The following is a 140,771-nucleotide window of genomic DNA, read 5'->3' on the forward strand; positions in this document are numbered from 1 at the left end:
TCAGTGGCTCCCAGCTGCCCCCCACACTCCCACTGTGCAAATTGTTCCAGTGCCCCTGCCCCACACCCCATTCTGTCCCTGCCCCCCAGCTCGCTTCCCTGCCCCCTGCATCTATACTCCCCACTCCCTGCCCCACACTGCCTCTACTCCCCCACCCTGCCCCACAGCCTATTCCTTCCCTGCCCCCCAACTCGCTTCCCTCCCCTCCCTGCCCCCCTTCATCTCTACTCCCCCACCCCCTCCCTGCCCCCACAGCCCTTCTGTGCCCCACCACTCTGGTCTCAGCCCCTGCTCCCACCCCCACCCTGCCTTTTCCTCCTGCCCCAGCTGGCTACCCTCCATTTCATGCCCCTTTGCCTTCTCTCTCAACACCCACCCCTCCCCTCATGGCCTGCTGCTCCCAACCCCCTCTCCTTCTCTCCCTGCCCCCACTCCCCAATCTCCTCCCCTCCTCCCCACATCCTGCCCCTCCTCCCCTCTCTCCTCCCCCCCCCGTACCCCACAGATCCATGGCTCGATGCCCATCTCTCTCTCTCCCCCCCGCCCAGATTGCACTGGCTGCCCCCAGCTGAGCGGGGGGCTGATCGCGGGGCTGGTCGTGGGGGACCTGCTGCTGACGCTGCTCATCGCTCTGGCTGTCTACTGCCTGGCTGGCAAGATCCACCACCTCCGGGGGAGCGCACAGGGTACGGCACCGGGGGGTGGGGTTGGGGGTCGTACAGGGACTGGGGTGGGGAGGAATTTGAGGGGTGCACAGGGTATGGGTTGAGAGTCACACAGGGAACGGGGGGTCACCCAGGGGATGGGGCTGGGAGGAATTTGGGGGTGCACAGGGAATGGGGTTGGGGTCATACAGGAATGGGGGGCACCCAGGGATGGGGCAGGGAGGAATTTGGGGGTGTACAGGAATGGGGTTGAGAGTCACCCAGGGGATGGGGTGGGGAAGGATCGGGGGCAGCCAGGGGATGGGGTTGGGGAGGAATTTGGGGTGCACAGGGAATGGGGTTGAGAGTCACCCAGGGATGGGGTGGGGAAGGATCGGGGCAGCCAGGGGAAGGGGTTGGGGAGGAATTTGAGGGGTGCACAGGGTATGGGTTGAGAGTCACACAGGAACGGGGTCACTCAGGGGATGGGGCAGGGAGGAATTTGGGGGTGCACAGGGTATGGGGTTGGGGTCATACAGGAATGGGGGTCACCCAGGGGATGGGGGGGAGGAATTTGGGGGTGCACAGGATATGGGTTTGGGGGTCATACAGGGAATGGGGGTCAGCCAGGGGATGGGGTTGGGGGGGAATTTGGGGGGTGTACAGGGTATGGGGTTGGGAGTCACCCAGGATTGGGGTGGGGGAGGGATCGGGGGCAGCCAGGGGATGGGGTTGGGGAGGGGGCCAGGGACACCCAGGAAAAGGGGGGGGGCTCCCAGCGAGAAGGGTTGAGTGGGACTGCATGGGAGGGAGTGTCTCTGCTGCCACCTGCTGGCAGGATGGGCCCTGCTCTTTCTGTGTCTGTCCCTGATCCCCCCCCTGCACGCACAGACGGACGTTCATTTCTTTCCCCCCAGCGGAGGTCAAGAAGCCCCCCGCCACTGAGATGGAGTCGCCGTACCAGGTGAGCAGGACCTGCTGTTTCCACTGGCCCCCGCCCCTCGACCCCACAATGTATCACGACCGGCCTTGATTCAGCCACGTGTCAGGGCCCCGCACTGACCAGAGTGCCTGGGGATTTGCCCTCAGTTACAGCCACTCGCTGGCAGGGATCTCGGCTCCTGACTGCTACGAATGATCCTTGGCACCATCACTTACCCTTCCAGACCCTGCACAGGGAGGGGGCAGGGAAAATAGCATTAGCCCTGTTTGATATGATAGGGAAACCAAGGCACAGATCAGGATGTGATTTGAATTGGTGGCAGAGCTGGGGATAGAACCCAGGAGTCCTGGCTCCCAGTCCCCCCTGCTCTAACCACTAGACCCCACTGCCCTCCTAGTGCTGGGGTAGAGCCCAGGAATCCCAGCTCCCAGCCCCCCTCCCCCAACCACTAGACCCCACTGCCCTCCCCACGCTGGGGTAGAACCCAGGAGTCCTGGCTCCCAGGAGCCCTCTCTGACGCTCTCCGTTTCTCCTCTTGTAGGAGCTCCAGGGTCAGAGACTGGATATTTACAGTGACCTGAAGAAGTCGGGAGCCAATTATTAATGCCCCGTCTCCGTCCCACGCCCGCTCTGCACCCAAGTGGCTGGTGCCAGGGTGTTGAATCCATGCAGCCTGCGTTGTTTATCCCCGTGCCACCCGCTCTGAGCACCATTCCGTGCAAATATGCAGCCCCCCTAAATCTGCAGCGTTGATCCCACCCTGCATAGGCGCCGACTCCATGGGTGCTCCGGGGCTGGGGCACCGACAGGGAAAAATTGGTGGGTGCTCTGCACCCACCAGCAGCTCCCCAACCCGCCTCCTTACCCCAGCTCACCTCCGCCTCCTCCCCTGAGCGCACCGCCCCGTCCTTCTTCTCCCCCCTCCCTCCCAGTGCTTGTGCCGCAAAACAGCTGTTTCGCCCGGCAAGCGCTGGGAGAGAGGAGGAGGAATGCGCCACGCTCGGGGAAGGGGCGGAGCCAGGGTGGGAATTTGGGGAGGGGTCCAATAGGGGCAGGGAGGGGGCGGAGTTGGGGCAGGGCCGGGGCAGGGCCAGGGCGGGGTGGGGCCGCAAGCTCCCACAGGCGCCAAGTTCTTCAGAGATGCATTTCCTCTCTGCTGGACTCATTTAATCTCCAGTTCAAGTGCCCTGCTTGTGTCCGGGTGAGGGGGTCACAAAGACCCCAACCCTGGTCGTGGTTTTTCGATCTTAACAAAGTTTTTGGACTGGGAATTTCCTTCCTTGCTGGTTTTTCTCCTCAACGTTATTGGTACAATTTCAGCTTTAACAACGTCTTCCCCCAGGGAATTTTCTTAGTCGTTTTTCCTTCACCGATGTTATTGGTACAATTTCAACGTTAGCCGAGGTTTTTTTGCTTGGAAATTTCCTGACTTGCTTTTTTTTTATTTCCGTTAAAGTTCTTGGGCTGATGTTTGCAAAGTTTTTTGGCTGGAAATTTCCAAAGTTGCTTTTTTGCTTTATGGAAATTCTTTGTCCTGTTTCTATTTACATGAAATGTTTAGCTTGTGAATGATCATAGTTTTTTCTCTATTCCATTCCGGTTGCCATCACTGGCCCTAATCAGTGTTAAAGGTTTTTTGATGGAGGTTTCTGAGTTGCCGTTTTTTTTCCTGGTTAAAGCTATTGGGCCAATTTCCACGTTAACAACGTTTTTTTGGCCAGGAATGTCTCAGATTTGTTGTGTCTGTTCGTGTTGAAGTGCTTGGTACGATTTCAAGTTTAATAAAGCTTTTTTGCTGGGAGTTTCCTCAGAGGCAGATGCATCTGTTGACAGAACAAGGAGCGATGGTCTCAAGTTGCAGTGGGGGAGGTTTAGGTTGGATATTAGGAAAAACTCTTTCACTAGGAGGGTGGTGAAGCACTGGAATGGGTTACCTAGGGAGGTGGTGGAATCTCCTTCCTGAGAGGTTTTTAAGGCCCGGCTTGACAAAGCCCTGGCTGGGATGATTTAGTTGGGTTTGGTCCTGCTTTGAGCAGGGGGTTGGACTAGATACCTCCTGAGGTCCCTTCCAACCCTGGTATTCTGTGATTCTATCTCAGCACCTGGTGAGCCATCACCATGAGGTGTTATGTGCGGCTGTTACCCCACTGCCTCGCCCCAGAGGTGGCTGCATCTCAACACCGGCTGAGTCATGCCTGTGGTTAAGATGGCTAAAGTGCTAGCGCCCCCTAGAGAGGGAAGGCCCCGTGTCCTATTCCCTGCACCCCTGAGCTAGCCAGACCCAAACCCTGGGATTGGATGGGAGCCGGTGTCCCATTCCCCACCCCCCTGAGAGCCAGCCAGTCGCTGGCCTGGGGCTGGATTGGAGCCAGCGACCCCTAGAGGGGCACTGAGCTGCAGAGAACAGGGTGGGGGCTCAGTAGGGGGCGCCGGGCTGCAGGGAGTCGCAATAAAGCACCACTGGAGTCAAAATAAACAGGCCCCATTTGTTTTAATGGGAAAGATGAAGAGAAGCAGGGAGGCGGCTTCTAGCTCCAAATCCTTTGATACTTGGGGCTGATGGGGGTCAGGTGGGGGCAGAGGGGGGTGTCTTGTGTTTCCTCCCCCCATCCCTGGGGGTGGCTGGGTAGCACCCCCAAAAGTTGGCCCTCCCTCAGCGTTAGCCCAGGAGCTCACTGGCTCCCTTTCATTGTCCCCCAATGTGAGCCCCCACCAGCTTCCCCCCCCCAGATCTGGGGTGTCCCTCTGGCAATCGGGGTGTTTCCCCCACCGATCCTGCCCTTCCCCTGCTCAGAATGGAGCTAAATTCTGCACCCCCTGAGCTGGTCCCAGAGTCCCCCCTCCAGGGCTCAGCCCCCCCCCAAAGGGGAATGAGCCCCCAAATCGACTGCCTTTACATTCACCCCCAAAATGGGGAAAGCCCTTGGGATTGGCCATGAAACTGGGAACCCCCGACTGCACCCAAACTGGGGCTAGGGCCTGTGATTCTGTCACCCAACAGCAGGGGGCAGTGGGGAGCCAAGAGTCCACCTGCTTGCACCCCAAATCCCTGACCACATCAGCCCCCGCCCCAAGCTGGCACCCCCCGTGTCCCATTTCTCACCCCACCCCCTCTGCCGCCAAGCCAGCCAGTCCCCCGACCTGGGACTGGATTGGAGCCAGGGCCCCCAGAGGGGAAAGGCCCCGTGTCCCATGTGTTGGGGCAAGGAAGTGCTGGTATCTGCTGAGAATGTCTATCCCCCGGTGGCGAGGATGGTGTCAGCAGTGGGATCAGCTAAGTACTTGGGGTCGGGGGGGGAGGGTCAGTTGACTCTTCCAGGCATGTTCATATAAACCTTCTGGTCTTCTACAGAGCGAGACAAGCAAAGAGCATCCGTTAGCAAACAGCCAGTCTGAGTCGGGAGGAGGGGAAATGGCGGCGGGGCAGGGGGTGGGGTGGGGGTGCGGATCCCGGCAACAGGAGAGGAGGTGGCATGGGGGGCTCCAGTGAGGAAGGGGGTGATGTGGGGCACACAGGCTGGTGGGGCTCCCAGCAGCGGGGGAGAGGGCAATAGGCTGGGGGGATCCTGGCAGCGGGGGAGGGGGCAGTAGGCCGGGGGGATCCTGGCACTGGCAGAGGGGGTGGCATGGGGGGGATCCCGGCAGTGGGGGAGGGGCAGTAGGCCAGGGGGATCCTGGCAGTGGCAGAGGGGGTGGCATGGGGATCCCGGCAGTGGGGAGGGCAGTAGGCCAGGGGATCCTGGCAGTGGCAGAGGGGGTGGCATGGGGATCCCAGCAGGGGAGGGGCAGTAGGCCGGGGGGATCCCAGCAGGGGGGAGGGATGGGGCATCTCCCCCCCAACACTCACCGCTGTTGTCCCTGGGTTTGCCGCAGCGTGTGGTGCAGTGATACACTGCGGCGATGAGGAGCAGGGTGAAGACGAGGTCTCCGAGCACCAGGCCGACGATGACGGGCGTCTGGATCTGGTAGCAATCCCCACACGGCTCTGCAGGAGAGCAGCTGTGAGCCCCATAGCGCAGCGCGGCATTAGGGGTGCTGGGCTGCGGGGAGCGGGGGGGCTCGGCCGGGGTGCTGGGCTGCGGGAGCGGGGCGGGGGGGCTCGGCAGGGGGCGCTGGGCTGTGGGGCGTAGGATGGGGGGCTCGGCCGGGGGCGCTGGGCTGCGGGGAGCGGGGTGAGTGGGTGTTTGCTGCCCCCTGCTGGAGGGGCTGAGCCCTGTGCTATGTGGGGGGGCCTCCCCCCCCGCAGTCCCGCTCTCCGTGGCTCGGCTCCGTCCGGCTTCACTCACCCTGTGCCTGGGCGGAGATGGTGTCTGCTGCGGAGAGAAAGGAACGGGGCGTGATCCAGCTCCAGCCCCACTTCTACGAGCGTCTGCCCCTGTGCCCCCCTTGTCCCCTGCCCCCCTCAATGCCCCCACGCCCTAGCCCCCCCTTGGCCGGCCCCCGCCGATCCAGTAACGCAGCCGTTCCCTGGTGGGTTACTCAGTAACTATCAAAAACCCAAGGAAATTCCCTCCCCAAAAACTCCGTTCTGCTGCAATTCAATTGGCTTCTTTCTGCTCCGCCCTCACTGCAGCCCTCCCCAGCCCCCTCACTCCTGACCCACAGCCCCCGCCAGCCCAGCCCTGGGCTCCCAGCTCTGCCGGTGCCCCACTCCCGACCCACAGCCCCGCCAGCCCAGCCCTGGGCTCCTCCCCAGCTCTGCCAGTGCCCCCCACTCCCGACCCACAGCCCACTGCCAGCCCAGCCCTGGGCTCCCCACCCCCCAGCTCTGCCAGTGCCCCCCACTCCCGACCCACAGCCCCCTGCCAGCCCAGCCCTGGGCTCCCCACCCCCCAGCTCTGACCCACAGCCCCCCTTGCTGTACAGAGCAGTACCCAGTTTCCTTGCCCAGCTGTGGGGGGCTCTGGCTGTGGATATGTGGGGGGTGGGGAATGGCCACTCTGTGCGGGGGAGCCAGGTGTGCTCACGACCCCCCTGGGCAGCGTCTGCTGGGGTTCAGCAGTGAAGAGGAAGCGAAAGGGACGTTTTGAGACACTTCCCTGTCCCTGCTCCCAGCCTGGGGATTGCACAAGGGGATGTGGCAGCAGCAGGAGCTCAACCGAATCTTCTCTGGGGAGATCGGCCCAACCCCCTCCCTGCTGCTCTCCCTGCCAGGGGCCATCCTCCGTTCCCCCCCCCCACACACACACAATCCCCTCGGGTCACAGCCCGCCGTGCCCACAGCTCCCCCCATCTGTCACTTAGTACAAGGGGATTGTCCCCAGAGCCTGGGAGCCCGGACTCCTGGGTTCCCCCCAGTGTTGCCAGTGGAGAGGAGTCTAGTGGATTAGAGCGGAGGGGGCGGAGGGGTCACGAGCCAGGACTCCTGGGTTCTCCCCACTGCTGCCAGCGGAACGGGGTCTAGTGGGTTACAGTGGAGGGGGTGGGGGCTGGGAGCCCGGACTCCTGGGTTCTGACCCTGGCACGGGGAGCGGAGTGAGGTCTGGTGGTTTAGAGCAGGGGGGCTGGGAGCCCGGACTCCTGGGTTCTCCCCACTGCTGCCAGCGGAGTGGGGTCTAGTGGATTAGAGCAGGGGCGGAGGGGTTGGGAGCCCGGACTCCTGGGTTCTGTCCCTGGCGCTGGGAGGGGAGTGGGGTCTGGTGGTTGGAGGCGCGGCTGGGAGCCCGGACTCCTGGGTTCCCCCCAGTGTTGCCAGTGGAGAGGGGTCTAGTGGATTAGAGCAGGGGCGGAGGGGCTGGGAGCCCGGACTCCTGGGTTCTGTCCCAGGCCCTGGGAGGCGAGTGGGGTCTGGTGGTTTAGAGCAGGGGCGGAGGGGCTGGGAGCCCGGACTCCTGGGTTCTGTCCCCGGCGCTGGGAGGGGAGTGGGGTCTGGTGGTTTAGAGCAGGGGGCTGGGAGCCCGGACTCCTGGGTTCTCCTCACTGCTGCCAGCGGAGTGGGGTCTAGTGGATTAGAGCAGGGGCGGAGGGGTTGGGAGCCCGGACTCCTGGGTTCTCCCCACTGCTGCCAGCGGAGTGGGGTCTAGTGGATTAGAGCAGGGGCGGAGGGGCTGGGAGCCAGGACTCCTGGGTTCTCCCCACTGCTGCCAGCGGAGTGGGGTCTAGTGGATTAGAGCAGGGGCGGAGTGGTTGGGAGCCCGGACTCCTGGGTTCTGTCCCTGGCGCTGGGAGGGGAGTGGGATCTGGTGGTTTAGAGCAGGGGGGCTGGGAGCCCGGACTCCTGGGTTCTCCCCACTGCTGCCAGCGGAGTGGGGTCTAGTGGATTAGAGCAGGGGCGGAGGGGCTGGGAGCCCGGACTCCTGGGTTCTCTCCCCAGGCGCCAGGTGGACACTCACCAATGAGGAGGCAGAGGAAGGGCAGGGCAGGGCCCCACATGATGAGCTCGCCCCGGGCAGGCCTACGGGCAGCACAGCCGGAGCTCAGCCGCTCTCCCCTCCAGCAGCGGCCAGGCGATTGCTACATGTTTGTGACGTTCCCCCTGGGGCCCAGCACCCGCCACAGTCACCCACATCCGGGGCTGGAGCACGGCCCAGGGAGCCCAGGGCAAAGACACACAGGATGTGGGGGAGTGGAGAGCGCAGGGGCTGAGTCACATTTGCCAGTCACATTTGCCAGCCCCCCCCCGCTCTAACCACTAGACCCCCCTCCCCTCCCAGAGCCAGGGAGAGAACCCAGGAGTCCTGGTTCCCGGCCCCCCTGCTGTAACCCCAGACACCAGCTGAGGGTCTGGCCCCATTGACTCCAACGGGGATCCGGCCCATTGCCGCCCACTGGGCTCTGCCAGTCTCTCCTCGCACTGCGTGAGCTGAGCCCTCGTGCCGGCTGGGAGCAGGTTTCTGTTTACAAACTGACTCCCCCGAACACGCCTCACGCGGCTGGCTTTGAAATTCACTGTGATCCTTCGCCCGCCCCCCTCCCCGCCCCGTCACAGACACGCCCTGGCACTGAGCAGGAGCCCCCACCCCTCGGACCCTTCACCTGCACCGTGGACAGAACCTGGCGTTTATGCACCGTTACTGCCCCTTCAGCCTTGGGCTCACCCCATGGCAAGAAAACCCCCTGCCCCACTGCGGACACAACCTAGCCCACGCAGCGCTCCCATGAGACACGCCAGCCCTGGCAACATACGTGTGCGCCTCTTTCCCCTGACGCCACAACCAGGCAGGGGGCACAGAGAGTGGCTCACAGACACTCCCCAAGGAGTGCAGGCCCCCCCCCTCCCCAGATCACCCCATGCCCCAGTCACATCTCTGCCAAGCTGCTCCAACCAACCAACCCACCTGGGAGCAAGGTGACCAGAGAGCAAGTGTGAAAAATTGTGACCCTTTTTTGTTTGTGGGTGGGTGGTGGGGTGTGGGGATAGTTGTGCATATAAGACAAAGCCCGTAATACTGGGACGATCCCGATGTTGTCGGGATGTCTGGTCACATCCCCAGGGGGCAGAGTTAAGGTTACCTGGGTGTAACCTAGGTGGAGAGGGGAGGGGAGGGAAATCAATCCACTCCCCAGTTCAGTGCTACAGAATTCCTCTTGCCGGCTCTAAACTACTTATCTGCACAAGCCACAAATTTCTGTCCTCGCCCAAGACTCCGGCCGGATTTTCGATAGCAACCCTCGAAATCCGACAGGTGGTGACTATACTAGGAGCCGCTTCCCCTAGGCATCCCCAGAAGACAACTACCCTCCCCCACCCTCCCAGAATGGCCTCTTGCTATGTAACTCACCAGCGATCACCCCCGCACCGTAGCCAGCCCAGCTAGAGGCTGGTGATTTGCCTTTCCAATGCAGAATAAGCCCTACAATAGAGCGATTTGTCGCCTTCCATAATACGGCCTGGGATGGGGACTCCGGAGAGTCGGAGATCTTCTGCTTTCACCTACACTCACCCTGGGCGTTTTACTAACCATTAAATACAGCAACATTCCTGCCCCTGAGCCGACTGGCCCAGCACCCGCGCTATTGAGGGCAGAGGTGTCATCAGAGGAAAAAAACCGGGCCATGCGTGTCACGCCCTGTCTCGGCCCCGCTGACGTGTCGCCTCCTGAAGCTGGGGGTCGCCCGCTGGCTGCTGGGTTCCCCAGCCGGCGTCCCACGGACGTCTGCAAAATGCCCAATTCAGTCGGGGTCCCCCGGTAGCTCTGGTGAGAAGGCTGGATTGGACCGGGGCGCACGCCGGCCGCCAGTTCCGTCCCGCCTGGCAGCACACGCTGCTGAGCGCAGGGAGGTGGGGGGTGCGCGGAGACGCCTGCCCGTCATGCCAACGTCCACACGTGTAGTTTTTGTTTTTTTTTAAAGGCCAAAACATGAGAGACAAAGACGATTTTTCTAATGGGAGAAAACTGAATTTTTTTGCTCTTTGAAAAGCACCAATGGAACTAAAATGTTGAGCTGGAAGAACAAATAATTTTTTTCCTCAAAATTTTGCAGCAGAAAATTCCAAGAGACCTTCGACTGGGAAGCCAGGAGGCGATTACTTACACTGGACAGCCACTGAGACAGGCGGAGACTGTCTATAGCCGATCGCGTTCTGAGCCGCACAGCTGTAGCTACCGGACCGCTCCTCTGTGGCAGGGAAGGTCAGGACCCTTTCCTGGGTCTCCTGATACCGGCTGTCATCCTTGTACCACGTGTACTTGGTCACCGGGGGGTTACTGCTGCCCACCAAGCAGTTCAGTGTCACCGCGTCACCTTCCCGGATGCGCGGGGGGTTTTGGAGGGTGATTCGTACCCCCTTGGGGGGGGGTCTGGAAAATAATCCCGGTGTGGGTGTGTCTCGGTGTTCAGTGGAGGGGTGTTAAGGGCAGGAAATAAAAAGGAGGGAGCTGCCTCAAGCATAGCTGATGCCTGCCTAAACTGGACACAGTTCTCCAGATGAGGCCTCACCAATGTCGAATAGAGGGGAATGATCACATCCCTCGATCTGCTGGCAATGCCCCTGCTTATACAGCCCAAAATGCCATTAGCCTTCTTGGCAACAAGGGCACACTGCTGACTCCTATCCAGCTTCTCGTCCACTGTAACCCCTAGGTCCTTTTCTGCAGAACTGCTGCCCAGCCATTCGGTCCCTAGTCTGTAGCAGTGCCTGGGATTTTTCCGTCCTAAGTGCAGGACTCTGCACTTGTCCTTGTTGAACCTCAGATTTGTTTTGGCCCAATCCTCCAATTTGTCTAGGTCCCTCTGTATCCTATCTCTACCCTCCAGCGTATCAACCACTCCTCCCAGTTTAGTGTCATCTGCAGACTTGCTAAGGGTGCAGTCCACACCATCCTCCAGATCGTTAATGAAGATATTGAACAAAACCGGTCCCAGGACTGACCCTTGGGGCACTCTGCTTGATACCGGCTGCCAACTAGACATGGAGCCATTGATCACTACCTGCTGAGCCCGACCATCTAGCCAGCTTTCTATCCACCTTATAGTGCATTCATCCAGCCCGTACTGCTTTAACTTGCTGGCAAGAATACTGTGGGAGACCGTATCAAAAGCTTTGCTAAAGTCAAGGAATAGTCAAGAAAAGTCAAGAAATCGACTCCCCCAACGCACCTCACGCGGCAGGCTTTGAAATTGGCTGTGACCCTTCGCCTGCCCCCCTCCCCGCCCCGTCACAGACACGCCCTGGTGCTGAGCAGGAGCCCCCGCCCCTCGGACCCTTCACCTGCACCGTGGACAGATCCCCGCATTTATGCACCTTCGCCCTTGGGCTCACCCCATGGCAAGAAACCCCCCTGCCTCACTGCGGACACAACCTAGCCCACGCAGCGCTCCCATGAGACACGCCAGCCCTCACAACATACGTATGCGCCCCTTTCCCGTGACCCCACAACCAGGCAGGTGGCACAGAGAGTGGCTCACAGACACTCCCCAAGGAGTGCAGGCCCCCCCCCCCAAGATCACCCCGTGTCCCAGTCACATCTCTGCCAAGCTGCTCCAACTGACCCACCTGGGGAGAAAATTCCAAGAGACCTTCGACTGGGAAGCCAGGAGGCGATTACTTACACTGCACAGCCACTGAGACAGGCAGAGACTGTCTAGAGCCGATCGCGTTCTGAGCCGCACAGCTGTAGCTACCGGACTGCTCCTTTGTGGCAGGGAAGGTCAGGACCCTCTCTTGGGTCTCCTGATACCAGCTGTCATCCTTGTACCACGTGTACTTGGTCACCGGGGGGGTACTGCTGTTCACAAAGCAGTTCAGCGTCACTGTGTCGCCTTCCCGGATGCGCTGGGGCTTTTGGAGGGTGATTCGTACCCCCTTAGGGGGGTCTGGAAAAGAATCCAGGTCAGGGTGTGTCTCGGTGTTCAAGGGGGGGTTATAGGCAGGAAATAAAAAGGAGGGAACTGCCCCAAGCATGGCCAATGCCTGCCTGAGTCTGCAGAGAGCCTGAGCCCATCACTCCAGGAGGGGGGATCCATCCCCGGGTGTTAACTCCCAGCTCCATTGCGCTGAGGTCCTGTGTCCGAGCAGGGGCTCTGTGAGGCAGGAGGGGGAGAGCATCCCACCCATGAACAGACACCTTGGGTGCTGAGGTACATACTGGGATCCCACGGCTCACACCAATGCTTCTGTAGAGAGCGGAAGGAGGTCCTAGGGGGAGGCTACAGCTCCTGCCCCTCTGGGATTCATGCAGACTCTGCCCCACCAAGCTGGAGTGCAGATCCTGGATACCCCAACCAGCTGCAGCGCCCCCTGCTGGTCCCCTGGCTACTCACACTGTACATCAATTGTAATGGCCGGCGACTCCGACATCCCGACTCTGTTCTGAGGCTCGCAGTGGTAGGAACCGGACTGGTTGGGATGGATCTTGTCGAAGCGAAGCTCCTGCTGGGTTTGTTCTGGGATGTGCTGCCCGTTTCTGTACCATGTGTAGTTGCTGACGGGCGGATGAGCCCTGCAGGAGCATTTGAGCACAACCGTGGTCCCTTCCTGGATTGGAGAGCCGGTCACCAGTTCAACATGCACGTCCTTTGGGGCGTCTGGGGAATAAAAAGGCCCTGATTTAAACGGACTATTCCATGGGAAACCCTAAGTGACTTGACCAAGGTTACCCGGAGAGTCCAGTGGCAGAGAACAAACTGAACTTAGTTCCCTGGTGAACACCTGACGCACAGGGCAATTCTGTCTTTAGAGGTACGGTGGGGAAACTGAGGCAGTGTCACTGCCCAGCCCTGCCTGATTTGGGGAAATGGCCATTATTTCTCTCAGGAAGTTTTGGAGAGTTACATCTGAAATATTCATGTTTTCAACGAAAACTCCCCAAACGTTTCCCATGGAAAAAAAAATCATTCTCTAGTCTGTGATGGGGTGTTCACCCACACTGGAAAGCAAGGGGTTAAAAGCAGCCTTGTGAGGCTGCGCAGGGAGCAGCCAATCGGAGAGCGGCTGAATGGAACAGCCAATCAAGTCCCCCAAGGCTCACATAAAAGGAGCTGCAGGGGCAGCAGCAGAGGCAGTCAGTGTCTGCAGGGTGCCCAAGGAGAGGGGACGGGGTTCTTAGCAGGCTGGGGGGCCCTGAGACGAGGGTGAAGGAGATGCTGGGGCCATGGGGAAGTGGCCCAGGGAACTCGAGCAGCAGGTCTGCAGGCGGTGACGATGACGGGCGACGCATCACCAGGAGGGGGTTAATCCCCCAGACGGCCAGCAGGAGGCACCGCTCTGGCGAGTGAACCCCATCACACGGTCTCAGGAAACGTTCAAAACCCTGAATATGTTTGGATTTTCAACGGGCTGCGGCCCACCCCCACCCCACAAAACCAAACCAATTGTCCCATGACACGAATTATCTGTCTGTGACAATTTTCTGTCGGTCTCCAACAGCTGCGGGGGCAGGGGGAGGGAAAGTGCTTTTTGGTCTGTGGGGTTTTTAGCACAATCTGGGACATTTCACCCCAAAAGCAAGTGTTCCTCTTGCATCACACGTTGTTTTCTGCATACGCCAGGGACCAAGTGTGACCCACCAAATTCGAGGTGACAGGTTGAAAAACCTTTCAAACGTTTGAAACAGCCGAGTCGCTTCTGCTTCAAAATGGGCCGACTTGGGGAGGGGAAATGTCACATTTTTGAAATGACAAATTTTCCGTTTTTCTCCTGTTTGCCCCTGAGTGCAATAAAATAAATTGTTCCTCTGTGTGTGTGTGCACGCGCACCCCTCCCTACTGCCCCATGCTGGAGAGGTTGAATCCTGCTCTGTCTGTGTAAGCACTCCCCCTGCTGGAAGGAATGGGTCAGATCTGCCTCTCTGTGTGAGAGACTAGGCACATTGCCCTCTGCTGGCTGGAACCAGAATTGTCATGCTGTGTGTCAGAGGCCTTGTACTGCTAAGAGCTAATGGAGATTCCCCTTTAACTTTAGTTCCTGTCTTTTCTAAGGCCACAAGCCCTGCCTATTTCACCTCCTCTGATGATCACATCACGAGCACCTAGGGAAGACCCTCCTAGTCTCCCTCCTTGTGCTCAGCAGAGGTATCTAGTCTCAGGCAGTTCCACTGACCCTGCCTTCCCGTCTGGCCCCAGCCCCACACTCACACTGGACGTCTATTCGCAGTGCTGGGGATGGAACCATGTCTATTTCATTGGTGGCTTGGCAGTGATAGGAACCGGAATGCTCGTCCCCCTTGGCTTCAAACTCCAGCCTCTGTTCCTGCTCCTGGTGCAGCCACTGTGAGTCCTTATACCAGTTGTATGTGGAGACGGGGGGGTTGCTGCCCTTGGTTACACACATCAGCACGAGTCTGTCCCCCTCTCGGATGGTCTCTCCGGGTGTCGCTTTCACCTGGACTCCCTGAGGGGCATCTGGAGCAAACCAACACGCGGGTGAACAGCTGAGATATGGACACTGTCCAGATGTGGGGCAGGGAATGGGACACTGGGCCTTCCCCCTCCAGGGGGCACCAGCTCCCATCCAGGGCAGGGACTGGCTGGCTCAGGGGGACAGGGAATGGGCCTTTCCCCTCTAGGGGGCGCTGGCTCTGACCCTTGTGCCCATCCCTGCCCAGCGAGACAGCCCCACCCTTCCTTCAAAATACAGCCAGCTCCTGCCCCATTGGCCAACCTGCTTCCACCCACCTGGACCCTAATCCACCTCCCTGGTGCCCCCCAGGAACTGCAGCCCATACAGGGCTTTATGGGTCAGTGCCAGAGTTACTGGTGGGGCTGGTGCTGTCAGAGCCAGTGGCGCCCAGTTCAAACCCCACCACCACCACCCCCCCCCCCACACACTCACATTTCACGTCCAGCACCACGCTGCTCTCGGAGCTCAGTGTCCCAGCCGGGGTGCTGAGCCGGCAGGTTAAACTTGTCCCATGGTCCTGCCAGGTGGGCGTGAAAGTCAGTGAGCTCTGAGTCCTTCCACTCTCCATCCTTGTGGCGGGCTCAGGGGTTCCATGCCCCAAACCGACCCACGTCAGGGTTATGGGGTAGTCGGGGCAGTAATAGGCTATGGAGCAAACTGCCTGGGCCGGGATTGACTCCCTGAGCTCGCCGGGTGCTTGGATTTGAGGAGCTGGAGGTGAAGCTGTGTCAGGGGGACAAAGGGGAAGTTATTATGGAGAACACTTTATTATTAGGTGGTGGTAGATGTTCGGCTGCATGTGTGTGTGTGTGTGTGTGTGTGTTCTCTGTGTGCTGCCCCAGCTCTGCGCAGACACCTTGAGCGAACCGCCCAATGACCACTAGATCCGTTAAGGTACGAAGGCACCAGGCCAGGTTTACTGTCGACAAAGCATGATAGTAGCACCTGGCAGACCCTATGAGGACACTAAGATATGAATGCCCGTGACAATGGACGCAGCTCAGTCCATAGTGGGACTTTCCACTGCCCCCTCGGCTGACCAAAGATTCTCCCTCTGAGGCTGTGTCTGCACTGGAACTTTTGCCATTCAGGGGTGTTAAAAAACACACACACACCGAATGACAAAAGTTTTACCAACAAAAAGTGCTGGTATGAACAGTGCTTTGTGGGCAGGAGCGCTATCCCGCCGACAAAGCTGCTGCTGCTCATGGGGGGTGGAATTTTTTTTGTCGGCAGGAGAGCTCTCTCCCACGGACAAACAGCGGCTACACTGCACGCCTCTTAGCGGCAGGGCTGTAGCGGCACAGCTGTGTCGCTGAAAGGTGCCTAGTGTAGACAAAGCCTTAGACACATCCTTATACCCTGCTATAAACAAGTTCCGTTCTGTCAGCCTGATCTTATCTGTTAGGAGGGGTCAGTGTGTTCCCGTTATCCTGGGGGAAGGTTTTTGTACCTTCCTCGGTACCACTTAATCTCGGGCTGTGTGTGCGTGAGTGCTCTGTGCCTAGCACTTCTCAGCAATGTGAATCTCTGCAAGATCAGCCCTGTTCTTGCCACATTCTGTGAGCCGGGCCTGCCTCACACCAGGCCTCTGATACAAGGGCTCGCGTCACAGGCTCTCTTCCTACTGCATTAGGTACGTTATGGTAGAGCCCCTGCCCCAGGTGAGATCCGGGCCCTGTTGTGCAGGGCGCTGCCCAGACACAGCGAGAGACAGACCCTGCCCCAAAGAGACCACAGTGGAAATAGGCAGAGGATTATTCTCCCTGATTTTCATTTGGGGAAACGGAGGCACAGAGAGCTGAAATGACTTTCCCTGGGGCATCCGGGGGGAAAGAGAAACCATGAAATGACAAAACCCAACCCCCGACATCCTTCCTTGTGCTACACTTGGGGTGAAAAGGGAATAAAAAGCGAGTGGAAAAGTGAAATTTGAGATTTGTGAGTAAAATATTTCAGGAGAAATGTGGAAAAACACCATAAAACAGAACAAACTTTGAAGTTTTCCACCCAAACCGTTGTTCCGTTTTGCTAGAGGCTCTGCTGAACAGCATGGAGGATAACAACCTACTGCTTCTGCTAGGTAAGGACCCATCTCCTTTAGCTCGACTGGCAGAGGTCAGTGCTGCTCTCATGCAGACAAGGAGTTCAAGGCTGGCTGTAGCCCCAGACTTTAGCGAGAGTCATTGCCTCATTAAAGGGATGGGACAGAGGTGGAGAAAATAGGAACAGCCGGCTTGGATGTCATCCCAGGCGCACTGAGCTGCATCCCCAGCGATGGCTGCTACCAGAGCCGGGTCTAGTGTTTGGGGGGCCTGGGAGCCAGGACTCCTGGGTTCTCCCCCCAGCTCTGGGTGGGGAGTGGGGTGGTGTGGTTCGCGGGGGGGGGGGGGGGCTATGAATCTTTAATCTGTTCCTACAAGGAAGCCCAGGACTTTCCCTCTTACCTGTCACATTCACACTGATCCTAGTCATCGACTTCTTCTCCTCCTGCTTCCGCTTGGGGTTCGAGATGATCAGTCTCAGCCCGTATGAGCCGGTCTCGCTGGCACGCAGGTCAGACAGCTGCAGGCTGCAATTTCTCTCCAGGTCCCCCAGGAACCTCACGCGGTCTGTGGAGGCCGGGCTGATGGCAGCGTTGTGTTTATACAGGATGGTGCCACTGTAATCTTTCTTCTCAGAGTCATACACAGGGTTCAGGTACCAGGCCAGGGAGCTGATGATCACTTTGTTTGTTCTTATGGGGGTCCCGACACAGGATTGATAGCGGCACGGGATGGACAGACAGGCCCCCGTCCAAGCGATCAGGGACTCGGGGACCTTGACAGGTGGGTCACATTGACAGAGGAAGCCTGGAAGCAGCAGAGTGACAGAGATGGCAGCGAGGGGCAGGCTGGCCGGGTGCTTCGGTGCCGAACTGGGACTCAGGAGATCGGGGTTTGATTCCCAGCACTAAACTCCCTGTTCAGCTCATGGTGTGGCTCTGGGCCTCAGTTTCCCCATCTGTACAATGAGGAGAACCCAGGAGTCCTGGCACCCAGTTCCTCCCCCCCCACTCTAATCACTGGACCCCACTCCCCTCCCAGGGCCAGGGATAGAACCCAGGAGTCCTGAATCCCTGCCCAACCCCCTATCATTGAATTGCACCAATCTAATGCAAGAGGAGTAATTCTCACAGAGGAACATCTCCCTCTGGGCTTGTGACCCCCTGGCCGGGTCCCCCCTCCCTTCTCCCCGGCCCCCAGCGCTCTGAGGGAGCCAGATGTTCAGGGCGAGGGGAGGGGTCTTACCCGGGAGGAACAGCAGCCAGACGAGACGCCTCATGGTGACCCCGGGGCAGCCGTGGCGCCGGGGAGCAGAGGAAAGAGCGAAGGGCTGGTCGGTTCCTGCGATGACCCAGAGCAACATCAGCTACCCGGAGCGGAGAGAGACCAGCTAGAGGGGAGACTGCAGGGAACCCGCTACCTGCCCTAACCACTAGACCCCACTCCCCTCCCAAGGGTGAGAGAGAAGCCAGGCGTCCTGGGTCCCAGTCCCCCTGCTCTGACTAACTAGCCCTGCCAAAAGGCAGATGAAATAGCTGCCGGATGGGTTTGTCGCACATGGCGTGGTGCAGAGGGCATCACATTTACATAGGGGAACTGTTACACACCCTGCTGCACTGGGTTCTGTTACTACAGGTCTTGGTACAACCCCACCCACACCCCCCAGGAGCTCACACCGGATGCCTCTAATCGGTTAGGGGTGGGGGCTGGGAGCCAGGACTCCTGGGTTCAATCCCTGGCTCCAGGTGGGGAGCAAAGTCTAGTGGTTAGAGCAGCAGAAAAGCCCAGAACTCTGAGCCCACTTGTGAATGAGGGTCTTTCATTCACCCCTGTGCCCCAGTTTCCCAGCTGCACAGCAGGAACCCAGACGCACGTCTGCTGTCAGGCTGTGCATCGCCGCAGGCCGGGCACGGGGCGGTCCAGAGTCAAAGGCCCCGGCTGCTTCTCATGTTTGACCCTGCAGAGGAGCAGACTCACCCCTGCGGCACCTCCTGCTGGTGACTTCTGGGAATTAGCTCAATTCAGCTCTGGAGCCCCCTCTGCAGGCCAGTGATCCACCTGTCCTCTGGCCCCCTGTCCCTCCCTAGACTCCAGTGCCCTTTTACCTGGGGTGCTGCCCCCTGGCAGTGACCCCTTTCTCTCAGGGTCTCCCATCCCTGGGAAACCCCCACCCTCTATCCCCACCTCGCCTCAGTATCAGGCTACTGCCAGTAGCCCCCGCGCCCTGGGGCAGGCTGCAGTATCAGCCACTCAGCACTGGCAAGGAGGGTTTGGACCTGCTGCCTTGGCCTACCCCTGGGCTGCCCCCTGCAACCCCCAGTGCCTGTTAGCCCAATGCTAGGCCGCAGCCTGGGGCTTTCCAGGCTGGAGCTCCCCAGCTCCTCTGCCTTTCCCCAGCCCAGCTCCACTCAGGTACCTTGTGTCCAGCTCCCTGCAGCCAGGCCCATCTCCCTCTATAGATGGAGAGAGACTCCCTGGGCTGTTGGCTCCCAGCCTCTTACAGGGGCCAGCTGGGCCTGATTGGGGCCTGGCCACAGCTGAGCCTGTTTCCCCCAGTCAGCCCAGGCTTCTCGCCCAGCCTAAAGCTGCGTTCTCCAGTCACAGCCCCATCCCAGGGCTCTTTTTAACCCCTTCAGGGCAGAAGCAGGGGTCCACCCTGCTACAGATCCCCAACTTAGGGGACGGGGGCGAAGAGGCCTGAGAAGGCTCCTCCCCCACTTCCCAGCAGCGCAGGGCACCAGAGCAGCTGTTTCCCCCGCGTCAAGGGTCACTGGCTGGGCCTCGGCCGGGGTGTTTTTGTCACAGAGACGCTGCCACTTCCTCGGGGCATTGAGCAAACCAAGGTGAGGGGGAGGACGTGGGAGAGCGGCCTCAGGGCATGAGAACCGGCATTGTCTGCCCCTGCCCCGCCCCCCCGCAGCACAGCGCCCCCTAGTGCCCCCACCCTGCACCACAGCACCCTGTAGAGCCTCCATCCCCCCGCAGCACAGTGCCCTTAGTGCCTCTACCCCGCCCCCGCAGCACAGCTCCCCACCCCACCCCTGCAGCACAGCACCCCTAGTGCCCCCACCCCGCCCCGCAGCACAGCGCCCCTAGTGCCTCTACCCCGCCCCGCGCAGCACAGCTCCCCACCCCACCCCTGCAGCACAGCGCCCCTAGTGCCTCTACCCTGCCCCGCAGCACAGCTCCCCACCCCACCCCTGCAGCACAGCGCCCCTAGCGCCCCCACCCTGCCCCCGCAGCACAGCGCCCCTAGTGCCTCTACCCTGCACCACAGTGCCCCTAGGGCCCCACCCTGCCCCTTGCACCACAGCATCCTGTAGAGCCTCCACCCCGCAGCACAGCTCCCCACCCCACCCCTGCAGCACAGTGCCCCTAGTGCCCCCATCCTGCCCCTGCAGCACAGCGCCCCTAGTGCCCCCACACCACCCCTGCAGCACAGTGCCCCTAGTGCCCCCACACCACCCCTGCAGCACAGCGCCCCTAGCGCCCCCACACCACCCCTGCAGCACAGCACCCCTAGCGCCCCCCCTGCCCCCTGCAGCACAGCGCCCCCTAGCGCCCCCACTCTGCCCCCTGCACCACAGCACCCTGTAGAGCCTCCACCCCCCCCTGCAGCACAGCACCCGCCAGCGCCCCCACCCCACCCTCTGCAACACAGCGCCCCCTAGTGCCAGGGAGAGTTCACGGCTCCCAGGAGCAGAGACCTACTGATTGGGGGGGTGGGGGCAGTCGACCAACCAGATAGAGGGAAATGGGGGACACACAGAGCTCCCCTCATCTGGTCAGAGCAGCCACAGCTCCAGCCGGCTCTGAAATTGACAGTAGATCTGAGAACCGGCTGGGGGTGCCACTGATGCCTTCCAGCCCCCCACCCCCAGCTCCGCTCTGCCCAGTGTCCCAATGGGGAGGGGGCACAGACTGAGCCCCTGGCATGGGGGGAGCTGGTAGGGGGGAGGTGGGAATGGGGGACCCAGAGGACCCCTGGCCTGGGGGTTAGATTGGGGGGCCCTGGTGCAGAGGGGAAATGGGGGCACTGAGAGCCCCTGCTAAGGGGAAAGAGGTTTCAGGGAGTCCCTGACCTGGAGGGGGTGGGAGGGGGGCACACACGGAGCTGCGGGGGATGGGGGGAGCTCTGCCAACAGCCACTATGAAGTGCACTGCCCCCTGGTAGAATGTTTCTCCTGAGCCCCACGGTTCTCCGCCCCAGTGCACCCCAAGGGGCTGGCTTAGCCTGGGAGCACAGGAGGGCAGGGAGGGTCTCTCAGTGTGTCTGGGGGGCACTCGGCGCAACGGGGCTGCACAGAGCTGGGAAAAGAACCCAGGAGTCCTGGCTCCCAGCCCCCTGCTCTAACCACTAGCCCCACTCCCGTCAGCAGGAGAAGGTGCAATTACCTTATAGCGCGTCCTGCAGCCGCGGCTCCGGCAGCCGATCTGGCTGGGGGGAGCTGAGCAGCTTTGGAGGGCGAAAGGGGAAGTGGCACTGGGTGGGGCGGAGCTGAGATTTCTGCGGTTCCCCCATGGGGGCGAGCTGGGGGCTGGGCCCCAGAGCGCCTCGAAGGGCGGCTCCAAACTTCCCCCTTTTGCTGACATGCAGGGGGTTGTTTAGCAGCGTCTGAGTCCTTCACTTTCCTCTCTCTGGCTCAGCAGGGCCGGGCACGATCCGGGCATGGAGGGGAGATGGGCAGGGAGCAGGGTGGGGGAGGGGCTCTCCCCTGGCAGGCAGGACCGGCCCCAATGCCCCAGCCCGGCACTAGGGGGCGCTGGGCCACAGGGGAATAGGAAGGTCACTAATTGCTCAGGAGATCTCAGCCCAGACCTGCGCTCAGCCTGGGGCACAGACACTAGGGGGCGATGGTGCCCTGGGCACGGGGGTGGGTGGAACAGACAATCCTGCCTGGAACCTCAGCCCCGTTCCATGCAGAGGGGCCTTCCCTGGCCCCACGTCCACGTCCCCCCCCGTGGGCACAGGCAGAATTACAGCGAGGGGCGGCCTGGCCTGGGCTGCGGGTTCCTTAGCACCGCGGGGCTGCGGGCTGGGCCCAGGCCAGCGCTGACCCCTAGGGGTTGGGTTTCACCCTGGGGGGGCCTGTGCCCCTTTCCCGCCCCTGGGGAATCGCTCGCTGCAAAGTGGCCAGAAAGAAAAACCCTTTGTTGTGAATGGAGCCCATGTGCTCAGGGGAGCCAGAATTTGGGGGCACATCGTTTCAACGGCAAAACTGAGCCCCTCCCTCAGCTTTTGTCTATCAGCCCATCTCCTGGCCTGGTCTCCACCTCCTGCCCCCACCAGCAGCAGTTCTGGACCTGCCCCAGATCCCCTGGGCATGCTCAGGAGCAGCAGTGCAGGAAACCTGGATGAGGAGTGTTTCTAGCAGGACATGCCGGACAGCCCTGCCCACAGAGCGGGGGTTGGAGAGCGACGCAATGGGGTCAGAACAAAGTGCCCTGCACTAATCACTAGACTCCTCCCCACACTGGGGATAGAACCCAGGAGTCCTGGCTCCCAAGCTCCACCTCCCACTCACTAGACCTCACTCTCCTCCCAGAGCTGGGGATAGAACCCAGGAGTCCTGGCTACTAGTCCCCTGCTCTAACCACTCCTCTCCCCACTGCCCACAGGGCCAGACACACACACACACCCCTCCAGCTGGGGGTGTGATCGCTGCTCTTCAGCCCCTCTTTCCCACCGTGTGTCGTTCTGTGTCCCCAGCAGGAATCCTGCGCTCCGGGGATATCGCCAGCCCCTCGGACAGTCCTGGAGACGATTATAGCAGCCTGGGGGGCTATTCTAACCGAGACCGGCCGAGGTCCCTGTGAGCCGTGGTCCCCTCTGCGCTGCCAGGACCCTGAACCCGAGGAGACTCCACCGTCAATGCCCCGGCCTGTGTTCACCCTCCTCTAGGAGCCGGGAAAACCCCTGAACCAGCTCACGCCCACTGCTCGGCCCCCAGCGGCTGCGGAGCCCTAGGGTGACCAGATGTCCTGATTTTATAGGGACAGTCCCGATTTTTGGGTTTTTTTCTTACATAGGCTCCTATTACCCCCCACCCCCATAGCGATTTTTCACATTTGCTGACTGGTCACCCTACGGAGCCCGGCTGCAGCCCAAACCCCGCTTAGGGCTGGGAATTGCTGCTGTCACATGCCGGGTTCTTCTATCTTTGACTTGAGCCAGGAATTTCCTGCCTGTCTCCTCTTTGGGATTTGAAATCTCCCGAGTTCTCCTCTGCTTTGCGCCTTGGTACTTGCAAGTTAATCGAAGATTTTTGTCTAGTGGGCTGTGAGGTTCCCCTCTGGTGTTATCCGGACCAGTGATCTGCTAGGTCACTCCAGTCCTTGCCTCTGGGAGCCGGCCTTACCCTGCTCTGCTGTGAGACCCCCCACTCCTGGGCTGTTCACGCACAGCCTCTGCCATGTCAGCTGCTCCTTGGATTGTGCAACCGAATGACACTAGCCAATATCTCCGGTCCCAGACACAACCCTGCAGTGGCCAGCTATGCCCGCTGGATGCTGCAGGCTTATATGAGTTTGTCAGTTGAACAGAGCAATTGGTATGTACCAGGCTTGTTTTCCCAAGGGGAGTCTCTGACACGCTTCAAACCAAACGCACGGCTCCAGGCAGAACAAACAAACAGATTTATTAACTATAAAGATAGATTATAAGTCAAAGCTCAACAAGTCAGATTTGAGGAATCAAATGAAATAAAAGGAAAACACATTCTAAGCTGATCTTAACACTTTCAATGTTCTTAGACACTGAGATGCTTCTCCCCACAGGCTGGCTGGGTGCTCTGCAGCCAGGCTCTCCCCTTTGATCAGCGCTTCAGTCGCTTGGTGCTGGTGTCTGTCGATGTAGGCGGAAGAGAGAGGAAGAGCCTGGCAAACGTCTCCCCCTTTTATCATGTCCCTTCTTCCCTCTTGGCTTTGCCCCTCCCCCCTTCAGAGTCAGGTGAGCATCACCTCATCGCCGTCCCAAACTGCCCCAAGGAAGGGGGGTGACTCACGCCAGAGTCCAACAGATTCTTTTGCTGCTGCCTAGGCCAGTGTCCTTTGTTCCTGTGAGGCTGGGCCGGGTTTGTCCCGTCCATGCCCTGATGAGGGGTGAACTGCCCCTCTGCTCTTGGATAGTTTTTGCTGGGGGCTTATCTTAAGCCATGAAGACACATTTTCAGCCTCATATCTATATACATGGAATTATAACCTGTACACTACTATAACCCTTGGTGTTCATACCTCAGCTGCTAGAAGAGGGCCTCATCCTCCCTGATTGAACTAACCTCATTATCTCTAGACTGATTCTTACCTGCCTCTGGAAACTTCCACTTCATGCATCTGATGAAGTGGGGATTCACCCATGAAAGCTCATGCTCCAATACATCTGTTAGTCTATAAGGTGCCACAGGACTCAGTCGGTTACTACTATAACATTACTGTAACAACAGTCCTCAGTGCATCATGAGCCTTCAGAAGACACCCGAAATGACAAACTTTGCATTAGATCCCACACAATCATATTATAAGGATGAATATGGGGGTAAAGGGTGTTCCCATGAGCTACAGGTACTTCCACTGTTTTTTATAAAGTTGATATAGAAAAAAAATGACCTAATCCCTGCATTTCGGTGCTATTTATTCCCAGACGAAGTCCCCAGTGGAGTGACGGCCATGTCACCGCAGCTGGGGGTCTGCCCCCATTCATTCCAATGGAGCTACGGCCGATTGGCCCCAGCATAGGTGCCAACTCCATTGAATGGTGGGTGCCTAGCATGCATGGGCAACCTCCCGTCCGTGTTTCCTCCTCCCTCCCCGCACCTCCCGCCTGCCGCAATCAGCTGTTTCATGGTGCAGAAGGCTGGGGGAAGGGGAGAGGAGCGAGGACGCAGCATGCTCGGGGGTGGGAAGAGGTGGGCAGGGGTGAGGCAAGGGTGTGGCCTTGAGGGAAGGGGTGGAGTGCGGTTGGGGACTGGGGCAGAGCCAGGGGTCAAGCACCCCCAGCACAATGGAAAGTCGGCGCTTGTGGACCCCCGCTGGGATCTGGCCCCGTTGAGCGATGGCTTCTCTGTGTGTTTAAGGTCCCGGCCGTGCAGAGGGGTCCCCGGCTGGTCAGGATTTCGGCGGAGCTCAGTGGGAACCAGCTCGGGGAGAGTCCAACTGGCTGTAAATATCCTGGGTCGGTCCTTGGAGTTCCTGTAGCCCAAACAGAGAGCCAGTGAGATCCCTGCTCGACGGGCCCAGAGCCAGCGGGGTGGGTGCTGCCAGGACCGGACACTCTGTGGCTGGGGGAATCTCCCCTGAGCCGGTAGCAGGACGGAGTCTCACACACACACTCGGGCAGCACCGGTTCCACCCAGCAGAGGGCAGGGATTTGCACTACGGGGGATGGGGAGGCTGCAGCCGCACACACACCCCAGCCAGCAGAGGGCAGCAGGGCCCAGGGGGAGGGTAACAGACCCTGCACTCACCTCATAGGGTGACTCCGTCTCTGGCCCGAGGGAAAACTCAGCACCTCGTGGGAAAGGGAAAATAGTTTCTGTCATTAGATCTGGGTCCCCCCAAACCACCAGCCCCCTGAATCCCCCAAGTGTCTCCCACCAGCCCCCCTGAACCACCAGCCTCCCGATCCCCTGATTGTCCCCAAATATCTCCTTCAAGCTCCCCCACACCACCAGCCCCCTGAATATGCCCTAGTTTCTCCCACCAGCCATCCCAAACCACCAGCCCCTGGATCCCCCAAGTGTCTCATGAGCCCCCCTCCCCAAACCACAGCCCACCACCCCCTGGAGCCTTTGTTTTTATCTAAAGTGAATGCCAGTGAGGTGACATTGCAGCAGTGAGGGGCCGGCGCTGGCGGCTGCCGTCTCCGCTCAGCAGAGTCACCTCGGCCTGGTTTAGATCCAGCGTCACCGGGACACAGGGAGACCCAGGCCAGTAACACAGACCGTGGCAGGCACAAGGTCCCGTCTCTGCTCAGTTGTTCTAAAGTCACCAGCTGAGTGATGACTGTCACCGCGTGTCCAACTCCTAGAGCAATCCATGAACCTGCGAGAGCTACACACGGACTCGCAGCCCCCAGGCAGGGCGAGGGGCTGCTGGGTCTCCCGTGGATCGATCGTCAGCAGAGGGATGGTTCCCGCTGGAGTTTTCCCAGATAAAGCTCAATTACCCCGCTCTGGGCCCCCCCCTTTTTATAAGGCGAGTCGGCCTATAGCGACCTTCTGTGCATGTACCTGAAAGTTTCCACACTTTTCCCTTATGGGTCTCCGTTCCCATGACACTTAAGCCCCCCCGATTTCTATAGGTGGGGCCCTACCAAATTCATGGCCATGAAAAATGCGCCATGGACCATGAAATCTGGTCTCCCCCCCCCGTGAAGTCTGATCTTTTATGTGCTTTTACCCTGTATAATACAGATTTCATGGGGAGACCAGCATTTCTCAAAGTGGGGGTCCTGACTCAAAAGGGAATTGCAGGGGGGTCACAAGGTTATTTTAGGGGGGTCTTGGTATTGCCACCCTTACTTCTGCGCTGCCTTCAGAGCTGGCTGGCCAGAGAGGGCAGTTGGTGGCCGGAGAGCGGCGGCTGTTGGCCGAGCGTTGAGCTCTGAAGGCAGCACCGCCGCCAGCAGCAGCACCGAAGTGAGGATAGCAGTACAACAACCCCCCCTATAATAACTTTGCAACCCCCCGCCCCCAACTCCTCTTTGGGTCAGGATTCTACAATTACAACACCGTGAAATTTCAGATTTAAAAAAGCGGAAATCCTGAAATTTACTATTTTAAAAATCCTGTGACCGGGAATTGACCAAAATGGACTGTGAATTTGGTAGGGCCCTCGCTAGATGTTGTGTATTTTCTCTTTGTTCTCATTAGCACTGACACACAACACAACCCGCAGCCTGTGGTGCAGACACATGTTGGAGCCAGAGGTGCCGCTACAGCATTTTTCTGATTTAAAACTAATCTTCCGGCTGATTGTTGGTAACATTGCCCCTTGGTGCCTCTTTTCCCAGCATCTCGGGGCATCGGGGTTTCCTTCGCTCACTTACGTCTGTCAGCGTTTCTTAACTCCGAGGCCCAAAATAGCGAAGCTAAAGTCTTGCAGGTCTTGGCCTACAGGCCTCATGTTCCAGCCTCCTGCCTTCGCTCTAATACAGTGGTTCTCAAACTGTGGGTCGAGACCCGATTTTAATGGGGTCGCCAGGGCCAGCGTTGGACTCGCTGGGACTCAGGGCTGAAGCTGAAGCCCGAGCTCCAGCCCCACCTGGGGAATGGCAGGGCTCAGACTGTGGCCCCCTCTGCAGCCCATCTGGGGGGGGGGGGGCTCGGGCTCTGCCCTCTCCCGGGGTCGCAATAACTCTGTGGTCAGAAGGGGTCATGGTGCAATGGAGTCTGAGAACCGCTGCTCCAATACATGGTTATTCCTGCTAAATACTGGTCAGTCTTAGACCTCTGTAGCCCCACAATAATGAATCAGAACATCACACAGTAAATGAATCATAAACTAAAATCCTTGGCTGCAACCCTGCATTCCCCCAGTGTCTCCGTCCTACCATCCCAGACCACCATCCCCCACCCCCTGTATTTCCCCATCTCCCACAGCCCCCCACAAATCACCAACCCCCCACAACAACCCCATCCCTGTTCCCCCAGCCCAGGTCTTACCCTCCGCAGCCCTCTCAGCTCCCGCCTGCCGCCAGCCTCTCATGAGCAGGTAACAAAGGCCAGCGTTACTGAGGATGACGAGGAGCAGGATGGCAACCACAATGCAGGCCACGATGCCGGGGCCCAGACATTGGCAGCCTGAGGGAAGACAGGGGCTGGTGTCACCAGTGTGGGGCATTGACCCGGGCAGCACGGAGCCTGGTGGGATCAGAACCCACAGCCCAAGGGGTTTGCCAGCCTGAGTGTTGGGCATTCCCCAGCCAGGCCCCCTGGGGTGCCAGAGACTCTCAGGACCTTCCCGGGATGGCGATGGTGACGGAGGGCGAGTGAGTTGTCCCCACCTGGTTCTGAACCTCACAGTGATATTCCCCAGCGTGCCTGGCTGTGATGCCTTGAAGCACCAGCTCCGGCTGCGACCCCCCAGCCTGGTGTTATACTAGTACCAGGCGAGGTGATGGCGGCGGGGACACTGCTGCTGAAATGGCAGGTTACATTCACCGGGTCCCCTTTGTGCACGTTAGCGCTGAGCGTAGCTGTGATGTTCATGTCTTTAAGGGCAACTGGGAATGGAGGAGAAAGGAGCCGGGAAAAGGACGAGAAAAAGGGGGTTGTGTGTCCCGGGCTGGTGTCGCTTTAAATAGGCGGTGAGCCTCTGGGGCGCTCGCCGTGTTCACGCTTTAGAAAGCAGCCGTGTGTGCGGGTAGCTCGGCCTGGCGGCTGCGTGTGGTTAATAGACACGCGTATGGGAGCCCTGCCGGCTGGTGGGGTCCCTCCCCTGATCATCGTCACTAAGGTGACCAGACAGCAAGTGTGAAAAATCGGGATTGGGGGAGAGGGGAGTAATAGGAGCCTATAGAAGAAAAAGACTGAAAAATCGGGACTGTCCCTATAAAATCGGGACATCTGGTCATCCTAAGCGTCACTGAAAAGGCAAACGACACTTGAACGAGTGGGAGGCAAATGGGCACTTCTCAGAGACAGAGTTGGGGGGGCCTGGCCCAGAGAGGGGAAGGGTTTCAGGGCACGGGGTGAGGGGCAGGGCCTGGCCCACCTGGCTCCAGGGGGCCAGAACAGGCAAGGTGGCAGGGGGATAAGGGACAGGGGGTCCCCAAGAAGGATCTGGGGGCTCACAGTAGGTGGGTGGGGCCGGGGGAGCAGGGCATGGCCCAGACAGGAATGGGGGCACAGGTCAGATGCCCAGCCCCCTTCAGTTTAGTTCATCCAATGCATCCCATTAGTTCACCCCCCCTCACTTCAGTCCCCCTAAATCTCACAGTCAGCCTCCCCGAGACCTCCGTCGAAGGCAGTGATGGGCACAGGGAAGGATGATCCATAGAATCTAAGGCAGAAGGACCCGCTGGGTGACACAGGCCCCAGGACCCCCCTGAATTTATTCCCATTTGAACGAGAGCAGATCCTTTAGCAAAACCTCCCAGCGTGATTTAAACATCCTCCGGGACGGAGAATGTACCACGACCCGAGATCGTTGTTTCAATGGCAAATTCTCCTCCCTGATCAACATTCGCACCTTATTGCCAGGCTGAATTTGTCTAGCTTCAGCTTCCAGCCCCTGGGTCTCAGTCTGCTCGGCCGCCGGGCCCATGATCAACGTTCTCTTCTCCGCGTAGGATCTGCCAGACGGGGCTCACGTCCCCCCTTCCCCTTCCCCTGGTTCAGCTAAACACACGGAGTCCTGGAGTCTCTCACCCCAGGGCAGGTTTTCCAGCCCCTGACTCCGTCTCCTGGCTCGTCTTTGACCCCTCCCCAGCTGATCAGCACCTCCTGGGAGTGCAGGACCCAGAACTGGGCACAGGACCCCGGCCACGGTCACACCAGGGCCAGATCCAGGGGGGAAAATCCCCCCTCTGCTCGATTCCAGATTGCCCTGTTCACGCACCCCGGGATTGCACTAGCCCTGCTGGCCACCGCGGCGCTGGGAGCTCCTGGTGAGCTTGTGATCCACTGCGATCGCCACGACGACCCTCCCGCGCTGGGCCTACAGCACAAAGGCACAACCCCAGCCCCTCCCCCGCCCTGGAGGTCTCTTTTCACAAGTCCCCGGCACTTACACCGCACAGTGATGTTGATGGGGGGGGACAGGGACTGGCCGATCCCATTGTCGGCCTGGCAGCGATACTCCCCAGCCTGCTCCACCGTGATGCTCTTCATCACCGTTTCCCGCCGGGATCCCCCCAGCTGCCAGTCGCCCCGGTACCAGGCGTAGGAGGTGGGGGCAGGGAGGCTGCTGGTGTAACTGCACGTTAGTGTCACCGATTCCCCTTCCTGCAGGCTGGTGCCTGGTGCTGCCGTAACACGGACACCTGTGGGGGCGTCTGGGGGGCGAGACAGAGACACGGGGTGTGAACAGAGAGAGACAGATCCGGGGATCCTGGCCCAGAAGGGGGGGATGGGCAGTGTCCCGGAGGGGGCTGGGGACCCAGGGCAGGTGTAGGGGGGGACACAAACTGAATGTGTCGCTGATGGGCCCAGCCATTGGAGCGATGCAGAAGAGGCGGGGGCAGCCTACAGTCAGCAGCACAGGGGTTGACCAGACCCGGTTATTAGGAGGTGGGGGTGGAATATGAGTCTGGGGCTGATGATGTGGGTGGGGCGAATCAGGGGGGATGAGGTGGGGGCACACGGGGCTGCTCCAGTAGGCCGTGTGGGGCGTGTCGGGGGCTGTGAGGGAGGAGGCTCTCGCCAGCCCTCGCTGCTTACGCTGAACTTGGACCGATTCCCTCGCAGAAAGGCTCAGATACCCCCAGCCGGGGTGGGAGACCCAGACCCCGCACGCGTAGCTCCCTCCGTCAGAGACGGCTGCCTTGTCAACACGTAAATCCTGCCCGGCTTCTGGCAGCCACACGTCCCCGCAGGACCAGACGTACCTGGCGATGGGCCACAGGGCAGCAGCCTGGCAGCGCAGGGTAAAATTGTCGCCTTCCCTCAGCGCTGCCTTCCCTGCCGGCCACAAAACCTCGACCCCGGGCATGACTGAGGGTGAGAGTCGGGTGAGAGTTTATCAGCAGGGCCCCGGGACTGAACGAAGGGGCAGATCCCTCCCCGTCCAGTCCCACGGGGTAAGAATATTTGCAGATGACAGTTTTTGAGCTGGGGAAAGAATCCAGAGGCCTGCCTTCAAGTCTCCCCCTCTTTAGCACATTAGACCACCCCCCTCCCAGAACTGGAGATAGAAGCCAGGAATCCTGAGTCCCTGCTCCCCCGCTCTAACCACTAGTCCCCGCTCCCCATGCAAGGGATAGAACCCAGACATCCTGGCTCCCAGCGTCCCCTGCTCTACCCATGCCATGTCTAGCAGCAGAGCTCACCTATCCCCCGGGGCTGGGATGGGGCAGAGTCACACTCATCCCTGTATCCATCCACCTGGCATATCAGCGCCGTGCCGGGGTCCAGCTGGGACGGGGATATTCGCAGCTCGGTCACCCCAGCCCCGCCCGGGGTTTGCTCTGGGCTCCGCCGTGCGCCATCTCGGTCGTACCAGGAGGGGCGATGGGGGCAGGTGGCCCCCATGGAGCAGGTGAGGGAAGGTCCCGGTTCCAGTCGGTGCCTCAGGGAGGGTTGGCACCCTGTGAGAAGAGGAAGGGTCAGGAGCCATTGAACCCTGCTGGGGCCCTGGGGCTGGCACCTCCCAGGGGCCGTGGCCTGGCTGCAGAGCGGGGAGCAGCCCCCAGGGGGCGGGTGCGTCCCAGCCTGGGAGCTTGGCTGGCCGGGGAAATGAGGGCTCGTGGCAATGGGGGAGAGCAGCAAAAGTTGGCCTGAGACACGGGGAGCGCTGGGTCTGCCCGGAGGGGGGCAGCCGCCAGTGGGGGCACCACACATCGGGCCTCAGACCAGAGCCCTAAGCGGGACTGTTTTGAATTCTGTCCTGTTCCTGTTATTCAAGTGCCTGGCTTTGGTTTTTTCATTTTCATCCCCCTCCCAGCCACAAAAACCTTCGATCCCACAAATCCCGCATGTGAGACAGATTCCCCCACGCTGCTAAAAACCAACCAACCGACAGACAGAAACCGGTGGGTGAAGATATGATCGATACCAACGGAATTCAGACACAATTTTTACCACTAAAAGAATCAAACAAATCTTGCTTGAGCCAGGTACAAACACACTGTAACTCCTGTTATCACCGAACACGTCTCTGACCTGACTTGGGCTGGTGCATTTCCCCAGATTTGGAGCGAGGGAGATAAACATGCAGAGGAACTTCACCGAGAAGTCTGAAGGAATGCCTAACATAGTGAATGCTAATGGGAAGGGGGTAGGTTTAGAAGATAAAATAAAGAAAGAACAAGTTAAACATCACTTAGCAAAGTTAGATGCCTGCAAGTCACCAGGGCCTGATGAAATGCATCCTAGAATACTCAAGGAGCTAATAGAGGAGGTATCTGAGCCTCTAGCTATTATCTTTGGAAAATCCTGGGAGACAGGAGAGATTCCAGAAGACTGGAAAAGGGCAAACATAGTGCCCATCTACAAAAAGGGAAAGAAAAACAACCCAGGAAACTGCAGACCAGTTAGTTTAACTTCTGTGCCAGAGAAGATAATGGAGCAAGTAATTAAGGAAATCATCTGCAAACACGTGGAAGGTGGTAAGGTGACAGGGAATAGCCAGCAGGGTAAAGAACAAACCGTGTCAAACCAATCTGATAGCTTTCTTTGATAGGATAGCGAGTCTTGTGGATAAGGGAGAAGTGGTGGATGTGGTACCTAGATTTTAGTAAGGCATTTGATACGGTCGGGGGGATAGTGATTTGGGGGCTGGGGTCATTAATTAATATGGTCTCGCATGATATTCTTATCGATAAACTAGGCAAATACAATTTAGATGGGGCTACTATAAGGTGGGTGCATAACTGGCTGGATAACCGTACTCAGAGTAGTTATTAATGGTTCCCAATCCTGCTGGAAAGGTATAACGAGTGGGGTTCCACAGAGGTCTGTTTGGGACCGGCTCTGTTCAATATCTTCATCAACGACTTAGATATTGGCATAGAAAGTACGCTTATTAAGTTTGCAGATGATACCAAACTGGAAGGGATTGCAACTGCTTTGGAGGACAGGGTCAAAATTCAAAATGATCTGGACAAATTGGAGAAATGGTCTGAGGTAAACTGGATGAAGTTTAACAAAGACAAATGCAAAGTGCTCCACTTAGGAAGGAACAGCCAGTTTCACACATACAGAATGGGAAAAGACTGTCTAGGAAGGAGTACGGCAGAAAGGGATCTGGGGGTTATAGTGGACCACAAGCTAAATATGAGTCGACAGTGTGATGCTATTGCAAAAAAAGCAAACGTGATTCTGGGCTGCATTAACAGGTGTGTTGTGAGCAAGACATGAGAAGTCATTCTTCCTCTCTATTCTGCGCTGGTCACGCCTCAGCTGGAGTATTGTGTCCAGTTCTGGACACCGCATTTCAAGAAAGATGTGGCGAAACTGGAGAGGGTCCAGAGGAAAGCAACAAGAATGATTAAAAGTCTAGAGACCATGACCGATGAAGGAAGGCTGAAAGAATTGGGTTTGTTTAGTTTGGAAAAGAGAAGACTGAGAGGGGACATGACAGCAGTTTTCAGGTATCTAAAAAGGTGTCATCAGGAGGAGGGAGAAAACTTGTTCACCTTAGCCTCTGAGGATAGAACAAGAAGCAATGGGCTTAAACTGCAGCAAGGGAGGTTTAGGTTGGACATTAGGAAAAAGTTCCTAACAGTCAGGGTGATTAAACACTGGAATAAATTGCCGAGGGAGGTTGTGGAATCTCTATCTCTGGAGATATTTAAGAGAAGGTTAGAGAAATGTCTATCAGGGATAATCTAGACAGTATTTGGTCCTGCCATGAGGGCAGGGGACTGGACTCGATGACCTCTCGAGGTCCCTTCCAGTCCTAGAATCTATGAAAGAGAAGCTCAAACAAAATATTTAGCAATTTCCCCAATAGACGACTCTCGGTACATTTATGAGATTTAGTGTTTCCCACCAATTAACGCAGCCTGGTTTATGCCCACTCAATCCCACCCCCAACTAAGCACATTTTACCCGCTCCTGCTGTTCTGCTGGGGGGCCCTGCAGGGTCCCAGTCCCACTATCGGGCTCCCCCCGAGAGCCCCTCACGCCTGCTGCATTACGCTGGCTGCAGGGTCAGTCTCAGCGGCTCTTCAGCACAGACCAAGGGTTAGACAGAGTGACGGGGACGCGGGTCTGACAACACAGCCCAGGAGTCTGACCCACAAGTCCCCTCTGCTCTAACCACTCCCCCCCCTTCCCCTAGAGCTGGGGAGAGAACCCAGGAGTCCTGGCTCCCAGCTCTAACCACTAACACCTCCCCCCCCCACCACACTTCCCCTAGAGCTAACCACTTGGATTTCAAAGCAAGGCAGAAATGTGCATGTGTGTGTGTGTGCATGCGCCCGCACACGAGCGTGTAGTGCCCTCTCTGAGGTTATCCAAGCTCAGTGCATTGAACTGGGGTGCTGGATGGAACCTGGTTACCAGAGACACTGAGCTGCAGTCCTGTCTGGCCCCTCCATACGTTACGGATGCTGCCATTGGTCACTGTTTCGAACTGGAAGCGGTAGATGCCCTGATCGCTGGGGCGCAGCCTCGCCACCCGCAGGGAGCAGTTGTGCTGCAGGTCCCCCAGGTAGCGGACGCGCCCCTTGAAGTCAGCGTGGACACGAGCCTCGTCCGAGTGATACACGGTTTGATCCCCGTCCCGTGTCCAGTTCACGACATTGACCGTCCACCCTGCGGGGTAGGTGAAGGAGCAGGGGATGGTCACGCAGGAGCCGACCCATCTTTCAACGGGTCCTGGTGCGAGTGTCACACCCCACTCCTGGGCATAGGCACCTGCCGGGGACAGGAATCGGGGGTCAGAGCGGCCCCCGGCCCCAGCGAGTTGGGATTTTGGAGAGCTCCCCGCTCCTCCCAACATCAGCCTGTCCCCTGCCCAGCAATTAATCACCCCAGCCCCCGAATCACCCCTGTCCCCACGAGTTCTCCCATCAGTCCAGGCCGACCCCCTCCCCTGCATCTGTCCAGCCACCCTCAGTTCAGTCCATCCTCTGCATCCTATTAGTTCACCCCCACTCAATTCAGCCCTCCAAATCCACTCAGCTCAGCTCCCCTGGCCACCCCCTTCAGTCCGGCCCCCCTCAATTCAGCCCCCATTTCCCCAGCAACCTCAGTTCAGCCACCTCATCCCTCCTCAATTTAATCCTTCTCAATTCAGCCCCCCAAATCCACCCTCAGTTCAGCACCCCACCATAGCTGGGTGTCTGGCACTCATGCCGGAGGCCCCGACTGCAGGACGAGTCCCACAGGCGAGGGGTCAGAAACTTCCTGAGCACAAGAAACCAGGTGTGGATGTGGGCAGGGGCCAGCCAGGCCGGAGCTGGGCGGACGGGCAGGGCAGGGAGCAGAGCTCTCCAGGCCGGCCCAGGAGACGCCCCGACTCGCCGGGGCAGCGAGAAGCCCGGAGGCAGGACGTGGCGCAGGGCAAACGGCAGCCCGGGGGCCGAGAGCGGCTGAGGCCCTCGCTGCTCAGCCCAGGGTGGCCGGGGCTAGACCAGGCTGACTCTGCCCTGAGAACCAGGCGTGTTCTCCTCCGGGATGAAACCAGCAGCGAGGACCCGGCCGCTCAGGGTCAGGTTCAAGGCCAGACGCCCCCTGGGCTTGAACTGGAGCCGCTGGCGCGAGTGGCTGGGACTTCCCTGTGCTGGAACCCGGTTCCGAGCCCCCTCCTGGCAGTGTAGACGCACTCCCAGGGCTGGGAAACGGTCCCCACCAGCCCCCTGGGCGGCAGCGCGGCGCGTCTGTGTGAATTACTCACCGCTCAGCAGGCAAAAGGCAGCGACCAGCACCCAGGCCATCTCCGTCCAGCACAGAGCGCTCAGCCGGCCTGGGGGGGACAGGGGCCGGGAATGAGTCACCTAAGTCTTGGAGACTGGCCCGATGGATCCATCTAATTTCCATTCTCACATGCTTTGTGGGCCATGTATGCAGGGCTCACCCCTCGGAGGTGCAATGCAGCAACCTCTGGGGAGGGGCGTGTGGCTGTTTGGCAGCTATCAGCAATACAAAAGGCGGTTTCAGAACAGGACAGGTTCCTGTGTGGAGCTGACACATGCAGGGAGATTCAGGGAGAGGGAAGGGAATAAACCATGTTGGGGTGCAGCAGGGACCCCAGGGGGATGTCCTGATCCCTCGTGATAGAGCCATGTGGGAAAAGGGTATCAGAGGCACAAGGGGGCAGGGTCGGGGTTCAGTGTCTCAGCTGGAAACAGCAAAGCCCCAGAAGCAGAGATCAGCCCTGACTGCGAGGGGAGAGCCCCCTACTGAGCCCCCATCCTTGCAGCACAGCACCTCCTACTGCCACCCTGACTGCGAGGGGAGAGCGCCCCCTGCTGAGCCCTCATTGCCCATCCTGCAGCTCCGCACCCCCTAGCGCTTCCTGTCCGATAACTGAACTGTTTATCGGGGGCCCGTCTCTGTGTGTATCTGTGAGCACAGCCAGTGTCTGATGTTACCCGACCGCTCTGAGAACGTCTCTCTGGGTAATGGGGCAACTGGGCAGCGAGGGTCTGAGGGCCTGGGTGTGTCTGAAAATAAATTCCCCTTTGCAGAGCTGGGATTCAGGACCCAGGAGTCCTGGCTCCCAGCTTCCCCTCCTTTAACCCAAATACCAGGTTCCCTTGCTGAACAGTAGCTCCATGTGACGTGTCTTTCCCCTACGACCTCAGGTCCCTTCACAATCTGCCCAGCTGTTGAGCATTTCAACCAGTCGTGAAATGCAGCCTGCTCTGGGGTGGGGCAGGGCAGCCGTGTAACAGTGCAGGATGATGTTTCCCTGATGTGTTCGGTCCCCGTATCTTACACCACAAGTTTGTTAGGCAGGAACTGGCTCTCACGCCGTGTTTGGGAAGCACCCTGTATATATATACAGGGCTAGTACAAGCTGCTGTGGTCTAGTGCCTAGAAGAGAGCTGTGGGACCCAGGACTGTTGGTTCTCCTCCTAGATGTGCCATGGTCCTGCTGTACGATGATGAGTGACTCACTTCCCTGTTCTGTGCTTCAGTTTTTCCTCCCACCTATTGTCTATTTTAATTGTAATTTTTTTGGGGCAGGGACTGTCTCTGGCTGTGTCCATGCAGCACGCTGCTCACCGGGCCCTGATCTCAGCTGGGGCCCCTCCCATAAGAAACTCTCACTGTTTAATCTCCTTTCAGTGATTTAGAGATGTGAAGAATCACTCCCCCCCATCTGGCTTTTTTCCCCAAAACAAGGAACAGCGGCTCTTACCTGGGTCCTGGGCCTGAGTTAATGGCTGGGACTCCGGTCTGATCCCACCGCTGACACTAACGGGAGAGCAGGGAGGATGGGGCAGGTAACTAGTAATCGTGTTCATCTACGTCTGTGGCAATAGCCCCAGGAGCCGTGAGTGGCTGGTGGCTCAGGGGAGGAAAGGGAACTGTGATAGTGTCTTCATGACCTTTAACGGAAATGTATTTGCTATTTAGGTGGCAACAAAGTCTAATGGTTAGAGTGGCGGTGGCATGCTGTTCTGAAAAGCAGCCCCCTGAAACCCCCATATTCACCACTGTCATATAATGATGATGTGTTGTGTACATTAATCTGTTGAACATGAATACCCTGTTGGATTGAATGTGCTGTCATTGCATGGGGGGCGGGGGGTTAGTTAAACAAAAGTTAAAAGGTACAGTGACTAAAATGAAATCCCTGCAAGCTGCATGGGCGCTTTTTAAAGACACCATAATAGAGGCCCAACTTCAATGTATACCCCAAATTAAAAAACACAGTAAAAAAACTAAAAAAGAGCCACCGTGGCTTAACAACCATGTAAAAGAAGCAGTGAGAGATAAAAAGACTTCCTTTAAAAAGTGGAAGTCAAATCCTAGTGAGGCAAATAGAAAGGAGCACAAACACTGCCAACTTAAGTGCAAGAGTGTAATAAGAAAAGCCAAAGAGGAGTTTGAAGAACGGCTAGCCAAAAACTCCAAAGGTAATAACAAAATGTTTTTTAAGTACATCAGAAGCAGGAAGCCTGCTAAACAACCAGTGGGGCCCCTTGATGATCAAAATACAAAAGGAGCACTTAAAGACGATAAAGTCATTGCGGAGAAACTAAATGGATTCTTTGCTTCAGTCTTCACGGCTGAGGATGTTAGGGAGATTCCCAAACCTGAGCTGGCTTTTGTAGGTGACAAATCTGAGGAACTGTCACAGACTGAAGTGTCACTACAGAAGGTTTTGGAATTAATTGATAAACTCAACATTAACAAGTCACCGGGACCAGATGGCATTCACCCAAGAGTTCTGAAAGAACTCAAATGTGAAGTTGCGGAACTATTAACTAAGGTTTGTAACCTGTCCTTTAAATCGGCTTTGGTACCCAATGACTGGAAGATAGCTAATGTAACGCCAATATTTAAAAAGGGCTCTAGAGGTGATCCTGGCAATTACAGACCAGTAAGTCTAATGTCGGTACCGGGCAAATTAGTCGAAACAATAGTTAAGAATAAAATTGTCAGACACATAGAAAAACATAAACTGTTGAGCAATAGTCAACATGGTTTCTGTAATACTGTGTACAGATGTGGTCTCCTCACCTCAAAAAAGATCTACTGGCACTATAAAAGGTTCAGAAAAGGGCAACTAAAATGATTAGGGGTTTGGAGAGGGTCCCATATGAGGAGAGATTAAAGAGGCTAGGACTCTTCAGCTTGGAAAAGAGGAGACTAAGGGGGGATATGATAGACGTCTATAAAATCATGAGTGATGTGGATAAAGTTGATAAGGAAAAGTTATTGATTTAGTCTCATAATACAAGAACTAGGGGCCACCAAATGAAATGAATGGGCAGCAGGTTTAAAACAAATAAAAGGAAGTTTTTCTTCACACTGCGCACAGTCAACTTGTGGAACTCCTTACCTGAGGAGGTTGTGAAGGCTGGGACTATAACAGCATTTAAAAGAGAACTGGATAAATTCATGGTGGCTAAGTCCATAAATGGCTATTAGCCAGGATGGGTAAGGAATGGTGTTCCTAGCCTCTGTTTGTCAGAGGATGGAGATGGATGGCAGGAGAGAAATCACTTGGTCATTGCCTGTTAGGTTCACTCCCTCTGGGGCACCTGGCACTGGCCACTGTCAGTAGACAGGATACTGGGCTGGATGGACCTTTGGTCTGACCAGGTACGGCCTTTCTTATGTTCTTATGTTATGAGCTATGATGTTTTGCTACATGTGTGTTACTGAAATACGTTGTGAGGTTGGGAACCCCCCACAATCAGCCTTTCGGGTACAACACTGGAGCAGCCAGACATGCTGATGGCCCATTAAAGGAATCCACATTCCCAGGGACTACCCCAGGAACCGTAGACAATGGAGACTTCTCAGGCCCTGTCTACACCGGCAAGTGTCTGAGCAGTAAAGCAGCTTCCTGCGCTGTAACTCCTGAGGTGCACACACTGCCAAGCCACTAAGTGCGCAGAAACTGCGGAGTTGTAGTGATTTAAAAAAAAACCAAACCCGATGTGAGGCGTACATCTTCCTGCTCCTCCGGCAGGTGTCCCATAATTCCTGTTCTCACCTCTCTGGTCATTGGTTTGAACTCTACTGCCCTGCCCTCAGGTGACCAACCATCATCCCCACCCGGTAAATTGCTTTGGAAATTTGAAAGTCCCCTTCCTGTTTGCAGTGGTCTCAGCTCATCTTTCCAGCTGACCCTGCCTGCTCCACGCACCAGGTGATCCCCCACTTGGAGCAATGAGACTGTTAAGAATGCTGGAGACACAACACAGTTAATGCAAACAAACATGGCCGTGGCACCATACTTTCTATTTAAGCAAGAGATACCACACACTACAAACTGGAGGCCAATGTTAAGTACATTGTCACTGGTTCCGAACAAGACCAGCGTATGCTCACTATCTTTCTGCAAGAAACTCAACTGACTGGCTAGAAGCATGTGGTGCAACAATGAAACACTCAACAGTTGAAAAAGTGAAGAACTCTCTTACCACATTCAAAAAATTTGCATACATGGCTGATGAATGCACCGATGCAAATGGGCATCAAGTATTAAGTCATTGTGTACATTATCTTGATGTCAGTGGTAGGCCAGTAGATGCATTTCTAGATGTTCAAGTTATAGAAGACAGATTGACTGCATCTGTGACAACCCAGATCTTAGAAGAGTTAAATGCTTGTCAAGTGGACCCCAAACAGATGACTGCTTGTGCATTTGGTGGAGCTGCAAACTTCTGTGGAAGACATGGTGGAGTACAAGCTTTGCTCAGAGAAAAGTGTAGCCCTAATCTCTCCTATACACACTGCAGAGGCCATCTACTCCAGCTAGCACTAGTACAAGCGACAGACTCTTCAAAAGACATTTAAAAAGCTATAAATTTAATGTCTTCATTCTATTATTTTTTCAGCAAGAGTCCAAAAAGACTGAATATCTTGGAAAATATAGAAGATACACTGGGACTGAAGTTCAAATTAGTCCAACCTGGGAAAACCCTCTGGCTTTTTCATGAGTGATCTTTGGCTGTTGTCTTAAAATTACTCCAGCCATTATTACTGGCTTTGGAAAGTATCTACCAAGATGGGATGGATCTAGGTAGTGAGGCTGGTGGATTATTTTTGCTACGACATTCAGAGAAGACTATCGCCATTCTCTCTCTTGTAAGTCTACTGTTGAAACCACATGGGTCATTAAACAATGCCATCCAGGCATCTGCTACAACAGTAGTAGATCTTTGTCCAGCAATAGAAGCTACATTTGGATCAATCAGAGAACTATCCATTGAAAAAGTACTGGAAGAAGCAAAGACTTCAGTCCAGAAGTTGACTAATGAAGGTACTTAGATTGACTCCTTAAGTGAAGAGGACAAGAAGTGTTTGTTAAGACAACTGAAAAAGTACACAGACTTGATTCTTAAAAATCTACAACTGCGACTTCTAGATTCTACTAATGGTCCTTTTGGTATTGATTCTACTCAACCTCTACGTAGCTTTTACAGATCCCTGTCCTATAAAACACCGACAGCTGAGTGGAGTGAGGCACTGCCAGCAATGGGGCTGCCATGTGCTGAGGACAGAATGGAGAATTTGAACACAGAGTGGAATATCATATGATAAATGAATGACTTCAGCTTCTTTTTTATCATCACTAGTGGCTCGACCCGATCTTTGTGCTATGTTTCCTGGGCTGAAAGAAGTAGGACTCCATCTCGTGTTACTCCCAGTCACAACAGCTACAGTTGAGTGTTCTTTTTCACCATTGAATAGAATTTTGTGTTCTGAAAGAAGTCGCCTTCTGCCTGATCATGTGAATGAACTAATGAGCAGAGAAGCCACCAAAGATGAACGCATTGCATTCAAGAAGTTCATTAACAGAATTGTTCAAGAAGGATGTAGATGTCGTGCTTCACAGAAGGCTTGAGTAGCCAACTTTAATTTGTGTGATGATTTTAAAACACGAGTTAAATCTACTAAAATGGTAATGAAACATTTTTCAGTTTTTACTATGGTGCCATACAGCCCACTGTAGCGGGGTGGTCACCCACTCCTGCCCTGAAGGGCTTGAAAGCAGCCCTGGAGAGGGCTGCAGCACTGAAAGCTGGGCTGATTGGGGAAGCAGCCACAGCTGTAGCTGGCTTAATAAGGGCCCAGCTGGCCCTTATAAAAGGGCAGTGAGCCAGGAGCAAGTGGAGACTCTTTCTAGCTTTGAGAGGGAAGGACCTGCCTGCAGGGAGCTGAGAGAAGGTACCTGGAGTGGAGCAGGGCTGGGGAGCACCGGCTTGGAAACCGCCCAGGCTGTGACCTAGTGGAAGGCCCATTAGGTACTGGGGTTGTGGGGGGCAGCCCATGGGTAGGCCGAGGCAACAGGTCCAACCCCCTCTTGCCTATGGCGAGTGGCTTTTACACTGCAGTCTGCCCCAGTGAGCGGGGGCTAGACGGTGACTGGCAGTAGCCCACAACTGAAGCAAGGTGGGGATAGAGGGTTGGGGGGTCCCCTGGGTGGGGAGACCCTGAGACTGCGGGAGTATTGCCAGGGGGCAGCACCCCAAAGACAAGGGGTGCCGGGGACCAGTGGCAGCGGGACACCGGCCTGCAGAGGGCGCTCCGGAGGCTAGAAACGCTAATTCCCCGAGATGACCAGCAGGAGGTGCCGCAGCAGTGTGTCACACACTGTCGCACCCACCTTCACCTTACGGTCTCACCCCTCATTGGCCCTGACCCCCACCCCTGTACATTTGAACACCCCACCCCCCACGCACACTAATTTCAATTCCTGGGGAAAACAATGGTTGGGTGTGTCCCTGCCTAGGGATGGCTGTGTAAGTGCAGGGTCTGCCAGAGGTTTGTAGCTTGTCACAGCATCACAGTGTGAGAGGGGCCCCAGGCTGGTTAGCCGGGGGCTCAGTGGTACCCTAGTTCTAAGTTGCATCCCAGGGAACCTGACACAGTGGCTGGGAGTCAGGACTCCTGGGTTCTATCCCCAGCTAAGGGAGGGGAGTGGAGTGGAGTCTAGTGGGTTGGAGCAGTGGGGCTGGGAGTCAGGACTCCTGGGTTCTATTCTTGGTTCTTGGGGGATGGGGACCCTCCTCTCGCTCCAAGGGCTGAACGGCTCCTCTGATGCTTTGAGATCCCAGCTGGCCAGTGCTAGAACAGGACCAAGCCACCTCCCTCCACCAGGGTCTCTCAGAGCACGGGGCTCGTGGTCCTTCTAAATCTGCCCCAACAGGCTGGTTTGGCCTGTGGCTGGGGAGTCTGTGGGGCTGGACGGGGTTAAAAGGAACAGGCACCACCACACACACACCCCATGTAACCAGCGCTGGGGCTGCGCTTTCACAATTTCCAGAGAAAGGGGAAGTTTCTCTGCTGCAGATAGACAACAAAGTGAAAGGCTCCCACCAAAAAATTGGTGCAGGAAGCCAGAACCCCCGAGTCCTGACTCTCAGCCCCCTGCTCTAACCACTAAACCCCACCACCTCCCTGATTCTCAGTCACTGTAACCACTAGCTCTTATTGCTACCAAACCAGCAAGTACGTTGCCTTTAAAGGCCAGGAACACACTATCACGGTTCCTTTTCCTCCCCTGAGACACCAGCCACTAACGGCACCTGGGGCTACTGCCACAGATGTAGATAAATATGATTCCTCGATACCTGCCCCAACCTTCCTGCTCTCCAGTTAGTGTCAGCGGTGGGATCAGACCGGAGTCCCAGCCATTAACCCAGGCCCAGGTAAGAGCCGCTTCTCCTTGTTTTGGGGCAAAAAGCCAGAGTTGGGGAGAATGATTCTTCACATCTTATGGGAGGGGCCCCAGCTGAGATCACGGCCACATTGTGCCAGGCACTACCCAGACACAGTCCCTGCCCCATAGAAATGGCAATTGAAATAGACAATAGGAGGGAGAGGAAACTGAGGCAGACGGAGGAGCAGTGACTGACCCGCTATTGTATGGTGGGTCCATGACAGATCTAGGAGTAGAACCCAGGGCTCTGTGTCCCACTGCTCTGCTCTAGCCACTGGGCCACACTGTCACACCGTAACTGGGGGTAGCATTGAAAATACACTGGGGGCTTCCCAAACCCGGCGTGAGAGCCAGTCTCCACCCGACGAGCTCACGGTGTAGGATATGGGGACTGAACACGGCAGGGTAACATTACCCTGGGTAACATTACCGCAGTGTTAAACAGCTGCCCTGCCCCACTCCAGAGCAGGCTGCATTTCTCTGCTGGTTGAAAAGATCAACAACTGCGCAGGCTGTGAAGTGTCTGAGATCATATAGGGGAGACCACGCTAGACTGATCAACTGTTCAGAGAGGGAGCCTGGTGTTTGGGGTAGAATTGGGGGGCTGGGAACCAGGACTCCTGGGTTCTATCTCAGCTCTGCAAAGGGAAATGTATTTTCAGACCCACCCAGGCCCTCAGACCCTCGCTGGCCAGTTGCTCCATTACCCAGAGAGATGTTCTCAGAGCAGTTGGGTAACATCAGACACTGGCTCTGCCCAGGCTGTGGTCACAGATACACACAGAGACGGGCCCCCGATAAACAATCCAGCTATCAGAGAGGAAGCAGCAGAGGAAGTGCTGGGGGTGCAGAGCTGCAGGATGGGCCGGGAGACTCAGTAGGAGGTTCTCTCCCAGTGCAGTCAGTGCCTGCCCCAATGCCCCAGGGTGGTACTAGGGGGTGCTGTGCTGCAAGGATGGGGGGCTCTATAGGGGTCTCCCCTCACACTCAGGGCTGATCTGTTCCCAGCTGAGACACTGAACCCCGACCCTGCCCCTTGTGCCTGTGATACCCTTCCCCCACATGGCTCTATCCCAAGGGGTCAGAATGTCCCACGGGGGTTCCTGCCGCACCCCAACGTGGTTTGTTCCATTCCACCTCCCTGACTCTCCCTGCACATGTCAGCTCCAAGTAGGAACCATCTGGTCCTGCCCTGAAACTGCTCTCTGTGTTGCTGTGAGCTGCCAAACTGCCGCGTGCCCCTTCCCAGAGGTGGCTGCATTTCACCCCTGAAGCTGTGAGCCCTGCACACACGGCCCACAAAGCACACGGGGATGGAAATGCAACCAGTCCTTGCTCCATTGGGCCAATCTCCGAGGTTTACTCTCTTCTGGGTAGGAAATTATTTTACAAAGAGCCCTAGGTGTAAAATCCCTGGTCACGCAGCTGGTCCCGCGGCCGGACGCCATCGCCCGGCGCAGATGAGCTGTCCCCCAGAAATGCTGCAGGTGACTCATTCCCGGCCCCTGTCCCCCCCAGGCCGGCTGAGCGCTCTGTGCTGGACGGAGATGGCCTGGGTGCTGGTCGCTGCCTTTTGCCTTCTGAGCGGTGAGTAATTCACACAGACGCGCCGCGCTGCCGCCCAGGGGGCCGGTGGGGACCGTTTCCCAGCCCTGGGAGTGCGTCTACACTGCCAGGAGGGGGCTCGGAACCGGGTTCCAGCGCAGGGACGTCCCAGCCACTAGCGCCAGCGGCTCCAGTTCAAGCCTAGGGGACGTCTGGCCTTGAACCTGACCCCGAGCGGCCGGGTCCTCACTGCTGGTTTCACCCCAGTGGAGAACACGCCTGGTTCTCACTGTTCCCTCTAAGCTGTGCGTGTGCACACAGATCCTAAATACTGCGCACATGGCAAAACACCGCGCACACAAAAATTTGCACAGAAGAAATTTTTTGTGCACACGGCCTGTCAAAAATTAGAGGAAACATTGCTGGTTCTCATCTAGCCCCGGCCACTCTGGGCTGAGCAGCAAGGGCCTCAGCCGCTCTCGGCCCCCGGGCTGCCGTTTGCCCTGCGCCACATCCTGCCTCCGGGCTTCTCGCTGCCCCGGCGAGTCGGGGCGTCTCCTGGGCTGGTCTGGAGAGCTCTGCTCCCTGCCCTGCCCGTCCGCCCAACTCCGGCCAGGCTGGCCCCTGCCCATGTCCGCACCCGGGTCCTTGTGCATGGGAAGCACCTGACCTAGAGTTGCCAACCCTCCAAGATCATCCTGGAGTGTCCAGGAATTAAAGATTAATCTTTAATTAAAGATTGTCATGTGATGAAACCTCCAGGAATTTCTCCAACTAAAGTTGGCAACTCTAACCCGACCCCTCACCAGTGGGGCTGCTCCTGCAGTCAGGACCTCTGGTCCAAGGGCCAGACACTATGGGGGGGTGCTAAACTGAGGGGATACGGAGGGGGTGCACTGAGGGGCTAGATGGGGGGCTGATTTGAGGGGGGATGGGGAGGTGAACTGAGGGGCTGGACTGAAGGGGTGACCGGGAGCTGAGCTGAGCAGAGATTTTGGGGACTGAAGAGAGGTGAACTGAGCGGGGGTGAAATAATGGGATGCAGAGGACCGACTCGATGGAAGGGGGGCTGGGCCGATGGGGGGGGGGGGGTCGGTCTGGACTGATGGGAGAACTCGGGGGGACAGAAGAGATTCAGGGGCTGGGGTGATTAATTGCTGGGCAGGGGACAGGCTGATGTTGGGGTTGGGAGGCATCTCCAAACCCCCCTTCCACAATTCACAGGGGAGCGCTGGCCAGGCTCATTGTCACCCCCATGCCAGGCGAGGGAGGGAGGCTCAGACAGCCCCATAACCCAACATCCCTGATTGTATTTTAAAGCCCCTGGTTTGGGGGCTGAGCTGATGGTGGCCTCTCCCGGCAGGATCTGTGCAGCAGCCCAGCCTGCGGGGCGGGTTCCCCAACTCCCTGGGCCCGGTCTGATCCCCGATTCCTGTCCCCGGCAGGCACTTATGCCGAGGAGTGGAACGTGACACTCGCACCAGAGCCCCTTGCTGGATGGGCCGGCTCCTGCGTGACCATCCCCTGCTCCTTCACCTACCCCGCAGGGTGGACTGTGAGCTGGACACGGGACAAGGATCAAACCGTGGATCACTCGGACGAAGCTCGTGTCCACGCTGACTTCAAGGGGCGCGTCCGCTACCTGGGGGACCTGCAGCACAACTGCTCCCTGCGGGTGGCGGGGCTGCGCCCCAGCGATCGGGGCACCTACCGCTTCCGGTTCCACGCAGTGCGCAATGGCAGAAGTGACGCATGGACGGGTCAGCCAGGACGGCGGCTCAGTGTCTCTGGTAACCAGGTCCCATCCAGCACCCCCTGGTTCAACGCAGGGACCTTGGATAACCTCGGAGAGGGCACCACACACTAATGCGCACACACAGAGCAGGGCTCATCCCCTCCAGCAGGGGGCAGCACGCGTGCACACCAGCACACACACACACACACGTACACATATATATATATTTCTACCTTGCTCTGAAATCCAAGTGGTTAGAACTGGGAGCCAGGACTCCTGGGTTCTCTCCGCAGCTCTAGGGGAAGGGGGGTGTAGTGCTTAGAGCAGGGGGGACTTGTGGGTCAGACTCCTGGGCTGTGTTGTCAGACCCGCGTCCCCGTCACTCTGTCTAACCCTTGGCCTGTGCTGAAGAGCCGCTGAGACTGACCCTGAAGCCAGCGTAATGCAGCAGGCGTGAGCAGTGATGAGCTGCCAAAATCTTAACAACCGGTTCCCTACCGGGTCTTCGGCGGCAGGTCCTTCATTCGCTCCAGGTCTTCAGCAGCACTTTGGTGGCGGGTCCTTCAGTGCCACCGAAGACTCGGAGCGAGTGAAGGACCTGCTGCCAAAGTGCTGCCAAAGCCTTGGAGCACTGCCCTGTGAATAAGCCCCACATGTTTTTTTTACGTGTTTTTTTTTTAAGTCATCCCTGCCGGGACCTTGTCAAAAATTCAAATTGGGCCCCACACTTCCTATAGCTGGCCTCGCACATCGGGGTTGCAAAATTGTATCAGGGGCCAGGTAGGGAAGGCTGTGCCTCCCAAAATAGCGATCCCCCCCATCCAACACCCCTCCACGTCCTGCCCTCGACTGCCCCCCTCAGAACCTGAAATCCATCAACCCCCGCTGCTCCTTGTCCCTTGACCACCGACTCCCAGGACGCCCCCATCCTAACTACCCCCCCAGGTCCCCACCCCCTACCCAACTCGCCCCGCTCACTGTCCCCTGACTGCCCTGACCTCCACACCCCTGCCCCTGACAGCCACCCCAAACTCACTGTTGAATAATAGCTGACTACATCTCCAAATATAATACATATGTAGCCAATAAGTCAGATTTAATAGTCTTTATTGGATTCTGATATTTATTGCAAAATTGAACTAAGTGCTTTGATGAAGCAGTTTTTACAAGCACTAGTATGAATTGAAGCTAGCAGTTACATTCATTTAATCTCTGTTCTGTGGATATGATGAAAAGCTTGGCAAGAATTTAGACAGTAGCCATGGCAAATGTTACAGAACACCATTGTGGGGTAAGGGATTATATAGCTACTGCCTGTGGCTGTAAATAAAAGAAATGATGTTTTAACAGTTAGCCAGTGAGAAACTATAGTATTTCCATTATTATACAAACAGGTCTTAAAGTCACTGCCTTTCTTCCTGCTGTGTTAAAAACAATTACAGTGGTTAATAAAATTCAGAGACAAGTTTTGTTTTTCCTAGTCACAAAGTGTAAAGGACAGATCCTCTTTAGCATGCTGGGTGATCTAGTCTTACCATTCTCTCTCCAGCTATTTTTCTATGTAAAACAAGTTACATATTTAACCCTGTCTGAAACAGAGAGACAGATTAACATGGATAGATAATATAGGCTTTAAAAACAGAACTATAAACTGGAGAAAATGAGGCAAAAATAGAAAGGAAATGTAGAGAGGATTTTGCTAGGGGAACAGCTGCTATTATTTAGAACATACAGACAAGCAACTCACTGCCCCCCCCATCCCATTTCTCTCCTCCCCCCAGCCTCGTCACCCCCTAATTCCTCCCCCCACGAGCCTCGTCATCCCCCGATTCCTCCCCCGCCCCCAGCCCTGTCACTCTCTGATTCCTCCCCTCCCTTCTTACCTTGGGCTCCACAGGCTGCCAGCTGCAGGCTGATTCCCCTGGCAGCAGCGACTGCTGGGAGACGATCCCTGGGCTCTGTGCAGCTGAAGAGCCGAGCCTCTTTTGCCGGAGCGCTACCTGCCCCCGGTTTGCCCCGCAGCCCCCCGATTCCTCCCCCCCCCCGAGCAGGGCCGGCTTTAGGAAGTGCGGGGCCCAATTTGAACAGTTTCGATGTAAAAAGACACGTGGGGCTTGTACTCACCGGGCGGTGCTCCGAGTCTTTGGCGGCACTTCGGCGGTGGGTCCTTCACTCGTTCCAGATCTTTGGCGGCACTGAAGGACCCGCCACCGAAGTGCCGTTGAAGACCCAAAGCGCCGCCAGGTGAGTAAAAATTAAAAAGGCGCCTCTAGCCAGGGAAGGGATTCTCACTGGGCACAGGGCCCTCTTAGGCGCGGGGCCCGATTCGGGGGAATTGGTGGAATTGGTGGAATAGGCCTAAAGCCGGCCCTGCCCCCGAGCCTCCTCTCCCCACGGGATTCCTCCCCTCCGAGTCTCATTTTACCTTGGGCTCCCGCAGAGTGATTGAATCAGCTCCGGCAGGCTGAGAGCTGCAGTCTGATCCAATCACTCTGCCGGAGCCCAAGGTAAGACCAGACTCGGAAGGGAGGAATCCGGGGGAGAGGAATTGGGGGTGAGGAGCTTCGGGGGGCTGCGGGGCAAACCGGGGGAAGGGAGCACTCCGGCAAAGGACGCTCTAGCTGCACAGAGGAGGTGTCTTGTCTCCCAGCAGCAGTCGGCTGCTGGCTGTATGGTAGCCCTAACAACCGGTTCTAAACCGGCTTCTAAATTTAGCAACCGGTTCCTGCGAACCGGCTCCAGCTCACCACTGGGTGTGAGGTGTTTCAGGTGGAGCCCGATAGTGGACCTGGCAGAACAGCGGGAGCTGGTAAAATGTGCTTTGTTGGAGGTGGGTTCGGGTGGGCAAAAACCCAGGCTGTGGGAATTGGTAGGAAAACACTAAATCTCATAAATGTACCAACAGTTGCCTACTGGGGACAAGGCCGGCTTTAGGCCTATTCCACCAATTCCCCCGAATCGGGCCCCACGCCTAAGAGGGCCCCACGCCCAGTGAAAATCCCTTCCCTGGCTAGAGGCACCTTTTTAATTTTTACTCACCTGGCGGTGCTCTGGGTCTTCGGTGGCACTTCGGCGGTGGGTCCTTTGCTTGCTCTGGGTCTTCGGCAGCGGGTCCTTCAGTGTCGCCGAGGACCTGGAGCGAGTGAAGGACCTGTCGCCGAAGTGCCGCCGAAGACTCAGAGCAGTGTCCAGTGAGTACAAGCCCCACATGTTTTTTCACATGTGGCTTTTTTGTTTTGTTTTTTTTAGTCATCCCTGCCAGGGGCCAGTCGAAACTGTTTGAATTGGGCCCCGCACTTCCTAAAGCCGGCCCTGACTGGGGAAATTGCTAAATATTTTGTGTGAGCTTCTCTTTCCTCTCCATGTTTCTCTCCCTCCCTCCAAACCTGGGGAAATGCACCGGCCCAAGGCAGGTCAGAGACGCGTTCTGTGATAACAGGAGTTACAGTGTGTTTGTACCTGGCTCAAGCAAGATTTGTTTTCTTCTTTTAGTGGTAAAAATTGTGTCTGAATTCTGTTGGTATCGATCATATCTTCACCCAGCGGTTTCTGTCTGTCGGTCGGTTGGTTTTTAGCAGCGTGGGGGAATCTGTCTCTCTTGCGGGATTTGCGGGATCGGAGGTTTTTCTGGCTGGGAGGGGGGTGAAAATGCAAAAAATAAAGCCGGGCACTTGAATAACAGGAACTGGACGGGGAGGGATCTGCAACTTCGTTCAGTCCTGGGGCCCCACTGACAAACTCTCACCCGACTCTCGCCCTCAGTCGCCCCCAACGTGCCCAGGGTCGAGGTTTCGTGGCCGGCAGGGAAGGCAGCGCTAAGGGAAGGCGACGGTTTTACCCTGCGCTGCCAGGCTGCTGCCCTGCGGCCCGTCGCCGGGTACGTCTGGTCCCACGGGGACGTGTGGCTGCCAGAAGCCGGGCAGGATTTACGTGTTGACAAGGCAGCCGTCTCTGACGGAGGGAGCTACGCGTGCGGGGTCTGGGTCTCCAACCCCGGCTGGGGGTATCTGAGCCTCTCTGCGAGGGAATCGGTCGAAGTTCAGCGTAAGCAGCGAGGGCTGGCGAGAGCCTCCTCCCTCGCAGCCCCCGATACGCCCCACGCGGCCTCCTGGAGCAGCCCCGGGGGCCCACCCCCCCCCCCCCCGTCGCCTCTTCTTCGTCAGACCCATCTCGGTGGCCTCAGCTTCATATTCCGCCCCCGCCTCCTAATCACCACGTTTGGTTAACCCCAGTGCTGCCGGCTCTGGGCTGGGTCCCCCTGCTCCTCTGCATCACCCCTGTGGCTGGGCCCAGCAGTGACAAATTCAATTTGTGTCCCCCCCCTTCTGCCCTGGGCCCCCCACCTGACCTGGGGCCCAATTCCTGTCTGGGCCAGGCCTCCCCACCGCCCACCTACGTTGAGCCCCCTGACCCTTCTGGGGGACCCCCTGTTCCTAATCCCCCTGCCCCCCTGCCTGGTCTCACCCCCTGGAGCCAGGTGGGCCAGGCCCTGCCCCTCACCCCCTGCCCTGAAGCCCTTCCCCTGTCTGGGGCAGGCCCCGCCAATTCTGTCTCTGAGAAGTGCCCTTTTGCCCCAGAGCCCCCCCTCCCACTCGTTCAAGTGTCATTTGCCTTTTCAGTGACGATGATCAGGGGAGGGACCCCACCAGCCGGCAGGGCTCCAATACGCGTGTCTGTTAACCACACGTGGCAGCCAGGCCGAGCTACCCGCACGCACGGCTGCTTTCTAAAGCGTGAACACGGTGAGCGCCCCAGAGACTCACCGACTATTTAAAGTGACACCCGCCCAGGACACATTTTACCTGCTCCCATTGTTCTGCCGGGGGGTCCTGCAGGGTCCCAATCCCACTATCGGGCTCCCCCCGAGAGCCCCTCACGCCTGCTGCATTACGCTGGCTGCAGGGTCAGTCTCAGCGGCTCTTCAGCACAGGCCAAGGGTTAGACAGAGTGACGGGGACGCGGGTCTGACAGCACAGCCCAGGAGTCTGACCCACAGTCCCCCCCTGCTCTAACCACTATTCCCCCCTTCCCCTAGAGCTGGGGAGAGAACCCAGGAGACCTGGCTCCCAGCTCTAACCCCTTGGATTTCAGAGCAAGGTAGAAGAGGGAGACAGAGAGTGTGTGTGTGTGTGTGAGAGAGAGAAAGAGAGACAGACCTGGGGTTGCTGGATGGAACCTGGTTACCGGAGACACTGAGCTGCTGTCCCGAGTCGCTCGTCCAGTTGTCACTCCTGCTATCGCCCGGGCGTGGCACTGGAAGCAGTAGGTGCCCTGATCACCATCCCACGTCCAGCTCACGACACTGACCTGCGGGGTAGGTGAAGGAGCAGGGGATGGTCACGCAGGAGCCGACCCATCTTTCAACGGGTCCTGGTGCAAGTGTCACACCCCACTGCTGGGCGTAGGCACCTGCCAGGGACAGGAATTGGGGATCAGACCAGTGCCCGGCCCCAGCGAGTCGGGGAACCCGCCCCGCAGGCTGGGCTGCCGCACAGATCCCGCCGGGAGAGGCCACCATCAGCTCAGCCCCCAAACCAGGGGCTTTAACACACAATGGGGGATGTTGTGTTGTGGGGCTGTCTGAGCCCGGCTAGCGCTCCCCTGTGAACTGGGGAAGGGGAGTTTGGAGATGCCCCCACCAACGTCAGCCCGTCCCCTGCCCAGCAATTAATCACCCCAGCCCCCGAATCACTCCTGTCCCCCCAAGTTTTCCCATCAGCCCAGGCCGACCCCCTGCCCCACATCTGCCCAGCCACTCTCAGTTCAGTCCATCCTCCACATCCCATTCACCCCTCTCCATTCAGCCGCCCAAATCCGCTCAGCTCAGCTCCCCTGGCCACCCCCTTCAGCCCAGCCCCCCTCAATTCAGCCCCCTCCTCACTTTAACCCCGCTCAGTTCAGGCCCCCCATATCACCGCTCAATTAAGCTGCCCATTGCCCCCACAGATCCTCCTCCACCCCAAATCAGACCCCCACCTGTCTCCCTACAGGTCACCCCCAATGCCCCTCAATTCAGCATCCTAAATCTGGCTCAGTTCAGCTCCCTGCCCCCGCCCCCCCCGAGCTGGACATCTGGCCTTCAGGCCGGAGGCTCTGACTGCAGGACAAGCCCCACCAGTGAGGGGTCAGGAGCTTCCCATGCACAAGGAGCTGGGTGCGGACGCGGGCAGGGCCCAGCCAGGCCAGAGCTGGGCGGACGGGCAGGGCAGGGAGCAGAGCTCTCCAAGCTGGCCCAGGAGACGCCCCGACTCGCCGGGGAGTGAGAAGCCCGGAGGCAGGACGTGGCACAAGGCAAATGGCAGCCGGGGGCCGAGAGCGGCTGAGGCCCTCGCTGCTCAGCCCAGGGTGGCCGGGGCTAGACCAGGCTGACTCTGCCCTGAGAACCAGGCGTGTTCTCCACTGGAGTGAAACCGGCAGCGAGGACCCGGCCGCTCGGGGTCAGGGTCAAGGCCAGACGCCCCCTGGGCTTGAACTGGAGCCGCTGGCGCGAGTGGCTGGGACGTCCCTGCGCTGGAACCCGGTTCCGAGCCCCCTCCTGGCAGTGTAGACGCACTCCCAGGGCTGGGAAACGGTCCCCACCGGCCCCCTGGGCGGCAGCGCGGCGCGTCTGTGTGAATTACTCACCGCTCAGAAGGCAAAAGGCAGCGACCAGCACCCAGGCCATCTCCGTCCAGCACAGAGCGCTCAGCCGGCCTGGGGGGGACAGGGGCCGGGAATGAGTCACCTGCAGCATTTCTGGGGGACAGCTCGTCTGCGCCGGGCGATGGCGTCCGGCCGCGGGATCGGCTGCATCACCAGGTATTTTACTCCTAGAGCCCTTCGTAAAAGCATTTCCTAACCAGAAGGTAGTAAAGCTCGGAGACTGGCCGATGGATCCATGTCATTTCCATTCCTGCATGCTCTACAGGCCATGTTCATGGCTCACCCCTCAGAGGCGCAATGCAACCACCTCTTGGGAGGGGCATGTGGCTGTTTGGCAACCCACAGGAACATGGAGGACAGTTTCAGGGCAGGACCAGAGGAAGATTCCTGTGTGGAGCTGACATGTGCAGGGAGAGTCAGGGAGGGGGAAGGGAACAAACCACTTAGGGGTGTGGCAGGGACCCCAGGAGGACATCCTGACCCCTTGGGAAAGAGCCATGTGGGGAAAGGGTATCACAGGCCCAAGGGGCAGGGTTGGGGTTCAGTGTCTCAGCTGGGAACAGCAAAGCCCCAGAAGCAGAGATCAGCCCTGACTGCGAGGGGAGAGCCCCCTACAGAGCCCCTGTCCTTGCAGCACAGCACCTCCTACTGCCACCCTGGGGCATTGGGGCCAGCACTGATTGCAACAGGAGAGTGCTCCCTGCTGAGCCCCCCTGGCCTATCCTGCAGCTCCGCACCCCCTAGCGCTTCCTCTCCGATAGCTGGATTGTTTATCAGCTCAGATTGTGTATCTGTTACAACAGCCTGGGCAGAGCCAGTGTCTGATGTTACCCAACTGTTCTGAGAACGTCTCTCTGGGTAATGGGGCAATTGGCCAGCGAGGGTCTGAGAGCCCGGGTGTGTCTGGAAATAAATTTTCCTTTGCAGAGCTGGAATTAGGACCCAGGAGTCCTGGCTCCCAGCTCTACCCCAACGCTGTGTTCTATCTCTGAACAGTAGCTCCATGTGACGTGTTCTCCCCCCTACGACCTCAGGTCCCTTCACAATCTGCCCAGCTGTTGAGCATTTCAACTAGCAGTGAAATGCAGCCTGCTCTGGGGTGGGGCAGGGCAGCCGTGTAACAGTGCAGGATGATGTTGCCCCGCCATGTGCAGTCCCCGTATCTTACACCTTGAGCTCATCAGGCAGGAACTGGCTCTCACGCCATGTTTGGGAAGCACCCTGTATATTTGCAGCGCTAGCACCAGCTGCTGTGGTCTAGTGGCTAGAACAGAGCTGTGGGACCCAGGACTGTGGTTTCTCCTCCTAGATGCGCCATGGCCCTGCTGTATGATTCAGTTCCCTGTTCTGTGCTTCAGTTTTTCCTCCCACCCATTGTCTATTCTAATCGCCATTTCTTTGGGGCAGGGACTGTCTCTGGCTGTGTCCATGCAGCACGCTGCTCCCCAGACCCCGATCTCAGCTGGGGCCCCGCCCATAAGAATCTCTCACCGTTGAATCTCCTTTCAGTCACTTAGAGATGCGAAGAATCATTCTCCCCCTATCTGGCTTTTTCCTCAGAACAAGGAACAGCTGCTCTTACCTGGACCATGTGCCTGGGTTAGCGGCCGGGTCTCCAGTCTGATCCCACCGCTAACACTAATGGGAGAGCAGGGAACTAGTAATCGTGTTCATCTACGTCTGTGGCAGTGGCCCCAGGGGCCATGAATAGCTGGTGGCTCAGGGGAGGAAAGGGAACCATGATCGTGTGTTCCTGGCTGTGACCGGGGTCCTAGTGGGGAGCCAGCTGTGGTCACTCAATGAGGATGAACGGCAAAGAATGGGGCAGACAATCCCCATCGAGCTGGTGGACGTTCCAATACTTAGATTCACCAAGTCAGCATAAAACAGCTTCTTTATTACCTCGCTGGTTACTCAGACGTCCAAACAACACAGTCCCCTTAAAGCCACCCAGCCTCAGGCCCCCATCCAGGAACCCACATCGAATATGATGAAAATTTCTGTAAATCTTATTTCATTATATAAAAGAAAAGGTTCTACCAACCCCAAAGGATCGGACGCATCACCTCCCAGGTTAAGGAACGGTTCAGCTCTTACCCAACTACACGCTACAGCCAGTTCTTATTAACTAAACTAAAATGTATTTAAAAAAAAAACCAAAAGAGAGAGTGTCTGGTATAAAGCTCAATATACAGACAGACAGGAGTTCAGTTCCTTTAGGTGCAGATTCCTAGCAGAGATGCTGAGCTTTGTAGTTGCGAGGATTCTTTCAGAAATAGTTCATAGTTTACAGTCCAACGTCCAAATCTCACATTCAGGCCGTACCAGCAGAACTGGGACCTCAATCTTGTGACTCAAACTTCCCCCGGAGAAGCTTCAGCAGATCTGAGATGACAGAATCAGGACCCAAGGATCTTTTATACAATTTCACATCCTCTTGGACAAGCTGGGATTTCTTTGGGGAACAAAAGGTAATTAGGATGATTTTCAAAGAGGTCCTTCTTAGCTATACGAATTAACATAAGGCCATTTGCTGTTTCCTCCACCATTCACAGCACATTTCAAAGAGAGGTGAATACCGAGATATCCCGTGTTTACAATTCATTTAAATGATATCAGAATACAGCATAGAGAGGGACTGTTGGTTGCACTGTAGACCCTACTCATACATATGCAAATACACAAAACCACAAACAGTATCTCCCCACATGTCTTTTGAGGGTTATTTATTTTGCAGGATGTTTAACCCTTTCTAGCCTTGTGTCACATCCCCAACGTGAGACTGATGTGGAAGGGTGAAATTAGAGCTCCTGGATACACTTTAAGGACCTTCCAACATTGATATGGGCTGGGTTTATATTGAATTCTTTGTAAGGCCAAATTATTGAGCCATGCTTTGACGCCAGCCAAAAACTTAGCCCATAGTTTGTGAAATACTTTAGTGATTCCAGGGTTTGGTCTATGTGTTCACTTAACGTAGCCATTAATGTTCTTCAGACAGCACTTACTCTGGCATCCAGCCATGAAGGCTGTGAGCTGTTGTGCCTCAGTTTCCCTTTGTGCCCAGCAGTTCAAGCTTGCAGTGGTTGTTCTGCTGTGGAAAGTTTTAGAAATCTGTCACAGCAGTAGCTGTGAAGCCTCAACATGATGAGGCTTTTTAACACACACAGTGTGTTCTTGTTGAACCAAACAGCATAATCAGCAGGGTTTCTACCATGCACCATTCTTAACATGTTCCAGGGCTTTTCCAAAAGACCCTGCACATTGTACGTTTACAGCTCTTGATATCAGCCACAAGTTAGTTACAATCATTAGCAACAACATTAACATCAGTTCTATCCCATGTACATCTATAATCATGTGTGTCATGCCAAGTCTTTGGTTTAGACAAATCATTCCTTAGGTCAGCTTGTCCCTGATCCCTTTTGAATCTTTGTAGCATTTTCTTGATCTCAGGGACTTTCTTAACACGGGCTTTCAGTTTAACCACTTCCTGCCGCCACTGAGAATAGCCGAGCTGCTATCACTCTTCTCTTCTGCAGACTAAATAACCCCAGTTCCCTCAGCCCCTCCTCATAAATCATGTGCCCCAGCCACCTAATCATTTTTGTTGCCCTCCACTGGACTCTCTCCAATTTGTCCACATCCCTTCTGTAGTAGGGGCCCCCAAACTGGACGCAATACTCCAGATGTGACCAGTGCTGAATAGAGGGGAATAATCACTTCCCTCGATCTGCAGGCAATGCTCCTACTAATGCAGCCCAATAAGCTGTTAGCCTTCTTGGCAACAAGGGCACATTGCTGACTCATCCAGCTTCTCATCCACTGTAACCCCCAGGTCCTTTTCTGCAGAACTGCTGCTTAGCCCGTCGGTCCCAAGGCTGTAGCGGTACATGGGATTCTTCCATCCTAAGTGTAGGACTCTGCTCTTGTCCTTGTTGAACCTCATCAGATTTCTTTTGTCCCAATCCTCCAATTTGTCTAGATTAGTCTGGACCCTATCCCTGCCCTCCAGCATATCTACCTCTGTCCCCAGCTTAGTGTCATCTGCGAACTTGCTGAGGGTGCAATTCATCCCATCGTCCAGATTATTAATGAAGATGTTGAACAAAACCGGCCCCAGGACCGACCCCTGGGGCACTGCGCTTGATACTGGAGATACTATTTTAAAGAGATACCAGCCATTTTCACTAATATGTTAGACTCAACGTTTTTTTGTTCTTCCCTTACCAACCTCCACTTCCACATGGAATCAGATGTCTAGTACACTAAGAGATTACAAGACATATCCATAGAATCATAGAATCTCAGGGTTGGAAGGGACCTCAGGAGGTATCTAGTCCAACCCCCTGCTCAAAGCAGGACCAAACCCAACTAAATCATCCCAGCCAGGGCTTTGTCAAGCCTGACCTTAAAAACCTCTAAGGAAGGAGATTCCACCACCTCCCTAGGGAACCCATTCCAGTTCTTCACCACCCTACTAGTGAAAAAGTTTTTCCTAATAGCCAGCCTAGACCTCCCCCTCTGCAACTTGAGACCATTACTCCTTGTTCTGTCATCTTCTACCACTGAGAACAGTCTAGATCCATCCTCTTTGGAACCCCCTTTCAGGTAGTTGAAAGCAGCTATCAAATCCCCCCTCATTCTTCTCTTCTGCAGACTAAACAATCCCAGTTCCCTCAGCCTCTCCTCATAAGTCATGTGCTCCAGCCCCCTAATAATTTTTGTTGCCCTCCGCTGGACTCTCTCCAATTTATCCACATCCTTCTTGTAGTGTGGGGCCCAAAACTGGACACAGTACTCCAGATGAGGCCTCACCAGTGCTCCAGAATATCTAGAGGTGAGAGTTTACCTGCCATCCCCTGTATTCTCGAGAGATTAACTGCACAACTCTCCTCCTGCTCTGCAGATTCAGCTGTTCAGTCGTCCCTCTGAACCTGAGATACAGACGGTTTACTCAAAGAATCAACATGGAGACAGTCCTGTCCCAACACCATTGTCTCCCCAACAAGCTGGTTAAGCTTATGGGGCTGTTAAAACTCCCTAACAATTTTTATTCCATCTGAAATCTCCTCAAAGCTCCCCACACTGGATTCTTTCAAAGCAAATTCAGTGGATTCATTTTCATTTGAAAGACTTTGGCCACTAGGCACCAACACATTTACCCCAGAAGAGAGACTTTTTGCTATCAACAATGGCCCTTTAAGGGTCAATGGAAACAATTCCCTTTTCACAGACTTTAAAGATTTCACTAAGAAATGCCTTTCCCTTTGCCATATCCTGCACTGCAACAGGTTCCTTCTGAGCTTTATTTATGTCCAGAACCGACTTTGGCACAACAGACAAATCACCAAACTCCTTCTGAGTTTCGCATACATCCAGAATCACCTCTGGCCCATCAGGAGGATTTTCACACAACCCCCTTTCAGGTAAACTGCTAGACTTCATAGTCAAATGATTAGAAGCTCTCTTCCTGGTTACGTTTCCACACTGTCAGTGGGTAACGCAGTCAAATCACCTTCATGTTTTCCTTGTGCCCTGGCTATGATATCACCCGGCTTAGACAAGTTTGTCATATCTTTACCCAGCAACACACTAGCAACAGGCAAAATGGAAGCACCCGAATCACTTGCTCTCCGGCAGCTATTTATGACATTAACTGGATGCAATAGCTACAATATCATCATCCCCAGCAGACACAAATTCAGGACCACTTCCTTCCTGGGCTTTAGTTGAATCTAGAATCAACTCTGGGTTAAGTGATAAATCTACAACCATCATAGGCTGACAGGCTTCTTCTGTCTGCTTTACAGATAGAAAAGAGCTGGAGAAACAAACATTCCCCTTTACCAGACACGCAGCTTGGGATCTCATTTCCCTTGTCCCGGGACTGGGGTAGCTCCCTTCATAGGCAAGTCATTACCCCTAACAGACACAGGGACATTTCCGCCACTGTCACAATTCTCCACACTGGTAACAGGTAAGGGGCAGGGATACTCATGTTCCACTGTCCTGGCCTTCCCAAACGTAGCTGATTAGACAAAGCCATCAGCTCCCAAGGCTGCCTAGGCTCATCTGAACTAACTTTGCCTTCCCCTCCCTTAACAGATACACTTCTGTTTTCCACAAATAGTGTCTTATTACACTGAGCTGCTTTAAGCACATCCCCTTTACCTGGGCCAGGCTGACTTCCCCCAGCTTTACTAGCCAACGTTCCATCGCCCACAGAAATTTACCCTTTTCTTCCTCAATTAGGGCTTTATCCTGATCACCAACTTTAATTTGCTCTAGAGAAACCTCTTCCTGAGCCTTATCTAATGGCAGATTCATTTCTGAGATACCAGACAGACAACTGGGATTTTTCCCCACACATGCACTGCTTCTTTGCACAGATAAACAGCCGTCTTCCTCCGACCAAGATTTGGAGAAACCCTCCATAGGCAAATCCTTGCCCCATAGACACAGGTTCAGGATTATTTCTTTCCTGTGACTGCTTTATGTCATCAGCTTGACTAAACAAAGTTTTAATATTGTGACCTTGCACCCGATATGATTTTATGCAAATATGCTAATGAGTTTAAATATAATGTAACTGGAAAGTGCTTCATGCAAAAGGTCTCCCGTAAGGTACCATTATGAAACTTATAATCTACTGAGTGTGGTCACCCTATTTGAATGAAGGTATCACTCTTGTATCTGAAACTAGGAATATAAAATATGACTCTCAGGGCCTATTGTAATTAAGCAAAGTGTGGGCCATTAATGGTGGTTTGGAATCTTGATGGCTCCTATTAACCAGGACAATTGTCTGCAGATGGGTGTGTTTTACCTATGAGTCTTCCTGTATAGGTTTGTGCTGGCAAGTGGGCAATGAAATGTTACAGTGAGATGTGATCAGGTCACCTGAACTGGAATCCGTCTTTAACCTGGTGCTTTTCCATTGTGATGGAGGGGGTGGGAACCCAGAGAGGGACAAAGGATTCCCGCCTTATGCAAAAGATATATAAATGGGTGGAACAGAACAAAGAGGAGCCATCATGAGAAATCCCCTCGCTGCCACCTGAGCTGGAACAAGAGCTGTACCAGGGGAAAGAGAGCGTCCAGTTTGTGAAAGAGACTTATTGAACCATCTCTGAGGGTGAGATTTTATCTGTATTCCGTGTATTACTGTTCTGTATTAGGCTTAGATTTGTGTGTTTTATTTTATTTCACTTGGTAATTCACTTTGTTCTGTCTGTCACTACTTGGAACTCCTTAAATCCTACTTTCTGTATCTAATACAATCACTTGTTACTTATTAATTAGCTCAGAGTATGTATTAATACCGGGGGGGGGGGTGGCAAACAGCTGTGCATATCTCTCAATGGGTGAACAATTTATGAGTTTACAATGTATAAGCTTTACACAGGGTAAAACAGATTTATTAGGGGTTTAGACCCCATTGGGAGTTGGGCATCTGAGTGTTAAAGACAAGAACACTTCTGTGAGCTGCTTTCAGTTAAGTCTGCAGCTTTGGGGCACATTATTCAGACCCTGGGTCTGTTGGAGCAGATGGGTGTGTCTGGCTCAGTAAGACAGGGTGCTGGAGTCCCAAGCTGGCAGGGAAAGCAGGAGCAGAAGGAGTCTTGGCACATCCGTTGGCAGTTCCCAAGGGGGTTTCTGTGATCCAACCCGTCACAAATATCATCCCCAATCAAAAGAGCCTCTGACAATAACTTCCTTACACCAGCGATAAGTTCATGTTTAACACCATTCCAGTCCAGGGGGAGTCTGGCTAATGGCACACGTACAGGAAACTCATAGAGGATCACAATAGTCATGCATCCGAAGAAGTGAGCTGCAGCTCACGAAAGCTCATGCTAAAATAAATTTGTTAGTCTTTAAGGTGCCACAAGTACTCCTGTTCTTTTTGCGGATACAGACTAACACGGCTGCTACTCTGAAACTCTGATTTGGTAAATAATCTTCCTCTTTGACAAAATCTGTGTTAACACGAGTGATGTTAGAAGCTGTAATTTGCCCTAAACAGCTTTTCCCATCGACTTTTACATTCGCTGCACAAGTTCTGGGGTTACCGTCACCTGAGCTCACAGTACAAGCATTTACATAAAAGGTGGCAGCGTTGGGGTAAATTTGGTTACACACAGACAACTGCTTAGAGTCAAACAACATCCCAACATTGTTACAAGCTGGAGAGATTCGATCCCCACCTTTGCTGCTGAGAGGAGCTGGTTTTTCAGGATGAGACAGTTCCTGTTGTTCCTTTACTCTGTTGAGTTGGAGCTTAAGTCTGTCCACTTTTGCCTTAGCTTCTCTTTCCTTCAGTCGAATATCTGCCATTCTCTGTTCATGTTCAAACCCAGGGGTTCTCTCTCAGCAGCTTCTCCTTCCATAGCAGCTATTTGTCGCTTTTGTTCAAGTTCTAGCTGCTGGTTTCTCACTGCAACTTTTCGCTGGGTCTGCTTCCTTATCCCTGGCAATTAACAGATTTTTCTGTTCCTGCTCTGGGGCCTTTTGCTTAAAATACAACCCTCTCCTGAGCACAATTCTTCCAAGCTTTTCTGTCAGGAAGAATCATGGGTCACTCACTGTAACTATTTTTAACCCTTAAACTCTCCAATATCAAAATTAAATGTTGGCAAGCGTCTGGTTCGATCCAAAAACCCAGTTAACCTGTGGTAATGTGCATCCAAGCACGACTACGCCGCTGTGACCGGGCTCCTAGTGGGGAGCCAGCTGTGGTCACTCAATGAGGGTGAACTGCAAAGAATGAGGCAGACAATCCCCATCAAGCTGGTGGACGTTCCGAGCCAGCATAAACCAGCTTCTTTATTACCTCACTGGTTACTCAGAAGTACAAACAACCCAGTTCCCTTAAAAAAAAGGAGCCGCACTTGTGGCACCTTAGAGACTCACCAATGTATTTAAGCAGAAGCTTTCCTGGGCTAAAACCCACTTCAGCAGACGCACTCTGAAACCAGTTCCCTTAAAGTGACCCAGCCTCAGCCCCATCCAGGGACCCACGTCAAATATGATGAAAATTTCTGTAAATCTTTTATTTCATCAATAAATGAAGGTTCTACCAACCCAAAGGATCGGTCACATCACCTCCCAGGTTAAGGAATATTTCAGATCTTACCCAATACACGCTACAGCCAGTTCTTATTAACTAAACTAAAATTTAGCAAAAAAACCAAAAGAGAGAATCTAGTTAAAAGATCAACAGACAGACAGACAGGCGTTCCGTTCATTTTAGGGTGACCAGATGTCCCGAGTTTATCAGGACTGTCCCGATATTTGCTTGTTAGTCCCGCGTCCCGACCGATGTTCAGTCGGGACACAGGACAAACGAGCAATTTTGGCCTCCGCTCCCACGCACAGGGGGAGCCCGGAGGGTCTCGCGTCCCTCCCGCCCCCAACCCTGACTCTGTTACCTCCTTCCCGCATTGGATCCCTCCCCAAATCCCCGCCCTGGCCCCGCCCCCAGCCCCGCCACCTCACTGCCCCATTGGATCCCTCCCCAAATCCCTGCCTCTTCCCCAGGCACGCTGCATTCCTCCTCCCTCCCAGGCTTGCGCCGATGAGCTGTATGGAAGCGCAAGCGCTGGAGGGAGGCCCGGGGGACGCAGGGGAGGGCGGGGTGAGTGAGTCCGGCCTGGCCCCGAGCGCAAGCAGGAGGGCAGGGCGGTACCTGCAGGGGCAGCCTTGGGTCCGGCCTGGGCAACTGGCTCCCTGTACGCGCCCATGGATGGGGTGGGCAGGGCCGGCTTTAGGAAGTGCGGGGCCCAATTCGAATATTTTTGGCGTTGCCCCAGCAGGGATGACTAAAAAAAAATAAAAACGTGTAAAATAAAAGCCTTTCATTTCTTAGCAGCTGGTTCCCTATACAAAGTTCTGATTTAAGGGATGTGCCACAGTATGTATGTTTTGTACCAATAGGGTTACCATGCGTCCGTATTTTCCTCCCGGATGGCGATTTAGGAACCAAAAAGCCTGACATCTCTGGGAAAATACAGATGTATGTTAACCCGACCTAAAGTTCTTTTTTAAAAAGATGGGCCTGAACTAGAAATGAGCTCCTTTTCGCATGTGTGGGTCCCCGCCACTCCCTGGGGGTGTGCTAGGGTGACCAGAGGTCCCAATTTTATAGGGACAGTCCTGATTTTTGGGTCTTTTTCTTATATAGGATCCTATTACCCCCGACCCCCTGTCCCTATTTTTCACACTTGCTGTCTGGTCACCCTAGGGTGTGCACACGGGTGGGTCCCAGCTGCTCCCTGCCCCCCTCATTGAAGCAGGTGTGCAGGGTTACTGCCCTGGGAACTGTAGGGAACCAGTGGCCATGGGGCTGGCTGGAGGTAAGGTCTGGCTGCAGGCAGGGCAAGGGGTGCGGGGCTGGCTGGAGACTGGGGTGTGTGGGGTGGGGTGGCTGGCTTCAGGCAGGGCCACGGGGGGGTGCAGCATGGATTGGCAGGGATGGAGACAGAGGAGCGCAGGACTGGCTGGCTTCAGGCAGGGGGGTGCGGCAGGGGTTAGCTGGAGACAGGGCAGGGGGTGCGGGGCTGGCTGGAGACAGGAGCTGGTGCAGGCAGGGCAGGGGGTGCGGGGCTGGTGTGGGCAGGGGGTGCAGGTACAGGGGGTACAACCCACCCTGTACGGTGAGTGCCCTCTCCTCCTCCTCCCTCCCCCACTGGGGTAGCAGCAGCAGCCCGGGGCTTGGGGGCTATTTAAAGGGCCCAGGGCTCCCCTGCTTCCACCGCCCCGGCCCTGTAAATAGCCAAGGGAGCCCTGGGGAAGTGATGGGGTTTCGGTAGCTAGTTAAAGGACCGGGATGGCAGAGGCAGCGGGAGCCCCGGCCCTTTAAATAGCCCCCTGCTACCCCAGGGCTCGGGGGCTATTTAAAGGGCCGGGGCGGTAGAAGCAAGGGGAGCCCCAGACTTTTTAAATAGCCCCCATAGCCCCTCAGCCCTACCCCAGGGCTCCAGCAGGGGGGCTCTGGTGGCAATTTGAAGACCCTGGGGCTCCAGCCGCTGCTGGGAGACCCAGGCCCTTTAAATTGCCCCATGGGGAAGCTGGGCCACCCAGGTGCAGCGCACCGGCTCTTGCCCGTACGCCGTACCGGGGCTTGGGTGCGGGGCCCGATTCATGGGAATTAGTTGAATTGGCCTAAAGCCAGCCCTGGGGGTGGGGTGGGGAGGCAGCAGCTGCCCATGCGGGAACTCTGAGGTGGAGGCAGCGGCAGCCCTGTTTGTTCCCTTGCGAGACCCAAGTGGGACGGGGCGGAGGGGAGGGGCTGGGGCCTGCTGCCTCCACTCCGGGGCAGCCCGCGGGATTGCACCAGCTGGGCACCTTCACCTACGGGGGAAGGTGGAGACGAGGCGAGCTGGTGTGGGGAGGCCCCCCCCTCCCCCACGCATCCTGATATTTCAGTTTTGTCATCTGGTCACCCTAGTTCATTTGGATGCAGATTCCTAGCAGAGATGCTGAGCTTTGTAGTTGCGAGGATTCTTTCAGAAACAGTTCATGGTTTAGAGTCCAACGTCCAAATCTCACATTCAGGCCGTACCTGCAGAACTGGGACCTCAATCTTGTGACGCAAACTTCCCCTGATGAACTCTAAGCAGCTCTGAGATGACGGAATCAGGACCCAAGGGTCTTTTATACAATCTCACGTCCTCTTGGACAAGGTGTCCAGCCCTGGTATGGGGCCGTATCCCCAGGGCTTCCTCCCTGGAGACACCATCTTCCTGGAGCCTCCCCAGGCTCAGTCCTTACTCAGTGTCACAGTGTGAGAGGGAGCCCAGGCTGGTTAGCCAGAGGGCTCAGCAGTGCCCCAGTTCCAGGTTGCACCCCAGGGAACCCGTCACAGTGGCTGGGAGTCAGGACTCCTGGGTTCTATCCCCAGCTGGGGGAGGGGAGTGGGGTCTAGTGGGTTGGAGCAGTGGGGCTGGGAGTCAGGACTCCTGGGTTCTAGTCTTGGTTCTGCCCCTTTGCCCCTGTGGGATGGGGACCCTCCTCTCGCTCCGAGGGCTGAACGGCTCCTCAGACGCTTTGAGATCCCAGCTGGCCGGTGCTAGAACAGGACCAAGCCTCATCCCTTCACCAGGGTCTCTCAGAGCCCGGGGGTCGTGGGCCTTCGAACTCTGACCCAACAGGCCTGTTTGGTCTGTGGCTGGGGAGTCTCTGGGGCTGGACGGGGTTAAAAGGAACTGGCACCACCACACACACACCCCATTGTAACCAGCGCTGGGGCTGAGCTTTCTCAAATTCCAGAGAAAGGGGAAGTTTCTCTACCGCAGCCAGACAATAAAGTGAAGCGCGTGGAGCCAGAACCCCCGAGTCCTGACTCTCAGCCCCCTGCGCTAACCACTAGACCCTGCACCCCTCTCCCAGCTGGGGATAAAAACCAGACATCCTGAGTCTCACTCACTGTAACCACTAGACCTTATTGCTACCAGAGCAGCAAGTACATTGCCTTTAAAGGCCAGGAACACACTATCACGGTTCCCTTCCCTCCCCTGAGCCACCAGCCACTCACAGCGCCTGGGGCTCCTGCCACAGATGTAGATAAATATGATTCCTCGATACCTGCCCCCAACCTCCCTGCTCTCCCATTAGTGAAAGACGTGGGATCAGACCAGAGTCCCAGCCATTAACCCAGGCCCAGGTAAGAGCCGCATCTCCTTGTTTTGGGGCAAAAAGCCAGATTTGGGGAGAATGATTCTTCGCGTCTCTACATCACTGAAAGGAGATTAAACGGTGAGAGTTTCTTATGGGAGGGGCCTCAGCTGAGATCAAGGCCCCATTGTGTGAGTCGCTGCCCAGACACAGCCAGAGACAGTCCCTGCTCCAAAGAAATTACAATTAAAATAGATACTAGGTGGGAGAGGAAACTGAGGCAGATGGAGGAGCAGTAACTGACCCTCTATTGTATGGTGGGTCCATGACAGATCTAGGAGTAGAATCCAGGGCTCTGTGTCCCACTGCTCTGCTCTAGCCACTGGGCCACACTGTCACACTGTGATTGGGGGTAGCATTGAAAATACACTGGGGGCTTCCCAAACCCAAGAAAACCAAGAAAGAAGAAGTGGGACCGCTTAAAACTTTAAACGGAGTGGAGATTAGGGATAATCTTGGTATGGCACAATATCTGAACGAATATTTTGCCTCAGTCTTTAATGAGGCTAATGAAGGGCTAAGGAATAGTGATAGAGGGACCGATGGGAATGAAGATATGGGGGTAGACATTACGGTATCTGAGGTAGAAGCCAAACTTGAACAACTTAACGGAAGTAAATCGGGGGGCCCGGATAATCTTCATCCTAGAATATTAAGGGAATTGGGGAGTGATATTGCTAGCCCGTTAGCGATAATTTTTAATAAGTCTCTAAATTCGGGGGTTGTACCGTTTGACTGGAGATTAGCTAATGTAGTTCCTATATTCAAGAAGGGAAAAAAAAGTGACCCGGGTAACTACAGGCCTGTTAGTTTAACATCTGTAGTATGCAAAGTCATGGAAAAAATCTTAAAAGAGAGAGTGGTTCCGGAGCATGAGGCCGATGGCAACTGGGATAGATTACAGCATGGATTTACGAAAGGTAGATCGTGCCAAACCAACCTGATCTCCTTCTTTGAGAAAGTAACAGATTTTTTAGACAAGGGAAATGCGGTGGATCTAATATATCTGGATTTCAGTAAGGCGTTTGATACGGTACCGCATGAAGAATTACTGGTTAAATTGGAAAAGATGGGGATCAAAATGAAAATCCAGAGGTGGATAAGGAGCTGGTTAAAGGGGAGACTTCAGAGGGTAGTATTGAAGGGGGAACTGTCAGGTTGGAGGGGGGTTACCAGTGGAGTTCCTCAAGGTTCAGTTTTGGGTCCGATTTTATTCAATCTATTTATTGCTGACCTGGGAACCAAGAGTAGGAGTGGGCTGATAAAGTTTGCGGATGACACCAAGTTGGGAGGTATTGCCAATTCGGAAAAGGATTGGGATATTCTCCAGGGAGATTTGGATGACCTTGTAAACTGGAGTATTAGTAACAGGATGAAATTCAATAGTGAGAAGTGTAAGGTTATGCATTTAGGGATGACTAACAAGAATTTTAGTTATAAGCTGGGGACGCACCAGTTGGAAGTAACGGAGGAGGAGAAGGACCTAGGAGTCCTGGTTGATCGTAGGATGACTATGAGTAGGCAATGTGATGTGGCGTTAAAAAGCTAATGCGGTCTTGGGATGCATTAGGCGAGGTATTTCTAGTAGGGATAAGGAGGTGCTAGTCCCGTTATATAAGGCGTTGGTGAGACCTCATTTGGAGTATTGTGTGCAGTTTTGGTCTCCCATGTTTAAGAAGGATGAATTCAAACTGGAACGGGTACAAAGAAGGGCCACTAGAATGATCCGAGGAATGGAAAGCCTGTCGTATGAAAGGAGACTTGAGGAGCTCGGTTTGTTTTCCTTAACCAAAAGAAGGATAAGAGGAGATATGATTGCACTCTTTAAATATATCAGAGGGATAAATACCAGGGAAGGAGAGGAATTATTTCAGCTCAGTGCTAATGTGGACATGAGGACAAACGGATATAAATTGTCAGTCAGGAAATTCAGGCTTGAAATTAGACGAAGGTTTCTAACCATCAGGGGAGTGCAATACTGGAACAGCCTACCGAGGGAAACAGTGGGGGCGAAGGACCTCCATGACTTTAAGATTAAGCTAGATAAGTTTATGGAGGAGATGGTATGATAGGATAACGGGCTTAGTCAATAGGTCAATTAAGTGCCACACTGAAGTAAATAGTACAATGGGTCAATGATATGATATAACATTTTTCCAGAGGGTATGGCTGGAGAGTCTTGCCCGCATGCTCGGGGTTCAGCTGACCGCCATATTTGGGGTCGGGAAGGAATTTTCCTCCAGGGAAGATTGGCAGTGGCCCTGGAGGTTTTTCGCCTTCCTCCGAAGCATGGGGCAGGGGTCGCTTGCTAAAGGAGTGGGTGGATCGGCTTATGTGGCCTGCATCTAGCAGGAGGTCAGACTAGATGATCATAATGGTCCCTTCTGATCTTGAATTCTATGATTCTATGATTCTATGAACCCGGCGTGAGAGCCAGTCTCCGCCCGATGAGCTTGAGGTGTAAGATATGGGGACTGAACACGGCAGGGCAACACTTCCCTGCGTTGTTAAACTTCCGGGCCCTACCCCAGAGCAGGCTGCATTTCACTGCTGGTTGAAAAGACAACAACTGGGCAGGCTGTGAAGGTGTGTGAGATCATATAGGGGAGACCATGCTAGATTGATCAACTGTTCAGAGACGTTTCAGAGTAGCAGCCGTGTTAGTCTGTATCTGCAAAAAGAACAAGGAGTCCTTGTGGCACCTTAGAGACTAACAAATTTATTTGGGCATAAGCTTTCGTGGGCTAAAACCCACTTCATTGGATGCATGCAGTTGAAAATACAGTAGGAGGATATATATACACAGAGAACATGAAACAATGGGTGTTGCCATTCCAACTCTAACGAGAGTGATAAATTAAGGTGGGCTATTATCAGCAGGAGACAAAAAGCTTTTGTATTGATAATCAGGATGGGCCATTTCCAACAGTTGACAAGAAGGTGTGAGTAACAGTAGGGGAAAAATTAGCACAGGGAAATAGTTTTTACTTTGTGTAATGACCCCATCCACTCCCAGTCTTTATTCAAGCCTAATTTAATGGTGTCCAGAGAGGGAGCCTGGTGTTTGGGGTAGAACTGGGGGCTGGGAGCCAGGGCTCCTGGGTTCTAGTCCCAGCTCTGCAAAGGGGAATTTATTTTCAGACCCACCCAGGCCCTCAAACCCTCGCTGGCCAGTTGCCCTATTACCCAGAGAGACGTTCTCAGAGCGGTCGGGTAACATCAGACACTGGCTCTGCCCAGGCTGTGCTCACAGATACACACACAGATGGGACCCAATAAACAATCCAGCTATCGGAGAGGAAGCAGCCGAGGAAGCGCTGGGGGTGCAGAGCTGCAGGATGGGCCGGGGGGCTCTGTAGGGGGCTCTCCCCTCGCAGTCAGGGCTGATCTCTGCTTCTGGGGCTTTGCTGTTCCCAGCTGAGACACTGAACCCCGACCCTGCCCCTTGGGCCTGTGATACCCTTCCCCCACATAGCTCTATCCCAAGGGATAAGGATTTCCCCCTGGGGTCCCTGCCACACCCCAAAGTGGTTTGTTCTGTTTCAGCTCCCTAACTCTCCCTGCACATCAGCTCCACGTAGGAACCCAAAACTGCCCTCTGCGTTGCTGTGAGCTGCCATGGACCCCTCCCCAGAGGTGGCTGCATTTCACCCCTGAGGCCATGAGCCCTGCACACATGGCTCGCATAGCACACACAGATAGAAATGCAACCAGTCCTTGGTCTGTTGGACCAGTCTCTAAGCCTTACTCCCTTCTGGATACGAAATTCTTATACGAAGGGCTCTAGGTGTAAAATACCTGGTCACGCAGCCGACCCCGCGGCCGGACGCCATCGCCCGGCGCAGACGAGCTGTCACCCAGAAATGCTGCAGGTGACTCATTCCCGGCCCCTGTCCCCCCCAGGCCGGCTGAGCGCTCTGTGCTGGACGGAGATGGCCTGGGTGCTGGTCGCTGCCTTCTGCCTTCTGAGCGGTGAGTAATTCACACAGACGCGCCGCGCTGCCGCCCAGGGGGCCGGTGGGGAGCGTTTCCCAGCCCTGGGAGTGCGTCTACACTGCCAGGAGGGGGCTCAGAACCGGGTTCCAGCGCAGGGAAGTCCCAGCCACTCGCGCCAGCGGCTCCAGTTCAAGCCCAGGGGGCGTCTGGCCTTGAACCTGACCCCGAGCGGCCGGGTCCTCGCTGCTGGTTTCACCCGGTGGAGAACACGCCTGGTTCTCAGGGCAGAGTCAGCCTGGTCTAGCCCCGGCCACCCTGGGCTGAGCAGCGAGGGCCTCAGCCGCTCTCGGCCCCCGGGCTGCCGTTTGCCCTGTGCCACGTCCTGCCTCCGGGCTTCTCACTGCCCCGGCGAGTCGGGGCGTCTCCTGGGCCAGCCTGGAGAGCTCTGCTCCCTGCCCTGCCCGTCCGCCCAGCTCCGGCCTGGCTGGGCCCTCTCCACGTCCGCACACGGCTCCTTGTGCATGGGAAGCCCCTGACCTACAATTGCCAACCCTCCAGGATTGTGCTGGAGTGTCCAGGAATTAAAGATTAATCTGTAATTAAAAATTGTCATGTGATGAAACCTCCAGGAATTTGTACAACCAAACTTGGCAACCGGGCTGCCGTTTGCCCTGTGCCACGTCCTGCCTCCGGGCTTCTCGCTGCCCCGGCGAGTCGGGGCGTCTCCTGGGCCGGCCTGGAGAGCTCTGCTCCCTGCCCTGCCCGTCCGCCCAGCTCCGGCCTGGCTGGGCCCTGCCTGCATCCGCACCCGGCTCCTTGTTCATGGGAAGCACCTGACCTGCAGTTGCCAACCCTCCAGGATTGTCCTGGAATGTCCAGGAATTAAAGATTCATCTTTAATTAAAGATTGTTGTGTGATGAAATCTCCAGGAATTTGTCCAACCAAAGTTGGTAACCATAGCCTGACCCCTTGCCAGCGGGGCTCCTCCTGCAATGAGGAGGGATATGTGGGGCTGAATTGAGGGGGGATGGGGAGGTGAACTGAGGGGGGCTGGACTGAAGGGGGAGGCCATGGGAGGGGAAATGAGTGGCGATTTAAGGGGGCTGAACTGAGCGGTGGTGAACTAATGGGATGCAGAGGACAGACTAGATGGAAGGGGGGCTGGGCAGATGTGAGGGAGGGGGTCGGCCTGGACAGATGGGAGAACTTGGGGGGACAGGACTGATTCGGGGACTGGGGTGATTAATTACTCGGCAGGGGATCAGCTGATGTTGCAGGGGAGCATCTCCAAACTCCCCTTCCCCAATTCCCAGGGGAGCACTGCCTGGACTCACTGTCACCAACCCCCAGACAAACCCACAACACAGCATCCCTGATTGTGTTTTAAAGCCCCTGGTTTGGGGGCTGAGCTGATGGTGGCCTCTCCCGGCGGGATCTGTGCGGCAGCCCAGCCTGTGGGGCGGGTTCCCCAACTCGCTGGGGCCGGGCGCCGGGTCTGACCCCCGATTCCTGTCCCCAGCAGGTGCCTACGCTCAGAGGTGGGATGTGACACTCGCACCAGGGCCCCTTGCTGGAGGGGCCGGCTCCTGCGTGACCATCCCCTGCTCCTTCACCTACCCCGCAGGGTGGACGGTCAGTGTCGTCAGCTGGATACGGGACAAGGATCAAACCGTGTATCACTCAGACGAGGCTCGTGTCCACGCTGACTTCAAGGGGCGCGTCCGCTACCTGGGGGACCTGCAGCACAACTGCTCCCTGCGGGTGGCGGGGCTGCGCCCCAGCGATCAGGGCACCTACCGCTTCCGGTTCCACGCAGCGAGCGATGGCAGGAGTGACAGATGGACGAGTGAGCCAGGACGGCAGCTCAGTGTCTCCGGTAACTTCATCCAGCAACCCCGGCAGGGCCAGCTTTAGGAAGTGCAGGTCCCGATTTTAGTAGTTTTGACGTGGCCCTGGCAGGGATGAGTCACCCGGCAGCGCTCCGGGTCTTTGGCGGCACTTCGGTGACGGGTCCTTCACTCACTCCGGGTGTTCAGCGCCACGGAAGGACCCGCCGCCGAAGTGCCGCTGAAGACCCAGAGCACCACCAGGTGAGAAAAAATGAAAAAGGTGCCTAAGTTAGGCTCTCTTCCTTAGGGCGCGGGGTCTTAGACGCAGGCAAGGGGCCCTCTTAGGTGCGGGGCCCGATTCGGGGGAATCGGCCTAAAGCCGGCCCTGAACCCCGAGTCTCTTTCTCTCTCTCAAACACACACTCGCTGCCGTACTTGGCGGGAAAACACTGTCTCATAAATGTACCAAGAGTCGCATATTGGGGAAATTGCTAAATAGTTTGTTTGAGCTTCTCTTTGCTCTCCATGTTTCTCTCCCTCGCGCCAAATCTGGGGAAATGCACCGGCCCAGGTCAGGTCAGAGACACATTCTGTGTGTTTGTACCTGGTTCATGCAAGATTTGTTTTATTCTTTTAGTGGTAAAAATTGTGTCTGAATTCTGTTGGTATCGATCATATCTTCACCCACCGGTTTCTGTCTATTGGACGTTGGTTTTTAGCAGCATGGGGGAGTCTGTCTCTCTTGCAGGATTTGCGGGAATGAAGGTTTTTGTGGCTGGGAGGGGGTTGAAAAAGCAAAAGACAAAGCCGGGGACTTGAATAACAGGAACGGGACAGAATTCAAAACAGTCCCACTTAGGGCTCTGGTCTGAGACCCGATGTGTGGTGCCCCCCACTGGCGGCTGCGCCCCTCCGGGCAGACCCAGCGCTCCCCGTGTCTCAGGCCAACTTTTGCTGCTCTCCCTCATTACCACGAGCAATGTTGCCTCTAATTTTTGACAGGCCGCATGCGGAAAAAACTTCTGTGCAAATTGTTGTGCTTCTGTGCAAATTTTTCTGCGCACAGTGTTTCGCCGTGTGCGTGGGGTTTAGGATCTGTGTGCGCACACACACACGCACAGCTTAGAGGGAACAGTGGCCACGAGACTTCATTGCCCCGGCCAGCCGAGCTGCCAGGCTGGGCCGCGCCCGCCCCAGGGGGCTGCTCCCCGCTCTGCAGCCAGGCCATGGCCCCTGGGAGCGCTGCCAGCCCCAGGGCCCAGCAGGGTTCAATGGCTCCTCACCCCTCCTCTCCTCGCAGCCCATCCGTGCCAGCCCTCCCTGGAGCACCGAATAGAACCGGGACCCTCCCTCACCTGCTCCATGGGGGCCGTCTGCCCCCATCGCCCCTCCTGGTACGACCGAGATGGCGCGCGGCGGAGCCCAGAGCAAACCCCAGGTGGGGCTGGGGCGACCGAGCTGCGAATATCCCCGTCCCAGCTGGACCCCGGCGCGGCGCTGAGATGCCAGGTGGATGGATACTGGGATGCGTGTGACTCTGACCAATCCCAGCCCCTGGGGACAGGTGAGCTCTGCTGCTAGACATGGCATGGGTAGAGCAGGGGGGCTGGGAGCCAGGATGCCTGGGTTCTATCCCTGACACCGGGAGGGGGGACTAGTAGTTAGAGCGGGGGAGAGGGGATTCAGGATTCCTGGCTTCTATCCCCAGTTCTGGGAGGGGTTGGTCTAGTGGGTTAAAATGAGGGAGGCTCCTGGGTTCTTTCCCCAGCTCTGGGAGGGGAGTGGGTCTGTGGGTGAGAGCACGGGGGTCTGGGAATCAGGACTCCTGGGTTCTGTTCCCTTAAAAACTGTCATCTGGCTCTAGCAACTATTCTTACCCCGTAGGACTGGACAGGGAGGGACCTGCCCCTTCGCTCAGTCCCGGGGCATCACTGACAATCTCTCACCGAACTTTCACCCTCAGTCGCCCCCAACGTGCCCAGGGTCGAGGTTCCGTGGCCGGCAGGGAAGGCAGCACTGAGGGAAGGCGACAATTTTACCCTGCGCTGCCAGGCTGCTGCCCTGTGGCCCGTCGCCGGGTACGTCTGGTCCCGCGAGGACGTGTGGCTGCCAGAAGCCGGGCAGGATTTACGTGTTGACAAGGCAGCCGTCTCTGACGGCGGGAGCTACACGTGCGGGGTCTGGGTCTCCGGCCCCGGCTGGGGGTATCTGAGCCTCTCTGCGAGGGAATCGGTTGAAGTTCAGCGTAAGCAGCGAGGGCTGGGGAGAGCCTCCTCCTTCGCAGCCACCGATCCTCCCCACATGGGCTCCTGGAGCAGCCCCGCGTGCCCCTGCCGCAATTCCCCTGCTACACCTCACCCCCCCTGATTCGCCCCACCCACGTCATCAGCCGCAGCCTCATATTCCACCCCCACCCCGTAATCACCACGTTTCGTCAACCCCAGTGCTGCTGGCTCTGGGCCGGGCCCCCTGCTCCTCTGCATCACTCCTGTGGCTGGGCCCAGCAGCAACACATTTAATTTATGTCCCCCCTGTACCTGCCCTGAGCCCAAAGCCTCCTCCCAGCCAGGCCCTGCCCATCGAATCACCTGACCTGGGGCCTCATCCCCCAGTGGGCCAGGCCCTGCCCCTCCAGCTACCTTGTGCCCCCAGACCCTTGTGGGGCAGCCTCTGCCCCTCCCCTGCCCCAGACTCCCAGTCCCGTATGGGCCGGGTCCTTTCATCTCGTCACCTGCCCCAGGCCCCCAGCTCTCTCTGGGCCAGGCCTTGTCCCGCCCCCCAACCAGCCTTGAGCCCCCCAGATCCTTCTGGGGGACCCCTGCCTGTTCTGGGCCCTGAGAGCCACATGGGCCAGGCCCTGACCCTCAGCCCCTGCCCTGGATCCTTCCCCGCTCTGGGCCAGGTTCCCCCCCCCCACTCTGTCTCTCTCTCTGTTCATGCCCCGTGTCTCCGTCTCGCCCCCCAGATGCCCCCACAGGTGTCCGTGTTACAGCAGCGCCGGGCACCAGCCCGCGGGAAGGGGAATCGGTGACACTAACGTGCAGTTACAACAGCAGCCGCCCTGCCCCCATCTCCTACGCCTGGTACCGGGGTGGCCGGCAGCTGGGGGGATCCCAGCAGGAAATGGTGTTGAAGAGCATCACGGCGGAGCAGGCTGGGGAGTATCACTGCCAGGCCGCCAATGGGATCGGCCAGTCCCTGTCCCCCCCCATCAACATCACTGTGGGGTGTAAGTGCCGGGGATGTGTGAAAAGAGACCTCTGGGGTGGGGGCGGGCTGGGGTTGTGCCTTTGTGCCGTAGGCCCAGGGCGGGAGGGTCGTCGTGGCGATCGCAGTGGATCACGAGCTCACCAGGAGCTCCCAGCGCCGCGGTGGCCAGCAGGGCTAGCGCAATCCCGGGGTGCATGAACAGGGCAATCTGGAATCGAGCAGAGGGGGGATTTCCCCCCTGGATCTGGCCCTGGTGTGACCGCGGCCGGGGTCCTGTGCCCAGTTCTGGGGCCCGCACTCCCAGGAGGTGCTGATCAGCAGGGGAGGGGTCAGAGACGAGCCAGGAGACGGAGTCAGGGGCTGGAAAACCTGCCCTGGGGTGAGAGACTCCAGGACTCCGTGTGTTTAGCTGAACCAGGGGAAGGGGAAGGGGGGACGTGAGCCCCGTCTGGCAGATCCTACGCGGAGAAGAGAACGTTGATCATGGGCCCGGCGGCCGAGCAGACAGAGACCCAGGGGCTGGAAGCTGAAACTAGACAAATTCAGCCTGGCAATAAGGTGCAAATGTTGAACAGGGAGGAGAATTTGCCATTGAAACAACGATCTCGCGACGTGGTGGATTCTCACCCCCCGGGGGATGTTTAAATCACGCTGGGATGTTTTGCTAAAGGATCTGCTCTCGTTCCAACGGGAATGAATTCAGGGGGGTCCTGGGGCCTGTGTCACCCAGCTGGTCCTTCTGGCCTTAGATTCTAGGGATCATCCTTCCCTGTGCCCATCACTGCCTTCGCCAGAGGTCTCATGGAGGCTGGTTGTGAATCCTCCAGCCCTTTAATCAAACGGAGGATCTGGACTACGTCTCCCATGATGCAACATAGCCAGGGATTCCAATGAAGCGCCCTCCCTGCCACACACCAAGAGGGGAGCAGGTGATGCATCGTAGGAGATGTAGTTCAGCCAGACAGCACGGCCGACACAGGAGACTGAGAATGCGAGGCACAGGAACTAGAAGTCCCATGATGCACCACACCGAAGGACTCCAGCGTCACCTGGAATAATGGGATTTTGTGAATCTTAGTTTTCATTATAAAAAACCAGAGTTTCTCATAGAGCTGGCCAGAAAATGATTTTTTTTCCCCAGTGGGAGAGTGCTACTTTTTATAGAAATGTCAAAAACTGAAATATTTCAGTTGAAAATGGCCTGATGGCAGTTGTAGTTTGGGTGCCTCATTCTCCCATTCTCTTCTGTGGACCAGGATTACTAGCTCGACTGTATCTCCCATGATGCACCTTGGTTTAACATTCCTACGATGCACCCCCTTCCCTCACCAAGAAGGGAGTTGATGGTGCATCATGGGAGATGTAGTTCTAGAGCCTTGTAGGGTCCACAATAGGCCAAGACTACATCTCCCATGGTTCACCCTGGTTACATATCTCCCATCACCAAGAGGGGAGATAGTGATGCATCATGGGAGATGTAATCCAGCTGGGCACAGCTTATCGAGGAACCTAGGGGTGCTGGGAGGGGAGGGCTTCAGGTCTGAGCATCAGGTCTCCAAAGCCATTGGTTCAAATCCTGCCAGATTCACTTTGCTCCTGCGGCAGATCAGCGGAACCATCTGAGGTTGATGCAGCGTGGGAAAGATGCAATCCCATGCTACAGCTCCCAAGATTCAGCCTTTGCCCTAGTGATTTGCTCTCAATTCCCTTTCTAACAGCTGTTGTGTTAGGTCCTACATCCTTCCTCCACCCTAGAGTTGTCCGCACCTTACCGTTGCAGGAGGTGAACCACCCCAGAAGTCGCTGCATCTCAGCACTGGGTGAACCATCCCCATGTGGTGCTGCTGTGTGGCTGTTACTCAGCTGCCCTGCCCCACCCATCCCAGAGGTGGCTGCATCTCAGCCCTGGCTGAGCCTTCCCTGTATGGCTATTACCCTGCTTCCTTTTCCCAGAGACAGCTGCATCTCAGTGCTGAGCAAGCCATCCCTGTGCGGCGTTGCTTTGCGGCTTTTACCCCGTGTCCTGCCCCAGATATGGCTGCATCTAAGCACCAAGTTACCCATCCCTCTGCAGTGGCACTATGCAGCTGTTTCACAGCTGCCCCACCCCAGAGGTGGCTGCATCTTAGCACCACGTGTCATGCTCCATCCCCAGGCAGCCTCACTGTGTGGTTGTTACCCAGCTGCCACCTATCAGCAAATGGGTTTCAAAAATCTGCTGCAGGGTAGATCCAATAACCCTCCTTTCTCCTTTCCAGTCACTTGCCCTGTTTGGGCAACCCCGTACATCATAGGACCTACAGTTGCGCTTGTCCTATTGCTGCTGGTGGGGCTGGTCGGCTTCATGGTTTGGAGGTATTTGCACTTTGGCAAACCGGTAATATCCACGTCTCTGATCTCTGGCAATCCCCATCCCCTCCCACCTGGCCTTTGCCCGAGAACCCCGCGCAATCCAGGACTGAGAATTGCTGAGCCAATCCAGATGCATCAAAACCCAGTTGGGGGAGGCGATTGAATGGTGGTGGTTGGGTCCCACACAGATACCTGACACCCTCAGGGGCCTGGGAAGGGCTGGGTGGCCTCCTGGTTATCCGGTTGGGCTGGTCGTCAGGAGAGCAGGGGTCGAGCCCAGGCAGGAGGTTCTGTTTTGTGGGAGCCTTTGTCCTGTTCCTTCCCCCTGAACCGAAGCAGATGATGTTTTGCCTCTGAGCTGTTGGTCTCCTTTCTTTGTAGTAAGATGCGGCGCAAGCGCCAGGGAATGAGCAGCAATGCGGTAAGTGCGTCTATGGGGCTGGGAGCCAGGACACCTGGGTTCTATCCCCAGCTCTGCTGCTGAGTCACTGCCTGACTTTAGATGAGCTCTGTCCCTCAGTTTCCCCCCCCCCCCATAGAACAGGATAATAAAATCCCACCCCCCCACCTGAGCAGGACCGAAGGTCTTTCCGATCCCCTGGGTAGTTTATCGGGGAGGGGGGGCTCTGTGCATTCCCCTTTATTACACATCACCGAGCAGTCCCAGAGCAGTGGCTCACGGCCTCATTTCTGCCTGTCTTGCACCACCAGACCCCCAGGTAACTACAGGGGGTGGGTTTGGGCAGGGGCGGCTCTAGAAATCCGGCTGCCCCAAGCAGCGCGGAGCGCTGCGCCGCCCTTCCCCGGTCCCGTGGCGGGTCCCCTCTTCCCGCGGCTCCGGTTGAGCTCCTGCCGGCATGCCCGGGACCAGCGGACCTGCCGCAGTCATGCCTGCGGGAGCTCAACCGGAGCCGCGGGAAGACGGGACCCGCCGCAGTCATGCCTGCGGCAGGTCCGCTCGTTCCGGGCTCCGGTGGACCTACCGCAGGCATGCCGGCAGGAGCTCAACCGGAGCCAAATGCCGCCCCCCCGGGAAACGGCCGCCCCAAGCGCCTGCTTGGCGCGCTGGGGTCTAGAGCCGCCCCTGGGTTTGGGGTGGAGCCCGCACATTAGGAGAATGTCCCCAAGGTTGAGCTTGATCCGTGTGTGTGTGTGCGTGTCTGTCCCTGGCGCCCCCTGCTGGATGGCACCAGCCCTGCTCCGTGTGTGTATGTGTCCCTGCTGGAGGGGGGAGCCCTGTTCAGGGCAGGGGATGGATTGCGGCCAATACCCCTACAGAAGGGGTCCCCAAACTTTTTCTGTGGCACCCTCCCTTACCCGTAATGGAATCTGTCCATGTCCCCCACCCCCCCGGCTGGGAGCGGGGTCAGAGCCATGTTTGGAAGGTGGGGTCGAAGTCGGGACTGGGACCGGGGCCAGAGCTGCCGCTGGGGAGGAGTGGGGCTGGGTGGCTCTCCCTCCCCACTGCTCCTGGGGGCTACCCCCAGCCCTGCTGTGCCACTCCAAAAGTTCCTCCAGGCCCTCCCAGGGTGCTGTGCCCCACAGTTTGGGGAACACTGGCCTAGAAGGGAAAGGCCCTGTGCCCCCTTCCCTGTCCCCACTTAGCCACCCAGTCCCCTGCTCTAGGGCTGGATTGGAGCCAGTGCCCCCTAGAGGGGAAAGGCCCCATTCCCCAAATCCATGACTCATGTCTGGTGTGGGGAGCTTTAGCCCAGGGGTCCCCCGCAGCCACTGACCCACAGGGGTTCTGCGCTGTCGACCGACGCAGCCTGTCCAATCCCCAGCCACGGCGCTGCAGCCGACCCAGTGCTAGCAACCCCCCCAAATGCCCTCACGCCATCCCCAGCCCCCCTAACATTCTCTCTTTCTGTGGCAGCGCGACCACCGAGCTGTGCCCGGGCTCTCTGGCCGGCACCGGGCAATCCAACATCTACAGCCAGCCGATGAACATGGGAAAAGTACCACAGGTGAGCGACTCATTCCTCTGTGTGTACAAGGCCCAGGACTCCTGGGTTCTATTCCTGGCTCGAGGAGGGGAGTGGGGTCTAGTGGTTAAAGGGGGGAGGGGGCTGGGAGTCAGGACTCCTGGATTCTGTCCCTGGCTCCCTGATGGGAGTGGGGTCCAGTGGTTAGAGCAGGGGCTGGGCTGGGCTGTGAGTCTTCACTCTGTTTCTAAAAGGAAGCCCAGGACTTTCCCTCTTACCCATCATGTTCACACTGATCTTAGTCATCCACTTCTCCTGCTTCTCCCTGGGGTTCAAGGCGATTGGTCTCAGCCCATACGAGCCGTTCTCGCTGGCCCGCAGGTCAGACAGCTGCAGGCTGGAATCTCTCTCCAGGTCCCCCAGGAACCTCACGCGCCCTGCGAAGGCCGGGCTGATGGCAGCGTTGTGTTTATACAGGACGGTGCCACTGAAATCTTTCTTCTCTGGGTCATACCCAGGGTTCAGATACCAGGCCAGGGAGTTGATGGTCAGGTTATTTGGCCTTCTGGGGTTCAGGACACAGGATTGATAGCGGCATGGGATGGACAGACAGGCCCCCATCCAAGCGATCAGGGACTCGGGCACCTCGACAGGTTGGTCACATTGACAGAGGAAGCCTGGAAGCAGCAGAGTGACAGAGATGGCAGCGAGGGGCAGGCTGGCCGGGCACTTCCGGTGCCGAACTGGGACTCAGGAGATCGGGGTTTGATTCCCAGCACTAAACTCCCTGTTCATTTCGTGGTGTGGCTCTGGGCCTCAGTTTCCCCATTTGTACAATGAGGAGAACCCAGGAGTGCTGGCTCCTAGCCCTCCCCCGCTGTCACCACTAGACACCACTCCCTTCCCAGAGCTGGGGATAGAACCCAGGAGTCCTGAGTCCCTCTCCCAACCAACCCCCAGTCACCCCCAATCACTGTATCACATCAGTCTGATGCAAGTGGAGTAAATCTCACAGAGGAAAACCTCCCTCTGACCTTGTGACCTCCTGGCCGGGTCCCCCCTCCCTTCTCCCCGGCCCCCAGGGCTCTGTGGGGCTGAAGCAGCCAGACCTCGAGGGCGAGGGGAAGGGGCCTTACCCGAGAGGAACAGCAGCCAGACGAGGCGCCTCATGGTGACCCCAGAGCAGCCGTGGCGCCGGGGAGCAGAGGAAAGAGCGAAGGGCTGGTCGGGTCCTGCAATGACCCAGAGCAACATCAACCACCCAGAGTGGAGAGAGACCAGCTAGAGGGCAGACTGCAGGGAACCTGCTACCTGCCCTAACCACTAGACCCTACTCCCCTCCCAGGGCTGGGAGAGAACCCAGGCGTCCTGGCTGCCAGCCCCCTGCTCTAACTCACTAGGTGCCGGGTGGGTTTGTCGCACATGGCACTGTGCAAATGGCGTCACATTTACACAGGGGGAACCATCCCTCTACTGACTATCAATCCATGGGAGACCCAGCAGCCCCTCGCACTGACTGGGAGGCTGCGAGTCCGTGTGTAGCTCTCGCTGGTGCATGGATCCATCTAGGAATTGGATACGCGGTGACAGTCATTGTTACGGAGTCCCCAGGCGATGCTCTGGAACTGCTCCCCACAAAGCCAGTCAGGACTTTGGGGAGCCTCCTCTCCCTCAGACCAGACTGTCTCCAGGGCAAGAAGCTCCCATGGCTTCACCTCCTGGGTCTCTCCTTGGAGCATTCAGCATCCTCTGCCCCTCCGTGCGCTTCCCCCAGTGAGTCCGCCCAGGCGGGGTCCTGGGGAAGCCACAGGGTCCTGCCCCCCCACTTCGCAGTCAGACGTGACTCTCAGCCAGCCGGTAACACAGAGGTTTATTGGATGGCAGGAACATGAACAAAACAGAGCTTGTAGGTACAGAGAACAGGACCCCTCAGCCAGGTCCATTCTGGGGCCCAGTGAGCCAGACCCCCACGTCTGCCCTCACTCCTCATCCCCAGCCAGCCCCAAACTGAAACCCCCTCCAGCCCCTCCTCCTCTGCTCAATTCCTTTCCCAGGCCAGGAGCTCACCTGACCTCTTTGTTCTCCCCCACCTTTAGCATCCCCTTGCAGGGGGGAAGGGCCTGGGCCATTAGTTGCCAGGCGACAGAGGGTCGGCCAGTAACTGAGGCCCCCCCACAGTATTCAGGGAAACATTAAGAACAGCCCCACTTCGTCACAGTCATCACTTAGCTGGTGACTTTAATACAATTAATAGAACTGGGGGGAGGGATAGCTCAGTGGTTTGAGCATTGACCTGCTAAACCCAGGGCTGGTCTGCACTGGGGGGGGATCGATCTAAGATGCGCAACTTCAGCAATGAGAATAGTGTAGCTGAAGGCGACGTATCTTACATCGATTTAAAATTACTTACTTTGCGTCCTCGCGGCGCGGGATCCATGGCCGCGGCTCCCCCGTCGACTTTGCTTCCGCCTCTCGCCGAGCTGGAGTTCAGCAGTCGACGGGAGAGCGATCGGGGATTGATTTATCACGTCTACACTCCACGTGATAAATCGATCCCTGGTAGATCGATCGCTACCCGCAGATCCAGCGGGTAGTGTAGACGTATCCCTAGAGTCGTGAGTTCAATCCTTGAGGGGGCCATTTAGGGATCTGGGGTAAAATCGGTCTGTTGTTCCTGCTCTGAGCAGGGGGTTGGACTAGATACTCCCTGAGGTCCCTTCCAACCCTAATCCTCTATGATTCTAACTGAGAAGTGGGGTGCCCAGAATGGGGAAATTGAGGTTCTTATGAGACAACTTCAGCGGGAACCATCCCTCTACTGACGATCGATCCACGGGAGACCCAGCAGCCCCTCGCACTGTGTGGGAGGCTGCGGGTCCATGTGTAGCTAGCAGGGCCAGCTCTAACATTTTTGCCGCCCCAAGCAAAAAAAAGAGTGCCGCCCCCCCCCCGTAAACCACCCCCCCACGAGCGCCGCGCCACCGAACCCAAGCGCGTGTCACGGCACCCAAGTCCCTGCCCCCAGCGCCACGCGGCGAACCCCGCCACCCGAGCACCACCGCCCAAGCCCCCAACCCCGAGCACCACCGCCCAAGCCCCGCCCTCCCGAGCACCGCGCCACACCACCCAAGTCCCTGCCTCCTGAATGCCACGGTGCGCTACCCAAATCCCCGGCCCCCCGAGCGTCATGCCGCCAAACCCCCCCCCCCCCCCGAGCGTCATGCCATGCCGACCAAGCCCCCCCCCCGCGAGCACTGCACCGCGCCACCTAAGCCCCCGCCCCTCCAAGCACTGCGCTGTGCCGCCCCAGGCCCCCTCCCAGCACCGCCCGGCCGAACCAAAAAAAACCCAAACAAACCCCGAGCGCCGCCCCGCCCCAAGGTGCCTCCCCAAGCTCATGCTTGGTCAGCTGGTGTCTGGAACTGGCCCTGGTAGCTCTCGCTGGTGCATGGATCGCTCTAGGAGTTGGACACGCGGTGACAGTCATCACTCAGCTGGTGACTTTAATACAATTGAGCAGAGACGGGACCTTGTTCCTGCCACTGTCTGTGTTACTGGCCTGGGCCCCCCTGTGTCCCGGTGACGCTGGATCTAAACCAGGCCGAGGTGACTCTGCTGAGCGGAGACGGCAGCCACCAGCGCCGGCCCCTCGCTGCTGTAATGTCACATCACTGGCATTCACTTTAGATAAAATCAAAGGCTCCAGGGGGTGGAGGGCAGTGGTTTGGGGGGGGGCTGGTGGGAGACACTTGGGGGGATTCAGGAGTCTGGTGCTTTAGGGGCCCCAGATCTAATGACAGAAACTATTTTCCCTTTCCCACAAGGTGCTGAGTTTTCCCACAAGCCAGAGACGGAGTCACCCTATGAGGTGAGTGCAGGGTCTTTTACCCTCCCCCCGGGCCCCGCTGCCCCCTGCTGGTGGGGGTGTGTGTGCGGCTGCAGCCTCCCCATCCCCCGCAGTGCAAATCCCTGCCCCCTGCTGGGTGGAACCGGCACTGCCTGAGTGTGTGTGTGAGACCCCGTCCTGCTACCGGCTCAGGGGAGATTCCCCCAGCCACAGAGTGTCCGGTCCTGGCAGCACCCACCCCGCTGGCCCTGGGCCCATTGAGCAGGGATCTCACTGGGTCTCTGTTTGGGCTACAGGAACTCCAAGGACGGACCCAGGATATTTACGGCCAGTTGGACTCTCCCCGAGCTGGTTCCCACTGAGCTCCACCGAAATCCTGACCAGCCGGGGACCCCTCTGCACAGCCAGGACCTTAAACACAAAGAGAAGCCATCGCTCAACGGGGCCAGATCCCAGCAGGGGTTCACAAGCGCCGACTTTCCATTGTGCCGGGGGTGCTTGACCCCTGGCTCTGCCCCAGTCCCCAACCGCACTCCACCCCTTCCCTCAAGGCCACACCCCTACCCCACCCCTACCCCACCTCTTCCCACCCCCGAGCCCGCTGTGTCCTCATTCCTCTCCCCCTCCCCCCAGCCTCCTGCACCACGAAACAGCTGATTGCAGTGGGCAGGAGGCATGTCCTGCTAGAAATGCTCCTCATCCAGGTTTCCTGCACTGCTGCTCCTGAGCATGCCCAGGGGATCTGTGGCTGGTTCAGAACAGCTGCTGATGGGGGCGGGAAGGGCTGGGCCGGGAGGTGGAGACCAGGACAGGAGAGGGGCCAATGGACAGAACCAGGGACGGTGCTGTGTACTAAAATCAAATCAAGTAATACATATAAGGTGTGCATCATAGTGCATCATGAACTGTGGGGGTCGGGGCTCGCCTCGCAGCCACACACTGAGGTCAGGGTCGGGGCTCACAGTCCAGCCCAGGGGTCAGGGCTTGCAGCCCGGTGCAGGGGTCGGGGCTCACAGTCTGGCGCAGGGGTCGGGGTCAGGGCTTCCAGCCATGCACCGGGATCTGGGGCTTCCAGCCCAGCGCAGAGGTCGGGGCTCACAAATTGCAGCCACGTGCCAGGGTCAGGGCTCGCAACCCCCCACATAACCTGGTCGTGACCCTCCGAGGGCTCGTAACCCCCAATTTGAGAACCGATGCTTTATAATTACTGCAGGGTGTATTCTATTTATTTTCCATTTACATTGTACATTTGACATGATGCAATGTGCATATTATTTGGTTATAATTTTTCATAAAATAATAAGAATTAAAAAACCGAATTTGTCTTTTTCGGCGCCCCTCAGCTTTGCGCACCCCGAGGCAAGTGCCTCACTCGCCTCGCCCTTGTTACGGCGCTGGGGCACATGACTTATGAGGAGAGGCTGAGGGAACTGGGATTGTTTAGTCTGCAGAAGAGAAGAGTGAGGGGGGATTTGATAGCTGCTTTCAACTAACTGAAGGGGGGTTCCAAAGAGGATGGAGCTTGGCTGTTCTCAGTGGTGGCAGATGACAGAACAAGAAGCAATGGTCTCAAGTTGCAGTGGGGGAGGTCTAGGCTGGATATTAGGAAACACTATTTCACTAGGAGGGTGGTGAAGCACTGGAATGGGTTCCCTAGGGAGGTGGTGGAATCTCCTTCCTTAGAGGTTTTTAAGGTCAGGCTTGACAAAGCCCTGGCTGGGATGATTTAGTTGGGGATTGGTCCTGCTTTGAGCAGGGGGTTGGACTAGATACCTCCTGAGGGGGGGCACTAGAGGGCGCTGTGCTGCAGGGGGCGGGGTGGGAGCGCTGGGGGCGCTGTGCTGCGGGGGGCGGGGTGGGGGCACCCAGCCAGCGGGGGAAACAGCTGCTCTGGTGCTCTGTGCTGCTCAGCAGTGGGGTAGGAGCGTTCTCAGGGCTCTTCATCCCCATCCTCCAAGCAGGGAATCAAACGTGAGGAGCAGCCGGGGCCTTTGACACTGAGCTGTGCCGTGCCCGGCCTGCGGCGATGCACAGCCTGACAGCAGGGGGTGAATCGGAGACCCTCATACACAAGTGGGCTTAGAGTTCTGGGTGCTTCTGCTACTCTTACCACTAGACTCCGCTCCCCACCCAGAGCCACGGGTAGAACCCAGGAGTCCTGGCTCCCAGCCCTGCACCCTAACCGAATAGAGGGATCCGGTCTGAGATCCCGGGTGGGGTTGGGCCCCCCCGTGGGGTTGGGCCCCCCCTTTTTATAATGTGAGTCTTCCTAGAGCGACCTTCTTTGTGTGTACATGAAAGCGTCATCCCCCTTTTCCCTTATGGGTCTGTGTCCCCTAGAGACCGAAGGCCCCCTGTGACGGGGCAGCCCCACCCCGCACTAGCCCCAGCAGCATCAGACCAGTAGCTCTGGCGGCGGAAGTCCTGCCCCGCTCGTACTGGGCATGCTCCAAGTGCTCTGGGAGTATAAAAGGAGGGAACTCAGCTCAGTCTGGGCTGGCGGTTGCAGGGGAAGGACCCAAGTGGGAAGCGCCTGTGGAGCACCAGCCACCACTCCTGAAGCTGCTGGGACCTGAAGCTTCTCCTCGCCGGCACAAAGACCGACTGCAGGAGGAGCCAGAGGAGGCGACGGACCCGGAGACACACGGGGGACCTGGGGATTCGTGGGAGCCCCTAACTTTCAACCTGGTAGGAAGCGTCCTGGGGAGGGGAGTGACGGACTGGTACCTCACCCCCGGTGAGCCTCAGCAGGTTTCATTAGGACGCCCCCGCTGAGCCAGTGGAAGAGCCAGCGGCCCGGCAACAAAGGGGCAATTCTGTGGACTCTGGCCATTAGGCCGTGCTGCCCTGCAACGAGGGGCGTAAACCCTCACACATACCCCCGATCTCTCTAGGCCATGTCTAGTTCTTTGTTCTCATTAGCACCCCACAGCCTGTGGTGCAGACACACGTTGGAGCCAGAGGTGCCGCTGCAGCATTTTTGTGATTTAAAACTAATCTTCCGGCTGATTGTTGGTAACATTGCCCCTTGGTGCCTCTTTTCCCAGCATCTCGGGCATCAGCTTTTTCTTCACTCACTTACGTCTGTCAGCGTTTCTTAGCTCCGAGGCCCCAGATAGCGAAGCTAAAATCTTGCCTACAGGCCTTGCATTACAGTCTTCCTGCCTTCGCTCTAATACGTGGTTATTCCTTCTGCCTCCTGATTGGTCTTGGGCCTCTATAATCCAACCACTTACCAGCCATGACGTGTTAATGAATCATAACATCACAATCAGCTCAAATCATTGGCTACACCCCTGTGATCCCCCAAGTGTCTCCCACCAACCCCCACAAATCACCAACCCCCTGCACCAGCCCCATCCCTCCCACCCAGCCTGGCCCTTACCCTCCGCAGCCCCCTCGGCTCCTGCCTGCCACCAGCATCTCCTGAGCAGGTAACGAGCCCCCACGTTAACGAGGACAATGGGGAGCAGGTTGGCAGCCATGAGGCCGGGGCTCAGACACTGGCACCTGCCACAGCCTGAGGGCAGACAGGGGCTGGTGTCACCGGTGAGGGGCGCTGACAGCCGGCCCAGCACGGCCCAACCCAGGCAGCACAGAGCCCAGCGGGATCAGAACCCACAGCCCAAGGGTTTGCCAGCCTGCGCCTTGGGCATCCCCAGCCAGCTCCCAGGGGGTACCAGGGACCCTCGGGACCTACCCAGGATGGTGACACTGACAGAAGATGAGTGAGTCATCCCCACCTGGTTCTGAACCTCACAGCGATATTCCCCAGCGTGCTTTGCCGCAACGCTCTCAAACGCCAGCTCCAGCTGCAACTCCACTGGCCTTGTCCTACATGAGGTGACGTCGGTGGGGATAATGCTGCTGAAGCGGCGGGTTAAATTCACTGGGTCCCCTTTGTGCCGGTCAGCCCCGGGTGTAGCCGTGATGTTCGCGCCTTTAGAGGTGTCTGGAAATAGAGGAGAAAGGAGCCGGGAAAAGGATGAGAAAAATGGGGTTGTGTGTCCCGGGCTGGTGTCGCTTTAAATAGGTGGTGAGTCTCTGGGGTGCTCACCGTGTTCACGCTTTAGAAAGCAGCCGTGTGTGCGGGTAGCTCGGCCTGGCGGCTGCGTGCGGTTAACAGACACGCGTATTAGAGCCCTGCCGGCTGATCATCGTCACAGAAAAGGCAAATGACATTTGAATGAGTGGGAGGGGCTCTGGGGCAAATGGGCACTTCTCAGAGACAGAGTTGGGGGGGCCTGGCCCAGAGAGGGGAAGGGTTTTAGGGCAGGGGGTGAGGGGCAGGGCCTGGCCCACCTGGCTCCAGGGGGTGAGAACAGGCAGGGGGGCCGGGGGATTCGGAACGGGGGGTCCCCCAGAAGGGTCAGGGGGCTCAACGTAGGTGGGCGGTGGGGAGGCCTGGCCCAGACAGGAATTGGGCCCCAGGTCAGGTGGGGGGCCCAGGGCAGGAGGGGGGGGACACAAACTGAATTTGTCACTGCTGGGCCCAGCCACAGGAGTGATGCAGAGGAGCAGGGGGACCCAGCCCGGAGCTGGCAGCACTGAGGTTAGCCAAACATGGTGATTAGGAGGTGCGGGCGGAATATGAAGCTGAGGCCACCGAGATGGGTCTGATGAAGAAGAGGGGACGAGGTGGGTGGGGTGAAGCAGGGGGATGAGGTGGGGGCATGTGGGGCTGCTCCAGGAGGCCGTGTGAGGAATATCGGGGGCTGCAAGGGAGGAGGCTCTCGCCAGCCCTCGCTGCTTACGCTGAACTTCGACCGATTCCCTCGCAGAGAGGCTCAGATACCCCCAGCCGGGGCCGGAGACCCAGACCCCGCACGCGTAGCTCCCTCCGTCAGAGACGGCTGCCTTGTCAACACGTAAATCCTGCCCGGCTTCTGGCAGCCACACGTCCCCGCGGGACCAGACGTATCTGGCGACGGGCCACAGGGCAGCAGCCTGGCAGCGCAGGGTAAAACCGTCACCTTCCCTCAGCGCTGCTTTCCCTGCCGGCCACGGAACCTCGACCCTGGGCCGGTTTCGGTTAGACAAATTGAGAGGCGGTGGGTTGCTCCGTGCCGCCGCCCAAGCTTTCTTAAGGCTGTCATCGGCTTCCTGCTCAGTCTGGAACTGTTCCCTTGAGGCTGGAGACACTAGTTCCTCTGGAAGCGATGTAGGTGATGAGGTTGTTTCCGTTGACTGTGAACCGCTCTCCGCTGGTGCACTAGGTGATATTTCAGGCTCTGGCTGAGCCTCTTGGGTAGGGTTGTCTGCTGCTTCTGCCAGTTCAGGCCCGCTGGCGCCCTCTGGCGATGGGGTTGGAGACGGGTTTGCAAGCGCTGGCGTCAGTGCTGGCAATGGTTCTGTCGCTGGTTGCTCTTCCAGTTCCAGTCCTGGGACTGGATGTACTATGGCTGTTGTAGTTGTTGGCATGAGATCCGGTTCCACCACCTCTGTCTGGGTCTCTGGTAACACAGACGGAGCCCTGGTGGACGGCTCAGGAACAGGGATGGGAGTGGAAGCTTGTTTGGCCTGGCTGCGGGTGACCACTCCCCCCCCCTCTTGGCCAGCTTCACATGGTTGGCCAAGTCTTCCCCCAGTAGCATGGGGATGGAAGAATTGTCATAGACAGCAAAAGTCCACCTTCCTGACCAGCCCTTGTACTGGACAGGCAATTCAGCTGTCACTTCTGCTAAGGGTCCACTGAGCCGTGGCCTCAGCTCTATCATGTACTGGTCTTCAGGGATGCTGTACCCATGGCAGGTTCTTTCAAAATTTTCCAAGAAGGCCTCAGTGTCATCACCTGCCCTGTAGGTGGGAAATGTCTTGGGGTGGGGAACAGTGCCTGGAGAAGGATTGTTAGGGTTGGCTGGAACATTTGTGTTAGCCCTTGCTAATTCCAGGGCCTGCTGGTGGGCCTCCCTCTGAAGCTCCAACGCCCTCCTGTGGTCAGCCTCTCTGGCTTTTTCTTTTATTTCCATCTCCTGGAGTTTTAATTGCAATTCCTTTTCTTTTAATTTGCAGTTCTTTTTGTCTTGTTTCCAGTTTAGATGCTTCCTTGGCATTCATGTTTCCTGCTTTCTGGTGCTGGCCACACCCCTCTGCAGTCAAGGAATTACCTGTGTTGCTTGGTTCAGTTGCTTGGGTTACAAGTTCCTACCCCTTTCTACTCCCGATTGAATAAAAAGAAAACAAAACTTATCATTTGCAAATGGTGTTAGCTGTTGTTGCTGTCTCACAAGAAACCAGAAAAACTGGTTTTGTAACTTGTTTCTGGCAAACTGCTAATGATCTCTCAGTAGGGGTCCTTTCTAACAAGCCTTGTTAGAAAAACCTATTACCTCCAACTTAGCCCAACTGGAAAAAACTCCTTCTAACAATACCTTGTTAGAAACTAAATACCTCTACCCGCCCCTCCTTTCTCAGGCTGCTTCCCTGCTCTAGAGGGAGAGAATAGCGCTCAATGGCTCCTGGTTCTTAAAACATCCCAGCCGCTGCCTACCATGTCATAGGTTTATTCCCCACTTTGAACTTTAGCGTTCACAAGATGGGGACCTGCATGGACTCCTCTAAACTAAATCCTAGTTTAGATCTGGTACGCTGCCACCAACTAGAAATTCCAGTGTCTAGTACACTCCCTGTTCCCCCAAACTTTCCCTGGGGAACACAGATCCCAACTTCCTTGGATCTTAACACAAAGGGAAATAATCCATTCCCCCCACCTTCTTCCCCCTCCCCTTGTCCTTGGGAGAGATACCTTGATTCAAACTCCTTGAATCAAACAAAGAGGGATTCACTTTTCCCCCTCCCCTTCCCCTGAAAATCCAAACAAGGGAAGAAATCAATCAAGTTCTAAAAAGAAAAGATTTTATTAAAGAAAGAAAAAAGTACACTCTCTCTGTATTACCAGGATGAAAAAATACAGGGTCTAACTTAGAAACCTGGAGAGGCTTTTCCCCCCCTCCTCCTTCCTCAGAATAATCAAAGTAACAGCAAACAGAAATAAAGATATTTCTTCAGCAAACACACAATTGCAAATGTAGAAATCAATTATAAGACTAAACCGCCTTCTAATACTCACTATACTGAATAGAAGAAAATACTTCAGGAAACCTTGGAGAACTTGAAGAATATGTCTGGCCTCTCTTAGATCCAAAGAGAGAACGGCAATCCAAACAAAGGACACAGACAAAGCCTTCCCTCCACAGAGATTTGAAATTATCTTGTCCCTTGATTGGTCCTCTGGTCAGGTGTTCCTCAGGTTACTGAGCTTGTTAACCCTTTACAGGTAAAAGAGACCTTAACCCTTACTATCTGTTTATGACAGAAGCTCACAGAAATATTTAGCAATTTCCCCACTAGGCAACTCTTGGTACATTTATCAGATTTGGTGTTTTCCCGCCAATTCCCACAGCCTGTTTTTTTGCCCACCTGAACCCCCCCCCAACAAAGCACATTTTACCCGCTCCTGCTGTTGTGGCGGGGGGTCCTGCAGGGTCCCAGTTCCACTATCAGGCTCCCCCTGAGATCCCCTCACGCCTGCTGCATTACACTGGCTGCAGGGTCAGTCTCAGCGGCTCTTCAGCACAGGCCAAGGGTTAGACAGAGTGACGGGGACGCGGGTCTGACAACACAGCCCAGGAGTCTGACCCACAAGTCCCCTCTGCTCTAACCACTGTCCCCCCCTTCCCCTACAGCTGGGGAGAGAACCCAGGAGTCCTGGCTCCCAGCTCTAACCACTTGGATTTCAGAGCAAGGCAGAAAGGGGGTGTGCCTGCGTGTGTGTGAGAGAGAGAGACCTGGGGCTGCTGGACGGAACCTGGTTACTGGAGACACTGAGCTGCTGTCCTGAGTCGCTCGTCCATCTGTCACCCCTGTCATCCCCCGCGGCGTGGAACTGGAAGCAGTAGTGCCCTGATCACCATCCCATGTCCAGCTCACGACACTGATCTGCGGGGTAGGTGAAGGAGCAGAGGATGGTCACGCAGGAAGTGGCCCATCCATCGGGGGGCTCTGGTCCGAGTGTCACGTTCCACTCCTGGGCGTAGGCACCTGCCGGGGACAGGAATTGGGGATCAGACCGGTTCCCGGCCCCAGTGAGTTGGGGAACCTGCCCCACAGGCTGGGTTGCTGCAGAGATCCCACCGGGAGAGGCCAGCATCAGCTCAGCCCCCAAACCAGGGGCTTTAAAACATAATCAGGGCTGTTGTGTTGTGGGGCTGTGTCATAAACAGATAGTTAAGGGTTAATGTCTCTTTTACCTGTAAAGGGTTAACAAGCTCAGTGAACCTGACTGACACCTGACCAGAGGACCAATGAAGGGACAAGATACTTTCAAATCTTGGGGGAGGGAAGTCTTTGTTTGGGTTCTTTGTTTTGGGGGTTGTTCTCTCTTGGATCTAAGAGGGGCCAGACGTACATCCAGGCTCTCCAAGCTTCCTAAAATAGTCTCTTCTATTCAATATAGTGAGTATTAATTAAAAAGGCGGATTAGTCTTTTGTTTGCTTTCTGTATTTGCAAATGTGTATTTGCTGGAAGGATATTTTATCTCTGTTGCTGTAACTTGTACTTATGCTAGGGGGGAGGGAGTCCCTTTAGTTTTTATAAGCCGTATACCCTGTAAGCATTTCCATCCTGATTTTACAGAGATAGTTTTTACTTTTTCTTTCTTTAATTAAAAGCTTTTCTTTTTAAGAACCTGATTGATTTTTTTCCCTTGTGTGAGACCTCAGGGGATTAGTCTGACTCACCAGGGAGAGGTGGGGGGAAAAGAGGAGGGGGAAGGTGAATCCCTCTTTGTTTTAGATTCAAGGAGTTTGAATCAGTGTGGAGCCTCTCAAGGCAACCCAGGGAGGGGAACGTCAGGGAGGGGAAAGGAAGGGGGAATGGTTAATTTCTCCTTGTGTTAAGATCCAAGGAGTTTGGATCTGTGTTCCCCAGGGAAAGTTTGGGGGGAAGGGAAAGTGTACCACAACACTCTATTTTTGGTTGGTGGCAGCACTATCAGATCTAAGCTAGGATTTAAGCTTAGAAGGGTACATGCAGGTCCCCACCTTTTGGACGCTAAAGTTCAAAGTGGGGAACAAACCTATGACAGGCTTTCTGAGCCCCCCACCATCCGGCGTGGGGGTGACAGTGAGCCCATCTGGCGCTTCCCTGTGAACTGGGGAAGGGGAGTTTGGCGATGCCTCTGCCAACATCAGCCTGTCCAGCAATTAATCACCCCAGCCCCCGAATCACTCCTGTCCCCCCGAGTTCTCCCATCAGCCCAGGCCAACCCCCTCCCCCGCATCTGCCCAGCCACTCTCAGTTCAGTCCATCCTCCATATCCCATTCACCCCTCTCCATTCAGCCGTCCAAATCCGCTCAGCTCAGCTCCCTTGGCCACCCCCTTCAGTCCAGCCCCCGTCAATTCAGCGCCCTTCTCACCTTAACCCCACTCAGTTCAGGCCACCCCCATATCACTGCTCAATTAAACTGCCCATTGCCTCCACAGATCGCCTCCCCTCCACCCCAGATCAGACCCCACCTGTCTCCCTACAGGTCACCCCCAATGCCCCTCAATTCAGTATCCTAAATCCCCTCTCAGTTCAGCTCCCCCCCGCCAGAGCTGGGTGTCTGGTCTTCAGGCCGGAGGCCCTGACTGCAGGACAAGCCCCACCAGTGAGGGGTCAGGTGCTTCCCATGCACAAGGAGCTGGGTGCGGACGCGGGTAGGGCCCAGCCGGGCCGGAGCTGGGCAGATGGGCAGGGCAGGGAGCAGAGCTCTCCAGGCCGGCCCAGCAGACGCCCCGACTCGCCGGGGCAGCGAGAAGCCCGGAGGCAGGACGTGGCACAGGGCAAACGGCAGCCCGGGGGCCGAGAGCGTCTGAGGCCCTCGCTGCTCAGCCCAGGGTGGCCGGGGCTAGACCAGGCTGACTCTGCCCTGAGAACCAGGCGTGTTCTCCACCGGGTGAAACCAGCAGTGAGGACCCGGCTGCTCGGGGTCAGGGTCAAGGCCAGACGCCCCCTGGGCTTGAACTGGAGCCGCTGGCGCGAGTGGCTGGGACTTCCCTGTGCTGGAACCCGGTTCCGAGCCCCCTCCTGTAGTGTGTAGACGCACTCCCAGGGCTGGGAAACGGTTCCCACCGGCCCCCTGGGCGGCAGCGCGTCGGGTCTGTGTGAATTACTCACCGCTCAGAAGGCAGAAGGCAGCGACCAGCACCCAGGCCATCTCCGTCCAGCACAGAGCGCTCAGCCGGCCTGGGGGGGACAGGGGCTGGGAATGAGTCACCTGCAGCATTTCTGGGTGAGAGCTCGTCTGCGCCGGGCGATGGCGTCCGGCCATGGGACCGGCTGCGTGAACAGAGATTTCATTCCTAGAGCCCTGGCCGATGGATCCATGTCATTTCTATTCCTGCATGCTCTACAGGCCATGTTCATGGCTCACCCCTCAGAGGCGCAATGCAACCACCTCTTGGGAGGGGCGCGTGGCTGTTTGGCAACCCACAGGAACATGCAGGACAGTTTCAGGACAGGACCAGAGGAAGATTCCTGTGTGGAGCTGACATGTGCAGGGAGAGTCAGGGAGGGAGAAGGGAACAAACCACTTAGGGGTTTGGCAGGGACCCCAGGGGGACATCCTGACCCCTTGGGAAAGAGCCATGTGGGGGAAGGGTATCACAGGCCCAAGGGGCAGGGTCGGGGTTCAGTGTCTCAGCTGGGAACAGCAAAGCTCCAGAAGCAGAGATCAGCCCTGACTGCGAGGGGAGAGCCCCCTATGGAGCCCCCCGGCCCATCCTGCAGCTCCGCACCCCCTAGTGCTTCCTCTCCGATAGCTGGATTGTTTATCGGGGGCCGTCTCTGTGTGTATCTGTGACAACAGCCTGGGCAGAGCCAGTGTCTGATGTTACCCAACCGCTCTGAGAACGTCTCTCTGGGTAATGGGGCAACTGGCCAGCGAGGGTCTGAGAGCCCGGGTGTGTCTGGAAATAAATTTTCCTTTGCAGAGCTGGGATTAGGACCCAGGAGTCCTGGCTCCCAGCTCTACCCCAAACACTGTGTTCTGTCTCTGAACAGTAGCTCCATGTGATGTGTTCTCCCCCCTATGACCTCAGGTGCCTTCACAATCTGCCCAGCTGTTGAGCATTTCAAGCAGCAGTGAAATGCAGCCTGCTCTGGGGTGGGGCAGGGCAGCTGTGTAACAGTGCAGGATGATGTTGCCCCGCCATGTGTGGTCCCCGTATCTTACACCTTGAGCTCATCAGACAGGGACTGGCTCTCACACCATATTTGGGAAGCACCCTGTATATTTACAGCGCTAGCACAAGTTGCTGTGGTCTAGTGGCGAGAACAGAGCTGTGGGACCCAGGACTGTGGTTTCTCCTCCTAGATGTGCCCTGGCCCTGCTGTACAATTCAGTGCCCTGTTCTGTGCTTCAGTTTTTCCTCCCACCCATTGTCTATTCTAATTGCCATTTCTTTGGGGCAGGGACTGTCTCTGGCTGTGTCCATGCAGCACGCTGCTCCCCAGACCCCGATCTCAGCTGGGGCCCCACCCATAAGAATCTCTCACCGTTTAATCTCCTTTCAGTCACTTAGAGATGCGAAGAATCATTCTCCCCCTATCTGGCTTTTTCCTCAGAACAAGGAACAGCGGCTCTTACGTGGACCATGTGCCTGGGTTAGCGGCCGGATCTCCAGTCTGATCCCACCGCTAACACTAATGGGAGAGCAGGGAACTAGTAATCATGTTCATCTACGTCTGTGGCAGTGGCCCCCGGGGCCGTGAATAGCTGGTGGCTCAGGGGAGGAAAGGGAACCGTGATCGTGTGTTCCTGGCTGTGACCGGGTCCTAGTGGGGAGCCAGCTGTGGTCACTCAATGAGGATGAACTGCAAAGAATGGGGCAGACAATCCCCATCGAGCTGGTGGACGTTCCAATACTTAGATTCACCAAGTCAGCATAAAACAGCTTCTTTATTACCTCGCTGGTTACTCAGACGTCCAAACAATACAGTCCCCTTAAAGCCACCCAGCCTCAGGCCCCCATCCAGGAACCCACATCGAATATGATGAAAATTTCTGTAAATCTTATTTCATTATATAAAAGAAAAGGTTCTACCAACCCCAAAGGATCGGACGCATCACCTCCCAGGTTAAGGAACGGTTCAGCTCTTACCCAATACACGCTACAGCCAGTTCTTATTAACTAAACTAAAATGTATTTAAAAAAAAAAACCAAAAGAGAGAGTGTCTGGTATAAAGCTCAATATACAGACAGACAGGAGTTCAGTTCCTTTAGGTGCAGATTCCTAGCAGAGATGCTGAGCTTTGTAGTTGCGAGGATTCTTTCAGAAATAGTTCATAGTTTACAGTCCAACGTCCAAATCTCACATTCAGGCCGTACCAGCAGAACTGGGACCTCAATCTTGTGACTCAAACTTCCCCCGGAGAAGCTTCAGCAGATCTGAGATGACAGAATCAGGACCCAAGGATCTTTTATACAATTTCACGTCCTCTTGGACAAGTTGGGATTTCTTTGGGGAACAAAAGGTAATTAGGATGATTTTCAAAGAGGTCCTTCTTAGCTATACGAATTAACATAAGGCCATTTGCTGTTTCCTCCACCATTCACAGCACATTTCAAAGAGAGGTGAATACCGAGATATCCCATGTTTACAATTCATTTAAATGATATCAGAATACAGCATAGAGAGGGACTGTTGGTTACACTGTAGACCCTACTCATACATATGCAAATACACAAAACCACAAACATTATCTCCCCACATGTCTTTTCAGGGTTATTTATTTTGCAGGATGTTTAACCCTTTCTAGCCTTGCGTCACATCCCCAACATGAGATTGATGTGGAAGGGTGAAATTAGAGCTCCTGGATACACTTTAAGGACCTTCCAACATTGATATGGGCTGGGTTTATATTGAATTCTTTGTAAGGCCAAATTATTGAGCCATGCTTTGACGCCAGCCAAAAACTTAGCCCATAGTTTGTGAAACACTTTAGTGATTCCAGGGTTTGGTCTATGTGTTCACTTAACGTAGCCATTAATGTTCTTCAGAGAGCACTTACCCTGGCACCCAGCCATGAAGGCTGTGAGCTGTTGTGCCTCAGTTTCCCTTTGTGCCCAGCAGTTCAAGCTTGCAGTGGTTGTTCTGCTGTGGAAAGTTTTAGAAATCTGTCACAGCAGTAGCTGTGAAGCCTCAACATTGTTAGCCAAAAGGGCTCGTTTCCCCCTGGAGCTTACCTAACTACACCAAGGAGGCACGGAGACAGGAAGACGAGTACCACACCCTTTATTGATCGGTCAGCTGAGTGGGTGTTCCTCTCGGCTAGTGCCAGAGAAAGAGACACACCTTTCATGGCCAAACGGCCTACCTTTATAGCCGGTAACAAACAACAGCCTACGTTTGTCTCGTCATTTGGTTGACCTATAAACCCTGTGGATAATTGGGTACGCAGGATACATATATCATTTTGTGGGGGCTACAAGAGACATACAGCTGTTGAGGATACATTTGTCATTCTGAAGGGGACACAAGATACATCCGTTGACCCTTTGTACTAGATACTTTGGATGCATACATGTGAACGCAGCTGCATACACTTGGGGAGCCAACATATACTTGGGGAGCCAAACAAAACTGATAAGCGAAATAGCTGACTTAGGTAGATACACGGCCTTCAGTCTAATGAGTTCTGTAAGCTTTCCAACACAGTTTGGACAAGCATAACATAACTTTGGTTTACTCAGGCCTAATACGGAAAGGCTTCATTAGCACTATGATTTTCCAACAACTCCCCCCTTTGAGAATACTCACCAAACCTTTTGGCTGAGTTTTCTCACACTTTGAGGCCAAAAAGCAATGAAGCTCTGCAGAAATATTTACAACTGCTCTTTTAAGCTTAGTCACCCCCAACCCAGGAATGAATGCATGGACAAAAGAGTGGAACCTTGTTCATTTAACAACTAAGGGATCGGGGCACTGACTATAACTCAGGTAGGTATACCTAATGGTTTAATTTCCCAGATGTCTCAGTGAATAATTTAGTCCCATATGCATCCTCCCCATGGACCTGGCAGGATTCGGTATGTGGGAGCCACACCCACCCTAACCGGTCCATATGCTTGGAAGGAGCACTGTAAATGTACACACTTTCATCCAGAAAGTGTCCGAATATGTTTCCATGACCACAGATCAGATGGTACTTCAGATGTGTCTGTAAGGGCAGTGGGCCAAGTCTGGTACTCAAGATTACTCCAAATGGCCATCAGCTGGTCATTCAGGAAATCCTGAAATTTTAAACATACTAGATCCCACTGCAATGCCTTCCCAGCCTCAGTGATATTCAATACCATCTCTGTCAGTAACTTCTGGGTCATAGAACTAAGGGTGGAAATGACATGTAACTCACCTGCTCCAGCCTGTACTTAAGATAGCTGAGCTTAAAAAATAAGGCTAGTGGCCCTTTCTAGTCGGCCCAATTTCTTATTATGTTCTTGGCCTTTAAGAATATTCCAAATGGCTGTTACAGTGTTAGCCCCAGCCCACAGGGATCTGCCCAATTTCTTCTTTTTCCAGAGGAAATAACCCAGGCTCTTTGTTGTGCTAATCTAATGGCAGCCCCTTGTGAGCAATCTGGGTATGTAAAAGTGATCTGAAAACTGGATAAAGGCAATGTCATTTAAAATCCAATTAGGGAGGGCAATACATACTAAAGGATTTATCCAAAACACAGGGCGCAGCCTGTAGAATAAACCCCAAAATTCAATTAATACCACATTTCCAAACAGGATCCCACAAGTTTCTTCCTGCCAGTGTAGAATTTTTGTTTCTTTACCAGGGTCAGTTCTCAATGTCCTTTTTAGTCAGGAATTCCTGGACTTTGGCAATGTCAGTGGAGTGAGTGTTTTTTTTTCTCTTCTTTCCCAAAACAATTGTAGTTTAGCATTCTACAGGGGAGAGATTATCAGCACATCACCCTGTAATGGTTTTTGATTCTTCTAGAAAAGTTCAAAGGCACAGTAGGTCTGTCAGCGGACAAGGGAGAGGTTAGCTAGCACGTCACCTTGTCCTTTTTCCCTGCTGTCCAGAAGGCACAGTGGAGCTAGAAGAAAGAATAGGCTAATCATATAGGAGAGTTCTCCTGATGTGGACGGGTCTTTTTGCAGTGAGAATCATGTGTCCAAGCAATCAGTCTTTGGCATTTCACAGCGGTGTTGGTAATCAGCAGGACTCAATAAGGGCCTTTCCAGTGTGGAGCCAAAGCAGTCTTTTGTTGGTGGACCTGTACATTGATCCGGTCTCCAGGTTCCATGGAGTGGCAGGGCTGCTAGGGTCTTCGGGTAGTGCGTCTTTACCTGTGTAAAAAGGAAACCTAACACATTGCATTAGTGTCTTTGCAGATTGTACAGCCCCCCTTTTCTGGTTGTTAGCCAAGTGTCCTTGAACGAAGTCAGTGTATTTTTTTTTTTTTTTGGACTGAGCTTGCTAGTTAAAGTTTTTCTCATTTAACTCGTTCTTTTTCCTTTTCCCCTTTTTGGCTTCCTTTTTTAACCTACAAAGGAAACTTTTACTTTTTACTTATACACCTTTTGTTAACAATGAACACATACACATTGCTGTTATACAGTACATTAGTCTTATTATTTAATGTATGCCACATATACCCTTCTACTAAAATAACCTTATTACAGAGCTTTGGAACAACAAGCCAGGACAAGCACACCCACTTTGATGAGTTCATTTAATACAAGCTCTAGTTCAATAGCTTCCCACCATCCCCAGCCCTCTGGCTAGAAATCTGAGGTAGCCAGAAGGATCCCATGTACAATATGGGGAGTGGGTTAACTTTTTATGTCCTTGCTTCCAAAGACTGTTAGTATGCAATTTGGCCAATGCAGGTTTTTTTTCTTTTACTTAAGAAAATACATAAGACTTTAGTATATTACATTTTTCTGATGTATCCAAACACTTTGTATTTTAAGTTGAACAAAACAAATATCTGCATTTCAATTCAAGCCTTCTGCTTTATTTCAAACCAGACCATCCCATGAAAATATTAAACACATTCTGGCCACTTGAGACAGACACCACAAGACAGAACATAGAACACAAAACATAATTTTTACTCTGCCAGTAAATCATGGTATGTTGAATGCTGTTTAGCTGGCATTAGTTTTCTTTGATTATCTGAAAGACAAAAACAGAGGTCTACCCCTTTTGGGCAGTCAATTATTGCTTAAAATATACAAATACCCTTGTTGATTTTAGGCAAAACAGGGGAATTACCCCATATTTTCTTGTATATGTTTTATAGGCAGCCCAGGTTTCAGTGGCTTTTACCTTATCAGTTAGATAATTTGCATTAATACAGATGCTTTCTGGCTTGCTTTTTACTTTTAACTCCTGCTTTTAAACACTGAAAGAAAACATCACCACTTATAGTGCCTTAGAGCCTAATAAATTTTCATTTACACAGCACTGTATACATTCTTTAGCTAATTCAACAAAATTGTTCATAGCCAAATGATTGCAATCTAATAATTTCTTTGCCTGAATTTATTTACAAACATTTAAAAAAAAAACACCAAGAACTTTTCTCTTTAGCATTTTTACAAAGTTCAACTACTACTCCCTCCAGCAACTACAGAGTTAACTCTTCACTCTCCTTCAAATCACTTGCTCTTTCCTTATATCACTTGCTTTGTCTTTCAACAGCCACTTACCAATTCAAATCGCCATTCCAAATATCCTCCTGAGTATTTGAAATCCCCATGCTTATACTCACTTACTTCTTCCTTCCACGAGACCCTCAAAAGTTTCCAACCTGTTCTCCAAGCTCTCTGTCTGTTGCCTGCCCGCCTGGGCCCGATCCTTTTTTTTTTTTTTTTTTTTTTTTCGCTGAACCGTTTCTTTCATGGGCTTCTGCCCCCACCCTTCTGGTCTTTTCCCAAAACATTTTATTCACAAGACGACCCGAGTCCCCCCTCGTGAGGCTTGCCACCTGGGCAAAACGCATGGCCCACTGGCGTTAACTATTTAATTGCCTCTTGTAGCAAACACACTGCTGTTACGGCATATGCTGAGCACGAATGGTTACATTTTAACAAGTCCCTGAAGGACTGGTACTTGCTTAGCCAGGGCTTCCTTTTCTCCAACTACTCTATTGCCCAGTCCTGCTACAACTGGGGGTAGATCCTTTCACCTGCCACCCTTCCTGGTCAACCAGGGTGGAGAGAGGAATGCTAAACCCTTCTCCAGTTCTCAGACTTACTGCAGCTGAGAATGGGCACATCTTTAATTATGCAATCCTCAACATATAACACCAACAGAACCAAATAAAACAAACATAAAACAACAAGGGTAAAACAAATAGATGGTGTAAATTCTACAGGGTTCCCCCATTCTCTATTGCTCACCAAACTGTGACAATTTTCTGTTACCAATTTATGCCTCATGTCAGGTGATCAAACTGACACTGCAGGACGTTGCAGGAGGATAGAGAAAATACACCATATAACCAAATTTTAAAGCTTCATTAAAATGATAAAACAACAATGGAGAGTGTTGGGAATGCTCCCACATCACTCAAGAAAGATATAAATGCCCCATACTTACACATATCCAGACTGGCCACGTCTGTATATAACATTCAAAAAAAGGGGAATAGGTGGACGGGAGATTATCCTGTATACAGCTTGTTCAGAATTTCCAACATGCTTTCGCTCTTGGGAAGGCTGTTCTTTTACACCCTGGAATCTCCTGCGGTGTCTCTTTCAGAGATTCTAGTCCAGGTCAGCTACCTGTGGCTTCTCCAGTGTCACCAAGCCACACCAACACCGGCATCCGTCACAAAGTCAGACTGTTGGATCTCACCAAACAGTTAAGCTTTGCAAATGTAATTTCAGTTCTGTAACTTGTACTGCCTTTGGTTTGCTTGACCTTGAGCATAAAACAACTTTCTCTTTTTATCTCTGGGCGAAGCTGAGTTTTAAATTAACCCGTTTCTAGACAAATTGCTCACACTGTGTCAGAGGCTTTTCTTTGGTGATTAAAAGCTCCTCTGAGATATATGATCCTATCTAGATTAAAGGTACCTTTTAATGGGCATTGTTTAGATGGATCTTCACGTATAAAGATTCCAATTCTCTAAATACCTGCAGGTTTTAGAACCATAATGTACGTACATATAATATGCTGGGGTACCCTTAGGGGGTGAGGTGGAATGTTTAGACTGTCCCTTACCCACACGGAAAAGAAGGGGGGGGGAAGAGAAGATGGGTTCACACGCTCCTAGACCCGGTTACAGTTTTGGCTTCCAGCATACCAATAGAACAAGAAACAAAAGTACCCCTACCAAAAAGAAAAGCCAGCCCTGGGGCTGCTCTAAGTCCCAGTAATTATTCAGCACGGCCCACGGACTTGTGGAGTTAATGGAATTATTCATTAGCCGTGTCTGAACCTAGGTACCTTAACCAGAAAGCTTTTACCCACACACCTTCCTATTTGTGGGTTCCTTTACCGTTAGGGGCCCAAGGTCCCAACCCGCACTTCGGGGGCGTTAATCCTCAAACCCAGGAGGTAACGCACTTACCACGCCCGGAGTGGCCACGTCTGGCAGGTGGACTCCCCTCTTCTGGTACTGTCTTGCCTCCGTGTCGTTTGGAGTTCTCTATGGAGGGGGCGTAGCCGTCCCGGCCGATTGCGGCGACCCGGAGCTCGAGCAAACCAATAGCTCAAGGTGGCCACTCTCCTGAGCCGTCCTCGGCCGCCGGTCAGCGCCCCCAACAGGGAGAGAAGTCCCGGCGTGGAGTCGCCATTTGTTAGCCAAAAGGGCTCGTTTCCCCCTGTAGCTTACCTAACTACACCAAGGAGGCACGGAGACAGGAAGACGAGTACCACACCCTTTATTGATCGGTCAGCTGAGTGGGTGTTCCTCTCGGCTAGTGCCAGAGAAAGAGACACACCTTTCATGGCCAAACGGCCTACCTTTATAGCCGGTAACAAACAACTTAGCCTACGTTTGTCTACGTCATTTGGTTGACCTATAAACCCTGTGGATAATTGGGTACGCAGGATACATATATCATTTTGTGGGGGCTACAAGAGACATACAGCTGTTGAGGATACATTTGTCATTCTGAAGGGGACACAAGATACATCCGTTGACCCTTTGTACTAGATACTTTGGATGCATACATGTGAACGCAGCTGCATACACTTGGGGAGCCAACATATACTTGGGGAGCCAAACAAAACTGATAAGCGAAATAGCTGACTTAGGTAGATACACGGCCTTCAGTCTAATGAGTTCTGTAAGCTTTCCAACACAGTTTGGACAAGCATAACATAACTTTGGTTTACTCAGGCCTAATACGGAAAGGCTTCATTAGCACTATGATTTTTCCAACAACATGATAAGGCTTTTTAACACACAGTGTGTTCTTGTTGAACCAAACGGCATAATCAGCAGGGTTTCTACCATGCACCATTCTTAACATGTTCCAGGGCTTTTCCAAAAGACCCTGCACATTGTACGTTTACAGCTCTTGGTATCAGCCACAAGTTAGTTACAATCATTAGCAACAACATTAACATCAGTTCTATCCCATGTACATCTATAATCATGTGTGTCATGCCAAGTCTTTGGTTTAGACAAATCATTCTTTAGGTCAGCTTATCCCTGATCCCTTTTGAATCTTTGTAGCATTTTCTTGATCTCAGGGACTTTCTTAACAAGGGCTTTCAGTTTAACCACTTCCTGCCGCCACTGAGAATAGCCGAGCTGCTATCACTCTTCTCTTCTGCAGACTAAATGACCCCAGTTCCCTCAGCCCCTCCTCATAAGTCATGTGCCCCAGCCACCTAATCATTTTTGTTGCCCTCCACTGGACTCTCTCCAATTTGTCCACATCCCTTCTGTAGTAGGGGCCCCCAAACTGGACGCAATACTCCAGATGTGACCAGTGCTGAATAGAGGGGAATAATCACTTCCCTCGATCTGCTGGCAATGCTCTTATTAATGCAGCCCAATAAGCTGTTAGCCTTCTTGGCAACAAGGGCACACTGCTGACTCATATCCAGCTTCTCATCCACTGTAACCCCAGGTCCTTTTCTGCAGAACTGCTGCTTAGCCCGTCGGTCCCAAGGCTGTAGCGGTACATGGGATTCTTCCATCCTAAGTGTAGGACTCTGCTCTTGTCCTTGTTGAACCTCATCAGATTTCTTTTGTCCCAATCCTCCAATTTGTCTAGATTAGTCTGGACCCTATCCCTGCCCTCCAGCATATCTACCTCTGTCCCCAGCTTAGTGTCATCTGCGAACTTGCTGAGGGTGCATCCATCCCATCATCCAGATTATTAATGAAGATGTTGAACAAAACCGGCCCCAGGACCGACCCCTGGGGCACTGCGCTTGATACTGGAGATACCATTTTAAAGAGATACCAGCCATTTTCACTAATATGTTAGACTCAACGTTTTTTTGTTCTTCCCTTACCAACCTCCACTTCCACATGGAATCAGATGTCTAGTACACTAAGAGATTACAAGACATATCCAGAATATCTAGAGGTGAGAGTTTTCCTACCATCCCCTGTATTCTCGAGAGATTAACTGCACGACTCTCCTCCTGCTCTGCAGATTCAACTGTTCAGTCGTCCTTCTGAACCTGAGATACAGACTGTTTACTCAAAGAATCGACATGGAGACAGTCCTGTCCCAACACCATTGTCTCCCCAACAAGCTGGTTAAGCTTATGGGGCTGTTAAAACTCCCTAACAATTTTTATTCCATCTGAAATCTCCTCAAAGCTCCCCACACTGGATTCTTTCAAAGCAAATTCAGTGGATTCATTTTCATTTGAAAGACTTTGGCCACTAGGCACCAACACATTTACCCCAGAAGAGAGACTTTTTGCTATCAACAATGGCCCTTTAAGGGTCAATGGAAACAATTCCCTTTTCACAGACTTTAAAGACTTCACTAAGAAATGCCTTTTCCTTTGCCACATCCTGCACTGCAACAGGTTCCTTCTGAGCTTTATTTATGTCCAGAACCGACTTTGGCACAACAGACAAATCACCAAACTCTTTCTGAGTTTCACATACATCCAGAATCACCTCTGGCCCATCAGGAGGATGTTCACACAACCCCCTTTCAGGTAAACTGCTAGACTTCATAGTCAAATGATGAGAAGCTCTCTTCCTGGTTACGTTTCCACACTGTCAGTGGGTAACAGTCAAATCACCTTCATGTTTTCCTTGTGCCCTGGCTATGATATCACCTGGCTTAGGCAAGTTTGTCATATCTTCATCCAGCAACACACTAGCAACAGGCAAAATGGAAGCACCTGAATCACTTGCTCTCCAGCAGCTATTTATGACATTAACTGGATGCAATAGCTACAATATCATCATCCCTAGCAGACACAAATTCAGGACCACTTCCTTCCTGGGCTTTAGTTGAATCTAGAATCAGCTCTGGGTTAAGTGATAAATCTACAACCATCACAGGCTGACAGGCTTCTTCTGTCTGCTTTACAGATAGAAAAGAGCTGTAGAAACATTCCCCTTTACCAGACACACAGCTTGGGATCTCCTTTCCCTTGTCCCGGGACTGGGGTAGCTCCCTTCACAGGCAAGTCATTACCCCTAACAGACACAGGGACATTTCCGCCATTGTCACAATTCTCCACACTGGTAACAGGTAAGGGGCAGGGATACTCATGTTCCACTGTCCTGGCCTTCCCTAGCTGCTGATTAGACAAAGCCATCAGCTCCCAAGGCTGCCTAGGCTCATCTGAACTAAATTTGCCTTCCCCTCCCTTAACAGATACACTTCTGTTTTCCACAAATAGTGTCTTATTACACTGAGCTGCTTTAAGCACATCCCCTTTACCTAGGCCAGGCTGACTTCCCCCAGCTTTACTAGCCAACGTTCCATCACCCACAGAAATTTACCCTTTTCTTCCTCAATTAGGGCTTTATCCTGATCACCAACTTTAATTTGCTCTAGAGACACATCTCCCTGAGCCGTATCTAATGGCAGATTCACTTCTGAGATACCAGACGGACAATTAGGATTTTTCCCCACACATGCACTGCTTCTTTGCACAGATAAACAGCCGTCTTCCTCCGACCAACCTTTGGAGAAACCCTCCATAGGCAAATCCTTGCCCCATAGACACAGGTTCAGGATTAGTTCTTTCCTGTGACTGCTTTATGTCATCAGCTTGACTAAACAAAGTTTTAATATTGTGACCTTGCACCCGATATGATTTTATGCAAATATGCTAATGAGTTTAAATATAATGTAACTGGAATGTGCTTCATGCAAAAGGTCTCCCGTAAGGTACCATTATGAAGCTTATAATCTACTGAGTGTGGTCACCCTATTTGAATGAAGGTATCACTCTTGTATCTGAAACTAGGAATATAAAATATGACTCTCAGGGCCTATTGTAATTAAGCAAAGTGTGGGCCATTAATGGTGGTTTGGAATCTTGATGGCTCCTATTAACCAGGACAATTGTCTGCAGATGGGTGTGTTTTACCTATGAGTCTTCCTGTATAGGTTTGTGCTGGCAAGTGGGCAATGAAATGTTACAGTGACATGTGATCACGTCACCTGAACTGGAATCCGTCTTTAACCTGGTGCTTTTCCATTGTGATGGAGGGGGTGGGAACCCAGAGAGGGACAAAGGATTCCCGCCTTATGCAAAAGATATATAAATGGGTGGAACAGAACAAAGAGGAGCCATCATGAGAAATCCCCTCGCTACCACCTGAGCTGCAACAAGAGCTGTACCAGGGGAAAGAGAGCGTCCAGTTTGTGAAAGAGACTTATTGAACCATCTCTGAGGGTGAGATTTTATCTGTATTCCGTTGTATTACTGTTCTGGATTAGGCTTAGATTTGTGTGTTTTATTTTATTTCACTTGGTAATTCACTTTCTTCTGTCTGTCACTACTTGGAACTCCTTAAATCCTACTTTCTGTATCTAATACAATCACTTGTTACTTATTAATTAGCTCAGAGTATGTATTAATACCGGGGGGGTGGCAAACAGCTGTGCATATCTCTCTCTGGGTGAACAATTTATGAGTTTACAATGTGTAAGCTTTACACAGGGTAAAATGGATTTATTAGTGGTTTAGACCCCATTGGGAGTTGGGCATCTGAGTGTTAAAGACAAGAACACTTCTGTGAGCTGCTTTCAGTTAAGTTTGCAGCTTTGGGGCACGTTATTCAGACCCTGGGTCTGTTGGAGCAGACTGGCGTGTCTGGCTCAGCAAGACAGGGTGCTGGAGTCCCAAGCTGGCAGGGAAAGCAGGGGCAGAAGGAGTCTTGGCACATCCGTTGGCAGTTCCCAAGGGGGTTTCTGTGATCCAACCCGTCACAAACATCATCCCCAATCAAAAGAGCCTCTGACAATAACTTCCTTACACCAGCGATAACGTCGTGTTTAACACCATTCCAGTCCAGGTGGAGTCTGGCTAATGGCACACGTACAGGAAACTCATAGAGGGATCACAATAGTCATGCATCCGAAGAAGTGAGCTGCAGCTCACGAAAGCTCATGCTAAAATAAATTTGTTAGTCTTTAAGGTGCCACAAGTACTCCTGTTCTTTTTGCGGATAGAGACTAACACGGCTGCTACTCTGAAACTCTAATTTGGTAAATAATCTTCCTCTTTGACAAAATCTGTGTTAACACGAGTGATGTTAGAAGCTGTAATTTGCCCTAAACAGCTTTTCCCATCGACTTTTACATTCGCTGCACAAGTTCTGGGGTTACCGTCACCTGAGCTCACAGTACAAGCATTTACATAAAAGGTGGCAGCGTTGGGGTAAATTTGGTTACACGCAGACAACTGCTTAGAGTCAAACAACATCCCAACATTGTTACAAGCTGGAGAGATTCGATCCCCACCTTTGCTGCTGAGAGGTGCTGGTTTTTCAGGATGAGACAGTTCCTGTTGTTCCTTTACTCTGTTGAGTTGGAGCTTAAGTCTGTCCACTTTTGCCTTAGCTTCTCTTTCCTTCAATCGAATATCTGCCATTCTCTGTTCATGTTCAAACCCAGGCGTTCTCTCTCAGCAGCTTCTCCTTCCATAGCAGCTATTTGTCGCTTTTGTTCAAGTTCTAGCTGCTGGATTTCTCACTGCAACTTTTCGCTGGGTCTGCTTCCTTATCCCTGGCAATTAACAGATTTTTCTGTTCCTGCTCTGGGGCCTTTTGCTTAAAATACGACCCTCTCCTGAGCACAATTCTTCCAGGCTTTTCTGTCAGGAAGAATCATGGGTCACTCACTGTAACTATTTTTAACCCTTAAACTCTCCAATATCAAAATTAAATGTTGACAAGCGTCTGGTTCGATCCAAAAACCCAGTTAACCTGTGGTAATGTGCATCCAAGCACGACTACGCCGCTGTGACTGGGCTCCTAGTGAGGAGCCAGCTGTGGTCACTCAATGAGGGTGAACTGCAAAGAATGAGGCAGACAATCCCCATCAAGCTGGTGGACGTTCCAAGCCAGCATAAACCAGCTTCTTTATTACCTCACTGGTTACTCAGAAGTACAAACAACCCAGTTCCCTTAAAAAAAAGGAGCCGCACTTGTGGCACCTTAGAGACTCACCAATGTATTTAAGCAGAAGCTTTCCTGGGCTCAAACCCACTTCAGCAGATGCACTCTGAAACCAGTTCCCTTAAAGTGACCCAGCCTCAGCCCCATCCAGGTCCCCACGTCAAATATGATGAAATTTTCTGTAAATCTTTTATTTCATCATATAAAAGAGAAGGTTCTACCAACCCAAAGGGTCGGTCACATCACCTCCCAGGTTAAGGAATGTTTCCGATCTTACCCAATACACGTTACAGCCAATTCTGATTAACTAAACTAAAATTTAGTAAAAAAAAACAAAAGAGAGAATCTGGTTGAAAGATCAACAGACAGACAGGCAGGAGTTCAGTTCATTTTAGGGTGACCAGACTGTCCCGATATTTGCTTGTTTGTCACGCGTCCCGACCGATGTTCAGTCGGGACATGGGACAAACAAGCAATTTTGGCCTCCGCTCCCGCGCACAGGCGGAGCCCGGAGGGTCTCACGTCCCTCCCGCCCCCCACCCTGACTCTGTTCCCTCCTTCCCGCATTGGATCCCTCCCCAAATCCCCGCTTTGGCCCTGCCCCCAGCTCCGCCCCCTCACTGTCCCATTGGATCCCTCCCCAAATCCTCACCTCTTCCCCTGGCACGCTGCGTTCCTCTTCCCTCCCAGGCTTGCGCCAATCAGCTGTATGGCAGCGCAAGCACTGGAGGGAGGCCTGGGGGATGCAGGGGAGGGCGGGGTGAGTGAGTCCGGCCTGGCCCCGAGCGCAAGCAGGAGGGTGGGGCGGTACCTGCAGGGGCAGCCTTGGGTCCGGCCTGGGCAACCGGCTCCCTGTACGCGCCCATGGATTGGGGGGGGGGGTGGGGTGGGGGGGGGAGCAGCTGCCCATGCGGGACCTCCAACGTGGAGGCAGCGGCAGCCCTGTTCGTTCCCTTGCGGGACTCAAGTGGGAAGGGGCGGAGGGGAGGGGCTGGGGCCTGCTGCCTCCACTCCGGGGCAGCCCGCGGGATTGCACCAGCTGGGCACCTTCACCTACGGGGGGAGGTGGAGATGAGGCGAGCTGGAGTGGGGAGGGGAGGGCCCCCACAACCCCCCCCCCTCCCCGCATCCTGATATTTCAGTTTTGTCATCTGGTCACCGTAGTTCATTTGGATGCAGATTCCTAGCAGAGATGCTGAGCTTTGTAGTTGCGAGGATTCTTTCAGAAACAGTTCATGGTTTAGAGTCCAACGTCCAAATCTCACATTCAGGCCGTACCTGCAGAACTGGGATCTCAATCTTGTGACGCAAACTTCCCCTGATGAACTCTAAGCAGCTCTGAGATGACGGAATCAGGACCCAAGGGTCTTTTATACAATCTCACGTCCTCTTGGACAGGGTGTCCAGCCCTGGGATGGGGCCGTATCCCCAGGGCTTCCTCCCTGGAGACACCATCTCCCTGGAGCCTCCCCAGGCTCAGTCCTTACTCAGCGTCACAGTGTGAGAGGGAGCCCGGGCTGGTTAGCCAGAGGGCTCAGTGGTGCCCCAGTTCCAGGTTGCACCCCAGGGAACCCATCACAGTGGCTGGGAGTCAGGACTCCTGGGTTCTATCCCCAGCTAAGGGAGGGGAGTGGGGTCCTGTGGGTTGGAGCAGTGGGGCTGGGAGTCAGGACTCCTGGGTTCTATTCTTGGTTCTGCCCCTTTGCCCCTGGGGGATGGGGACCCTTCTCTCGCTCCGAGGGCTGAGCGGCTCCTCAGATGCTTTGAGATCCCAGCTGGCCAGCGCTGGAACAGGACCAAGCCTCATCCCTTCACCAGGGTCTCTCAGAGCCCGGGGGTCGTGGGCCTTCGAACTCTGACCCAGCAGGCCTGTTTGGTCTGTGGCTGGGGAGTCTCTGGGGCTGGACGGGGTTAAAAGGAACTGGCACCACCACACACACACCCCATTGTAACCAGCGCTGGGGCTGAGCTTTCTCAAATTCCAGAGAAAGGGGAAGTTTCTCTACCGCAGCCAGACAACAAAATGAAGCGCGTGGAACCAGAACCCCCGAGTCCTGACTCTCAGCCCCCTGCTCTAACCATTAGACCCTGCACCCCTCTCCCAGCTGGGGATAAAAACCAGAGGTCCTGATTCTCAGTCACTGTAACCACTAGACCTTATTGCTACCAAACCAGGAAGTACGTTGCCTTTAAAGGCCAGGAACACACTATCACGGTTCCCTTTCCTCCCCTGAGCCACCAGCCACTCACAGCGCCTGGGGCTCTTGCCACAGATGTAGATAAATATGATTCCTCAATACCTGCCCCCAACCTCCCTGCTCTCCAGTTAGTGTTAGAAGTGGGATCAGACCAGAGTCCCAGCCACTAACCCAGGCCCAGGTAAGAGCCGCTTCTCCTTGTTTTGGGGCAAAAAGCCAGATTTGGGGAGAATGATTCTTCCCATCTCTAAATCACTGAAAGGAGATTAAACAGTGAGAGTTTCTTATGGGAGGGGCCCCAGCTGAGATCAAGGCCCCATTGTGCAAGTCGCTGCCCAGTCACAGCCAGAGACAGTCCCTGCGCCATAGAAATTACGATTAAAATAGACAATAGGTGGGACAGGAAACTGAGGCACAGGGGGGAGCAGTGACTGACCCACTATTGTATGCTGGGTCCATGACAGATCTAGGAGTAGAACCCAGAGCTCTGTGTCCCACTGCTCTGCTCTAGCCACTGGGCCACACTCTCACGGCGTCATTGGGGGTAGCATTGAAAATACACTGGGGGCTTCCCAAACCTGGTGTGAGAGCCAGTCTCCGCCCAACGAGCTCACGGTGTAAGATATGGGGACTGAACACAGCAGGGCATCACTTCCCTGAGCTGTTAAACTTCCGTGCCCTACCCCAGAGCAGGCTGCATTTCACTGCTGATTGAAAAGACAACAACTGGGCAAGCTGTGAAGGTGTGTGAGATCATATGCGGGAGAGCATGCTAGACTGATCAACTGTTCAGAGAGGTTTCAGAGTGGCAGCCGTGTTAGTCTGTATCAGCAAAATGAACAAGCAGTACTTGTGGCACTTTAGAGACTAACAAATTCATTTGGGCATAAGCTTTCGTGGGCTAAAACCCACTTCATCAGATGCATGCAGTGGAAAATACAGTAGGAAGATATATATACACAGAGAACATGAAACAATGGGTGTTGCCATTCCAACTCTAAGGAGAGTGATCAATTAAGGTGGGCTATTATCAGCAGGAGACAAAAAACTTTTGTAGTGATCATCAGGATGGGCCATTTCCAACAGTTGACAAGAAGGTGTGAGTAACAGTAGGGAAAAAATTAGCACAGGGAAATAGTTTTTACTTTGTGTAATGACCCATCCACTCCCAGTCTTTATTCAAGCCTAATTTAATGGTGTCCAGAGAGGGAGCCTGGTGTTTGGGGTAGAACTGGGGGCTGGGAGCCAGGACTCCTGGGTTCAGTGTCAGCTCTGGGAGCAGGGTAGGGGCTAGTGGGTTAAAGGAGGGGAAGCTGGGAGCCAGGGCTCCTGGGTTCTGTCCCAGCTCTGCAAAGCAGAATTTATTTTCAGACACACCCAGGCCTTCAGACCCTCGCTGGCCAGTTGTCCCATTACCCAGAGAGACGTTCTCAGAGCGGTTGGGTAACATCAGACACTGGCTCTGCCCAGGCTGTGGTCACAGATACACACAGCGATGGCCCCCGATAAACAATCCAGCTATCGGAGAGGAAGCAGCCGAGGAAGCGCTAGGGGGTGCGGAGCTGCAGGATGGGCTGGGGGGCTCTGTAGGGGGCTCTCCCCTCGCAGTCAGGGCTGATCTCTGCTTCTGGGGCTTTGCTGTTCCCAGCTGAGACACTGAACCCCGACCCTGCCCCTTGGGCCTGTGATACCCTTCCCCACATGGCTCTATCTCAAGGGGTCAGGATGCCCCCCTGGGGTCCCTGCCACACCCCAAAGTGGTTTGTTCTGTTTCAGCTCCCTAACTCTCCCTGCACATCAGCTCCACATAGGAACCCAAAACTGCCCTCTGCGTTGCTGTGAGCTGCCAAACAGCCATGGACCCCTCCCCAGAGGTGGCTGCATTTCACCCCTGAGGCCATGAGCCCTGCATACATGGCCCGCATAGCACACGCAGATAGAAATGCAACCAGTCCTTGGTCTGTTGGACCACTCTCTAAGCCTTACTCCCTTCTGAATAGGAAATTCTTATATGAAGGGCTCTAGATGTAAAATACCTGGTCACGCAGCCGATCCCGCGGCCGGACGCCATCGCACGGCGCAGACGAGCTGTCCTCCAGAAATGCTGCAGGTGACTCATTCCCGGCCCCTGTCCCCCCCAGGCTGGCTGAGCGCTCTGTGCTGGACGGAGATGGCCTGGGTGCTGGTCGCTGCCTTTTGCCTGCTGAGCGGTGAGTAATTCACACGGACGCGCCGCGCTGCCGCCCAGGGGGCTGGTGGGGACCGTTTCCCAGCCCTGGGAGTGCGTCTACACTGCCAGGAGGGGGCTCGGAACCGGGTTCCAGCGCAGGGAAGTCACAGCCACTCGCGCCAGCGGCTCCAGTTCAAGCCTAGGGGACGTCTGGCCTTGACCCTGACTCCGAGCGGCCGGGTCCTCGCTGCTGGTTTCACCCGGTGGAGAACACGCCTGGTTCTCAGGGCAGAGTCAGCCTGGTCTAGCCCCGGCCACCCTGGGCTGAGCAGCGAGGGCCTCAGCCGCTCTCGGCCCCCGGGCTGCCGTTTGCCCTGCGCCACGTCCTGCCTCCAGGCTTCTCGCTGACCCGGCGAGTCGGGGCGTCTCCTGGGCCGGCCTGGAGAGCTCTGCTCCCTGCCCTGCCCGTCCGCCCAGCTCCGGCCTGGCTGGGCCCTGTCCACGTCCGCACCCGGCTCCTTGTGCATGGGAAGCACCTGACCTGTAGTTGCCAACCCTCCAGGATTGTCCTGGAGTGTCTAGGAATTAAAGATTAATCTGTAATTAAAGATTGTTGTGTGAAGAAACCTCCAGGAATTCCAACCAAAGTTGGTAACCATAGCCTGACCCCTTGTCAGCGGGGCTCCTCCTGCAGTGAGGAGGGATATGTGGGGCTGAATTGAGGGGGGTGGGGAGGTGAACCGAGGGGGGCTGGACTGAAGGGGGAGGCCGGGGAGGGGAAATGAGTGGCTATTTAAGGGGACTGAATTGAGGGAGGGTGAACTAATGGGATGCAGAGGACAGACTAGATGGAAGGGGGGCTGGGCAGATGTGAGGGAGGGGGTCGGCCTGGACAGATGGGAAAATTTGGGGGGACAGGACTGATTCGGTGACTGGGGTGATTAATTACTCGGCAGGGGATCAGCTGATGTTGCAGGGGAGCATCTCCAAACTCCCCTTCCCCAATTCCCAGGGGAGCGCTGCCCGGGCTCACTGTCACCAACCCCCAGACAACCCCAGAACACAGCATCCCTGATTGTGTTTCAAAGCCCCTGCATTGAGGGGCTGAGCTGATGGTGGCCTATCCCCGCAGGATCTGTGCGGCAGCCCAGCCTGTGGGGCCGGTTCCCCAACTCCCTGGGGCCGGGCGCCGGTCTGAGCCCCGATTCCTGTCCCCAGCAGGTGCCTACGCTCAGAGGTGGGATGTGACACTCGTACCAGGGTCCCTTGCTGGATGGGCCGGCTCCTGCGTGACCATCCCCTGCTCCTTCACCTACCCCGCAGGGTGGAACGTCAGTGTTGTGAACTGGACACGGGACGGGGCTCAAACCGTGTATCACTCGGACGAGGCTCGTGTCCACGCTGCCTTCAAGGGGCGCGTCCGCTACCTGGGGGACCTGCAGCACAACTGCTCCCTGCGGGTGGCGGGGCTGCGCCCCAGCGATCAGGGCACCTACCGCTTCCGGTTCCACGCAGTGCGCGATGGCAAGAGTGACGCATGGACGGGTGAACCAGGACGGCAGCTCAGTGTCTCTGGTAACTTCATCCAGCAACCCCGGCAGGGCCAGATTTAGGAAGTGCGGGTCCCGATTTTAGCAGCATGGGGGAATCTGTCTCTCTTGCGGGATTTGTGGGATCGAAGGTTTTTGTGGCTGGGAGGGGGTTGAAAACGCAAAAGACAAAGCCGGGCACTTGAATAACAGGAACGGGACAGAATTCAAAACAGTCCCACTTAGGGCTCTGGTGTGAGGCCCGATGTGTGGTGCCCCCACTGGCGGCTGCCCCCCTCCGGGCAGACCCAGCGCTCCCCGTGTCTCAGGCCAACTTTTGCTGCTCTCCCCCATTGCCACGAGCAACGTTGCCTCTAATTTTTGACAGGCCGCGTGCGCAAAAAACTTCTGTGCAAATTTTTGTGGTTCTGTGCAAATTTTTCTGCGCACAGTGTTTTGCTGTGTGCGCGGGGTTTAGGATCTGTGCGCACACACACACGCACAGCTTAGAGGGAACAGTGCCCATGAGCCTTCATTGCCCCGGCCAGCCGAGCTGCCAGGCTGGGCCATGCCTGCCCCGGGGGGCTGCTCCCCACTCTGCAGCCAGGCCATGGCCCCTGGGAGCGCTGCCAGACCCAGGGCCCAGCAGGGTTCAATGGCTCCTCACTCCTCCTCTCCTCACAGCCCATCCGTGCCAGCCCTCCCTGGGGCACCGACTGGAACCGGGACCCTCCCTCACCTGCTCCATGGGGGCCGCCTGCCCCCATCGCCCCTCCTGGTATGACCGAGATGGCGCACGGCAGAGCCCAGGGCAAACCCCAGGCGGGGCTGGGGCGACCGAGCTGCGAGTATCCCCGTCCCAGCTGGGCCCCGGCGCGGCACTGAGATGCCAGGTGGATGGATACAGGGATGAGTGTGACTCTGCCCAATCCCAGCCCCTGGGGACAGGTGAGCTCTGCTGCTAGACATGGCATGGGTAGAGCAGGGGGGCTGGGAACCAGGATGCCTGGGTTCTATCCCTGACACCGGGAGGGAGGACTAGTAGTTAGAGCGGGGGAGCGGGGATTCAGGACTCCTGGCTTCTATCCCCAGTTCTAGGAGGGGTTGGTCTAGTGGGTTAAAATGAGGGAGGCTCCTGGGTTCTTTCCCCAGCTCTGGGAGGAGAGTGGGTTGGTGGGTGAGAGCAGGGGGTTTTGGGAATCAGGACTCCTGGGTTCTGTTCCCTTAAAAACTGTCATCTGGCTCTAGCAACTATTCTTACCCCGTAGGACTGGACGGGGAGGGACCTGCCCCTTCGCTCAGTCCCAGGGCCTCACTGACAAACTCTCACCCGACTTTTACCCTCAGTCGCCCCCAACGTGCCCAGGGTCGAGGTTTCGTGGCCGGCAGGGAAGGCAGCGCTAAGAGAAGGCGACAATTTTACCCTGCGCTGCCAGGCTGCTGCCCTGCGGCCCATCGCTGGGTACGTCTGGTCCCGCGGGGACGTGTGGCTGCCAGAAGCCGGGCAGGATTTACATGTTGACAAGGCAGCCGTCTCTGATGGAGGGAGCTACGTGTGCGGGGTCTGGGTCTCCGGCCCCGGCTGGGGGTATCTGAGCCTCTCTGCGAGGGAATCGGTCGAAGTTCAGCGTAAGCAGCGAGGGCTGGCGAGAGCCTCCTCCCTCGCAGCCCCCGATACGCCCCACACGGCCTCCTGGAGCAGCCCCACGTGCCCCCGCCGCATCCCCCGGCTTCGCCCCGCCCACGTCATCAGCCCCAGCCTCATATTCCACCCCCACCCCGTAATTACCACGTTTCGTCAACCCCAGTGCTGCTGGCTCTGGGCCGGGCCCCCTGCTCCTCTGCATCACTCCTGTGGCTGGGCCCAGCAGCAACAAATTTAATTTATGTCCCCCCTGCACCTGCCCTGAGCCCAAAGCCCCCTCCCAGCCAGGCCCTGCCCATCGAATCACCTGACCTGGGGCATCATCCCCCAGTGGGCCAGGCCCTGCCCCTCCAGCTACCTTGTGCCCCCAGACCCTTGTGGGGCAGCCTCTGCCCCTCCCCTGCCCCAGACTCCCAGTCCTGTATGGGCCAGGCCCTGTAACCTCCTCACCTGCCCCAGGCCCCCAGCTCTCTCTGGGCCAGGCCTTGTCCCCCCCAAACCAGGCTTGAGCCCCCCAGATCCTTCTGGGGGACCTCTGCCTGTTCTGGGCCCTGAGAGCCACATGGGCCAGGCCCTGACCCTCAGCCCCAGGCCTCGATCCCTTCCCCCCCTGGGCCAGGTCCCCCCCACTCTGTCTCTCTCCATTCACACCCCGTGTCTCCGTCTCGCCCCCCAGATGCCCCCACAGGTGTCCGCGTTACGGCAGCACCAAGCACCAGCCTGCAGGAAGGGGAATCGGTGACACTAACGTGCAGTTACAACAGCAGCCTCCCCGCCCCCACCTCCTACGCCTGGTACCGGGGCGACCGGCAGCTGGAGGGATCCCAGCAGGAAATGGTGTTGAAGAGCATCGTGGCAGAGCAGGCTGGGGAGTATCACTGCCAGGCCGCCAATGGGATTGGCCAGTCCCTGTCCCCCCACATCAACATCACTGTGGGGTGTAAGTGCCGGGGACATGTGAAAAGAGCCCTCTGGGGTGGGGGAGGGGCTGGGGTTGTGCCTTTGTGCCATAGGCCCAGCGCGGGAGGGTCGTCGTGGCGATCGCGGTGGATCACGAGCTCACCAGGAGCTCCCAGCGCCGCGGTGGCCACCAGGGCTAGCGCAATCCTGGGGTGCATGAACAGGGCAGTCTGGAATCGAGCAGAGGAGGGATTTTCCCCCTGGATCTGGCCCTGGTGCGACCGCAGCCAGGGTCCTGTGCCCAGTTCTGGGGCCCGCACTCCCAGGAGGTGCTGATCAGCTGGGGAGGGGTCAGAGACGAGCCAGGAGATGGAGTCAGGGGCAGGAAAACCTGCCCTGGGGTGAGAGACTCCAGGACTCCGTGTGTTTAGCTGAACCAGGGGAAGGGGAAGGGGGGACGTGAGCCCCGTCTGGCAGATCCTACACAGAGAAGAGAACGTTGATAATGGGCCCAGCGGCCGAGCAGACAGAGACCCAGGGGCTGGAAGCTGAAACTAGACAAATTCAGCCTGACAATAAGGTGCAAATGTTGAAAAGGGAGGAGAATTTGCCATGAAACAACGATCTCGGGACGTGGTGGATTCTCCATCCCAGGGAATGTTTAAATCACACTGGGATGTTTTGCTAAAGGATCTGCTCTCGTTCAAATGGGAATAAATTCAGGGGGGTCCTGGGGCCTGTGTCACCCAGCTGGTCCTTCTGCCTTAGATTCTATGGCTCATCCTTCCCTGTGCCCATCGCTGCCTTTGCCTGAGGTGTCGAGGAGCCTGGCTGTGATTCCTCCAGCCCTTTAATCAAACAGGCAGGGGCTGGACTACATCTCCCATGATGCACCACAGCCAAGGATTCCAATGAAGCGCCCCTCCCGCATGAAGAGCAGAGCAGGTGGTGGATTATAGGAGATGTAGTTCAGCCAGACAGCCCAGCCAAGAGAGGAGACTGAGATTGTGAGGCACAGGAACGACAAGTCCCATGATGCACCACACCGAAGGACTGTTATGACACACCTGAAACCATGGGATTTTGTGAGATCTTGTTCTCATTTAAAAACCCCAAAGTTTCTAGTAGAGCTGGGCAGGAATTGGGGTAGGTTTTTTTTCCCAGTGTGAAAACTACACCTTTCATAGAAATGTCAAAATCCGAAATATTTCAATTGAAAAATGGCCTGATGGGAGTTGTAGTTTGGGTGCCTCATGCTCCCATTCTCTTCTGTGGGCCAGGATCTCTAGCCAGACTATATCTCCTATGATGCACTGTGGCCTAGCATTCCTATGATGCACGCCCTTCGCTCACCAAGCGGGGTGCTGGTGGTGAATCATGGGAGAGGTATCAGAGGTGTAGCCGTGTTAGTCTGGATCTGTAAGAGCAGCAAAGAGTCTTGTGGCACCTTATAGACTACCAGACGTTTTGGAGCATGAGCTTTCGTGGGTGAATACCCACTTCGTCGGATGCATATGGGAGATGTAGTCCAGACAGACATCTTGGCCTATAGTGGATAATGAGGATACTGGGCTATGGAACTACATCTCCCATGATGCACCCTCGCTATGGATTCCTATGAGGCACCCTTTCCATCACCAAGAGAGGAGATAGTGGTGCATCATGGGAGATGTAGTCCAGCCAGGCAGCACAGCCTATAGAGCAGATTGAAAGTGCTGGGATGGGAGAGTTTTGCATCTGAGCAGCAGGTTTGCTGTCTCAAAAGGCAGGGATTGAAATCTTGCCAAATTAACTTTGCTCTTGCAGCAGATCACTCGTCTTTAAGGTGCCACGGACTCCTCATTGTCACTGTGTGGTTGTTACCCAGCTGCCATCCATCAGCAAAAGCGGTTCAAAAGTCTGCTGCAGGGTTGATCCAATAACCCTCCTTTCTCCTTTCCAGTCACCCCCACTGTTTGGGCTCCCCCGTACATCATAGGACCCACAGTTGTGCTTGTTCTATTGCTGCTGGTGGGGCTGGTCGGCGTCATGGCTTGGAGGTATTTGCACTGTGGCAAACCGGTAATATCCACATCTCTGATCTCTGGCCAGCTCCTCCCACCTGGCCTTTGCCGGAGAACCCCGCGCAATCCAGGACTGAGAATTGCAGAGCCAGTGCAGATGTGCGGAAACCCAGCTGGGGGGAGGTGTTTGGGTCCCACACAGATACCTGACACCCGCAAGGGGCCTGGGAAGGGCTGGGTGGCCTCCTGGTGAAACGGCTGGGCTGGTCGTCAGGAGAGCAGGGGTCGAGCCCAGGCAGGAGGTTCTATTTTGTGGGAGCCTTTGTCCTGTTCCTTCCCCCCTGAACCGAAGCAGATGATGTTTTGCCTCTGAGCTGTTGGTCTCCTTTCTTTGCAGTAAGATGCGGCACAAACGCCAGGGAATGAGCAGCAAGCCGGTAAGTGCGTCTATGGGGCCGGGAGCCAGGGGAGCTGGGTTCAATGCCTGGCTCAGGGAGGGGAGTGGGGTCTAGTGGATTAGAGAAGGGGGGGCTGGAAGCCAGGACTCCTGAGTTCTGTTCCCAGCTCTGCTGCTGACTCACTGAGTGACTTTAGATGAGCTCTGTCCCTCAGTTTACCCCTCCCGCCATAGAACAGGATTACAAAATTCCCCTCCCCTGAAGCAGGGCATATCGGGGGAGAGGGGGGGGGCTATGTGCATTTTCCTTTGTTATTACACATCACCGAGCAGTCCCAGAGCGGTGGCTCGTGGCCTCACTTCTCCCTGCCTTGCAGCACCAGCCGGGCCCGGGGGAGACCCCGATGTCTGAACGCATCTATGAGAACACCCAGCACTCTGGCCTGGGGCAGCCAGCCCGCCTGGCCCCACCCGGGCCCCCCAGGTAACAACAGGGCCTGGCTGGGAGCTACTGTGCAGGGGCTGGGTGTGGGGCGGTGCCCACGTGTTAGGAGAATGTCGCCAAGGGTGAGCTTGATACGCCTCTGCCTGGGGGGGGAGGTCAGCGTGTGTGTGTGTATGTATGTATCCCTGGCGCCCCCTGCTAGAGGGGTGAGACTTGTTCAGGGCAGAGGCTGGATCGGAGCCAGCACTCCAGAGACAGGGGTCCACAAACGTCAGTCACCCCCTCCCTTACCCATAATGGAATCTGTCCATGCCCCACCCCCCTCCCCTGCTGGGGTCAAGATCGGGTCTGAGACTGGGGCTGGAGCTGTGGCTGGGGCAGAACGGGGCTGGATGGGTCTCCCTCCCTGCACCCCATGGGAGCTGGCTCTGCCATGCTGCTCCAAAATTTCCTAAATGCCCTCCTAAGGTGGTGTGCCCCCCAGTTTGGGGAACATTTCCCCCCCACCCCTGAGCAACCCAGTGCCCCGCTCTGGGGCTGGCTTGGAGCCAGTGCCCCCTAGAGAGGAAAGGCCCCATTCCCCAAATCCATGACTCATGTCTGCTCTGGGGAGCTTTAAACCAGGGGTTCCCCCGAGCCACTGACCCACAGGGGTTCTGCGCTGTTGATCGACGCAGCCTGTCCAATCCCCAGCTGACCCAACACTAGCAACCAAATGCCCTCGCGCCATCCCCACCCCCCTAACGTTCTCTCTTTCCATGGCAGCGCGACCACCGAGCTGTGCCCGGGGTCTCCAGCCGGCACTGGGCAATCCCACATCTACAGCCAGCCGATGGACATGGGCAAAGTACCGCAGGTGAGTGACTCATTCCTCTGTGTACACGGGGCCCAGGACTCCTGGGTTCTATCCCCGGCTCAAGGAGGGGAGTGGGATCTAGTGGGTTAGAACCGGGGGAGGGGGACAGAGGCTCGGAGCCAGGACTCCTGGGCTCTGTCCCAGCTCTGCCCCCTGTGAGATCAGCTCCCAGGGGCAGCGAGATCAGGCTGGGCTGGGTGCTCTGGGTCAGGGGGAGCACAGCTGCTGGGCAGGGGAGGGGAGGGGGCATCGCCCAGCATCTGGAGGGCACAGAGGTGGGCGGGAGGCTGAGTTACGGGGCTGGGGGGTGACATGCAGAGGAGAGCGCCCTGGAGGGAGGGCTCTGTATCGCCTGAGGCAGTGGGACAAGCTGTGGGCAGCTGGCGTTTGCAGAAATATTTCATCCACTGGCTGGGACAGGGACTGGGGCCTGGGGCCTTTCCCTTGTAGGGGGCGTCAGCTCTGATCCAACTGCTGCTGACTCAGTAGCAGCATTGCCTTGAGCTGATGGAGCTGCTCCATTAGATAGCAGGAGTAGCAGAGCTGTTATCCCCATGGGGGAGCTAAAGAAGTTGCTCCATTAGCCAGCAGCAGTGGTAGGACTGTTATCCTCCATGTGCATCTCCCACTATGGAGGTGATGCCCTTAGCCGGTGTGTTTTGTGTCAGTATAAGGGGTTTCCAGAATGCCAGGCACTGTGTGATCATCGAGGCTAAAATTGTGGGAGGAGAAGTTGTTTTTAGGAGACAGTGTTGTCCAGTGGACACCTGCGTTCTCTTCCTGGGTCTTCCACCTGCTTGCTGGGTGACCCTGGCCAAGTCACTTCCCCATTTGGTGCCTCAGTTTCCCCAGCCATGCCTTGAGCTCTGCTGACGTAAAGCTCCCGTTCAGAGCCAGGCATTGTCATTATTATTCTTCACCCTAGAGTGACCCAGACGAGGTCCAGTACGCGGTCATCCAGCTGCAGCCTCCCACCCAGAGAGCAGAGCCTGCCGCCAACCACACCTGTGAATACGCTGCTATTAAGCGCTAGCGTCCAGCTGCGGCTCCCCTGGCACCTCCCCCCATGGCCGCCAGCCAGCTGCACACGCTTGCAGCTAGCGCCGGCTTCTCGGCCAGGGATCCCGCGAGGCAGCGGAGGGGCAAGGAGGAGACACGAGACAAACAGATTTCCACGGCCAGAAGGGGCCAGTTTGGTTGTCTGGTCTGACCTGGGCCAGAGCCGACCCCCCACATTCAGGGGCGACCTCCGGTGGAATCCTGCGTCCAGCTGCGCGGCCCCCCAGTTCCAGACGCACAGAGATCACTTGGGAGGGGCCAGAGAAGAGCCAGGAGAACGACTCCAGGACGGGAAGCCAGGCCTGAGTCAGACGCCAGGCGCTCAGTCTATCCAGCGTCACACGGAGAAGGCTGAGGGGTGACTCAGTCCCCTCTAGAAATACCCCCCGGGACAGAGATCTGGTGAGAGCGGCCGCTCCGTCTAGCAGGCCAAGATCCAGCGGGCGGGAAGGTGAAGCTCGACAAATTCAGACTGGAAATAAGAGGGGAATTTATACCAAGGAGGGGAATTAACCCTGGGAACGATTTACCCAGGGCTGGGGCAGGTTCTCCGTCACCCGGACAGGCTGGGTTTCGGCTTGCGTGGCCGGGTGCCATGTGACAACCCTGGTGTCCGTTTTTTTTATCTGGGGGGAAGAGGTGGAGCAGGGATGACACCTGGGGGCAGAGGCTGAGAAGGGGCGGGGCTCTGAGGGCAGAGGCTGAGAAGGGGGCGGGGCTCTGAGGGAAGAGGCGGAGCAGGGGGTGGGGCTTTGGGGGTCAGTTACCAGCCATTAGAAAGGTGGAAACCCTGTTCTCCATTGGTGGCAATTCTGCCGTCGAGATGGGATGTTTTGCTTAAGGAGCGACTCCAGTTCAGCCTGTGATGGATTCAGGGCAGCCCCACGGCCTGGGCGACACACGAGGCCGGGCTGGGTGATCTCCCTGCCCCCGGTTGAGCTGAGAATCTGGGAATTAGGCTCCAAATTCAGAGGTTTGCTGGATCTGGATTTTTAGCGGTGGCCCCGTAAATGGGGCATTCAAGGGGGTGGCGCAGGGATCGGAGGGTGGAGGGAGGCGCTAAGGCCCAGCTCCTGGAAGGGATTTTGGTACCTAACTCCCCTAGGCTTCTGCCCCACAGAAGGGCTGTTTCTGTCACTTCCCATTGACTCAATGGACACTCCAGGCTTCAGCGCGACGCAGACACAGCGCGGCTCTGCTGGACTCACACTATAAAGCTTTAGAACTGAAACACAAAGTGTCGACTGTCCTGTTGTAGCCGCGTGGCCCCGGGCTGTGAGAGAGACAAGGTGGGTGACAGAATCTATTTGATCGGACCAGCTAGTGCTGGTGGAAGGGCCCCGCTTTGGAGCGTCTCCGTCGGTCTGGAGAAGGGAACCAGGAGACTCCAGGCCCAGGTGGGACAGACTCTCACGGCTTGTTTCTCGCATTGCTCAGGAAGTCGATGTGGCTGTTCTGTTCGGCTCCTTCCTTTGCCGCGTTGGGACGTTTCCATTTTCAATGGGAAAGTTCTGAGGCCAGGGTGAAGCGCGACACCTCGTGCCCTCCACCGACAGACGTGGGGCCAGTAAGAGATCTGACCTCCCCCGCCTCGTCTCGCTTAAACCCAACCGGCAACATCACGTGTTGAAAGCTACAAAGCAAATAGCCTTCAATCGAGCTGTAGCTGGAATTTTCCATGATTATTGATGGAAATGTTTTGTTCGGGGGGGTGGGATACGGTGAAATTGACATTTACCGCCATGGACCGACGAAAAAAATTGAATTCTTTCAAGCCTACGTGTATTTATGCCAGAACTAGTGTCAGTGAGAGACCAGCCTTCTAGCCAATAACCGCCCTTATCCTAAGTTAATGCACCGATTTCTTTGTGGCGGATTCTAGGCCCAGTTGCCAAACCTCTTACTGAACAGTCGTTCGCTTAGTACGTTCGCTTCGTACGTCCACAGGCCTGGAGGATTTGGTTTTTAGTGGTAAACGTCACTTTCACCGACTCACACCGACCGCCAAAACATATTTCCCTTGGTAATAATTGACATTGGCAGATGGACCAAGTAAGAAAACTGAGGCTTGAGAACTTAGTGTTTGATTTAAGCATATTGAGCTGGTTATTCTGACGAGGGGAGTACACGTATGATTTTGTCCCAGTGGTTTTGCTCACTGGTTTTCATACACGATTGATTCTTATAACAGTGAATCTTATAACTGGAGTGCACTGGATATCTATCAAATCTGTGTAGGCCGCACCTATATATCCATGTAGCCACGTATGTGTTACTCTGCGTTGGTGTTCGAGAAGACAGGGCCCAGAAATGACCCGGCTCTAGGAGCAGGAGGTGGGGAGTAGAAACAAGTGAATGTGTTCACATGAAACTTTTTGTGATCAGGAAACACAGGTTCAGCACCACCAAAACATCACGCGATTTCAGGTGGGTTTTGCCAAATTGTTTCAGTAGAAGATAAAATTAGGATTACGCCCGCGCTGAGCCTTGACTTTAGACTGAGGCCTGGATCCTGTATCAGGTCCTGCCACTGGGTGGTAACAAGGGCCCGATGGCAGGATCGGGGCCAAAGTGTCTCCTCCTGTCTCAGGGTTAAAGCGCTGAGCTGGGGATCCTGAAGGCGAGTGAGGGATCTCAATGCTGAGAGCCCTGGGGTGGGTAATACTGGGCAGCGTGTTCTCGCCGGGCCGTGCAGTTTGCAGGGCTCGAGGGTTTGGTGAATCAATCCACACATCTCAAGGGACTGTTCTGCACGGCCAGTTTGTCCTTGTACCTAGCCCGGGCCGGAGAACCTCCCCAAGGGGTCCCTGCACCCAGCCCAGAGCTGGATGGGGGAGGGTCAAGCTAGAGAACCATTAACCCCGCCCCCTTGCATGTGTGCCCTTAACTCTGCCCCCTTCATAAAATTCAAGGACAAAGCTGGGGGCTTGAGCTAGGGCACCATTAACTCCACCCCCTTGAATGTGTGCCCCTAACTCTGCCCCCTTTGCAGATTTCAAGCCCAGATCTGGGGTCAAGCTAGAAATGGGCTTTTAGTGAGACACCCGATCGCCATGGAAGGACTCAAAGGTTTGGAGAATCTGCCCCCTCCCTGGGGTAGTTGTTGGGAGGGTCAAGGCCTCTCCTTGGGGAGAACCTGCCCCTTATTTCCAGGCTGGATTTGTTTGGCTTCTTCCCCCAGCCAGCGGCGCTCGCTTTGCCTTTGTTGGGTGGGTTAACCAGCCTCTGCTCCTGAAATCCCCTCCCCAGAGAGGTGCTGAGAGCCCCGGACCAAGGCATCTCTCTGCCGCCTTCGAGAGAAACTGAACAGCTCTGGCGCCTTCTGCCTCTCACTCCCCTACAGGAGTGTAGCAACCGCAGGCGAATTATTCCTCAGTTCAGGGCTAGTCACTTTCGCTGGCTCATAGAACGGGCAGAGCCGGGTTCTGCTGGCTCAGTGGGGCCATTGTCCGGGGGTAAGATTTCCGTGCTAAGCAGTGTCCGGCTCACCCCGTCCTGCAGGAGGCTGGATCCCCCCAGGCCGTCATTCTTCCCGCTTCCGAACAAAGCAACACCCCTGTTCTCGGGGAGACATGGAGCCCAGCCCCAGTGTATTTCCTATCCCCGAGTGTTGTGTATTTGGTGTCTGGGGTAACACGTAGGCGCACTGCTCACGGGACAGCGTGCCAGGTGCTGTACAAACAGAGCAAAACCCCACTCCCTGCCCGCCGAGCAGCCAAGCGAGCCGGGGGGTGTCTGGACAGGAGAAATTGCCCCAGGATTTTCCGCAATCCTGGGGGTGGTTTAATTTGTTGGGTGCTGAACTTCAGCTGCTGCCCAGGGGCTCGGTTTTCAGCGGTTGGGGGGTTTGCTCCAAATCAGGCCTGGAGGTGGCGCCTCGTGGGGCAGCACAAAAATAATCAGTTCCCAGATCACTGGGAGGAGGTGAGAATCCAGGGCTGGCAGCAGCTCAATGGCGCCCTCTGCTGGGGGGCCTGAGGAACGAAGGATCTCAGGGTGCGCAAGGTGCAGGATGGGGAGGAAGCCGGCGAATGGGGTCGTGCTGAGATCTAGAGATCCATGGGGCGGCCTCGTGTGGATCCCGTGTGCAGGGCTGGGGGAGGAGGGGGCTGGGGGGGGTCGGTGTTTGGGTTTGTTCTGACAGGGTGAAACCGAGACCAATTTTTTTTTATGAAAAACCCCAGAGGGACACAGATCCAAAGCAGCCAACGGGCCAGTGGGGCAGGCCCCCCGCCCAGTGCTGTGGGAGACCCAGATTCAAGCCCTTGCTCTGTTTGATTCACATTGGGGCAGCAGGGCCAGCCCTGACTGCCAGGGGAGAGCCCCCACCCCACCCCCCACATCACAGCACCCCTAGTGCCCCCACCCCACCCCCTGCAGCACAGCGCCCCCAAGTGTACTTGACGGTAGATCTGAGAACGGTCTGGGGACACCAATGATGCCTTCCAGCCCCAGCCCCGCAGCTCATCTCTGCTCAGTGGCCCACAGACTGGGGGGAACTGGTATGGGGGAGATGGGAATGGGGGGCCCAGAGGATCCCTGGCCTAGGGAGTTAGATGGGGGACCCTGGTGCAGAGGGGGAATGGGGGGGGCACAGAGAGACCCTGCTAAGGGAAAGAGGTTTCAGGGAGTCCTAGAGTTCTCTGCCCCCGTGCACCCCAAGGGGCTGGGTTAGCCTGGGAGCACAGGAGCGGAGGAACCGTCTCTCACTGTGTCCAGGTGGCAATCTGCACAATAGGGTTGCACGGAAGTGAGAAAAGAACCCAGGAGTCCTGGCTTCCAACCCCCCCGCCCCACTCCAGCCGTCAGGAGAAGGTGCAATTACCTTGTAGCGCGTCCTGCAGCCGCGGCTCTGGCAGCCGATCTGGCCGGGGGGGAGCTGAGCAATCAGTCCGGCGGCTTTGGACGGCAAAAGGGGAAGTAACACTGCGCAGGGTGGGGATGAGATTTCTGTGGGTCCCCCTGGGGTGAGCTGGGGGGGGGGGGGGCCAGGCCCCAGAGCACCTTGAAGGGCAGCTCCAAACTTCCCCCTTTCGCTGCAGGTACAGGGGGTTATTCAGCAGCGTCTGAGTCCTTCACTTTCCTCTCTCTGGCTCAGCAGGGCCGGGCACGATCCGGGCATGGAGGGGAGATGGGCAGGGGGCAGGGTGGGGGAGGGGCTCTCCCCTGGCAGGCAGGACTGGCCCCAATGCCCCAGCCTGGCACTAGGGGGCGCTGGGCCACAGGGGAATAGGAAGGTCACTAATTGCTCAGATCTCAGCCCAGACCTGCGCTCAGCCTGGGGCACAGACACTAGGGGGCGATGGTGCCCTGGGCACGGGGGTGGGGTGGAACAGACAATCCTACCTGGAGCCTCAGCCCCGTTCCATGCAGAGGGGCCTTCCCTGGCCCCGCGTCCACGTCCCCCCCCGTGGGCCCAGACAGAATTACAGCGAGGGGCGGCCTGGCCTGGGCTGCGGGTTCCTTAGCACTGCAGGGCTGGGGGCTGGGCCCAGGCCAGCGCTGACCCCTAGGGGTTGGGTTTCACCCTGGGGGGGCCTGTGCCCCTTTGCCGCCCCTGGGGAATCGCTAGCTGCAGAGTGGCCAGAAAGAAAAACCCTTTGTTGTGAATGGAGCCCATGTGCTCAGGGGAGCAAGAGGTCGGAGCCAGAAATTGGGGGTGACGAAGTGGGGGTTTATTGGGTTTTCTGTTTTTTCCAGGGGGTTGCATGCAGAGGGAGTGGGACTCAGTATCCCCGGATTTACTGGTTTAACGAGGTGAAGGGAGAGGGAGTTTGTTGTTACAGAGGACCGGAGAGGGAACTTGGGACCCCGGGCGATGGCCTGGAGGATGGAGATCCCAGCGACTGGTGACCTGGTGACCCGGAGACCCAGCTCAGGAGTCACATCCGGTTCTGGCCAGTGGGAGGACAATGGGCTGTGGGGAGAGGACTCCGGTGACCTGCCCAGCCGGTTCCACTGAGAGGAGAGGAGACCCAGGCCACCCTGTTTACAACCCTGTTTACCTGGAGAGAAGACAATGGACAGAGGGGGCTTGGGGCTGGGGATATCGGAGGCCCAGCTGGGAAGCAGGGGGACTCTGGGCTGGAGTCTTGCAGTGCCCAGTTATGCCCACTGGATGCTGCCAGCTTCTATGAGTTTGTCAATTTAACAAAGCAATTGGTATGTCCCAGGCTTGTTACCCCAAGGGGAGTGTCTGACACGCTTCAAACCAAACGCACGGCTCCAGGCAGAACAAACAGATTTATTAACTACAAACATAGATTGTAAGTGATTAGAAGTCAAAGCAGAACAAGTCAGATTTGGTCAAATGAAATAAAAGCAAAACGCACTCTAAGCTGATCTTAACACTTTCAGTGCCCTTACAAACTGAGATGCTTCTCCCCACAGGCTGGCTGGGTGCTCTGCAGCCAGGCTCTCCCCTTTGATCAGCAGTTCAGTCGCTTGGTGCTGGTGTCTGTAGATGTAGGCGGAAGAGAGAGGAAGAGCCTTGCAAACGTCTCCCCCTTTTATCGTGTCCTTTCTTCCCTCTTGGCTTTGCCCCTCCCCCCTTCAGAGTCAGGTGAACATCACCTCATCGCCGTCCCAAACTGCCCCAAGGAAGTGGGGTGACTCAGGCCAGAGTCCAACAGATTCTTTTGTTGCTGCCTAGGCCAGCGTCCTTTGTTCCTGTGAGGCTGGGCTGGGTTTGTCCCGTCCATGCCCTGATGAGGTGTGAACTGCCCCTCTGCTCTTGGAGAGTTTTTGCTTGGGCTTGTTTTAAGCCGTAAGGACACATTTTCAGCCTCATAACTATATACATGAAATTATAACATTACTATAACAAGAATTCCTATAATATCATTATAACAACAATGCTCAGAGCATCGTGAGCCTTCCAAAAACATGCGAAATGACACACTTTGCACTGGATCCCACATAATCATATTCTAAGTATGAACATGGGGGTGCAGGGTGTTCCCACGAGCTACAGAACGTCACAGGTACTTCCACTGTTTTTTATCAAGTTGATACAGGAAAAAAAACTACCCAATCCCTGCATTTTGGAGCTATTTATTCCCAATTGAGTTCTCCAGTGGAGTGATGGCCACTGTCACCCCAGCTGGGGGTCTGGCCCCATTCATTCTAATGGAACTACAGCTGTTCGACCCCAGCATAGGTGCTGACTCCATGGGTGCTCTGGGGCTGGAGCACCCACTGGGAAAAAAAGGTGGGTGCTGAGCAGCCACTGGCAACCCCCCCATCAGGGCTTCCCCCTCCCTCCCCGCGCCTCCTGTTGGCTGCAATCAGCTGTTTCGTGGTGCAGGAGGTGGGGAAAGCGACAATGGAAAGTCGGCGCTTGTGGACCCCCGCTGGGATCTGGCCCCATTGAGCGATGGCTTCTCTTTGTGTTTAAGGTCCCGGCCGTGCAGAGGGGTCCCCGGGGTCGGGATTTCGGCAGAGCTCAGTGGGAACCAGTTTGTGGAGAGTCCAACGGGCCAGAAATATCTTGGGTCCATCCTTGGAGTTCCTGTAGCCCAAACAGAGAGCCAGTGAGATCCCTGCTCCACGGGCCCAGGGCCAGCGGGGTGGGTGCTGCCAGGACTGGACACTCTGTGGCTGGGGGAATCTCCCCTGAGCCAGTAGCGGGGTCTGGCACAGACACTCGGGCAGCGCCGGTTCCACCCAGCAGGGGGCAGGGATTTGCACTGCGGGGGATGGGGAGGCTGCAGCCGCACACACACACCCCCGCCCGCAGGGGGCAGCGGGGCCCGGGGGAGGGTAACAGACCCTGCACTCACCTCATAGGGTGACTCCGTCTCTGGCTCGCGGGAAAACTCAGCACCTCATGGGACAGGGAAAAGAGTTTCTGTCATTAGATCTGGGTCCCCCCAAACCACCAGCCCCCTGAATCCCCCCAAGTGTCTCCCACCAGCCCCCTCAAACCACCAGCCGCCCACCCCCTATAGCCTTTATCTAAAGTGAATGCCAGTGAGGTGACATTACAGCAGTGAGGGGCGGCGCTGGCGGCTGCCGTCTCCGCTCAGCAGAGTCACCTCGGCCTGGTTTAGCTCCAGCATCACCGGGACACAGGGAGGCCCAGGCCAGTAACACAGACAGTGGCAGGAACAAGGTCCCGTCTCTGCTCAATTGTATTAAAGCCACCAGCTGAGTGATGACTGTCACCGCGTGTCCAACTCCTAGATGGATCCATGCACCAGCGAGAGCTACACACGGACTCGCAGCCTCCCAGGCAGTGCCAGGGGCTGCTGGGTCTCCCGCGGATCCATCGTCAGCAGAGGGATGGTTCCCGCTGAAGTTTTCCCAGAGGAAGCTCAATTAGCCCGTTCTGGGCACCAAGCCCTGTAATAACCCCCCTGCCCAGCAGGGTGGGTAACGGTTGCCCTGCGTTTAGCTGCCTCCTCTGTGTAAATGTGATGCCCTTTGCACCAAGCCAAACCCATCCGGCAGCTAGTGAGTTAGAGCAGGGGGCTGGCAGCCAGGACACCTGGGTTTTATCCCCAGCTGTGGGAGGGGAGTGGGGTCTAGTGGTTAAAGTGGGTGGGTGGGGGCTGGGAGCCAGGATACCCATGGGGCCAGGCAGCTGCAGGGACAGAAGCTTGGTGCTGCTGGCTCCTGGGGCTCCTGCTGCAGGCTCTGGGGGAGGAGGCGGGGACGGGGTCTTGGGGAAGGTGGTGGAATCGGGGTGGGCAGAGCAAAGGGCCCCTGCAATCCCCCTACACAGACCCTCTGCTGCCCCTGCCGTGAGCCGCTCAGGGCAGGGGGCTGGGAGCACCCCCACGACCCCAGCCCACACCCCAGCCCAGTTCCAAAGAGGATGGATCTAGACTGTTCTCAGTGGTGGCAGATGACAGAACAAGGAGTAATGGTCTCAAGTTGCAGTGAGGGAGGTCTAGGTTGGACATTAGGAAAAACTTTTTCACTAGGAGGGTGGTGAAGCACTGGAATGGGTTCCCTAGGGAGGTGGTGGAATCTCCTTCCTTAGAGGTTTTTAAGGTCAGGCTTGACAAAGCCCTGGCTGGGATGATTTAGTTGGGTTTGGTCCTGCTTTGAGCAGGGGATTGGACTAGATACCTCCTGAGGCTCCTTCCAACCCTGAGATTCTCTGATTCTATGACCCCCAGCCCTCTGCCCTGACTCCTGCACCCCACCGCCACCTCCACCCAAAGCACCAAACAGGAGCTCCTGCACCCCCCTCCCACATTCCCACCTGCACCCCTCTCACCAAAGGGAGCTGCCCCAGGTAAGCTCTCCACTCCCCAACCTCCTGCCCCAACCCTGAGCCCCCTCCTGCCTCCTAACTCCTTTCCAGACCCTGCACCCCCAGCCCTGACTCCTGCACCCCCCATGCCTCCTCCCACATCCTAAGACCTGGCCAGACCCTGCACTCCAACAGTTTTTACATTTTTTTTTATAAAGGGCTCTGATCCAAAGCACTTTGCACTAGTTAGCTAATGGTACAAACAATATTTGGAAAGACCATTAAGTGGTCTGCCGAGACCCTCCGCGATTTTCAAGTGGTCTGTGGGAAAATAAGTTAGACAACAAGAACAATCAAGGTACCAAACTTTATTTTCATTGACTTCCTATTAGAGGAGGAGGAGGAAAAAAGGAATGAAAACCGGGGGCGGGGGGAGATAAGAGAGAAGGGTCCTTTTCTTGGGTGGGTCCCAAAGAGGAGCCCCCAAAATGAAGCTGAGCACAGGGCCCAACTCTAAATCCACCACTGCCTGGGCGGGGAGAGGGCTCTAGTGATTAGAGTGGGTGGGGGCTGGGAGCCAGGATGCCTGGGTTCTCTCCCAGCCCTGGGAGGGGAGCGGGGTCTAGGGGTTAGAGTAGGTAATAGGTTCCCTGCAGTCTCCCCTCTAGCTGGTCTCTCTCCGCTCTGGGTGGCTGATGTTGCTCTGGGTCATCACAGGAACCGACCAGCCCTTCGCTCTTTCCTCTGCTCCCTGGCGCCGCGGCTGCCCCGGGGTCACCATGAGGCGTCTTGTCTGGCTGCTGTTCCTCCCGGGTAAGACCCCTCCCCTCGCCCTCGAGGTCTGGCTGCTTCAGCCCCACAGAGCCCTGGGGGCTGGGGAGAAGGGAGGGGAGACCTGGCGTGGGGGGGGTCACAAGGTCAGAGGGAGGTTTTCCTCTGTGAGATTTACTCCACTTGCATCAGACTAACAGGGCCGGCGCCAGGCACCAGCGAAGGCAGTAGGTGCCTGGGGCGGCCAATAGAAAGGGGCGGCACGTCCGTCCGGTATTGGGGCGACACGTCCGGATCTGCGGCAGGTCCCTCAGTCCCTCTCTTCCTCTTCGGCGGCACTTCGGCGGCACCTCAATCGGGTTTTTCTTTTCTCTCTTTTTTTCTTTTCCGACACTTGGCGCAGCAAAAAAGCTGGAGCCGGCCCTGCACACTAATGTGACCTAGTGATTGGCAGTGGGGGTTGGGCTGGGAATCAGGACTCCTGGGATCTATCCCCAGCTCTGGAGGGGAGTGGGGTCTAGTAGTTAGAGCAGGGGGGCTGGGAGCCAGGACTCCTGGGGTCTCCTCATTGTACAGATGGGAAAACTGAGGCACAGAGCCACACCATGAGCTGATCATCATCATCATGTTCCTATTACGCCTCTGGCATTTAGGGCAGTGACCAAGCTCCTCCACTCCTGTCTGTGTCTGGCAAGTCTTTCAATGGTTCCCCAGCTCTGCCCCAGGTTTTTCAGCTTGGCTTCCACAGCTCTTCGCCGTGTTGTTTTCAGGCGGCCTCATTTTCGCTTCCCTTCAGGTGTCCAGCTTATTGCTACTCTGGTGATGGAACCAATTTCCATCCGAAGCACTTGGCCGATCCATCTCCAACGCCTCCTGGCAGTGATGGGGCTCAGATCCTCTTGGCTGCACTGTGTCAATAGGTCTTGGTTTGAGATTGTTCTGGGCCAAAAGATACGGAGGATTTTTCTGAGGCAGGTTGTATGGAGTGAAGACAGTTTGGACATGTCAGACGTTCTCATTCCCCAGCATTCTGCACTGTCAAGTAATGTTGAAAGTACCCAGCTCTGATAAATCTTGAGTTTGGGTTTGGTGTTGTATGTTGATGATTTCCAGACTGTATTTAAGCTCCTGAAGGTGTTCCTGGCTTTACTGATTCTGTTCCGGACGTCCTGGCTTGTTCCACTGTCTTGGCTGATGGTGCTTCCCAAGTGTGTGAATGTTTCTACATTGGTGAGAACGTGATCCTCTCTCCGTACTGGTGATGGTGGCAATATTAAAGGTCATGAGATCTGTCTTATTGCTGTTGATTTTCAGTCCAATCTGCTGGCTGAATGCGTAGAGTTGAGTTGTTTTTTCTTGCATATGGTGTTGGGTGCGTGATAGGAGAGTGACATCATCTGCAAAGTCCAGGTCTTTGGGGGATGAGAAGAGTGTCCATTTAATGCCTCTTGGCATGTCTTCTGCTGTACGTGCATTACCCAGGCGATGGCAATGTTGCAGAGGGTTGCAGACATGACACGCCCCTGGCGTACTCGTTTTGACTTCAAAGCTGAGCTCACTCTGATCAACCCTGCATGTAGAGTTGAAACAGAAGCTTCTGATGATATTGATTATATGGAGAGGGATTCCATATGCCCGCAGATTGAGCCATAGGCTGGTCCTGTGGATGCCATCAAAAGCCTTCTCAAAGTACATGAAGTTTATGTAGAGTTTCCATTGCCATTCTCAGCACTGTTCTATGATGTTGCATAGAGTGAAGATCTGATCTGTGCATCCACCCCCCTTCCGAAAACCAGCTTGCTCTTTTCTGAGAACGCTATCAACGGCCTCTGATATACGCCGGACTAGGATCTTACACAAATACTTTGCTTGGCACAGATAAAAGTGTGAAACCGCGCCAGTTATTACTGTAGGAAGATGAGGCCCTGAAACATAAACCCTTATCAGAGGCCCAGTATGAGGCCTGAGGCCTGAACTAAAGTAATGGTCAGGCCTTTGTGGAGGAGGATAGAAATCAGGAGTCCGGGGCTCTGTACACACAGAGGAATGAGTCACTCACCTGCGGTACTTTGCCCATGTCCATCGGCTGGCTATACATGTGGGATTGCCTGGTGCCAGCCGGAGACCCCAGGCACAGCTCGGTGGTCGTGCTGCCATGGAAAGAGAGAACGTTAGGGGGGTGGGGATGGCGTGAGGCATTTGGTTGCTAGCGTTGGGTCGGCTGCAGCGCCGTGGCTGGGGATTGGACAGGCTGCGTCGGTCGACAGTGCAGAACCCCTGTGGGTCAGGGGCTGGGGGGGACCCCTGGTTTAAAGCTCCCCAGACCAGACATGAGTCATGGATTTTGGGAATGGGGAATGGGGCCTTTCCCCCCTAGGGGGCACTGGCTTCAATCCAGCCCCAGAGCAGGGACTGGCTGGCTCGGAGAGGCGGGACAGGGAAGGGTGCACAGGGTAGAGCAGTGGTCCCCAAACTGTGGGGCGCACCACCCTGGGAGGACATGGAGGGACTTGGGGCCAGATCCCATGGTGGGTAGGGAGGGGGCACCACCCAGCCCCACTCTGCTCCAGCTCCAGCCTCATTCCTGGCCACAACCCCAGATCCCGACTGCAGCTCTGGCCCCGCTCCTGGCAGGGGCGGGGGTGGGGGTGCGGGGCGCGGACAGATTCCATTATGGGTAAGGGTGGGGGGTGACAGAAAAGGTTTGTGGACCCCTGTCTAGGGAGTGTGGACTCCGATCCAGCCCCCGCCCCTAACCGGGCTCATCCCTCCAGCAGGGGGTGCCAGGGACACGGACACACACACACACACACACACACACACACACACAGACCTATCCCCCAGGCGGAGGCACGTATCGAGCTCACCCTAACGTGGGCTGGCTTCCCCAGGCCATAGTCCTGGGCGTTCTCATAGATGTGTTCAGACACCGGGGTCTCCCCCTGGTCCAGCTGGTGCTGCAAGACAGGCAGAAGTGAGGCCGCGAGCCACTGCTCTGGGACTGCTCGGTGATGTGTAATAACAAAGGGAAATGCACAGAGCCCCCCCTCCTCCCAGATAAACTACCCAGGGGATCGGAAAGACCTTCTGTCCTGCCCATGGGAGGGAATGTGAATTTTATGATTCTCTTTTATGGAGAAGTAAACTGAGGGACAGAGCTCATCTAAAGTCACACAGTGAGTCAGCAGCAGGGCTGAGGATAGAACCCAGGAGTCCTGGCTCCCAGTCCCCCCTTCTCTAACCCACTAGTCCCCACTCCCCTCCCGGAGCTAGGGATAGAACCCAGCTCCCCTGGCTCCCAGCCCCATAGACGCACTTACCGCATTGCTGCTCATTCCCTGGCGTTTGCGCCGCATCTTACTGCAAAGAAAGGAGACCAACAGCTCAGAGGCAAAACATCATCTGCTTCGGTTCAGGGGGAAGGAACAGGACAAAGGCTCCCACAAAACAGAACCTCCTGCCTGGGCTCGACCCCTGCTCTCCTGACGACCAGCCCAGCCGTTTCACCAGGAGGCCACCCAGCCCTTCCCAGGCCCCTGAGGGTGTCAGGTATCTGTGTGGGACCCAAACACCTCCCCCCAGCTGGGTTTCGATGCATCTGAATGCGCTCTGCAATTCTCAGTCCTGGATTGTGCGGGGTTCTCTGGCAGGAGGAGCTGGGGATTGCCAGAGATCAGAGACGGGGATATTACCAGTTTGCCAAAGGAAGTGCAAGTACCTCCAAGCGATGATGCTGACCAGCCCCACCAGCAGCAATAGGACAACCGCAGCTGTAGGTCCTATGAAGTACATGGATGCCCAAACAGGGGGGCTGACTGGAAAGGAGAAAGGAGGGTTACTGAATCAACCCTGCAGCAGATTTTTGAACCCTCTTTGCTGATGGATGGCAGTGAGGCTTCATGGGGGATGGATCATTACATGTGGTGCTAAGATGCAGCCACTTCTGGGGTGAGGCAGCTGGGAAACAGCTGCGCAGCAACACTGCATGAGGATGGGTTGTTCAGCACTCAAGGCAGCAGGGTAATAGCCATACAGGGAAGGCTCAACCAGGGCTGAGATGCAGCCACTTCTGGGGTGGGGCAGCTCACCCAGCTGTAAGATGAGGACACATCTATGGTGGAGGAAGGATGTAGAGCTGGCAGAAAGGGAACTGAGAGAAAATCACCCAGTCAAAGGCTCAGTCTTGGGAGCTGTAGCATAGGATTGTATCCTTCCCACGCCACAGCAACCTCAGCCAGTTCCACTGATCTGCTGCAGGAGCAAAGTGAATCTGGCAGGATTTGAACCCGTGGCTTTAGAGACAGCAGACCTGATGCTCAGACGTGAAGCCCTCCCCTCCCAGCACCCACAGCCTCCTCTATAGGCTGTGCTGCCTGGCTGCGGGTTACATCTCCCATGATGCACCACTATCTCCTCTCTTAGTGATGGGAAGGGGGTGCCTCATAGGAATCCACAATCAGGGTGCACCATGGGAGATGTAGTTCTAGAACCAATGTTCTCCACTATAGATATCTATCTGGACTACATCTCCCATGATGCACCACCAGTTCTACCCTTGGTGAGGAATGCTAAACTAATGTGCATCATGGGAGATATAGTCCAGCTAGAGACCCTGGCCCATAGAAGAGAATAGGCGCGCGGAGGCACCCAAACTACAACTCCCATCAGGCAATTTCCAATAGAAATATTTCTGGTTTTGACATTTCTATGAAAAGTGGAGCTTTCCCACTGGGGAAAAAAAATCATTTCCTGACCAGCTCTACTAGAAACTTTGTTTTTTGATAATGAAAAACAAGAGCTCACAAAATCCCATCATTCCATGTGTCTCATTGGAGTCCTTTGGTGTGGTGCATGATGGGACTTGTTGTTCCTGTACCTCACGTTCTCAGTCTCCTCTGTCAGCCGAGCTGTCCGGCTGAACTACATCTCCTATGATGCACCACCTGCTCCCCTCTTAGTGCAGGGCTGGTGGGAGGTACTGCATTGGAATCCCTGGCTGGGAGATGTAGTGCAGCCACTGCCTGTTTGATTAAAGGGCTGGAGGAATCACAGCCAGGCTCCCCAAGACCTCCGGCAAAGGCAGCGATGGGCACAGGGAAGGATGATCCCTAGAATCTAAGGCAGAAGGACCAGCTGGGTGACACAGGCCCCAGGACTCCCCTGAATTCATTCCCATTTAAACGAGAGCAGATCCTTTAGCAAAACATCCCAGTGTGATTTAAACATCCTCCGGGACGGAGAATCCACCATGACTCGAGATTGTTGTTTCATGGCAAATTCTCCTCCCTTCAGCTTCCAGCCCCAGGGTCTCTGTCTGCTCGGCCACCAGGCCCATTATCGACAACGTTCTCTTCTCCGCGTAGGATCTGCCAGACGGGGCTCACGTCCCCCCTTCCCCTTCCCCTAGTTCAGCTAAACACACGAGTCCTGGAGTCTCTCACCCTAGGGCAGATTTTCCAACCCCTGACTCCTTCTCGAGGCTCGTCTCTGACCCCTCCCCAGCTGATCAGCACCTCCTGGGAGTGTGGGCCCCAGAACTGGGCACAGGACCCTGGCCGTGGTTGCACCAGGGCCAGATCCAGGGGGGAAATCACCTCTCTGCTCGATTCCAGATTGCCCTGTTCACGCACCCCGGGATCGCACTAGCCCTGCTGGCCACCGTGGCACTGGGAGCTCCTGGTGAGCTCGTGATCCACCGCGATCGCCACGACGACCCTCCCGCGCTGGGCCTACGGCACAAAGGTGCAACCCCACCCCCTCCCCCACCCCAGAGGTCTCTTTTCACACGTCCCCGGCACTTACACCCCACAGTGATGTTGATGGGGGGGGACAGGGACTGGCCGATCCCATTGTCGGCCTGGCAGTGATACTCCCCAGCCTGCTCTGCCGTGATGCTCTTCAACACCATTTCCTGCCGGGATCCCCCCAGCTGCCGGCCGCCCCGGTACCAGGCGTAGGAGGTGGGGGCGGGGAGGCTGCTGTTGTAACTGCACGTTAGTGTCACCGATTCCCCTTCCTGCAGGCTGGTGCCCGGCGCTGCCATAACACGGACACCTGTGGGGGCGTCTGGGGGGCGAGACGGAGACACGGGGAGTGAACAGAGAGAGACAGAGTGGGGGGGGACCTGGCCCAGAGGGGGGAAGGGATTCAGGGCAGGGGGTGAGGGGCAGGGCCTGGCCCATGTGGCTCCAGGGGCCAGAACAGGGAAGGCATCATGGGAATAAGGGGAAGGGGTCCCCCAGAGGGATCTGGGGGCTCAAGACAGGTGGGTGGGTTGGGATAGGGCCTGGCCCAGAGAGAGCTGGGGGCCTGGGGCAGGTGAGGAGTTTACAGGCCTGGCCCATACGGGACTGGGGATCTGGGGCAGGGGAGGGGGCAGAGGCTGCCCCACAAGGGTCTGGGGGCACAAGGTAGATGGAGTGGCAGGGCCTGGCCTGGAGGGGGTTGTGGGCCCAGGGCAGCTGTGGGGGGGAAACAAACTGAATTTCTCGCTGCTGAGCCCAGCCACAGCAGTGATGCAGAGGAGCAGGGGGCCCACCCCAGAGACAGCAGCACTGGGGTTGACGAAACGTGGTGATTACGGGGCGGGAGTGGAATTTGAAGCCGGGCAGCCAAGGTGGGTGGGGTGAAGCAGGGGGATGAGGTGGGGGCACGCGGGGCTGTTCCAGGAGGCCGTGTGGGGCCTATCAAGGGCTGCGAGGGAGGAGGCTCTCGCCAGCCCTCGCTGCTTACGCTGAACTTGGACCGATTCCCTCGCAGAGAGGCTCAGATACCCCCAGCCGGGGCCGGAGACCCAGACCCCGCACGCGTAGCTCCCTCCGTCAGAGACGGCTGCATTGCGAACATGTAAATCCTGCCCGGCTTCTGGCAGCCACACGTCCCCGCAGGACCAGATGTACCCGGCGACGGGCCACAGGGCAGCAGCCTGGCAGCGCAGGGTAAAATTGTCGCCTTCCCTTAGTGCTGCCTTCCCTGCCGGCCACGAAACCTCGACCCTGGACACGTTGGGGGCGACTGAGGGCGAGAGTCGGGTGAGAGTTTGTCAGTGGGGCCCTGGGACAGAACGAAGGGGCAGGTCCCTCCCCATCCAGTCCCATGTGGCAAGAATATTTGCTAGAGCCAGATGACAGTTTTTAAGGGAATAGAACCCAGGCATCCTGGCTCCCAGCCCCCCCTGCTCTACCCATGCCATGTCTAGCAGCAGAGCTCACCTGTCCCCAAGGGCTGGGATTGGTCAGAGTCACACTCATCCCTGTATCCATCCACCTGGCATCTCAGCGCCGCGCCGGGGCCCAGCTGGGACGGGGATATTCGCAGCTCGGTTGGCCCAGCCCTGCCCGGGGTTTGCTCTGGGCTCGGCCTCGCGCCATCTCGGTCGTACCAGGAGGGGCGATGGGAGCAGTTGGCCCCCACGGAGCAGGTGAGGGAGGGTCTCGGTTCCAGTCGGCGCCCCAGGGAGGGCTGGCACGGATGGGCTGTGAGGAGAGGAGGGGTGAGGAGCCATTGAACCCTGCTGGGCCCTGGGGCTGGCTCCTCCCAGGGGCCGCGGCCTGGCTGCAGAGTGGGGAGCAGCCCCCAGGGGGCGGGCGCGGCCCAGCCTGGGAGCTCGGCTGCCCGGGGCAATGAGGGCTCGTGGCAATGGGGGAGAGCAGCAAAATTTGGCCTGAGACACGGGGAGCGCTGGGTCTGCCCGGAGGGGGGCAGCCGCCAGTGGGGGCACCACACATCGGGCCTCAGACCAGAGCCCTGAGCGGGACTGTTTTGAATTCTGTCCCGTTCCTGTTATTCAAGTGCCCGGCTTTGGTTTTTGCATTTTCATCCCCCTCCCAGCCACAAAAACCTTCGATCCCACAAATCCCGCAAGAGAGACAGATTCCCCCACGCTGCTAAAAACCGACCGACTGACAGACAGAAACCAGTGAAGATATGATCGATACCAATGGAATTCAGACCCAATTTTTACCACCAAAAGAATAAAACAAATCTTGCTTGAACCAGGTACAAACACACTGTAACTCCTGTTATCACCGAACGCGTCTCTGACCTGCCTTGGGCCGGTGCATTTCCCCAGATTTGGAGTGAGGGAGAGAAACATGGAGAGGCAGGAGAAACTCAAACAAAATATTTTGCAATTTCCCCAATAGGCGACTCTTGGTACATTTATGAGATTTAGTGTTTTCCAGCCAATTCCCGCAGCCTATTTTTTTGCCCACCTGAAACCCGCCCCCCAACAAAGCACATTTTACTCGCTCCCGCTGTTCTGCAGGGGGGTCCTGCAGGGTCCCAGTCCCATTATCGGGCTCCCCCCGAGAGCTCCTCACGCCTGCTGCATTACGCTGGCTGCAGGGTCAGTCTCAGCAGCTCTTCAGCACAGGCCAAGGGTTAGACGGAGTGATGGGGACGCGAGTCTGACAACACAGCCCAGGAGTCTGACCCACAAGTCCCCCCTGTTCTAACCACTATCCCTGACTTCCCCTAGAGCTGGGGAGAGAACCCAGGAGTCCTGGCTCTCAGCTCTAACCACTTGGATTTCAGAGCGAGGCAGAAAGGGGGGGGGGGTGTGTAAGAGAGTGTCAGTGACCCGCAGGTGCTGGATGGAACTTGGTTACCAGAGACACTGAGCCACAGTCCTGGCTGACCCGTCCATGCGTCACTCCTGCCATCGCCCACTACTTCGAACCGGAAGCGGTAGGTGCCCTGATCGCTGGGGCGCAGCCCCGCCACCCGCAGGGAGCAGTTGCGCTGCAGGTCCCCCAGGTAGCGGACATGCCCCTTGAAGGCAGCGTGGACACGAGCCTCGTCCGAGTGATACACGGTTTGATCCCCGTCCCGTGTCCAGTTCACAACCCTGACCGTCCACCCTGCGGGGTAGGTGAAGGAGCAGGGGATGGTCACGCAGGAGCCGGCCCATCCAGCAAGGGGCCCTGGTGGGAGTGTCACACCCCAGTTGGCGTAGGCACCTGCCGGGGACAGGAATCGGGGATCAGACCGGCGCCCGGCCCCAGCGAGTTGGGATTTTGGAGAGCTCCCCGCTGCGCCCAACATCAGCCCGTCCCCTGCCCAGCAATTAATCACCCCAGCCCCCGAATCACTCCTGTCCCCCCGAGTTCTCCCATCAGTCCAGGCCAATCCCCACCCCGGCATCTCCCCAGCCACCCTCATTTCAGTCCATCCTCTGCATCCCATTCGTTCACACCCCCCTCAGTTCAGCCCTCCAAATCCACTCAGCTCAGCTCCCCTGGCCACCCCCTTCAGCCCAGCCCCCCTCAATTCAGCCCCCAGTCCCCCAGCCCCTTCAGTTCAGCCTCCTCATCCCAACCCCTCTCAGTTCAGGCCCCCCATATCTCCCCTTAATTAAGCTACCCATTGCCCCCACAGCTCACCTCCCATCCCCACCCCAAATCAGCCCCCACCAGTCTCCCCACAGTTCACCCCATCTCCCCTCAACTCAGCCCTTCATTTCCTCCCTCAGTGCAGCTCCCCCCGTCCCATAGCCGGGTGTTTGGCCCTCAGCCCAGGGTGGCCGGAGCTAGACCAGGCTGACTCTGCCCTGAGAACCAGGCGTGTTCTCCACTGGGGTGAAACCAGCAGTGAGGACCCGGCCGCTCGGGGTCAGGGTCAAGGCCAGACGCCCCCTGGGCTTGAACTGGAGCCGCTGGCGTGAGTGGCTGGAACTTCCCTGCGCTGGAACCCGGTTCCGAGCCCCCTCCTGGCAGTGTAGACGCACTCCCAGGGCTGGGAAACGGTCCCCACCGGCCCCCTGGGCGGCAGCGCGGTGCGTCTGTGTGAATTACTCACCGCTCATCAGGCAAAAGGCAGCGACCAGCACCCAGGCCATCTCCGTCCAGCACAGAGCGCTCAGCCGGCCTGGGGGGGACAGGGGACGGGAATGAGTCACCTGCAGCATTTCTGGGTGACAGCTCGTCTGCGCCGGGCGATGGCGTCCGGCCGCGGGATCGGCTGGTGACCAGGGATTTTACACCTAGAGCCCTTCGTAAAAGCATTTCCTAACCAGAAGGGAGTAAGGCTTGGAGACTGGCCCAATGGATCCATTTCATTTCCATCCCTGTGTGCTCTGCAGGCCATGTATGCAGGGCTCACCCCTCAGAGGTGCAGTGCAGCCACCTCTGGGGAGGGGCGCATGGTTTTTAGCAGCTCATGGCAATGGGGAGGATGGTTTCATGGCAGGACCAAAGGAAGGTTCCTGTGTGGAGATGACACATGCGGGGAGATTCAGGAAGGGGGAAGGGAACAAACCACGTTGGGGTGTGGCAGGGACCCCAGGGGGACATCCTGACCCCTTGGGAGAGAGCCATGTGGGGGAAGGGTATCACAGGCCCAAGGGGCAGGGTCGGGGTTCAGTGTCTCAGCTGGGAACAGCAAAGCCCCAGAAGCAGAGATCAGCCCCGAGTGCGAGGGAAGAGCCCCCTACAGAGCACCCCCGGCCATCCTGCAGCTCCGCACCCCCTAGTGCTTCCTCGGCTGCTTCCTCTCCGATAGCTGGATTGTTTATCAGGTGCCATCTGTGTGTGTATCTGTGAGCACAGCCTGGGCAGAGCCAGTGTCTGATGTTACCCAACTATTCTGAGAACGTCTCTCTGGGTAATGGGGCAACTGGCCAGCAAGGGTCTGAGAGCCTGGGTGTGTCTGAAAATACATTTCCCTTTGCAGAACTGGGACAGAACCCAGGAGTACAGGCTCCCAATGCCCAGCTCGAACCCAAATACCGGGCTCCCTCTCCGAACAGTAGCTCCAGGTGATGTGTTCTCCCAACTAGGACTCCTGGACCCTTCAGAATCTACCCAGCTGTTGAGCATTTAAAGCAGCAGTGAAATACAGCCTGCTCTGGGGTGGGGCAGGGCAGCCGTGTAACAGTGCAGGATCATAGAATCATAGAATCTCAGGGTTGGAAGGGACCTCAGGAGGTATCTAGTCCAACCCCCTGCTCAA

At 55.7% G+C, this 140,771-nt stretch overlaps 3 protein-coding genes across 3 annotated transcripts; 1 reads left to right on the forward strand and 2 right to left on the reverse strand.

Annotated features, from left to right (window-relative positions):
* The first annotated feature begins 517 nt into the window (after nucleotides 1–517).
* On the forward strand, nucleotides 518–2,474 carry LOC120390457 (TYRO protein tyrosine kinase-binding protein-like). Its single transcript, XM_039513149.1, has 3 exons — nucleotides 518–686; nucleotides 1,562–1,608; nucleotides 2,129–2,474. The coding sequence occupies exons 1-3, from the start codon at nucleotides 518–520 to the stop codon at nucleotides 2,189–2,191; spliced, it is 279 nt and encodes a 92-aa protein (XP_039369083.1). The 3' UTR covers nucleotides 2,192–2,474.
* A 1,585-nt stretch (nucleotides 2,475–4,059) lies between these two features.
* LOC120389962 (B-cell receptor CD22-like) lies at nucleotides 4,060–17,778 on the reverse strand. Its single transcript, XM_039512111.1, has 8 exons — nucleotides 17,659–17,778; nucleotides 16,816–17,220; nucleotides 14,801–15,091; nucleotides 14,104–14,370; nucleotides 12,292–12,555; nucleotides 5,874–5,897; nucleotides 5,435–5,572; nucleotides 4,060–4,933 (listed from the first exon to the last, which is right to left on the reverse strand). Exons 1-8 carry the CDS (start codon nucleotides 17,774–17,776, stop codon nucleotides 4,890–4,892), a joined length of 1,551 nt encoding a protein of 516 aa, XP_039368045.1. The 5' UTR covers nucleotides 17,777–17,778; the 3' UTR covers nucleotides 4,060–4,889.
* A 6,545-nt stretch (nucleotides 17,779–24,323) lies between these two features.
* LOC120390549 (B-cell receptor CD22-like) lies at nucleotides 24,324–92,384 on the reverse strand. The gene is made up of 7 exons (XM_039513279.1): nucleotides 92,231–92,384; nucleotides 89,999–90,109; nucleotides 86,824–87,063; nucleotides 29,144–29,407; nucleotides 27,075–27,212; nucleotides 24,876–24,919; nucleotides 24,324–24,600 (listed from the first exon to the last, which is right to left on the reverse strand). Exons 1-7 carry the CDS (start codon nucleotides 92,382–92,384, stop codon nucleotides 24,535–24,537), a joined length of 1,017 nt encoding a protein of 338 aa, XP_039369213.1. The 3' UTR covers nucleotides 24,324–24,534.
* Nucleotides 92,385–140,771: the final 48,387 nt, after the last annotated feature.

This window comes from Mauremys reevesii, linkage group 24 (genome assembly GCF_016161935.1).
Source record: "Mauremys reevesii isolate NIE-2019 linkage group 24, ASM1616193v1, whole genome shotgun sequence".
Lineage (NCBI taxonomy): Eukaryota > Metazoa > Chordata > Testudines > Geoemydidae > Mauremys > Mauremys reevesii.

Bases quoted from the DNA above. Each gene is read 5' to 3' on its own strand.
- LOC120389962 (XM_039512111.1), bottom strand. From the start codon at position 17,776: ATGTTGCTCTGGGTCATCGCAGGAACCGACCAGCCCTTCGCTCTTTCC. The intron at 17,221-17,658 runs GTAAGACCCCTC...TGCTGCTTCCAG, and splicing joins CTGGCTGCTGTTCCTCCCGG to GCTTCCTCTGTCAATGTGAC. The intron at 15,092-16,815 runs GTAAGAGGGAAA...CCCCTGACACAG, and splicing joins GATCAGTGTGAATGTGACAG to CTTCACCTCCAGCTCCTCAA.
- LOC120390457 (XM_039513149.1), top strand. From the start codon at position 518: ATGCCCATCTCTCTCTCTCCCCCCCGCCCAGATTGCACTGGCTGCCCC. The intron at 687-1,561 runs GTACGGCACCGG...CTTTCCCCCCAG, and splicing joins CCTCCGGGGGAGCGCACAGG to CGGAGGTCAAGAAGCCCCCC. The intron at 1,609-2,128 runs GTGAGCAGGACC...CTCCTCTTGTAG, and splicing joins AGATGGAGTCGCCGTACCAG to GAGCTCCAGGGTCAGAGACT.
- LOC120390549 (XM_039513279.1), bottom strand. From the start codon at position 92,384: ATGGCCGGACGCCATCGCCCGGCGCAGACGAGCTCTCACCCAGAAATG. The intron at 90,110-92,230 runs GTGAGTAATTCA...TGTCCCCGGCAG, and splicing joins TGCCTTCTGCCTTCTGAGCG to GTGCCTACGCCCAGGAGTGG. The intron at 24,601-24,875 runs GTGAGTGCAGGG...TTTGGGCTACAG, and splicing joins AGACGGAGTCACCCTATGAG to GAACTCCAAGGACCGACCCA.